Consider the following 144,179-nt stretch of genomic DNA (forward strand, 5'->3'; position numbering starts at 1 on the left):
TGTCTGTCTGCCAGTTTTTTTGTGAGTAGTAAAATTCTTTTCTGAGGAATGAGCAATCTGCACATGTATATACCATATTTATATAAACTATACAACATATTTAGAAAAAGTAAAAAACCTCGAAAAATACAGGAATTGGAAGTTTATACATGTAAGATTCATTCCAGTGTATATCTCTCCAGCTACAAATGAGGGCTTGACCTATGTGTCTATGCAAGTTTTGAAAATTAACTAATTATTTTGAAAATCTTCTATAGAATGCAGAGGTCTGGAGAGAAGGAGTGTTAGCACACACAGAGTTTCTTAGGGAACAGAAGAAGAACATTTGTAAACAAGGAATGTGTAACTTCTGAGTTACATTTGAATAAAATAGTCACTTAAATAGTTGCTGTTCTACTTTGCTTTCCTGTAAATAAATTGTTAAAAAACCCAACCTATTTTTTCCTCAGTTTACACTGTTACAAATAAATAACAGAGAGCTCAAAGACTCTAAACAACTCCCCAGCATTAAACTCTGCAAACTCTCCAGGTTAAGTCTTGCAGACATATCTTGGATCTCCTTTGCAACAGTGGAACTCAGTAAATGCCTTTCCAGGAGCTTTTGCACAAGGCTGCACACTAATGCCAGCAGACAAGACATCTGGCAAACAATCATTCAGGGCTGTGGGCACGTTTCTCACACAGCTGCCACCAAAATCCTGGACTGCAGCTTCCAGGTGGAGAAGCATGGGTATGGTGAGGCCAACTTGACTTACTTTGAACTCAACTCATAGTAGAAGGTTTGACCCCAAACTAAAAGGCTTGCATCTACCTAAAGTTATAGTGTAAAAACTGAAAGCATCAGTACTGTTCCTTTACTGGAGGTCCAGAGTCTGGTTTTTTATCATTAAAGAAATCACACCATTTTTCTGTGTATCAGTGGCAGCAAGAGCTTTGCCCACAAAAGATTTCCAAGACTATGGGTAACCTGTAAAGAAAGCCTGCCTCTTCAACAGCCAGTGTCCTGGGCTTAGATTTTCTCTTCAGTATTTGTAAACTGACAATTATTTGCTTAAACAGAATAAAAATCAGTGACAAAATGAAAAATAAATACTTCCATTTCAAACCTAATATATCCTCAAAACTTTACACTGAAATGATCAAAATAATGGATGTTCTCTTCCTAGAATGAAGGTGAAAAATGTGAAACAGTAAATATTTTCCCATTCAGTAAATTACAAGAAAAGGTCTCTTCCTTCTACACTTGAAGCAGAATCACTTCAATATCTTCCCTGGATTGTGTTGTGTTAGAGGGAAGTCTTGCCAGGACTCTGAGAGAGAGCACCACTAACTTTCCTCCACGTTTATAGCCCGTGAGCATCATTTCCCTTTAGGCAATATCAAATATCTGAATCATTCCTGCATAATGGTTGCATCCAGTCTGAATTCTTTTTATTTACAAAAGGATTTGCAGTCTTGTGAGGTAGATTAAGTACCAGTCTGTCACACTGAAAACAGAGATAATACATTTTGAGTTTGTAAGAGTAAAGAAAAAAGCTGTAAAATACAAACACTCTAAATAAATTTCCTTTACTTCAGCACTCTGAACATGAGGAGAATATTTCCACAGCCAAATGGGGTCCTATAGAGACCTATAGGACCATTTCTTCTGTTAATTAAAGGAGGTGCTTCTACTCAGAAAATGCAAAAATAATCTGCATTTGGATTGTTATTTTCTGGGGGGAAAATAGTGCCCCTTGCAGACAGACACAGAGGAAGATATGTTAAACTGAAAATGTAGTGAACACACAACCTCTAAGTGCCAGTCAACACAAATTATCCAGTGATTATCCAGTACACAGACCTTATGGTCAGAAGCAGGTTTTTTATTTGAAGAGAAAATAGTGAACAGACCCCTTAAAAGTTATTGTGTAGTCCTGCTTCCTTATCTGCTGCTAAAGACAAGTCCCACAGGAGTTTCTCTGCCATTACTTTAATTTACTGGAGGTTCTTCTTTCTCTGTAAAATCAACCTGCATTGAGATCCAACAGGTGAAAGCCACTTCTTGTGTGTCTGTGCCTGGGGTTTCCTTGGTGAGCAACAGGAGATGGGGTCAAGGAAGGAGCTTTCCAGGCACTGAGAGCAACTGGAACTTCACAGCTCTGGGGTTCTGTCTATGAGAGCTCCAGACAGACCTCACTTCAACAGGACAATATGGGACATTTCTCTTTGGGGGGAGTGGATCCAGTGTGTAAGGTTTGGAAAGGGAAGAATGTAAATTTAAGAAAAAAAAAAAGTTGCAGTTGACTGAAATGTTCAGCATTTCACTCTTCATTTTCTCTTGGTTGAATTCAGCCTCTTTTTAAATACTTGGTATGAGGATTTGCAGGAGAAATGGATGAAAGTTCCATCACTGCACTAGTACAGTCCTTGTTGCAATTTTTTGTTCCAGTGTCCAGAAGTCAAGAAAGGACCAACACCATCTATTGTGGCAATCAGTTTTTCACAGTTTGTTTCTCAGATTCTTGTGTGGTGCAGAGAACTGCTGTTCCATGTTGCATCCCCTGTGCTGGGTTGGTAAACCTAAATTTTTAGTGCTACAAGGTCATTTCTGCAAGTGAAGCTTTTTCTTTCTTTTGAGAAATTATCTACAAGGGACTAAAACAAGTAACTGGGAGGTAAAAATCTGAGCAGAACTTGTGTATTTTTTTGTGTATTAATCCTTTGCATGGTTAACAATACCAAATCATTCTTATTCTGTGTAAATTATGAGTTAAATCCTATTTACTAAAGGAATTTATGTACAGAGGAAATATTCAAATGCAGGAGTATATTCAAATACAGAGTACATAAACCATACAAAATGCTTTAATCTTTACATTGTCTGTAGTAAAATTTACATCAAAATGTCAACAAATATCTAATACTTTTGAATTGTTTAAAGGTCTCCAGAAGTTTAAAGTAATAATTAAATTCATTTTTACTTCCCTAGAAACGTGTCACCTAATATTCTCTAGCTAAGTACATTTCCAAATCTCAACCTGTCATACTAATAAGCCTATATATTTTTTATCTTTTCATCATCTCATTTTTTTATTTGCATTTTTTCCTTTTATTTATTCTCCTTTTTTTTTCTCTTTGCTTTGTTTTCTCATTTCTCTTTTCTTTCTCCTTCTTTTCTCCTCTTTCTTATTTTCCTTATTTTCCCTAACGTCCTTTTTTTTCATGCTATTTTTCTGTCTTATTTTCTCTTTTTCTTTTTTCCCCCTCTTTTCTCTCTTTCCTCATCTCTTTTCTTTCTTCTCTATTTTTCACCTTTTTTTTGGGGGGGGGGGGGGGAGGTGGGGGCTGTTTGGTAGGGGTTGGTTTTTTGTTTTTGTTTGGGGTTTTTTGTGATTTCTTCGTTGTTGTTGTTGTTGTTTGGGCTGGGTTTCTTTGATTTTCTGGGTTTTTTCCCTTTTCTACCCCTCCGGGTGACTGTCCCATGGGACCGTGCTGCCGCCCGGAGGCTGCCCGGGCTCCTCCGGGCTCCGCTGCAGCCGGCGCGTTCTGCTCCGGCGGCCGGACAGCCTCCGGCTCCTCGGCAAACCTCCTGGGGGTGTGTATCAACAGCAGGGAGAGAGAACTACCGAGAACTACCGAGAGCTACTGCGCTACCCAGGGCTGCGTATAAATATGGCTAAAAGTGACTTTAGGGAAGTAGCTGTTAGTGCCTGCGCTGGGCACGCATGAGTAAATGTGTATTTAATTGCACTAACATGACTGCCACACGCTGAGAAATACAGTGGAAATGACTCCATGCTAGCAGTGACTGTTTCAAATCAATCAGGAAACTAAGTGCCCAGATGAAATAACTCTATACTCTTTCATAACAATTTGATATCATTTATCTTACCACCAAAACAGTGTATTAGGTTTAGGAATTCTTTTTCATTCACTTTCAATAGCGATTTAAGTATATTTCTAGATTACAGATATACACATATGTATTGGGTAAGTAAGTCACCTACAATTGGAGTCATTGGAGCTCAATACGAATTGTTTGAATAGTTTTCTCTAAGAATGCCTCTGTAGAAAATGCTAGTATTACAGTTGCCCTTGCAGTCACTGATAATGTATTTGATGCTATTTGTGGGAAAATTTAAACATAAATAAAATATTTTATCCAAAGCTAATTAGAAAGGGGAGGGGGGGCAATTGGTTTGGTTGTTTGTTTTTGAGGTTTATTTTCCCCTAGAGAAACTACCCAGTCCTGGCCAATTCAGGTAACCTTTTCCATAAATATCTACTTCTATAGGCAGACACAAGAAATTATAACAAGTGGTCTGGAAATTAAACATACTCACATTTGTTAGACTGTGAGCCTGGATTCTTTCCATTGCTTTTCCTTGGTCTATCAATAATTTGTCCTATGGCTTTGAGAATTTTGAGAATTGAGAAAAATTGAGAATCACAAGGCCTAGCTGTGCCTTGTGATCCTTAGATTAATATCAACTAAATAATTATCATGAATTATTAATCTATGTGGGACCGGAAAGGAATTCTGAAGCATAATGGCCTTTCCCTCCAGCCAAAATGCCTAATGGCATCTCTTCTGCTGGATAATGCAGTAACATCTGCTGAGGCTTTCTAGTAACATCTTCCTTCTGACAGTGGTGAGTGATGTTACAGGATGAAGCAGTTAACAAGTGCAACCTTCACACCAACCACCTCAGTACCACCACAACACACACCATTTTATAGCTCCTAATGACAATAGTGATAGATTACCTGTTCCCATGAAAAGCCAGCCCAGATATGACTGAGGGAAGAGATTATCTTTAGTTCTGATTAGCAGTATGTTTCATCTTAAAACACTCAGATATCCATAGTGCCAGGTAGACACTTGGCTCCTTCACAGAATGCTGAGGCCATCTGATGGTGTCCAGTATGGCAGAAAATGGGGAAAACTGCTTAAAGTTTCTAAGTGCTGGCATGCACTGCTGAAGGGTCCCAAGCACCCAAGGGAAGCCAGGACACAAGATTTGCCTCTGCCCATAGCCCTGCCTTCCTGCATCCTTCCCAAAAGTTGGACAGATCCCAGCAGGTTGGCTTACTTGACAGGCACCTTTCCTGGATGAGGAAGAGGCAACTTCTTGATGTTTGGATATCCAAAGCCCATAGCATTTGTATGGCTATACCTATATCAAAATGTAAATAGGAAGATTTCAAGGAATACTCCATTTTCTTTGAAACAATTTCCAAGTTTTTTTAGCTCCTAATAGGCAGTCTTTTTTTCTTTTGTAGTGCTGGTATGTATTCTGAGACTACTTTCTTCACTAAGCTATCCTATTCACAAGAGGTAGGAGCTCTCTTTTCAATTTGTGAGAGCATTGTACCACTGGCCATAACTAAAGGAGCCAGGACTATCATTCTTAATAAACCTTATACTTGAATATTATCACTTTGCTTTATTTTCTGTCTATACACTATGGATGTCAGCAGCCTCTTCCCATGTTCTGCACTTCAAAAATGTTGAATACATTTTAAATATAAGCCTAGCCTGGATTTTCAGGGCTGTGTGCAACTACAGAAAGTTTCAAGGAGCTCTAGGAGATGGAAATACACCAAAGAACTAACTAGCCCCATAAGGCTCAGGCTGACAAATGCACAAACAAACTTCACAGCAGCTGCTAGTCTGTGCTTCCAGGCTTGAGCTTTCTACCTACTTTCAGTACACAGTTTCTCTTGGTGACTCATTTTATTGCACAAACTTCCAAAGGCTTTCTGCTACAACCACCCTTTCTTTTCTTACACACCATGGTGTAAGGATTCTCTTTAAACTTAGATCATTTTAATCAAAGGGATGCTCTACGGGTTCTGGCCCTTTGATCTTACAGGAAATAAAGATTTTTCTCTTCTGCCAGCGCTATGAGGAAGCCTTGCAGATTACAAAGGAAGATGTTTTCCTCAAGGAAGCCCAAGCTACTATACAGTCAAGAAACCCACCAAAGAAGGAGACTCTAATATTAGCTCAAAGCCAGACCTAGTGGCTCGCCTTCCATGGTACTTCTATAAACCCCTTACAGCTTCATGGAAGGTCCCTTATAGGACCAAAAAGAGAGTATTCCTGGTGTTCAAAACTTCAAGTGCTACTTCAAATCTGGAAACAGCTTTAATCTTCCCAATAAGGATCAGATGGAGGTTCCTCCAGGCTGATAGAGGTAGGAGCTCCTGGGTGGGATGCCCTGCTTCTGCTGGCTGGGCAAAGCTTGTTCCCATGGAGAAGTGCTACCACTGCTCACTTAGTCTCTCCTAGCTCCATGTGGAAGCAGGAAGGAGAGGTGGAGCCATTTTAGTTGAGGTATGAAACAAGCACAGGCCATAATGATATTTATCTGTTGCTCTTGGTACTTTTATTCCTGGCATAATACATTGAATTTTACAGGAAATTATGACAAGATTCTGGGGAGAGATGCTTTTCTTTTTGAATGTGAACTGCTATTCAGTGTTCAGAGTCTTAACGGAAGTTTCCTTCAGAAAGAGAAAAACAATGTTAAAGTTAGATACTTGTCTGACTTTTATCCCTTTAATGTACAAAGACTAAAACTAAAGTTATCAAAAAAGGACCGTATTCTCTAATTTTAAAATCCTTGCAATGGAATTGTTTTAGAAAGATATTTCTGGCTATTGACTTTTTTGAGGCTACGTGCCTAAAACTTGCTGTAGCTATTTCCTTGTTTTTCTGATGTTTTTGTGTCAGCCTGTGATGGTTTTGCAGTCTCTTTTCACATTTATCTCCATCAAACAGTGTCTGCACCTCTGCCTTTTTATGCAGCCCAAAAACCCCACTTTTTATCTGGGACCTTTACAGTGGTATATATTGCTATGATCTTGGCAATGGCTCTTTTTTTCAACTGTCTAATTCCACGAAGAAGCTTTACTGTTTCCTATATTTTATTATGAATTAAATGCAGCTGTTACAAGCAACACCTGCAAGGAGACTTTGTCCAAGCCTTAGCATAATGCACCCTCACCCTCACTGAAACCATCATTCAGAATGAAATTCTGACTTTGAGATTTAATGTTTACAAGGTTTTGAGGAGCTCAGAAAAGATCTTATTGCATTAGTTTGGTATATCAAAGGTGAAAGATCAGACTATAGTCAGAAATGTTGTTCTTCTATGAAAAGAACTATAAAACCAGGTCAAAACACTGTATCATGTGACTGCAAAGCAAGCATTGCAGCTGGTCTGTGAATTGCAGACATAGAGCTGGGTTCAGCACCTTGGTTTGTTTCCCTCATGACCATGGAGAATTTTGTCTATAACTGGGCTTCTTCCTTCATGAACCAACCCATCAGCACATCAGTCTCAGCTCACAGCCAGGTGTGACTGCCTGTAATTTTAAACAGCAGTGCTCTGATGTCCTTTGCATCTCATCTGCCTGCATGGATGTCTCTCACATGTCACAGAGCATCACCGCAACTTATCCTGGAAGGCCACACCAGGAGGAATGTCCCCAGAAATATCTAGGGAAAAGTATGTTTAGGACTGTCTGTGAGACCTGGAGAGTTGTTTCTCTAAGGGCAGAAGCATCAGGAACGTGTGAAGGATGACATCTCAAGTCCTACATAAAGACTCACGCACGTAAGGGATGAAAAGGGGCCAGATTTCCCTCCCAACAACAAGATAGTCCTTGGTGACCTCCACCAAGGACTATCCCCCTCCTCTGCCCCTGCTAACAGAGAGATGGATGGATATACACAGTCCTGAGGAATGGAACGGGAAGGTTTAAAATTCCCATCTCCATCCTGAAATATTGGAGCTCTCTTCACAGCCCTCCGGACTGGAATAATGGGGTCTTTTCTTTATGACTTGTACAACCTCCTATGTCGTAAATCAAGCCCAAAAGGTGAGATGGACTGGAGATTGAAGGGCAGGGGCAGGTAGTGATGTCAGCAGGAGCTCCTTGCTGCAAATGCAAAGGTTTGGTCAGTGCCAAGGCAGGGCACTGCTGGTCCATGTGCTGAGATAAAATGCCATGTTCTCCTTGTCCTCCTCCTCTCAGGTATGACCTTGTCTTCCGAAGGTCTTGCCAACAATCAAAACATAACATTGGAAAACCTGAGAGAAGTTAACAGCGCTGCATTCTTGGGTAGCTGCAGCATGTGTGTGCTGCTCTTAAGAGCTGCCAGTCACATGTGAAAGGAGAAAAATCACTCTGCAGAGCAACTAAATCCAGCATGGAGCAAGACATTTATATTCAGAGTCTGAGAGTCAAACCAGATACAAAATATTCAGTGGCAGAGATGCACCACTGACAGAAATGATCAGAGAAATTATTTTATTGAAGTTTCATTCTCTATTGTAAATAATGTAAATACTGCAAATAAGTATAGATTTGTTTGTATTACACATGCACAAAGGCTGCTATTGAAAAAACTTCTACATTATGACACTAACTGCAATTACATTAAAAAGTGTTATTTTCACCATAGGACCCTTGCTTGGAATCTGTTCAGAGTCAAAACTGTTCAGTGATTTGCTTTAGCCACACTGAAGTGAATCTGAAGTGAATCTGTCACAAGCACAAATTCTTAAGGCTTCCCAATGCAGGGCTCTAATATTATTTTATTTTTAGCTACCTAAAGCTCTATTCCTGAGACTACTAGATGTTATTTAGACCTTTTTGTCCACATAATAATTATGTGTAATTATGTTATTGTTGTTGCTGCTGTTGTTGCTATTTTTCCATAAGACTGGTGGGAAAAAAGGAACATGATGCTGTTTTATGCAGTGTAAACTAAAGTACATACACTGTGTAAACCCATTAAGAAAGTTCAGAGAGCCAACATTTGTCATTTCCTAAAATTTTCTCAATTAAAAACACAGCCATTTCATGTTGTTTAATTATTTTTATTGTCATTTTAGAAAGAGTGACAAATAGAGTAGTTTGACATGCCACATTCCTATGGACAAGCCAAGTTGCCTCTGCTTAAATATCTGCAGCAGAAAATAATGGATTATTGAAAATTGAAAACAATTTTAACAGAATGAACATAATTAATTAAGTCATATCCAGCTAAGGGAGGGAGTTTAAGAGAAACTGATGTTTGCAGTTTAGACATGCATAATTTAGAAGGAAAGCAATCTCCTAACAAAAAGTAAATAAAGGTTAGTGAGCCAGGCCTAATATTAGACTTTGCTTAAATAGTTCATGTACAGGGCAATTGGAGTGTATGGCCAACAGCTGAAAACACTTAAGTGAACACAGCCTCTCTGGGGGTCCTGAGGTGTAGTGAAGGCTCCAATTCACATTGCACCCTCCCCATAAAAAGAGGAAATCTGTGCTGCAGTATTTACTCTATCTGTTTAGAAACTGATCATAACTGATGGAATACAAAAACAAAGTGGTGAAATTGCAAATAAATAGATATTGAAGGTGCAGATACATGTTTCTGAAGTGAACTTTCAAATTAATTTAAGCAGAGGTTATTTCCTTCTCACCTGTTAGCAGTTAAAGGCTGTAACTTTATCCATGGCTCTGCAGGGAACCCACAAAATGGATCAATTTGTGAGGGGTGAACTCTTCACTTGAGCTGTGGTTACTGAAAACCATCAGCTGCTTTCAGGGGAATCAAAGTTCCTGATGGCAATACAAACACAGTAAAAGCATCCTGGGTGTTCTGAGGTGATATCATGTAGCAGGAACCAAGTCATCATTGAACAGTAGCTCCCACAAATGTATTTCTGTGAGTTAATGTGATTAAATAAGTTAGCCAGTGTGCCCCCAGACAGCCTGAATTTACTGAACTTACTCACTTTAAATTAATTTTGAAAGGGCCACAGCAGTAATATAATTTATTTTCTACATAGTTCAGTATCATGTGGAAAATAACACGGCCATTTTGGGTTGCAAGGGCATGTTGGTTTAGAGAGAGAACTAATCAGGAATGCTACCATTTTGTGTAGTTCCTGGACTGGCTGGTTGGTCAGCTCATATCTTCAGCAAAATAAGATCAAAGCTATTCACACCCTTCTGTGCATTGGCAGTGATCTGTCACATCCCTATGCTGAAACATCAGATATAATATAAAATGTTCCTATGGTATTTGACTTTGGATTCTCCTAATTTCCTGTTTATCTAATAATTTTCCTTCAGAATGGAAGGTTAGAAAAATAATAATCAAGAAACTGGAGCTGTCTTGGATACAAGTTTGAGAATGGTCACATCTGTAAATGGGAAGGAAGATTTCTTGCTTTGAAGCTTTAATTTCCAACAGCAATAAGCTGTTGCTCTTCACAAAGCAATCACCATGTCTTCAAACTGCAGATCTGGAAAACTGTTGCAAAATGTTAAGCAGATTTTCTGGTACTTTGCAGGATCACAGTATGGATTTGGTTACTTCATGATAACCATCATTCTGGATCCTATGGTTAGGCATGTTGTTTCTCTAAGGAACTTGATGGGTACAGCACCTTTCAGAAGGAAACTAACTTTTAGATGGTAGGGGAATTGTGACAATCTTCACCTGGAAAAGTTTAAGCCACAGATGAGCATTAAAATTTGCTGTGTTTCCTCTGACCCGAATACAATTCCTTATGTGAAGACGCTCTCTGCTGCAGCCTATGGCGGTCAAAACAGAGAGAAGTCTTAACACAGCAGCCTGAAGAACATTTCTGCCTTTCTTTAGAGGAAGTCAACAAGTTCATCCTCTTCATTTTTAGCCTTTGATCCTACAGCACTTGAATCCAACTAGCATGGGGAGTCAGGAAAAATCTTCATGTTATTTCTTATTTTTTTTTCCACAGCCAGCCATGGGCCCTTTCTGAGTATGGGATAGTGGCACAATCACACCTTTAGATTGACCAGCTCCTGTTAGTTTTCACTTTAACCATCAGGTGAATGCTTTTAAAGACTTTGTTTTCTTGTTCATGTAATTTCATGTGCCCACATTTGAAAGAGAGCAAGGCTCTGTTTTATTCCTCTTTATCTTACTCTTGATTTTCTCTGGATAAGTCAGAGGCAAGTTGTTTGTAAGAGATCATTTCACATCTCAGTTGTGAGGACATTCATGAAAAGCCACATTTTGCGCTTGTTTGTCCTCTGCAGTTCTGGTGGTTTCACCGGAGATTTGATGGAGGAAATAAGGTCAGGATGCAGCTCTTAGAGTGCAATCCCGCAGAATTTATTCTGGCAAAAAACTGTGGGCTTCCTCCTCCTAATACCCCATGCAATGGAAGGAAACATACGCTCTTCCAAGTGACCATGGAAACTGGTGCCTTGGTTTCCAAGGTGATTTTCTGGCAAGTGGCCGAAGGAGGAAGCATTAACAAAACAGGATCCTGGGCAGCAGAAAGCATCCACATTCCTGGCGATGCAGCAGCCTGCACTGAGGAGGACAAAGCCACAGAGACAAACAGAAAGCTCCTCATTTTAAAATCACCAAAGGTGTCAAACACCTGGCAAAGGATGGGTAACTTGGTCTGTGGTCCCAGCTTCCTCACACATCTATCTATTTCCTTTTCTGCTTCTACCTGGTGAATGAGATCAGTCTTACCCAACTAACATCTTAAGGCTCATATAATCTCACTTTCAATAGAAAACAAGAAAAGCAAAATATCACAAGGAGATAAAAAAGAAGCTGCTTAAAATTTACTCATATCTTGAGGTAAGGAAATTCTCACTCAGTGTATATCTCTATCTATATATATGTATGTATGTATATACATGTGTGTATATGTATATGTATATGTATATATAGATACATATTTAATGCTTCAGAGTAAATAAGAGTAGTTTTCTTTCTTGGCATTTGCAAGACATGGAAGACATGTGAAGAAATATCCATTTCTCCTTAAAGTGCAATAAAGATTCTTTGCAGAGTATGTGGGTAATCCTCCTGGGGCCCCAAAGCAACATAAGCAAAACCCCTTCTTCACATTCTTCAGGAGGAGCAAAACTCTCCTTGTTTGCCTGTCAGTGTAATTCCTTCTTGGAGTAATTTTGAAGTACAGTGATGTGCAACATGACATAACAGAGCGGAGAAGGAGGAAGGACTTGTGACAAGATCATTTCCTTTTGCAACATAGGGAAAGAGGAGTTGACACAGGACGTATATGTGCTCCTCCAACTTCAGTGCAAGCATTAAAGCCTGCCACAGAATGCTCTCACATCATCTGTTGTGGACTCTACTCATTTATACCACTTACATGACCACAAGCCTGTACAATCATAGCATTTAACAGTGGAACAACCCAGAAACAGCAATGCTACTGAAGATTAGATGAAAATTAAGACCATACCTAGCAGAAGAGCAACTCATCCTGATAGAAGAAGTCTGATTGGAAAATAAAGGAAAGCCATTTAAGTGTTAAGTGTAAAATTATACTCATTCTTCAGCTATAAGTAAAGCCATATGAAGTTTGATTGTCAGGTTTTCATTAATGTCAGAAGGTCCTGTTCTATCCCTGCAGGATACAGCTATTGACAAGTTATTTTTAAAATGTTTCATGGCCACAGGATATAATCAAATTATCTTTAAAAGTGCTGGGAAGTATATTTTGACGTTAAGTCACTTAACTAATAGTGGGATTTATTTCAGAATTCCTCTTTCTTTCTCTCTCTCTCTTCAACTTTTAATGGAAAATCTGTGCTTGCAAGTGGTGGGGGAGATGTACAGCAGCAGTCACTGAAAGCACTTTGCTTACCACAAATAGAGAGCTTTACTGAAAGCATGCAGAAGAAGCACTTGCTTCTCCCACTGGAATTGCAGTTAAAATGAACATCGGCTAAGTGCTGGATGCATCAGCCACCACAGTAAGGGGAGGTGATGACAATGAGGGCAGAAGGTGTAACCTGCACAAGTAACTGCCAAGACAAGCTCTTCTGACTTTATCATTGATAAACTCCCATATGCATATTTTTTCCCCAGATAAATTCAGAAAAAATATCTATTCTACTGATAATGGAACAGTAAGTTTATGACACACATTGCTAAGTGGGTTCTGCAGAGTGGAGCTTTCTTAGTTGCTCCACTCTGGGAAGATTATCTGAGTAAGCCCACATGGAAAGAGAAAAGTTAAAAAAGTATTTTATTAAAAAAATATGGTTTATATGAGCAAATTTCTGGAAACATTCTCATTTTTTAATGTGTATTTTTGTGGCAGCTGCAGAGAAAACTATAGTATTATCACAATATTATGGTCACTCTTCAATTCTTCCAGTAAGTTTTATCTCCTTATGTTCAAAAATCCACAAATTTTATCTTTCCAGGACATACAGCTCTTATTTCAAATTAGAAAAACTGTTAAAAACTTCATTGTATACTTCTGGTAGTCAGAACATTCAGCTATGGTTGTGTCATTTCTATGTTGGATTAGATCAAACATATTTCCCAAGTAACTGAGAAAGGGACACTGTAAAAATCACTTAGCAACAAGTGTAGCAAATTATTTATCCTTTCCCAACCAGGGTGTACCTGCACTTGGACACAGCAAAGATGCACAGCATTATTCAAATTAGTTTCACCATTTCAATGGGGTTCAGGTCAGGGCTAAATGCAACTCTCTGCATTTTTTCGGAGCATTAAGACAAAAGCTGTTGTTTGCCCTACAGGTGTGGGCCATAACTTCCCCAGCAGTCAGAGGTGATACCCAGGTAGCACAGCTGGTTCAGAGCAGCTCAGTGTATCCCCAGAACACGCAGAGATCCTAGCCCTGGCTTTGAAAGGCTTGGCCACGTTGGTCATGTAGCCCACCTGGACTAACCAACACAGGTGGGTGACTTTGCCTCCCCCATCACCTACCTATGGCAATGCTGTAGTGTGTGTGCCATTGCAGGGTAAGGCAGGGTGATTGAGATTATACTCTCTCTTGAAGAATTAAAATATCATAAAACTAGGACAGCATACTGCCAAGAAAATGACTGAATGTTATTGTTCATAATTCACCTTTTGAAATAACCTCATTATCTCCCTGAAGTTTAAACATTCTGAACTGAGTTCAGATATTTGTGTTAGAAAAATAACAGTACTTGAACTCTGAGTCTACTATTCTAAGATACACAGTGGCCATGTACATACCTTTCCTAAGAATTAAAAGCTTGGTATTAGGTTAGAAATATCAGACAAAATGTTTGCCAGATGATTACCACATCTACTTACCATACTAAGGACAGCTAGAGAAAGAAGTCAAAAGGAACTCATAGGTAGGAGTCAGCAGAAGACTTGGCAGCCCTTATGAGACTTCTGCATTAAGTAATTACATGCACCACTAGTCTGAGATCCATCATTTATATCCCCTTTTATGCATTGTAGTTCACATTTCCTTGGTGATTGTTATTACCAATTCACTTCAATAGAGGGCAAAAGAGACTAAAGTTGTCATCTCAGACTAGAGGCTGCATGCAAGAGTGAGAATTAAGAAATCTGTGAGGATTACATACAATTGGAAACATAACTGAGGTAAAAGAAAAATACTAGAGTTGTACAGAATTTGGGTAATTTAATTTCCCTTAATGCTTCACTGCTCTCCCTATCTGTGAATCAGACTGAAATAAACACAAGAGCTTGATGAAACAAAATTATCTCAAAACTCTTCACAGTCATTTCTCCCTAGGCTTAAAGAGATTGCAAGCACCAACTTTACAACACAGGAAAAATATATGGTGCGGTGAACTGGAAGAACTGTCTTCTACATTTTCTTTTACTGACTGTTAATGCAGCAAATTTGTGAATAATTTGGTACACATAAGGGAATTTCTTGTAGGGAAATACCATTTTGTTAAGTACATATAATATTTATATATGTATTCTTTATTATTTATTTATTTAGTTTTTATCTTCTCTCTGATTTTGTTCTTCCATTATAGCAGGGGCTTTGCATTTCAAATGATCTCTCTTCTGTTACTGAGTTTCAAAGTTTCAGTAATGGTGTTAAAGTCCCCTGCTTTCAGACACAAAGGCACAATATCCCAGCAGTTATTAAAAAGTCTAATGTTTTATGAAATGTGAAATAATAGACTTTGTTTGGTCCCTGAGATAATTATTTCTTTCATTCCAACTGAGAATGCAGAATAGAAAGACAGCTGCTCTGCAATGAATCCCACAGTGATGAACCACTCCAACTCCTGTATCCTTAAAGAAATCCTCACATAGTGATATTTGTCTCCTGCTGTTTTTCCCAAATTTCATGTGCACTGATACAATTTTCCATAGTGGCCTTAATATATTTCAGTAATTGATAGCTTTCCCACAAAACTCCCTCCAAAGTTTTTGGGTTTTTTTGGAGCACACCTGACCTACCAGTCCTCAGAATCTTCTGTTTGCCTTCTACATGCTCACGGACTTCATTCTTCTAGGCCTATGGTTTAGGCCATATGAATTTTGTCCCCCAGCAGTTTGCTGACACCAAGAAAAACACTTGCATTCAAAATTATCTTGAAGAATGAGGAAGAACTGATCAAATGAGGAAATATTATAAAACCAAAGGTAAAAATGTCCACTTAGGAACAGAAAATCAACTACAGAAATACAAAATGGGAAACTGCCTAACAAAGAGCTTAGCTGCAGAAATTGATCTAAGACTTATTGCAGAGTGCAATAGAAATATGAGTTGACAACTGTGGAAAGACAAAAATTAAAATTGTTGCTGTGGACATGTTAGAAGGAAAATTATGTCCAAAATGGTACAGCAATAGTATCCACTGTGGGTGAGTTCTCACTTAAAATACAGTATTTGTTGTAGAGCATGGTACATTAAAATAAAGGGTGAGGCAATGAAACAAAGTGTACAGAAGTATTGACAGGTATTAGAAATATTAGGAGGGCAGAAATGAAAGATGAGTAGATATAACTGCATAAGCATGACAACAATGGACTATATACAATTAAAAAATGAACAAATTAACCATATTCATATTAAAGGAAGGGCATAGTCCCCAACAGAAAGATCTAGGACTGTTTCCTGCATTTACCATTCCAGTCAAATCAGACCACAGAGTGCTTGCCAGCAGAAGACTCTACCTCTAACAAAAGAAAGTAGTATCACATCACATCACATACACCATTCCTTTTATTTCTATCCCATCTATAACACAGACTATGACCTTAAGGAACAGACCAGCCTTGCCTAAAATTTATGGAGGTGGAAATAAGCAGAAGTCCAATGCAAAAGAATCATTCATAGTGATTTTTGGTTCTTGGGTACAAAACATCTGTCCAAAGATTAGTTTGTCATTGCTCAAGGGAGATGATGAGGACCTGATATCTGGCATCCCTTCACAGAATCACAGAATTACAGAATAGCTGAGGTTGGAAGTGTCCTCTGCAGATCATCTTGTCCATACCCCTGGCTAAAAGAAGACCACCTGTACTGTGTTCAGGTGCCTTTTGAGTATCTCCAAGGATGGCACTCCATGGCCCCCTGGTCCTCTGTGTTGTACACAAGTGACCCTGCCCAGAACACCTGAACACTTGCTTGTTGGTTCTTGTAATTGTGTGGATGTGAGGGTGTAAAGGAATGTAATCATTGAGAAAAGGACTGTGAGTGGGTAAAGCCAATGTACTTAAGAGTTTTTGTGAAACTATATCACCTTCTCCTACCATAGACTCTCACACTGCGTTTTTTACACTAACTTACAATAGAGAGAAAAGCACAGATAGTGATACGTGCTGGAAGGATGCAAGACCTGGTTTTGTCTAATCTGGATGAGAAAAGCTTCAGAGGCATTAAGTATGACAAATAATTTGCCATCATGTGCCTCACATTTTGAACATGTGCTGTTACCTGTTTGAACACCAGGATATGCTCAAACCCACCTTACTGCTGGGGGCTGGACCAGACCGGTGGCTGACAGCAAGTTTTTGATGCTTAGTGCCAGATTCTTTGTCAAAGGCCCTGTGACTCAGAGCTCCTGGTGCCAGCCCAGATCCACGCCAGTTAAAGACTTGGTGCCTGTGCCAAAATTTTGTCACTACTGGGCTAAACAATCCCTTTTATTCTCTTCCTGACCTATATTGTTACAGTTGCTATGAAACCCTTACCCATGGAAGCAATTTTTCCACTGGCTCCATGGACTGTCTCTGTTTCTCACTACTGGGAAGTTTTATTTCTTCAATAAAATTGAATACAGTCCTGCTTGAGCTGGGGTGGAGATTAGTTAGTCTAACTCTTTCATTTCAGACAACTTTTGATAAACTTAGCTAGAGTTAACCCAACTGCAATTCATTGAGTGGATCTTTTGCTGTTATCCATCTGACAAAGAGATGGCAGCAGGGTGGTGCTGTTGCATTTTTGTCTTAATTTACTTTTTTTAAAATCTGTTTTTCAGGAGTAACAAACCTGAGCTTCTGAGGCTTAGGTGTTTTACCAAAATTACACATAGAAATATCTGCATCAGGTACAAAGTCAAAAAACAAATAGCTATGCATTTTCCAACATACATGCTTTTCATGTGAATTTTACACACAATATTCCCCTTGGTTTTTGAGGTATCTGCACAACTCATCTCTGTAATCTATGAAATTGAACATTCAGGTATTGAAGGCTGAATGAAGCCTACAAAATCTTTATGTTCTGTAAGTACTGAGAGAAATCTTTATGCTGGGAGCAGGAGGTGGATCCTAAATACTGAGAGAAATCTTTATGCTGGGAGCAGGAGGTGGATCCTCTACCTGTATTTTTAGTAGAATCAAGTTAAATAAAACCCCACATTTTGTTAAGGCCTGGTTTTGAAGTGCTCTTTTTTTTTTTTTTTTGGTTTTTTTTTTTTTTTTTTTTTTTGTTGAACTTTGCTATTATTGGATTATATTTTCATTCATCAAAGGTGAAAATGGGAAGTATGTAACCAAGGTAACAATGATGTCCCTGGAGAGTATCCAAGTGCACAAATCTCACATCATCATCCTAAACCAAGCTGTATCTTGACTGTAACCTGCACTCTTCCCATCATTTATGAAACAAGATCTCACCAGCCAGGACCACATTTTGGGGAGGACCTACAAGAAAAGGGGGCAGCTGAATATTACACAATACAGGTGCATAAAAATGTTACTGCAACTGTGTGCCAGGCACATCAAAACCGTGATGTGTCTGCAAATGAGTCATCTTGGAGTGAACACTCCTGGCTGGGAGCGACGTAACTCACTCTCTCCCCATAATCTCACAGAGCATGAAACTTGACAAGCAAGTGAGTAAGGCATGTTCTTCAGTGGTCAGAGGCAGATTGGATGTGTCGCAGGGCAGCACATTAGGTTTTTAACTTGGGACACAAAAGAACAAATCTTGCTATGCATCATTATCCCCCCACCATATTGCCCTCCTTCTCTGGTTCAGTTCTGTGAGTCTTTCCTAATCTGAGTGAGAAAAATGCGCAGTGTCAGATGGTGCAGATAACGATAATACCAGCGAGGCATTATCAACAGGGCAAAAGCAGTAGCTTCTGCTCTGATGCATTTGCAGACCACTTCTGTCTTTAAGGAGACTATGAGAGATCTTTGCCAAGCAGAGCTGATTCAAAACTCTGCAATTAATTTTCTGAACTATTTTTTTTGCTGAAAGTGCTTGCATTTAGACTTGCTGTAATGCCAAGCCCTGCTGTGACTCTAACCACAACAGACTGACAGCAGATAACTATATTAACAAGCAATGAGCTTATCTGACAAGAGGCTTTTCATCCAGTTTCTTGTGTGTACACTTTAAACATCCTGAGTCCTGTGAGTCATTTTGGTATCAACAATAGACTGGAGAGTGAAAATAGATTGCTTACAGGGTTTTTACTGCTTTCTGTAGGAAAAAAGCATCAAATGGTATCTTGTACTTCTTATCTTCTCCTTTCCCCAAATATTGCTCCTCCATTTCTTCAATCCATTTTCACAGTCTTATTTCCATTTCTTCCCACAATACCACCTCAGTCCAGTTCCTGTCTAGGCATTCCTCCAGATGTCTTGCACTTTTAGGAACTCTTTACTTGCTCCTGGAACCAACACATGTGAGTAGATGAGTATATTGATGAGTACTTAAATCCCTTGTTAAATCCCTGCGGTATTCCTGCATAGCGACAATTCTGCATTCTCTGGGTTGCAAAATTATCCTAGATTGTGTCTGGAGGCTAAGATGGAGATGAGGACAACCTCTTCCCTCTGATATAGTCATCAGCGAGTTGAATACATTACTAGAGCTCTAGAGGTTGGCTTTTTATTCAGTACTTGAGCATTCCCCCTTCAATTTCCATTACCTTTTCCAAACAGCTCTACTTGTTGCTGCATCTGTAGGCTCCACATTTTCAGCAGTATTTTCCAGTGGCGAGCCCTTCAATGCTTGGGTGCGTATTTTGGCACATTTTTGAAAGACCCAGGGCTTCCGAGGGAGCCGGCGGCCCCGCTGGCCGCGGCGCGGGCCGTGCCCGGCGGGGCGGGGCCCCTCCTGCCGGGAAGGTGCGGGTGGCCGCCCGCCCCCGCCGCCGCTCCGCCCCGGGGCTGGCGGGGCGCGGGGCGGGCTCGCTCCCCGGCGGCAGGGGAGCGGGCGCGGGGCACCGCAACTTCGCCGGGATGAACGTGGAGAACCAGGATGTGCTGCTGGATCTGGAGGGGGAGGAGGAGGAGGAAGATGATGATAATGATGATGGGGAGATCGGTGAGTAGGAGGCTGGCGCGGGGAGGGTCCCCCCTGGACAGCGGGCTCATCCCCGGGCGGCTGTGGCTCGGCGAGGGCTACAGCCCTGGGAAGCCCCGGCGGGGCCGGTGCCGGTGCCGCGGCGGGGAGAGCACCTGGCGGCGCCGCGCCCGGGCTGTGCCGGCCGGGGCCGGGAGCCGCTGGCAGGCAGGGAGCCCGCACCGCTGCGCGCTTCCTTCCGCCAAAACTACGGAGGATTTCTCCGCGTGAAATACGGGATGTCTTTGTCCCTGCTGGCGAGTGTGCCGGGAGTGGTTGCCTTAGGGAGCGCCGTGGCGATGCTGTTTCCGTAGCATCGGCACTGCTTGGTGGGCGAGAAGAACGGAAAACTTTGCCCGTTCCTTTCCCTCTGACCTGGGAGAAACGCGTGAGAGGGGGCAGAAACAGCGCTTTGCAGGGAGGGCGATGCCGGAGAGCTTTGGTGTGGCAGTGATCTCCCAGCACAGGCACAACCCGCCGGTGCCTTGGTCCTTGGGAAAATACAAACGCGATCGCCTCCGCACGCCCCGGAGCTCGCAGCATCCCTTTTCTCCCCGCGCTGCCTGTCTGGCGTGCCTTGGCTTGACACCGCGCTAAAGAGAAGGGTGATCACAGAACGGCTTGGGATGGAGAGACCTTGAAGATTATCCAGTTCCAGCACACCTGCCATAGGCAGGGACACCTTCCAGCAGACCAGGTTGCTCATTGCTCCATCCTAGCTGGCCTTAAACACAATCGGGGAAGAGGCATCCAGAACTTCTCTGGGCAGTCTCTTCCAGTGCTTCACCATCCTCACAGTAAAGAGGTTTTTTCTAATATTTAATCTAAACCTTCCCTCCTTCAGTGACACGACTCACTCCCTCCAGAACAAACTAACAAAACAGAGTAAAATGTAAGAGGAAATTGGAAAAAGAAAGATAGTGATTTTGCTGGAGGGAAAAAGAAGGCATATTGTGTCTGCCAGAAAAGCAGACATTAAAATGGACAGAGAGTTTTAAATTCAAAGTGTATGTTAGTCTTGTTCCAATGCCAGTAGCCCAGGACAATGACATTGTATTTACTGTGGGAATGAATTCTATTAAAGTATTTCCAGAAAACAGCCCAAAAGGGGTTGTTTCTCAGCTGGTTCAGACTGAAGGGGCCTGTTTATTTCACTGAAGAGATACAGATTTACTTCAGTTCAGAAGCTGTTTTTCAGCTGCAGTAGCCAAGATAGTCTAAAGCCTTTTATTTCTAGTGAACACTTAAAATAAATCTAACAAATGAGGAATGCAGTCAAAAGTCACTTAGAAACAAGCAGAACCTGGATCTGTATATATAAATTTTAACAAATAAAAAGGGTTTCTGCTCATTATTGTTCAAAAGGCTGTGAATGTTTTCACTGAAAAGCACGTATTTTTGATGATTTTTTAATATTTGGTCTGAATTTCTGCATTTGTAAAAAAATTTAGTGTCATAAACTCTCTCTGATACTCTCATTGACTCCAAATACTAATCCTTAATAATGGTAAATACAACTTGCCATATTTATTCAGTTAGCTCACTCCAGAAGTGTATAAAGTTTGAGCCTCACCCAATGTCTGTGGAAATCAGGGAATGTCTTTCCTCCAACATTATTAGCCTTTGTTTCAGATGGGAGTACCCATTGGCTTACAGTAATAGTCCAAAGACAAATCCATTTTTCCATATGAAGTGAGGCAAAGGTATTGTTTGACTCCACTCCCTGCATTTAAAGGGTGGATCAGCACTGCAGTGTGTTAATCAACATCTGTCTTTTCCATTCTTCACCCCAGAGAACAACTGAATTTTTCCTACTCATAACTCTTTATCCAACTTGGGGATAGTTCAGCTCTCAGAGCCAGCGAATCATGACTTTCATATACTGTATACAACAGTTTGGAACAACTCATGCTATGTGGCAAAATTGCCTAAAAATTGTGCAGTGATGATTTAATGAGTTGTTACACAGCACCTGGCTTTGTCACTTTTGCTACTCTGCCTCGCAAAATGAATGTGTAACTGTCTTAAGGTTTTTATGCTAGCTATAATGACAGGAGAACTATTTTGTTAGTCTGACAAATATGTTAATCACCTCCAGTTTTATTTTGCCACTTGCATCCGCATTTTTCCCAAGGACACCATCCCTGGTTCAGGAAGTAAGCAGGATTTCTGAGTTCTTTCCAGTTATATTCAAGGTTAATCCAAAGTGTTTATAGCTCTTCAGAAAAGCATTATTATGGAATATTGAAGTTTGTAGTCATGGCACATAAAGGGAGCGATCTGTCTCATTTTGGCATACAGTTATTTTGGTTATCCATGCTGGTGACTAGCAAACCACTCTTGTCAGAAGCAGTCTTAGGCAGGCATCCAGAGAAAGAGCTGTACTCAAGTCCCAGTCCACAGGGAGGTACCAGAGCTGCTCTGCCTGTTGTACAGAGCTTGAAACTAATTGCTTGGATCAGAGCTGTGCTTAGGGAAGAAAGACTTGTCCTAAGGTTAGACTTTTTGGCAAGTTGAAACTTATTCTTTCCAATGCTTAAGCAAGATGGGCAACTTTTTGATTTGGACTCAGGATGTTTTCAAGAGGATTTTTGCATCAGTGGCATAATTTTTTTTCCATAATTTATTCTTTCCCTGGTGCAAATTTCACACCATATCCAAATTTGTTTGTTTGTGTTTGAGGATTTACAGAATATTTGAGCATGGTTTCCAGAAAAATTAACTTGTGCAGACAATAGCCAGAGGCATCCATCCTGACTACTTATCTGACAAGAAATGCTTTTGTCCTCATAGGGATGTGTTAGCAACTTGCTTATGCTTTGTGGTCTTGGTTTTACTCAAATATATTTGCTTTTTGAGCCTTCAGTCTACATCTTGTCATCTTTTGATATTGCTGCAATAATGACCATTCCATGCTTTATAGATGGCCAAGAAAAGGATGTTCATGTATCAGCCTTTTTCTTCTCACACAGTGTGCTAATGAGGATTCAGGGAGAATTCCAGCTCTTCTTTCTAAAAAGGCTTTCATGTTGTTGTTCAGGACACATTTTTAGCAACTACAATAAAAATGTACAGAAGTACTAGTTTCTTCAAGAAACATAAATTGTGGAGTCGCAGTCTAAGATAACCAGTTTTGTTCAGCTCACTGTACAACTGGAACCCTGCCCTGAGGAGTGATGTTGTAATCCAAATGGCATAGAGTAGGCATTTTCACTTCCTTACTTTGCTCACTGTTACGTCCTCTGCTTGTTTCCTCATGGCATATACTTCATTTAGTCATGCTGCCTGGCCAGAGCTTTTATTTTTTCCTTTTCAATAGTTCAAATAACATGATGTTTCTAGTGTGATTCTACAAATATTATTGATATCATATACTGTACTCCAATATGATCATGTACCATACCCACAGTATCCTCTAAGTTACTCAATTTTTCCTTCATGATTCTATGAAGTTGGCAATTCTCTACAGAAGTCTTCTAAAGGCAATGGAAAGCCTAAATATTTAAATTCTTTTTCTCAGTAGTATGGCTTTGTCCTGCAATTTATTAGCATAATCCCTACCTTTGGAAAATTTCAAAGGGGCCAGATCTAATAATTTTTTAGCATGCAAGAGTTTATAAGCAGATTTTTTAAAAAAGTGATTCTGTTTCTGAATGGACACTTTCTTCCTTTTCAGTCTACCTACAGTAGTAGTGAGTAAAACTGCCCCAGTGGAGTCATTTTACACCTGGTTTTCTTCTCTTTTGCTTCTCATACTTGCAATCAACTTAAAAATGATTGAGGCATATTGCAGCTCTCTATTCTCCTGAAGATGGCAATACACTGTCTGATGAGCTGAGAATCAAGAATTTCTGCTCCCTGCATTCTGTCACCCTGTTCTCGTGCACGTACATCTCTGCGTGCTGTGTGTACATTCCTGTAGAAACAAGCAGGAATGTAGACACATGGTGTCAGTTATTCTAAATTATTGTTGGGGCAGTGAGAGACTCTTCCTGGTGAGCTGGGACTTGTACAGGTTCGGGAAGCACTGGCCTGTTACACTGGTCAACACCTAAACTACTTTTCATGCCTTCATGTCCTTTCTCTTATATCTGTTAAACTGATGATTTACCTACATTTCTTTGTCTCTTCATACTTCGGTATTTTTCTCTCCTGAAATTCTGCTACTTCACCTTTGCAGAATCTAGGCCACAGGTGAGTATACAATACAAGCCACACAATGATATCAACCTTGTCACCAAGTGTGGTTCCATTTACACTTTTACATTTCTGGTACCACTCAGTTTTTAATGCTGATTAAATTATTTTTTCTGAAAAACTCCTAAAAACCAAATGGTAAGAATATAAATATTTAATTGCAATATAATTACCAGTTTGCAACGATTTATAATTCATAAATTCTAGAGGAGATCAGAGAATCAGGCGGGAATTTAGGAAAATTATGCAAACTTTCATACATATATCCAATTTTAATCTATTTTAAAAGAGTTTTTACCATACCTGAATTCACAGTTATCCATGAAAAATTTCCCGTATTGTGAAAGTATTCTTTGTTCTTGTGTTTTGAATTTAGCTGTACTGAGCAGATGAGTGCATTTTACAGGTAAGTGTACAAACTGTAGGAGGACTTATCTGCCAGTGTATTAGCTTGTGCAAATTGCACAACTTTAATAGTAATAGTTTTGTTTCTTTTCCTAGTTATTAAGTAATAAATTTTATGGTGGATATTTATCACAAGTCATTCCCTGAAATTGTTCCTCTATTTACACAAGCCACAAATTCCTTTAAGAGGAAAAGTACACTGTTATGCTCAACAACTTAAGATTTTTTTAAATTACTTTTCAAGCATTGCCATTTGTAAAAAAGAAAACTCATTAAATTCAATATGTAGGAAAAAGCCAGAGTTTTGTTACATGGTCCAGAGCTCCAGCAGTTCTATAATGTTACAGTTACTAAAAGTAATGCAACCAAAAGCTCACAAGAAACTCCCCTAATATCAGTTGATTTGAGCTTTATGCAGAATATGAAAATGCAGCTAGAGAACCTAAATTTGAAGAGACTGGAGACTTGGAAGGGAAGATGTACACATGCCGTAACAGATGTTGTGTTTCCACAAAAAAGGACCTTACAAGAGTAATTAGAGAAGAATTACTAATAAGATCTGTTACTATATGCCTGGGAAATTCTTAGAATCAAAGAAAGGATAAAATTGGAAGGCACCATGGTGAGTCATTAATCCAACCTCCCTGCTCAAGCAGGGTCATCCTAGAACACATTGCAGAGGGTTGTGTTCAGATGGTTCTTGAATATCTCCAGTGAGGGAGACTCCACAACCTCTCTGAACAAGCTGTTCAAGAGAATGGTCACTAGCACAGTAAAGTTCTTCCTCCTATTCCTGTGCATCTCTTTCTGCCCATTGCCTCTTGTCCTATTGCTTGGCACCACCAAGAAGAGCCTGGAAGCATCCTTTTGACACCATCCCTTCAGATCCTGATAGACATTGACACAGTCCCCTCTCAGTCACTTCTCTAGACTGAACAGGCACAGCTCCCTCAGCCTTTCCTCATAGGAGAGATGTTCCATTCCCCTGATCCTCTCTCTCACCCCCTGTGGGACCCACTCCAGGAGCTCCACGTCTCTCTTGCACTGAGGAGCCCAGAACTGGACACAGCACTCCAGATGTGCCTCAGCAGGGCTGAGTGGAGGGGCGGGATCACCTCCCTGGAGCTGCTGGCAGTGCTCTTCCCAATGCAGCCCAGGAGTCCATTGGCCTTCCTGGCCACAAGGGCACTGCTGGCTCATGGACAGCTTGTTGTCCACCAGGATCCCCAGGTCCTTCTCCACAGATCTGCTTCCCAGCAGACAGGCCCTGAGGCTGTGCTGGTGCAGTGGGTTGTTTTTCCCCAGGTGCAGGATCCTGCATTTGCCTTTGCTGAATTTCAGACAGTTCCTCTCTGCCCATCTCTCCAATCTATTGAGATCCTTCTGCAGGGCTGCACAGACCTCTGGGGTGTCAGCCACTCCTCACAGCTTTCTGTTGTCCATAAAGTTGTTATAATTTATGCCATTCAATAAAGTTATAATTAAAATCACCTCATCATACTATTTCCTCATACCGGCCAATTCCTTGGAAATGATAGGTGGCATGCTGTGCACTGAAGGTCTAGTTTGCCACTAGAAAAACCCCAAGGGAGTCTGATACTAAAATGGGTGTTTTCTGCTGTGATTTAAAAAAATAGAACCAAACAGAAGGGTGCATTTTTTTTTACATGGCATAAATTAAATAGTCTTGTACCCCTTAAAAAGGTCAAATAAAGTAGCATTAGCCTAAGTTTGGGATTAACTGGTATAGTCAGGAAAAGGGGTTACTAATTGCTGTGCTTTTTACATAATGCACAAATAATACAACTAAATATTGTGTGCTTGACATGAGAAAACCTTTAGAAAAGGTGCTTCAGGCCTTAAGCATATGGAACTGCTGCAGTTGCATGTTTAACAAGATAAATTATTTAACAGAGAGTGAATGTCAAGGAGGACAGCTCTGAAGAAGATGCAATGGGTTGGTTTGTGTGCTGTTCTTACATTGAGAAAACAAAGGTTAGGGGAGAAGTATTATGCAAGTTCTGGGCTCTGTATCTTGATTAATAGAAAAAATCAGATTATTTTTAGTGGACTGTCACTAGTGCTACAGTGCATGTCTTTGGCATGGTCCTTTCTAATAATGTATATTGCTGTACAAAATATACATTATTAAACTGATATTTTATATATATTTGTTAATATAAATTTTTTTTTAAATATTCACTAGAGGCCAAATATTCCATGGGCCTAATATCACTTGCAGTTTTTAGGGTTTTCTGCTTCAAACTTAGTCTTAGTATGAATGCAGGTGGAACAGTCTTACCTCTGAAGAGAGTGAGCTCATCTGATGCATTGGCTGCAAGGGGAGACTGCTCAGACTTTGCTACTGTCTGGTGTTCTGGTTCCAGTCTGATGGATCTGGAAGTTGAATTGAAAACTGGAGGCTGCAATGTCACAAACATCTGAAGCAGCACAAACTGGTTTGGCTACAAAAAGAAGTATACCCACCCACAGACACCCCACAGCAGCAGCCCAAGTCTCCTTGGCATTCTGGCCTTATCTTTCACTGGGGAGGCTTGATGCCAGTGTGGTAGGAATGCAAAGCTGCAGAGAAGGACACTGCACACTTTATCTTCTTATTGCTGCTGTCTGTGGTAAATTAAAATTGGCAGTCATGCACACTGCCACCAAACAATAGATTGTTTTTGGTAGTCTAAGAATGCAAGTATCTAAGCATAGATCTATTGTCTTTTCCACCCGTCACAATTTACTCAGGCATCCCACATCTCTCTGAAGGCTTTGTGACAGAAGAAGTGTCTTGATTGTATCCCAAGGGAATATACAGACATCTGAAATATGTTTTTGCTTAATTCAATGGAATGACTTTTTTCTTACCCACCCCATTCTCAAGTATTTGATAACAGCAGTACACATATAGGCATGGTTCCCAATGGGCCTTGAGAAGTGAGCTCCTGAGGCATCCTTAATGAGTGCCAGATTCAAATTGGAAAATTAATAAAATATATTAAACTGTAAACTGAACTTTAAGAAGTGTAGTTACAAGCCTGCTGGACCATAAACATTCATTTAATTGTTTTCGTGACTCACATAGTAGAAACAATAGCTTAGTTTCAGAATGTTGTGTAAAGGCCCTTCAATTTAGTTTTTACATTAAATACAATTAAAATAATTTCCAACTAAACCACTATTCATCAACATTATTTAGACACAAGTGAAAATTAAAGTTTTGTAAGAACTGCCACCAACAGCAGATTTAGCTTTGCTTTTACTGTTTCCCTTCCTTTCATTTTTTATAGATGGAATTCATCTGGCCCCATTAATCTGGTTAGTCAGGTTCTCCAGCATTTTTTAGATATGATTTATTATGGGACATTAAATATTTGCATAGGAGACTGCTTACATTACAGTTATCAGAATGAGCTGAGCAGCAGTGTTCTGCTGTAGGAAACAGCTACTACCTCTTTTGTGTTTGGTGCTGTTTGTGACCAGCTGGTGCAGCAGGCTAAATGCCTGGAAAACTTGAGTTCCCATAGTTTGTGTCTGTCCTGCAGGCTTCCAGCATGGTGGACATAGATCATAGAATCACAGAATAGTTTGTGTTGGAAGGTTCTTTAAAGCTCATCTAGTCCAGCCCTGCTGCCAAGAGCCCCATCTTCAACTATCAGGTTGCTCAGGGCCCCATCTAGTCTGGCTTTTAATGCTTCCAGGGATGGGGCATCGGCTACCTATGGGCAACCTGTTCCAGTGTGTCACCAACCTCATTGTTAAAAACTTGTTCCTTATAAGTAGACTGAGTCTACCCTCTTCTAGCCTAAAACCATTAACCCTTGTCCTGTCTCTAAAGGCCCTACTAAAAAAACTGTCCCCACCTTGCTTATAGGCCTCCAGTTAGTCCTAAAATGACACAATAAGGTTTCTGCAGACCCTTCTCTTCAGACTGAAAGCTCTTGGTTCTTTTTCCACAGCTGCAGCAAAGACCTGTGACCTATCCCTCAACCATTACTATTTTGGGAAATTACAGTCAGATAAGGAATCTTCACTGTCTAGGAAGAGTGGGAGCAAGAAGTGCTTGTGTTGAGATACCCTGCACCTGTGTGCAGGTGTGATGATACTAATGGACTTGTGTCACGAGAAGGGGATAAGATTAGTGACTTTTCAGTGGGTGAAATATTGTGGATTCTTTCCGTCCTTTGTGAGAGGAATAGTAACTAAAAAATGTCGTCTGGGTTGCAGATCAGGTTGGAAAGTATGAGAAGTGATTTTATAACAGTGGTGTAGCAACCCTACTAAAGATGTTGGGAATTGATATTAGTAATCCAAGGGTGTGCTAACACAGTGGAGGAGTTAAGAGTCATGAGCAAACAGCCTGTGGAGAAGCTGTGGTCTGTTACTGGTCATTCAAGAAAGCCTGAGATAAACATCAGACTTGACTTTAAATCAGTGGAGAGACTCATGTAACACAAACCAAGGTCTTCCCTGAAGGTTCTCATAAAATAAGAAGTGTTGAAGTAAGTAAAGAGTAAGGAAATGGAAGTGAAGGCAAAACATGTTGAGTTCTGAGTATGGACTGAGAAAGAAAGCAATTAAAAGTGAAAGAGGAAGATCTATTGACAGTATTCACAAGGGGAGGGCTGGCCAGAGTAGCTATTAAGAAGCAGTTGTTTACTGTGGGTGGTGAGGCACTGGAACAAATTCCCCAAAGGAGTTGGAATGCCATATACCTGGGAGTATACAGGACCAGGCTGGATGGAACTTTGAGCAACCTGTCTAGTGGAATGTGTCCCTGTCCATGGCAGGAGGGTTGGGAAATTGTATTTAAGGTTCCTGCCAACCCAAGCCATTCTGTGATTCTATGATTCTGTAGTTATATTCACCTATTTATCTGGTCAGGAACTCATTAAGCAGTGGCATAAAGATTCTTCCAGTTGAGTTCATCAGGAAAATAAACTACAGAAGGGACTAAGGTAATATAGCTATGGTTGCAGTGAATTGAAATAATTCATCTGTGGCATTTTCATGTATATTTTTAATATATAGTAAAAATTTAAATGTGTTCATTGGTAATTTATCTAGCAGGAAAAAAAATTGCTATCTTTATAGTATTATTTATTTGCAAAAAAAATTCCACTGCTGTAGGTTTGGCACTGCAGTTAGAGATAATAAGAAGGCTGAGATGATAATCCAGAGGGCCCTAGCAGTGCCAGAGAGTTTTATTAGTTTGTGTGCAATATTAGTAAGGTTATTGGTGTTCTTTTTCTGTGGGTTTTTTTCTGTAAGTAGTCTAATGGAGTTTTTATAGTCACTAATGAATAAGGATGAGGTCAAGCAAGGCACACTTTACCCTTGTAAGCAGTCCCTTTGACTAGAGTGGGAATAGCATCATTTTTGTAAACCATGTTGGAAAAGCAGAATTAGTCCCTAATGGAGGGAATATCTCTATTAAATATTTCATCATCTCCATATATGCTGATTTATTCTAGGAAAAATAATTAAATTAATTTAATCATTCTGCTGTCTATAAAATACAAGAAGGAATTTCACACTAAAGCACAATTTAATCTAGAAAGTGATGGTAGTACTTAAGACACAACCCAGCAATAGCTTCTACAATATTTGGTAAGACTTAAACAGGTAATATTTTTTTAAAAAAAATTACTTGAAGAATAGAAGAGTAAATGCTGGAATATACTTTTTAACTTGCTCCTTGCTGATAACCAAGTGAGGAGAGAGAAAGCTTAAAGGGCAATGCAGTCCAGCTAAGGAGAGCTCCAGATGTTTTTGTATGTTTATTGGAGTTTACAAGAAAAGCAAAGTTTGTCTATCACAGAATCACAGAATAAGCTGATTTGGAAGGGATCCACAAGGATTATTGAGTCCAGCTCTTAGCCCCATGCAGGACAGTCCCAAGAATCACACCATGTGCCTGAGAGCATGGTTGAAATGGACTCTGCCAGCCTTGGTGCTTGACCACTTCCCTGCAGAGACTTTTCCAGTGCCCATCCACCCGCTGGGTGAAGAACCTTTGTCTAATATCCAACCTAAACATCCCTTGGCACAACTTCAGGCCATTAGCTTGGGTCCTGTCACTGGTCACCACAGTGAAATCTGAGGAGTCCCTTAATTGCTAAAAGTATAAAGTATTTCCTGATTAGGAAACAAAAGTACAGTTTGTTTCTAAACTCTGGGTCCAACACCAAGAATGCTTACAGGCGGAGTCTTTGTGCCTACACACAAGTTAATATCTCTAAGTTTTTCAATGTTTTTAAAGTAATTAAAAGTATCTTTTGGGACTCTCCTGTAAACCCACTGTCTAACATCTGAGTGTGGGAAATACTTAAAGCAAACATGATGAGAATCTTGTTACAGAAATTCAAATATACCTCCTTTGAGACATGTAAATTTAATAGCAGTGGGTATAATTTTGTAAATCTATCTCAAGATTTCTAATTAGATAGCTCATTGATCCATAGGCATTGAAGGCTGACCAAACAGCCATCTACAATTGCAATTAGGTTAATCGTGTCAGCTCCCAATGAAAAGGCTCCATAGCTGCTGCCTGGAGGTTTGGCATTGGTGAGGAACACCAAGGGATCAGCTTGGCTGCTAAAAAACCTGTGTTTGGAGCTTGGGGTAACTGCTGTGTGAGCGCTGCCCTCCTGTAAAACACACGGAAGGCAGGGTATGCTAGCTCCCTCTGTAAAGGGGTAGTAATTTTGACAGTATGGTTGAGATTGATCTTGGCAGATTTGTCTCATGACAAAAGCAGAAGTAGCTTGTCTTCTTTATATTTCCTGCTTCAGGACAGTTGTTTTCTTTTAGTTGATCTGGGATAAAAAACAAACAAATAAAAATAAATCACATTATTTTAAGCAATGAAGAAAACACCTTTGGATTCAGGAAGGCCCTCTGGGACCTTCAACAATGGAGGAGGTACAAAAGCAGCTTATCAGACTTTTGACCAGAGGCTAAACTCCACAGTCCCCTCCAAAGTGTTCTGTCACAGTCCTACAGCGAGTCAGCCTTAGAATATATGCATGTTTATCAGGCCAGGCTCTGGGCATGCATGAGACCTAGGCAGGGGAGGGAGAGTGTTCACACAGAAATAGTAAACAGCTTGTGCTGATTCTTGGTTTCATCCTTTCTGCTTCTTAAAATATCAGCAATACTGTGTTTTAGCAGCTGATTTAGAGAAGATCTCACTAACTCCTCTGAAATTACTCAGGGAAAGAAACCATAAAACCAATGTTTTTTTTATGGAGTTTGGGCTCAAGTTTCAACTCAACCTTTTGATAGCTGTTACAATGCTATCATTTCATGTACTTATCCAGGTTGTGATAGGAATACTGATTTTTACAGGATTACCTGCAGCATGCATCCTATAGTTCTCACACAACAGTCTAAATTTCTGAGGTAGCAGGCTGTTGCTCCTTTCTATGTTCCAATCCATGTAGGAAAGGATTACAAGCCAAACATGAGAACACAAACATGAGAATGATCCTTTTGAGATAAGTGGATCCAGCAGGGTCCATGAAGTTATCTAAGTGTGCAAACGTTGCAATCTTAGTCCCCAGAGCCTGGGGGTAGCTGTTCAGTAGGTGTTTGTCAGTGTGTTGTTTATTTGCCAACATTTTTCATGATAAAAGCATAAATAGTAAGACCCTATTTATCATTTGTGGTTTGGTGTATCCTTGCTTTATTTTAATTTGTTTCTTCAGAATGGAGGAGAGTTTAATTAAATGCATTGGGGATAGATGTTTATCCTGTGCTTTAAGATCAAATGTGTCCATCAGAAGAGCTTCTGCACCTGTCACTGTATATACTTCACTGACCAAACCCATTAACTATTTGTCTCATCAGAATGTTCCTTAGGAGCACCTTGCATGCAAAAATAAACATTAGAGAAATCCTGTTTGCTTTCATGATGAGTCTTTCTTTTCTTTTCCATATCCATCACTATCTCCTTTACCATTTTCTTGTGTCACCTTTAGGGCTAGTCATTCTCTTGGCATTCAGAAGGCCAGGTTTGAGTCCGTATGAACAGATCTGGCTCGTGCAGAAGAGAAATGTCACAAGTGGCATAGGATCCTCTTCAGGTCCAAACTGCCCAGCTGAAGTGACAGCCTGGAGCAAGCAAGGGATAGAGGAATCATTCCATGATTTCATGTTTCTGTATTCCTCCAGTTTGCAGATACTAAACTAAATTAAAATCTGGAGGTAAAATCCTCTGGTTTGTGTTCAGGGATCAGACTGGATGATCTTGCAGGGATCACTGGATGACTAATACCTTCTAGTTTTACCTTTCAAAATGTGTGAATCCAGCTCCTAGACAGGAGTATTCACACATTTTAAAAGGTAATTTTTCTTACCTTGGACACAAAAAATGGAATCTGCAGTAAAGCCACTCTGGTCTTTTCAAAAATAGAACAAATCTCAGCATACTGATATCAAGGGATAATGACTAACCTCCTAACAGGTCATCACACTTGCATTTTCCCTACTGTTGTAACAAGATGCATAAGCTTTCTAATCTCAGTTTAAATGAAAAACAGCTCTCTAGAAGCTGCTGGTTGGGTTTTGGTTTTATTTCATTGGAAAACTGATTTTTTACATTTTCTCCCTTCCACAGTTATGAAGAAATGGATTAGAATCTCAGTGGAAATGAGTTTGTGAAGAGGGCTATCACTGGGTCTCTCAGCACTGGTTGTAGTCTCATGGAGATCTGTAATGTTGTACAAAATGAGCAAACCCTGTTGTTGTTCCTGTATTACTGCATCTGGTATGTTCATAACATCATAAAACAGTTTAGCAGGATTTTTTACAGACACTAAAGTAAAATGTCTTTCCCTGCTTTCCAAAACAAAGCATGCATTTCCTCTTCTGTGGGCTTTTTTAAAGATTTAATGGAATTACACTGTGGTGTAGGTGAGATAGGAGAAAAGGAAGGGTTTGGCTTTTTGACTTTTTCCTCATTATTCTTGCTGCTTGGTTTTTTTGGGGGGTTGTTTGTTTGTTTGTTTTGTGTTTTTTGTTTGTTTGTTTTTTGTTTGTTTGTTTGTTTTTTGTTTTGTTTTGTTTTTTTGTTGTTTTTTAATAGCTAAACTACCGTTCAGCTTAATCTTAATTCTAAGATTCAATGCTAGACATTTTTCATCAGGATCATTACAGTATAGTCCTGATCTCTGTTAGCTCCCTCTTGAGATACACTATCAAAATACACATACTTTTATTCTCTGTGCCAAGCAAAAGGAGACTTGTATTTTACATTTACAATTATTCTTTACTGATAAGTTCTTAGAGAGAATTTACTCAGTCTGGGATGGCTAATCTTCTATGAAGAGGCAGCAATTGCTACAGAAATCTAGAAATGGCACTTTATGCCAGACTATCATGTGCTTACTCTGCTGCCTCTAAAGCTATCCTGCTGTTCCCACTCTGAAAGTCTTGTTCACAATGATGGTGGGTGACCATACTGAAATCTGAAGGATGACTCTACCCAGGGAATAATCCTTCTATATCAGTTGCTTGTGAGCACAGATCTTAAGCTAGATACCTGATACTTCATTAACACTGTTGCACGTCAAGCAATCAAAAAGCTTTTGCTGTCCCATGGTCAGCACTGTTCATACATTTTCTCAGGTATCTTTGGCTTCTCTCTCAGAGTTTGTAGTACTGTGTAATATATCTGAGAATATTTCCAGAATATTTCACCTTGTGGATAGGTGATTAAAAACCTGCTGCTCCTCACTCACCCCAGAGCCAAGACATACAAGAAGCAGCTGCAGGCTCAAAAGCATTTAAGTTGATCTAAAAATATGTACTACTTCTGATTCTGTACAGTGGGAGCTTCCCTGCCTCTGTGGCCTCTCATTACACTTTGGAGCACTGAATGGTGGTTTTGACCCAAAGCACCATTGGATTCTCTTGGGGCCAAGAGGCTGGGCTGGGTTGTTTACACTGATGTTGTGTAAAACTAGTGAACAGCCTGAGTGTTCACTCGCTGGTGAAAAGGCACAGCAAGAACTGCACAGAAGGCAAGATGTAGGCCAGTGACTGCTGTGACGTAAAGCTGGGGTCTGGGAGCAGCATTCTGCCAAGGACAAAGGCCAGGAACAAGTGCTGAGCCCTGCAGCTGGATGACCACAAGGCAGTAGTGTGTTCCACTCCTCATCCGACAGAAAGGACAAGCCACCAGCTGGGCTTACAAACCAGATGACAGACCAGCCATCCCAACAAGGGCTGATTGCAGCCAAAGGCATGGCTTGATGGTGACATTACCTTAGAAAGCTAATTGTCAACCCTCCCTAAGCTCAATGCTTGGTCTGGTAAATGTGCAGTGGCTGATCTGTCTATTCAGTCACCTGAACCTGGGGGCTGTTAACCAGTAACTGAAATGACCAGGACCTTCAGCATGCCATTCTCTCTCCAGAGGAATCTACTTCATTTTTTCCATCCTTGTCTTGTTAGAGGACTGTAATGGCTGTTGGGATCTTACATCCTTCTACTTCTGTGTTTTCAAAGTCCAGGGAAAAAATTTTGTGTTCTCTCTGGAGCTTGCTTTTATTGCCTTCATGTTTTCCAAATGTATTTGTGTATAAATTTGTTGAGTTGGTATTTTCATATGCTTTTTTAAAATTAGTTTTAGTTGAAGAGTAGACTTTTCAATGCTAGGCAGAGGGAGCACATTCTTATTTTCCATCAGGCTGCCCACATTACTCTTATTAGAAAACTGTGTGCACACATGCATCCTTCTTGTTAATGCCTCTTTTCTGAGAAAGGAACTTAGAAACCTCTGTATCTTCAAAGCCAGAGAATCTGTGGTATGTGGTCTTCTATCTGGCACAAAGCTGTCAGACCTTACCCAGCTGAAGCTGCTGGGCATCATGAGTTGAATTTTCAGCAGAAACCAGAAATTTTATTCATAGTGATTGTAATAAGATAGAACAACCATAAAGGTTGGTTGTGGTTTTTTTCCATCATGGTACAGTATTTACACTAATTACATTATTCTGAACTGACTTTTGAAACTTAATAAATTTGATCCATGAGAAAAAGTGTCTATAGTTACTATGATTACTTTTCTTGCAGTGCATTTTGAGATTACTCTGCAGCAGCACAGAGTGCTGCTGCATATGGACCACTAATCAAATTGCCTGATTAGGTGAAATTCTAGACTTTCAGCAAAGATTCCTCATGCCAATTGCAGTAATAATTATTACATCATTTCTGCTCAAGGGAATCACTCAAATGCTTCAGATATAATTTCATTTTTAAACTGACTGTATAATTAAATAATACAGTATAGCCAGCAGTAATCTTCCTCCGTATTTAAATGCAAATTTTACCAGTTAACAGCAGGAGCCATAGCATCTCTAATTGGTTGCAGCTAATAATATATTATGACTAAAAAAATGTTAGCATTAAAGTTATGAAGTCAAGCACTTAGAAGTTAGGCAGTATCAGCATTAGCATTGCCCAGACAACTTCCATTTCCCTGCCATTTGTTTAAATGCAAGTTACAGTGTTTGTGTACACAATCATTGTTCTTTTTCTCCTCTTAAGTCCACTGCCTCATTTAGTAAACTGGTAGTAATTGCAGCTTTCTTTTTATCTTCCTCGTAAACAGCATGGCTCCAGGTCTTGCTTAACTCAAATTATCCAAGCATTGCACAGAACACTTTCATTCCTTTCATCCTCTGTTTCTATTGTGCTTTTGCCACACCTGAACACTATATCCAACAGGGGTGTCAGGTTGCCTAACTCCTGTTTTTAGGGAGACAGGGAGTTTTAGGAACCCAGGCCCTTTTCATAGGAATGTAGGCTGTTGAAGTGATTAGTAAGATGTGGGGAAGGTAAAACTCATCTGAATGGATTGTGCAAACACAAGATGCTGAACAGGGAGATCCAGATTTAACTGGCAGGAATCCAGTGCAATTGCAATGGCAGGAATGTGTCTTCTGCAGGGCCACAAGAAAATAATTCATTTTCAACCACTTTTGTACAGTCAGATCTTAATCCCATTCTGTGTAAATAGTTGATAAACTCCCTTCTTTTCTTACAAAGTTGTCTAAAAATGCTCACCAAAAGCTTTGGAACATGTTTTTAACCAATTTTGCTATTACAAGTACCATACCACACATCATCATAGAATCATCATAGAACAGTTTGAGTTGGAAGGAACCTTAAATATCATCTTGTTCCAAATCCTCTGCCATGAGCAGGGACACTTTCCACTGGACCAGGTTGCTCAGTGCTCCATCCATCTTGGTCTCAGACACAACCATGGGTGGGACATCCACAGCTTCTATGGGGAACCTGTTCCAGTGCCTCACCACCTACACAGTAGAGGATTTTTTCTAGAATGTGATCTAAACATACTCTCTTTCAGTTGGAAGCCATTCCCCCTTGTCTTGTCACTACATGCTGCTGTAAATGCTCTCTCTTAGTGACGAATGCCCAGCTGTGCTGTAGAAGTGCTGAGCTCCTTGCATAGCACCCTGGATAGTTGGCTTGAAAACTCTGCTGAGAAAAGCTGGGCCAAACCTTGTTCAAGCAGCTTGCCCAACACCACATGTATTAATTACATCCTGAAGCAGTGACACAGGCCCCTTCTCTGAGGCTATATGCAAATTCTTTGACAAAGAGATAATCTTTCTTCCTTTCAACCTTCTGACAGCCCTATATACTGTCTTTTGCAAAAATTAGTTAAAGTTGCAAAAATTAGTTAAAGCTCTAGACAGATGAATTTTACTTAGCCAAACCTGAAATCATTGTCATTGAAGCCCCATCTTGTATACAAAAGAATGTAGGGTCCTGAAGTTTGGGGTTTACACTGAAAAATTATTTCTTTTGCCTTAAAATCTGCTAACATCTCCTGTGTTAAATCAAGGGGTATTACTCTGTATCTTTTACCTTTTTTGTAGTGACAAAAAGTTGTGAAACAGAAAAATCAGGATCCGGTCCTTTCCTTTGTGTCTTTAAAATGAGGATTTGCAATGACAAACAGTCTTGAAACAGAACTATTTCAGTGTTCATGACTTCAAATTTGAAGTCTTATTGATCTGCTTGTTTGCCACATCTCTTTATAAATTTATTTTTCAGAAGAACCCTGAAAGCCAGTTTCTACCATTAGAGCCATATTAACCAAAGAGGAATGATTGCAGTTACTGATTTAATTCATGGGTTGTAATATGTGGCAACCTGAATTTTTATTTTAAAGGCTCTCTGAGAGAAAGAGTTGTTTCTTGTTGATTGGTAAAGTAGCTAAGGCAGTAAAACCCTCTGTTCTACTGCATAATGATATTTCTGAGGGCATCACAGGGGCTATACCCTGTCTGGACCCTAGCAACCCCCAGGGAATTACCCACAGTGCCTGACAGCGAGACAGGAAATTCCTGTTAGCCAGCAGTTGCAAAGTCATTATTTCAGTTTGCACTTCTGAATGTTTTGGCTATTCCCAAATCCTGTTTTAGAGGCCTACATCTCTTCTTTAATTCCATAGACACACATTAATATCAGCAAGTATATAGCTCAATACACACTTGGACTTTCCATTTGATGTTGAATAATATCTTTTTAATCTACTAGATAATTTTTATTTTCTCTGAAATTGTATATGATGCATCTTGTTAGTAAGTAGAGTTAATATACCATAGGGAAAAACATGTTTATTAGTTGACTTAAAGATGCTGTATACTTTTTTAAAAGTGCATTTATGAAAAATTTGCATTTAAAATGATTTATTAAGGAAGAGGAACATTAACTATAGTAATGAAATTGATGTATCAATTAATTAATTGATTCATTCTGGTCACTAAAGGCCATATGCTATGGTTGATATAATTTGGCATAAAAATCCTCAATCTGCTTGGACATTTTTTAATACATCGGCAAGAATTTATCTGTAACTTTAAATACCTACTATGTTTTGCAAATCTGTAATAATGCCCTTTGGGTTCTTAAAATTAGTCTATCTCACCCTTTGCAACCTGGATTTTATTTACTGCAACAGGAAAAAAATGCAGCCCATTCTTCTTGATCTCTTTTTCAGACTAAAACAGATTATTCCAAGTAAGGAAATTTTTCTCTCAGAACTTTCTAACAGAGCTAAAAGTCAAAGTTGTCTGTAAGCTGGTGCTGAATTCAGTGATGCAGCTGATCCCTTATGTCTTATGTTCTTTATGTGGCTGAGGTCATTCTTTTTCTCAACTCTAGAAACTATGAACTTACATTTTTGACAGCCAGGAATTATAATGTTTTCAATATTGTTAAAAATGCAAGAAATGAAATACATATGCATGTATGTATGCCTCAGTTTGTAGGAGTGTGACAGAATCAATCATGAAGCAGGCTCATTTGGCAGTCAACATTACAGTAGTTTTCTAACTGATTCCATATATAATTAAGCCAAAGCAGCCCTTAATTGAAAAATATAAGGAGGCTTGTTTGTTGCATCATTTTAATATATTTAAATTACTTACTAGATTATAAAAAGATATATGTGAAGAAGACAAAATTATTCAAGCCCATATTCCAACTTGAGATTAGTGCCTGAAAAGTACATCAGTCTGATGCCTACTGACTTAATAATTTTATTCCATTACTTTATACTTTGACAAAGCGAGCCATGTGTTTACCATGCATACAATCAGTTTACAACCGAAAAGCATACAAAATATTTTTTTTAAATTATAGCAGGTAGGTGTGTTAATACATTCTAAAACCAAAGATTGTTTATCTTTAAATTGCCTGCTGAGAGATGAGAGCCAAAATAATTCTTTCTGACAGCCATTTCAGCTGAACATCGGTAAACTGTTTAGCTTGAGAAAAAATATTTGGAATATTCTAATTAGCATCTGAATTTCTGCAGTGATTTACAGTCAGCTGGAGTCGGACGTGGATACTGGATGAAGCCAGGTTGGTTCTGGCATGCACTGCAGCAGTGAGAAACAGGAGCCAAGACTGGCTTTTCAACAGATTACTCTGAAATCACAGAATTATAACTAAAACATCATTAGCCCAGTGATTTGTTTTGAAGCTGAGGCTGTGGCTGGTCCAGGTCTCACTGAAATGTTTTAGGATTTTTGCCACAGGTTTTGGGCAATTGGCTCTGTTTAAGTTCTGAACACATGAGAACTCTTTTACAATTACTGAGGCCCCTAAACATTTCAATTCAGTGTCTCTTAAATATTTAGGTACTGCTATCAGCAGAATAATTTTCAAGTCAAATTTCTTGATTTTATAACTGCCTGCTATTTACTTTATTATTTTTGGTGAACTACAATGACTCAGACTTGCGATGCCCTCTATTATGCAGACAACTGAATGCTCTCCTGCTTAGGGTTAGCCATGAAAGGACATTTATTTTTTAAAGTCATTCCACATGTTCCCATCCTTTGTTTGCACAGCTGTAAAAAAAGATAACTTAATGGAAATAATAGACTTTCAAACAAGACAGAATCATCTTCCAAGACAGCCATTTCACTTCCTTTGTGCTCCAGCAGCATCTATAGCTTTGTTATTGGCTTTCCTTGGGCTTCTGAAATGAAAATCAATATTTTCTTTATTATGTGGCATAGATTAGGTTTTGGGGTTGATGATACCTGCAGATCTGCACTATGTGAGTGCACTAAGTATATAATTTATTGACAGCTGGAAAGCCATTTTGGCATTACTACATTTTAACATTACTAATTGTCACCATGTTTCTCATGTGCTGTAAGACTGCAGGTGACCCTAAGGGAACAGGACTTTCACATGGAAGACAGCTGTGTAGATTTCTTATTAACTGTAAATGACAAGTTGTAAAGCATAGCTTGATAGAAAAATAATTCAATTTCTCTTCAAATACATAACTTTTCTGGAAGCAAAGAATGTGGGGTTTAGTAGCATGATTTTTAATTCATTGTTGAATAATTTCTTTCTAAGAAATCATCAAATCATTCTTCAATGTGGTCTACAGGTATGAAATAAAACAAGTTTAAATACACTCTAATCAAAGAGTTTAGCAGAATGAATGCTACTAAATGCAAGCAAATAGTATTTGGTGGAATGGGGTGAAACCATTGATAATTTTATAATATCTGCTCTCAAATGTGCATGGAGAAAATATCATAGCCCAAAGAACCAGTAGTCAGGAAAAATCAGTATCTGTAAAAAGACCACAGTCTTTGGATCTTCTTGTTATCCCAAACGATGGGAACAGTCTGACTCCATCCAGTTCTTTGAGCCTCACTGTGGCAAACATGATATGATCTTTTCATTTGATTTTCGTTAGACACATAGACTTTACTAATCACCTTTTTTTTTTCTTTTCTAATGTGGTGACAGTGATAGCAAACCTATCAGGAAATGTGTCAATTCAGATAAAAATTGCACGTAAATATTTCCTGATAATTTCCAGTCAGTGATGTATTGTGTTCTTATACTAATTTTATTTGCAATCTATTTGAGGCCTAAACAACCTGAGCACGTCTAATTGTGTACATAATATTCACACATTTCTATGTGCAGTGAATGTTGTTGTCTCAGGCACAGCTGTGTGAGGACAGGGCTGTGTGGAAGCTTGAATGGGGGTTTGAAATGTCATCTACTCCCTTCTCCTTCAGCAAATGCCTGCTGCCCATTCCTGCCCTGCTTCCACCTGCTGCTCTGTGCGTGCAGCCAGGTACTGCAGAGCGGCTGCTGTGCCCCAGCACTGCGGTCTGGCTCGGCAGCACCTCATGTGCTGTAACCATACTGTAATCTGCCCTCTTTGGGGAACAGGAATGGTGCTGCATGCCCCCACTGGGTAATAATTAGCATTGGCTCCATGATTCTCAGAAGGCTGATCAGTCAGCCAATTTATTATATTATACTTATTAAGAAACCCATCACCCTCACGGGCAGCCACTATACAGGTGGACCCAATTGGTCCTTGAATCCAAACACCATCACCAGTGGCCAATTAAGAAATCATCCTTTGGTAAACAAATCTCCATAACAGATTCCACATGTGCACAACAACAGGTGAAGCAAGTGAAGATAAGAATTGTTTCTCATTCTTTGATCTTTTCACAGCCTTCCCCAGGACAATGCCTGGGAAAGCTGTGTGTTGCTCTCTGTGGCCGGAGAGCTGCTGCCACACAGGAACTCCATGCTGCAGGCAAGCCCCACTGAGGGGCTGAGCAGATGTCCTTGAGCACAGTGTTCTATTAACTTATTTTTCCCCACGTAAGAAGAGGATTTGGGACTTAGACTGCTTAAAAATTCTGTGAGAGACTGTCAGCGCTCTCACAAAATTTTGTGGGAAGTGAGAGGTGATGTGATCTCCATAGCAAAGCCTGGGGATTCCAGATGTCATTTCCTGGCTTTGCATTCTTGGTTGCTCATGAGGTACCATGTTCAGTGCCAGGGCTGAGATCTTGTCCTTAACAATGTCTTCACAGGCCTGTTAGATACCAGGTACTATGAGTTCAGTGTTGCAAAATCTTCTTGACTTCTCAGAATAATTTGGTGCCTACTAATTTGGGTTAATGCAGGTTATTTACAAGCCAAAAGAGTGCTGCACCTCTTTTTCACCTCTGACTATTTTCATTGGAGTGGAAATCAATGATAGCAAATGCATAGAATTTTTTTGTCACAAAAAGATTGGCATCTTCAGGCATGTGTGACAATGTCCTTGTTATAAAGCCAAGCCCAGTTGTCTTTTCAAACATCAGCTTATCCAACATTTTTATGGTTTTTTTGTCATTAAATTTTTTTGGACAACATCTTTTTTCACTTGTGGATACTGCTTTTTTTTGTTGTTGTTCTCTTTAATTTACAGATGCAAAAATCCTTTTCATGCCTACTGCATATGTTTTGGACAGCTTCCATTATTTCACTCTTCAGACCCCAAGGAAAAGTTTAATTCTTTATATTTAATTCTTCTTTATATTTCTTACAAAGGAAGAACAGCTACTATGTCTATCAGTAGGCCATTGCCTCTCACCCATAGCAATAGGTAGAGATTGCTAGTAGCAATGTTCATTAAAGCATTTAAATTTGAATTATGTGATGAGAAATCACTGAACTTACAAAACCATCCACTGCCAATATCAATTAACTAATGAAAAGAACAGAAACTTTGCGTTGGCTATCAAGGAATTTTTTTTGGTCTTTTTTCAATCCAATCAGAAATTCTGGCTCATCTGTGTAAAAGCAAAGTTATAGAGAAAATTCTCTAAAAAAATTGGTAGAATAAACAGCAGGACTCATCTCCCATGGCCTGGCCAAAAGAATGGAATGCACATAGGTTATAAAGAAGTAGTGTGGGATTAACATGGATTACTTTGTTCTTCTGCATAGGCATGTTTGAGGGAAGGTGTGAGGTGTGGACAGCTCAGTTCTGTGTCCTGCATTGAAGAACACTCTCCAGGCAGATGGAAATACCACTGACATACTGGCAGCTCAAATAGCACCAAGATGATCTTGTAAAGTAGTTTGCTCATTTTCAGTACTTTAAATTTTTACAACAGCATTTTTTGAGAGGACTAGATCAAAGACCAACTGGTATCACTGAGCAGACACTCAGAACTATGACTACAATAGAAAGAAATTAGGTTAAGTGTTCTGACAAAAGCATATGTTGTTGGATTGCTTGAAGACAGAATTTGATATATCTGTCAATTAAAATCAGAGTATGCTGGCATAAAACCAGAAGATTTCTTTGTTCTCTTGCACCTCCTTTGATTGGCTGGGTGATAGAACACAAAGATCTAGCCTTGATGTACTGTAACTCAAATATTAACAGAAGTGATAACATTTCTGAAGAAGATATGAGTAAGAAGAACTATTATTTTAATATAAAATCTCAGCACAGTGGCCTTTAAACATAACTATGAGAACACTAGGACCAGACTTACATTTAGAGGAAGCTGGGTCTGGGGAAGGACTTCAAAAGCTCCTCTAGGCCAACCTCATAAAGGTGATGCCAGATTCAATATGGCCTAAATTGTTCTAGGATATTTAATTAATCTGTACTAAATAACCTCTGATGTTAAAGATCTCATATGACCTCACCTGACTTCCCAGGCACTCTCTTCTACTCTTCCTGCTGTTAGGAAGTTTTTCTTACTGTCTAGCACCAATCTTTTATGTATAAAATTTGCTTTTATGTAAACTTTTTTTCCTCCATACTTAAAACTGACTTTACCACAATGCTGGTGGGGAGGTAGGAGAAATAAATTAAGTGATTTTTGGGGTATAAAAAGCACTTTGTGTGGGTGCACCTTTTTCTGGCAAAGCTGAGTTTTGCACTACTGTTTTTGTATTTCTCAGAGACTAGAATGGTCTCTTCCAGATAAAAAATTGGCACAAATTGGCACAGCTGCACTTGCAAACCATTGTCAAAACAAATCTTATCTAAGTAGCCATTCAAGCAGTGTCAAGGCTTTGTAGTTTTGGATTCACATGAACATTAAGATGTAATTAACTTGAGAGAAGTTCTTGTCTATTGTCTCATGAGAGTTGAGAGTGGCCAGCCCCTTTTACATAAGTTCTTCCATAGGGACAATGACCCAGGGACTTTCTTGAGCATTATTTCAAGTACAAATGTGTTAAGATGTTAAATATATACCCAATTCTAAAGTTTCCACGACATTCAGCGTATCAGGAGGAAGGTACTCTGGACAGAGACCCTGATGCAGAGGCAAATTGTAGTCACAAATTTCACAAAGATATTTCTGACCAGCCCCAGATCCATCAGGATTTGGGAAAATTGGAATTCTTCCTGTGAATGCCATGTTTCCAGCTTCAGTTCTGTCTGAAGGGTTTTCTAGACAAGACTGATGATGGGGGTGTGGTTACTTAGCAGAAAGGCAATTTTAACTCCTGATTCTGCTGTTCAGTGGCTGAGAGTCTTCACGTCTGTGTCCATACCTGCATGTTTTGTGTAATGACACGCAGAGTTTCAGAGCAGCTGTTTGTATTTCAAAACAAGATGTTTATATTTCTACTTCACTCTGCCCATTACATGTGGGGCAGATACATTCCTTCTTCTGTGGGTTTTCAGAAGTACTTTGTATCTGGATATCTTTGTGTCCACACAGAGAATAAAGAATGAAGGAAATGCAGGGAGATGTCCATTACACTGACATTGAGAGTATATATTTCCCTTCTCACCCTAGTCTAAGCTGAATCCATTAAATCATAATGATGCACATGTTCAGCAATTTTTCAGTAGCTGCTGAGAGATGCTTGTGTTTTCTGAGACTGAATGTTATTGTCTCACCATGTGACATTTGAACGCTGCACTAGTCCACATTTTCCATCTCTTTTTTTCAAATTCTGGGAATGTTTCTGAAGGTCTTAATGTTGTGAGAGCTCACAGACCTTGATTATTCAACTCAGGAGACCTTTGGGTTATGGCTCTAATATTTCAGAAAATATTCATTGGTTTGCTTTTGTCTTCTCCCTGGAGCATTTACTATCACCAGAGCAGAGATCTGGAAACTGACAACACCACCTGGAACTAAGACCCTACCAAACTCTATGAAAGAGTATTTAAACACTTTTTAAGGGTTTAAAATTAAGAATTTTCTGCTTGGAGGCCATGAGAGAGTTCTGTTGATTTGTAATCTAGTTGTGCTCTTTTTTTAAAGTGTTTTGACATATCTTCAGCTAGTATAAATGAGCATCATCAGTGAAAAAGAAGAGATTCTTAAAATGTCTTGAAAATTTGGCCATTTAGCAATGAAGGTTTTAAGCCAAAAAAAAAAAAAAAACCAAAACCAAATAACAAAAAAGCTAAACTAAACCAAAACATAACCAGCTGTGTTCCTCCTGGCTTTGTATCTAGTGGGTGTTGAGCTATTCTAAAAGTACTATAGGCTAATTATTTTAGAGTTTGGAGATCTTCTTACAGTATTATACTATTTTTGGTAGGTTGAGGCTATCCGTTTCAGACAGCACTGGCATTTAGGTACCTGTGTTATCCATGACCCTTCCTCAGCGCAGGACAGACTTAAGTAAGATATGTCTCAGCTTTAAGGATCTAAAAATAACAGATGGGATCCATCTGCCTGCCGTGCATAGGCAGGAAGCAGCCTGCTCCCTTCAGCTACTTGATGTTATCTTCACCCTCAGGATGTTATCTGACTTTTCCTTAAGAAACAAAAATAGTTTTGGAGAAACAAGACCTTGAAAATACCTTGCAGTATTTGTAGAGCTTCTGTAACTTACTTCCAGTGACTTTATTAGGATGAATTTTGTGTGTTATCCGGTGCTTGATTTGGTAGCCAGTATTCCCTGTGTGCTTGATAATGGCTTCATGCAGTAGCATATCTGAAAAAGTAATTTTTACTTTATGTTGTAATTTCAGGAAACCAATTCAGTTTCCAAGTTGTTCTTTTTTGACAGGTATTGATGGAATGGGTGAGGAGCAGCTGAGGCGTCAATGGCATCAATACCCACCGAAGTTGTAGGTGTGTTTTTAGGTTATCTGTTACTGAGTGAATGTTACAGTATCGCAGCCTGTATAACACTATTCCAAGCCTTGTAGAAGAACTCTTTGCTACTGTTACTTGTTCTTGACTGACAAGTACAGCCAGCATGAGCTAGGGTTATTTGTGCAGCTGGAGCCAGTCCAGGTACCCTTACTCATTGAAAAACAAACTTCTACAGTGTCCATGGAGTTTCTGAAACACTAAATAACTAGTAAAATACTAGTAGAGGGTTGCTGTTTGCATCATTCTAGTGATGCATCACTGTCAAAATGTTCTCCTAGCATTACCTTGCCATCCTGGTGTTTCACTCTCTTGCCACCTCCTGATTGTAACTGAAGTGTGGCACACTATTGTTCTATTTCTGAAACACTAAAAAAGTGCAATAAACTGGTTTCTCCACAAAGCATTAATAAAAATTTAAAACTATAAACATGTAAAAAAACCCACAAAAAAATGCTAACATATTTTCATTTTTTATGTTTCATTTTAGTCTTGGAACTGAACCAGGTGGTTATTCCCACTTACGGAACTGTGCCAGACCAACAAAACCTTCATACTCCTGAATGGGTGGGTACCTGTTACTTTAACTGTGAATACCTGTAAAATTTCCTCTTGTAGGTATGCAACAGTCCAGTAGCTGTTCCAGGAGACTAGCATACCTTTGCATTTGCATCACATGCAGTTCATTTTTGTGATGAAATCTGAGTTGCTGTTATCCCCATTTCCCTAAAGGTACCTGAAGTAATTGACTCGGATCTGAAAGTACAGGTTGTCACAGGCACTGGACTCAATTATAAGTGACCCATATAGACTCACTATAAGCTGATATATACCCATACACCTCCTCTCCCTATGTAATTTTGTTTCACAAATGTATAGGATTTCTTTGTGTGTATAAAGAATAAATAGTTCTGAACACACCCTACATATAAACACACATACCCAAGAAAGCTCTAAGAAGGCTTGGAGACACCAAGAAATTCCTTACTCCAGAGACTGAACTGACAAGAAAAAGAAAGACCTGGAGTTGTCCATTCCCTTTGTCCAAAGTGCAAGGTTCCCAGCTCACCTAAGATTTTCTGCAGCTAGCAGGCTTCTGGCTCTAGCTCAAGAACTCCTGACTCAGATCTCAGAGGAAAACCAATATCCAAAGTAACTGGAAATAAGTTGCCTTCTGGGAGGTGGACAGCCTCTACTCCCCTGACCCTGTGTGTCACAGCAAGGTGTTCACTGAAGCTGTTTAAACATTCTTGAAGCATGAGGAGCAACCAAGAGCTTCTATTTCCCAAGTGAATGCCTAGACTTGGATGCTATAAAAATTCTTCTTAGGGTTTCCTTGTGGTTCATTGCTTTTTTTAACATATTTTTATGAAGTGAAATAGCATCAAAACAGCTAGAATGTAGTATACCTTGTGGTTAGAACAGTCTCCTCTGAACAGTCTTGGTAGAATTTATTTTTTTTTCTACTGAAAATTGGTGGTCAAAATCGATTTTTATTTTTGGTTACTCATGTTTACCAGAACTTGTAGTTTCTTCTCAGTTTTAGAAGTATCTCTGCACTGCTCCTTCTGTGTCAAGTCCTCCTTGTTGATTTAGATAGTTTCATTGGGTTGGAGGAAACAGCAAGATAAAATTGACATCTGCTGAACCTCTACTAAATGCATTAGGGCTAATTGTAGCTAGAAACAGAAATTGAAGAGGAAGCCTGACTTGAAACAGTTGAATAGAAGGGAAGTACTGTGCCTTTTGTCTAAACTTAGATCATGCGTTGCAGCCAGAAGTATTCTGGAAATTTTATTTAATTCTGCAAGTTCTTCTGAGGAGCCAAAACTAAGTAAATTATTGGCTAATAGAAACAGTCCTGTTCTTCTTATGGTGCTTTCTCTAATTACAGGATCATATGCTAAGTTTGCCACAAAATCCCTGCCTCATTTGGCACACGAATAGGACAATTATCTCCAAAACTCCAAAAATCTGTGAGGATATTGTTTGTGGTACTTCATAAAACTTTAAATGTGGCAGGAAATTGCAGCAAAAGAATGAAAGGCTCTTACCACTAGAAAAACTGAGTTTGGTCCTAGATAATTGGACAACCCCTTCTAAAGGATTTTTGTGCAAGACTTGTAAAGTTGCAGCCAGATTTTCTTTTTCCCGAGTGCCAAAGAAGAAGATCCATGGCCCTGTTTTCATTTGCAAGAGAGTGACATGTGGACCTGGAACTGAGTGTATTGCTCTTTGAAGACAGAGAATTGCTGAGCTCTCTGGAAAGATGTCACTGTCCTGCTGTAACTCCAAATTTAGGAGACAGTGAACAGGTTTTGGCATAGATGTTTAGATGCCTTATGACCATTAAAATGAGAGTTATACTGTTGCTTTCTCTCCTGGGGGATCTTTTAAAATTAAGTTTCACAACATTTGTGAAACACTGAGATTCTGTGAAGAGAATATCAAAGGCATAGTCAAAAAGAAATCCCTATTTTAAGCATTTGAGCTATTTAGATGAGATGTAACAAAACAAAAACAAAACCAACAAAACACCCAATGAATAAACAACCAAAAACAAAAAAAAACCCTCATCAGACATTACATGAAGATAATAATAAGGAGTATTCCATAGCTACTACAAGGAGCATAGAAATATGGCATGTGATGTGATGGTACAATTTAATAATGTTTCATAAACAATGTGTGAAAGACAAAACTGCACAGACAGCATTAATTCAAGGTTTTTCCAGCTCATGTTTCATTTTGCAGCTTATCTGCTTTATAGGTAGGTAATTTGAATTGGCACGTAACAATAAGATTTTTTTTTTAAAGTGAGTATCTGCAGAGAGAAGTTTAACTTCTTCAAACTTTCTATTACTGCTGCCCCTCACATACAATTTCTTCTGCAAAAAGGCTTCTGGGAAGTTCAAAAGAGGGAATTTCCCAGCTCTTGCATCCAACAAAGATGGGAGTTGCTGAAAAGCATGTTTTCAGTGAGCATTTTCTTCCTTTTCTTTAAACGTAAGGCCATTTGGTCTCTCTCTAATCAGGAGTGACTGGAATTCCTCCTGCAGCCAGCAGCAGCCTGACGCTCAGACAGGAAGTCAAGTGGGTGTCTGCTCCAAACTTAGCTCAGGGGACAAAGCATCCCAATGCCTGGCCAGTTACCAGCTGCTTTTGCTGACAGAAATGCATGACTGTAGTGACACCCCATATTTTTTTCTACTTCTCTTTAGTCTCAGTTTATTTCAGTTTGTTACATAGCTGAAATTCCTTTGCATGTTGAGGAAATGAAAAAAAAAATTCTTCTGATTAAGTGCTTGCTAATATTCACATTATTGCTAAAAAGAGAATGAAAACAGTCCTCTGTTGTTATTAAAATATATGAATAATAAAGGAAAATGTTAAAGGCTCAGCAGTTTTATGACCCCCTGGAGACAGACCAGCATTATTTTGCAATATGCAAATAAACTTATATCTTCCAGTACGATCTTATATATTATATATGTATCAATATAATCCAGAAATAAATGCTTGTGTTGGTCTTAATGTCAGCAAGTTGTCTCTACTGGTTGCTCAGAATCTAAAGCTATAAAAAATCTTTTTATGTGGCTGTGATAGTAACAAGAACTTAGTATTTCTGTAATATTTTCTTCAGATGATCTCAAAGTCCTTTATAAATAATTATGTTTCCTGTGTAGTTTGTTTTCTTTTTATTTACTTGTTTTAAAGTTTCCTGAGCAGACAGAGAGAAATAACTGTGTTCCTAATTAGGCACTCTGAAATTTTCCCCTTCATAAAACCCACAACTGAAGTGCAACATGTGCCTGTCTCTGTGCCTCAGTGGGAGGATTTTTTGCAGGTGCCTATCAGCAGAGGCAATGTTACATAGGCTCTGCTCTGCTCTCTTCTTTCCCAGTATGATTTATTCACTGGCATGCTGCAGGATGCTATTTTGAAGCATATCTGAAAATTATGTGAGGTTGCAGACAAGTAGTTTATCCCTCCAGTAATGATTGCATTTGGCACTATTTCCAGTCACACCAAAGGCTCTTGCAGGCAAAATAAAGCACTTCTTTCATCTTTCCAGATAGATAAATCATTCCTGCGGAATCTCTTGTTATTTAAAAAATCCAGCTTACAATACTGTGCTTGTTCAGGGTATAGCAAACAATAAATAGCTGCAATTCCTGTGCACATATTTTCTTCATGCTTGTCTCTGTGCTGCCCATCCCACCATTATTCCCACTGAATATTCAACTATATTATGCCTAGAGAAGCCTGAAAAAGTGAGGCAGGTTTCTTGCAAGTGCAACCATTTTTTCTCCCTGGAACACGGCTGCTGCGGAAAGGAGCTTTCCACCTGCATGCTCTCCTTGAATACTGCAGGCATCGCGTGTAGCCATGGCTACAGGAGCAGCTCTCAGAGAGGCACGGCAGCTCCCCTCGGGTGCCAGCGAGCCTGGTTGCACTTGTGGAGGGCACACAGAATTCTCCCTCCTGATGAACTCTGGGTCAAGGGGCTGAGGAGACTTTCCATGGTGTGGGCATTTGAAGCCAAAACAGTTCCCTCAGCCTTCTGTGCCGGGGCAAGCTTGTCTTCCTCTCCCACTTGCCCCTTTTCCAAGTGCTGCTGTGTCCGGGGTCTGGGGGAGCCGGTGCTGCTGGCTGGTGATGGTGTGTGCTGGATTACCAGAGGGCAGTAAGCTCCTCATGCCTCTGCCACAGGGGTGGCCACAGGGGAACACGCTCAGGGAGTAGGGAGATAAGGTGTGTAAGGGAAGGGGGTGCATGGCAGAGGGCTGCTTATGACCAGCGCCTTCAGTTGAGTGCACCAGTGCAGCGGGATCCCAACCCACAGCCTGGCTGTGCATCTGCTGGCAGCGAGGGCCCGAGGGGGGCTGTGGAAAAGGCATTTGGTGCTGAGGAAGTGGTGTCTGCATTACACGCATTTCTGGGCTTTTCCTTGCCACAGGCTCCTCCCTGGAGTGAAGAGCCTGTGATGCTCACAGGACCTGTTCCGAACTGAGACACAGAGGTACAGCCACACCGCTGCCTCTGGGCTAACCCATAGAAGTGTAACCTCCGTGTTACATAAACTTTATTTGTGGCCAGGTCTTTCTTGCCTTCAGATTCCTTCTATTAAAAAAGCAACTGATAGTGCCCTGGTAGGCAAGCAGTTGGTTTTACAGCACTTGGGCAGTTATTAAAGGCTGCAGATTTTGTGCTAAGTATAATTACTATTTCACAGCTAAATAGATATATATTTTTTTTTATTACTGGTGTTAATCAGTATTAACCTGCTGTCCATTAGAGTATTATTAAAACATTAGAGTGCACAACTGATTGCCTCCGTCAGTACTTAAAAACATGTTTATGCCAAAGCTAAAAAATTAAATAGTGCAGTAAATAGTCCTGTGTTTTAGAAGAGGTGCCAATGGGCCTGTTCATTATAATTTGCTACTGATACTAAAAAAAACTATGTATTGAAATTTCAGCCCCATTAATTTGTCTATGCATGCAAGCTTGTGTGCATTGCTATGATAGCAACATTTGTAAAACCTGTCAAATAATATTACATATTAAAAAAAGTCCCAAAACAAACATTGTCTCAAAGGAATGCTAACTTCAAAGTACACTACATCTTTTTGGTTTCCAGTCCTGTTTATCCCTGGGTACTTATGTTGAATAATATATGATTTTTCATTACCAGCTATCCAGTAGGGATTACAAAATACACCACACATGTAAGTTAATGTGGCTGTTTGGAAACTTGGCTATTACCTTCTCTTTTACATTTTAATTCTTAATTTTGATTGAGCAATACTTAATTTATTATGAGCTACATAACTATCCATTTGTGTGGGTCTAAATCTTGATCTATTAAGTAATCAGGCTTCATGAGCCAATTTTTTATTATTTAATTGATGTATAAAGTGTCTATGGAAAGGTCAACTGAACATTGCCCTTGTAATTAAATCAATGGAGATTACATATAAAAAGTTAGCTCCATAAGTATAAATTTCTGTGTATCTGGATTCATGCAGTCCAATATTTACTAATCTTTCAGCTATATTCAATTTATATGCACACAGTGTGTGAAAGAGAGAGATGAAGGTGTATGTATACAATAACAGTTATACACACATGTGACTGACAACACTTATGTAAGTAAATTTATCAGAATGCTGGTTTAACAGGCAGATTTTATTATAAAAATTTTTTTATAACTATTGTATATATAGTTTTTAATATAATAAATTATTTTTGATAATCCACTATTATTGATAATTGCTTGTTTGTTTTTTAAGCTTAAAAAAGACTACATTTAAAGGAAAACTACTTAGTGAAATCATGCAAACACAAATTACCATCAAATCTTCTATCAAAACTTGATTTGATGTTTGCTCTTTTCCATATCTTTCTTCTCTGTCCTGAGGACAGGTCATATCAGAAAATGTGCTAAAAGCTGTAGTGAAAAAACAGTAAAAGCTATTAGTACTTTTATGCTTTCAAGTGCTTGACTTTCAGAACTAAAGTGCATGTCTTATTATAATGATGTTTCTAAGATTCCAAAGAGGAAAAAGCCCAGATACAAGATCTTGTGCTTTATGCAGTGGCAACCCTTCCCCTGTTATATATTACCACAGGATCTGGGCCCTGTGTTTCCACACTGCAGCACAGACACTCTAGCCCATGATGTGATGTGACCCAGCCTGCTGGGGTCCCAGGGCAGAGCAGCAGCTCCTGGGCTGGGCTCTGTGCCTGCTACTCAGGCACCTCCCAGGCTGTGTCCCACAGGGGCTGTTGGCTCTTGTTGGTGCTTTCCTCCCAACAGCAAGTCTTGTCAACATGAAATCATCATGGTTATGTTTTAAATGAGATTGGAAATTACAGCAGCAAGGCTGTGTTTTACACCTGCGACTGGTCCTCAGCAGGAGGAAAGCTTGTCACAGCCAATTCTGATTTCTTGATAGGACAATGCCAACTTCATCTCTCAAGAATTTAGAAATTTACACCTGTGACTTGCTTTGGCTGATAGAGATACTCGGTGTCATTGTGGTCTGGTGGCATCATCTGGAAATTTAATGCCTTTTTTTTCCTAAAACTTTATTCACAATATGCAATTGTATGTTGATTTGGTGACTGCCTAGGTAGTCTCTAAATCCCGTCCCAGGCTGTGAAACTAACATGCAGAATGTGTGTATACTGGCCATATGTGTATGTGTGTCAGCAGCTGCTTGCTGTCAGATTTGTCACAAATCCCAACACACAGGTGGCATTCAAAGAAAACTGTTCTATTCAAGAATCTGCTCAGACTTTTGAAGCAACTAAGTCAACAGGACCTCTTTGCATCAGGTCCTAGCCTTTGCACATGCAACATAAAAAAATTGAGTTTAAACTCCCCTGAGTTTATTTAAAATATGAAATTTTGTCATAATTACAGGGAGATATATCTTGATCACCTGTTTTGTCTCAGCCAATAAACAGTTACAAAATAATCTACAGGGAGAGGTTTTGCAAAAACAAAAAAAAACAAAAACAAAACAAAACAAACAAAAAAAAATAAAAAAAAATAAAAGAAAAATTTGTTTTGGAAAAACTGGCACGTGGCTCCTAAAACACTATACACTCCCTGGAACTTGGGTGTTCCTGACTGCAGACTGACATTCTTCTCGGTTCTTCACAGTTGAAGAACAACCATTTCAGGCTGCATTGCTGGGGTTTCTCACACCATAACCACATTTCCATGGCCTTTCTGTGGACCAGACATCCTAGAGCTCCAAAACCTGACCTGGCATGTCTCACAACATTTGGTCTGAACTGACAGGGAAATTCCAGGCATGGAACATCTGGAAATCATTGACACATCCACAGCAAATGCAAGAGATTATTCTGTGTCATTTTTCCTGACCTGATCCTAGCTTGGCCTACCCTCCATTCCCATGCAGCTGGAGGCCAAGGCTCCTCTGTAGTTCTGTGTGGGAGCCTTGCCAGCTTTGGAGATGTTCCTGTCTCTAATGCCATGCTGAGTCCCACTTCAGGCTTTCAGCATCTGTCAACTTCAGTGGCACCGCCTCCATTAACAGCATGGACGGGTTTGGCCAAGTACCTGAAAAGTTGGTGCACATTGCATAGCATGATTCAGATAACATTACAGCTGTATATTACCTGAAAGGAGGGGGTTGGTAATGTGTGATATTGCCCCCAGAGTACTCAAAGAAACTACAAAATCATTATTCAAGCATTCAGGTTTCCCTGTCACCAAAGTATCTGTATCATTTCGCACATGAAATAACACATTAAGATGTTATTAGTGGATATGACAATCTATCCTACTTTCCTCTAGGGACTAGATAATGGCTTATGGATATATTAAAACTTTTGATTTTGACGTCTGTTATAACATGATAGATGTGTGGCACACAACAATGTGGTTTTGCTTGCTGAGTTGTTGCAGATAAAACGAGAAATAAATCCACATAATATGTGTCTGTTTGGAGATCTCATCTCTGCTCTGACCATGTTCTTTGTTCTCTTGGCAGCAGTGGGTTTAAGTATAAGCACGCACAAAGCTACTGCTACTGCTTTTATTTGTTGGTTTTTTTTGTTGTTTTTTTTTTTAGTAATTGCAGAGATGCTTACATTTGTTCAGGTAAGAGAACAGATGGGAATGCACTAATTCTGAGACTCCCATCAGGCAACAACAATCTTGTAGACAAACTATCTAATGATATGTCCATGATGGTGTACAAATTACTAGACAGATGTGTTATTTGGTACTGATGCTGCATCCCAGAGCTTCTCTCATTATGGAAAGCTAATGTACCATTTTTAAAGAAGAACGTTTGATCAAGGTTCTGTTGATTTGATGTCATGCAGAGACCTGACAAATTCCTCTGGATAATTTCTTTCTCTTCATTTTACTCTGTGCACCTTTGTCATTTTGGGCTTTCTGTTACACAAGGCTGATAATATTGGATTTCTATTTTTCCTGAAATACTGTGTAAAGGGAAGCAAGTAAGTAACTAGCAAGTAAAGATCTTCATATTAACCTATGCCATTTGCCTTTCAGGTGGATTTTGATGATAAGCCTGACTCCTTGTTCTTCAAAGATGGGCGGCGAAGAATTGACTTTGTTTTGGTGTATGAAGATGAAAGTAAAAAAATTGCTCATAAGAGGAGTGATCGTAAAAAGCAAAAGGTAAGTTATTTTTCATATATTGGGTGTTAGAGCTGTGGGCAGAAAGGACAGTGCCCTCACCCAGAATAGCAATTGCTTTGTCTTATCCTCAGAGTACTCTTGGGAGCTGGGTGACTGAAGCCCATCAAACTGAGCAGAGAACAGGGCTTGAGCTGCAAGATTGCTGTGTAGATGGGCAGAGCACTGCACATTGCCTCTGTCAGTGTATGCTTGGTGACCTCAGAGCATCCTCCTGGGAGGCCACCTTTCAGAAGGTGTGAGCAGGAAAATGCCAGTGTCAGGTCAGACACCAAGATCTTCACAAGATCTCTCTGTACCTACAGTGATACAATTAGGCCCCTAATGGACTTTGGTAATAAAATCAGTGTATTCATAGGAACCCCTGTACAATTCTTTCCCTTGGCACTTCAGCAGCTTTACCCTTGCTAGAGACCTTGCAAAGTTTCTGACTCAAGCCAGTGATTTCTTGATGCTCCTTAGCATCCATAGCTCCATAGCTCGTTAGTAATAAAGCACAATAATAGATTAACTATTATTCTTTAATAATTTCAACTATTATTCTTTGTTCGGTTCCATCAGAAGACTACATTCATTATGGCATCTAGGGTCACAAAAACAAATTCAGCCATGCCACTGAACTGTCTGAGAAATAAGCATGCCTGAGATTGTTCCCTTGGCATCTGCTCCCACCCACATCCCCACTCCCCCACCTGCCCACATCCTCCTCTGATTTAGTAATAATCCATGTTCCAATAGCGGCCTCTTGTAGAGACAGGCATGGACAAAGATATCACTTAAAGCAGCTCATATACAAATAATAATTTGCAGTTAGGAAATAGAAGAGTAGGAGTAAAAAGGCCTGTAGCTAAGTTGGTTGATACTCATTACACAGTGTTGTTGTTGGCATTAACAGGACAGCCATAAGGAATGTCGTTAGTAGGGTTTGAGGGAGTCCTGCTGTGGGTGGATGTTGTATTACACATGATCAGAGGATCAGCAATATTAATTAATTGAAAGAGGTAATTAGAAAAAAAAGCTGCCCCTTTGGAAAGAATTGTTTTTATCAATTAGCATTTTACATTTATGTTTGTAATACTTGGCCATTGCCCAAATGTATTAAAAATATAATGAGCATCTTTTCTAAGCAGTGATGGAAATGAAATGTGAGCAGTGGAGTAGTATTTTCAGTGCAGCATTAATGTTAAGACATTAGCCAGAATGAAACCATTAATAATTAGACCAGGAGATTGTAAGTAGGTACTTGCATAAAAACATTAGTTTCCAAGGTCTTAGTTCCACAAAGATCTGCAGTCACATTGACTCTGTGGTGTGCTGAGGAAGAGGAAGCAATCTACCTACATGCAACACATATGAGAACAAGACCGTATCAGACAAGTGACCAGATAAGGGGAAGACTGAGCAGCTGGGGAGCAGTTCTGTGGAGGATGCCCTGGTAGTTTTTGTGAAGAGCAAGCTGAAGAAGAGCCAGCTGTGCAGCCTGACAGCAAAGTGGCCAACAAAACTTGTGTGGACAGTACAGCCAGGAGAGTGACACACGAGCCTAGCGTGACTGGGATGTGTCAGAATGAAGCCAAAACCAGTATTTCCATGCATAAGTAGAAGCTGAAGCAACAGGGGGACTGTACACTTATACCTCATATCTGAGATTGAAATTAAGATGCCCAAAATACACTCATATTTCATCAATGTTGGCATAAAACCTACTTGATAGCTTGTCTTTACTGACATTGCTGTTTATTTGGTTGTAGTTTTTTCTGAGACAAATGACTTCCACCCTTGTGATGAAATGCAACCAAAATAAGAAGCATTGCCATGTACAATCAGTTTTAAATACTGCATACATCACTGTCTAATCAATGATGAACTGAAAATGCCAAATTTTATCAGCAGTATCTTGTGTCATTCAGGGTGCTTTAAGCATGGAGTTCCTTGCTCATGCTACTCTTCCTTTGACTTCCCTGACAGTTTTATAGAGCTATTATCCAGAGCTCTATTGTGCTCAGAATTTGGAAACTCCAGTTTACTGAAGTATAGAAGATTCAGTGAAGTCTGTTCTCATAGGGTGACATCCTCAAGTCACTGGAGTCAGGAGCAAGTTTTCTACTGGTTATGTGCAGTGTCTGTGAAATCTAGAGATTTGTCACTGGGAAAAAATCTGTCTGACACACACAGCTCCCCACCTAATTGCATGATATGGAAGTCACTTCGGAATCCAAATTGTTAGTGGACATGTAGATTTCCAAAGTGAAATGTTTTGTGTGCTGCAGTGTGTGGGTTTTTAATGATACATTATAAATGTGGAGGAGTCCCCAAATTCTTACTGAGTTTAGACAGAAGGATTTGAAAATCAGACCACAACCTAGGTATCCAATTTACTGGATTCAGAGAAACAGGGCATAGATCCACGTGTTCTTCTGCAGCAAGAGAAGACTCAGATCCTGGGAGTATCATTGTATTGGATTTGAATGGCTTTCTCCTCTTTTTCTGAATAATTGGATAAATGTAATGGAATGGTCCAGCATTGGTTTATAGTAGTAAGCAATATTCCTGGGAAAATAGCTCAGAGGACAGCAGGAAATAAAACATGGGTGTGATTTGATAGAAGGAAAAAAAAAATGGGACTCTGAATATGGCCTGGGGCCCGGAGTCCGTTGACCCTGGCTGCCGTAGGTGTCCTGGATAGTGCTGGGCTGATAAGCACAACCTGTCCAGGTCCCTCAGACAGGCTCCCAGCCACGGGCAATCTTACAAAGCAGCTCAGCACTTAAGAAAGAACAGCTCTTTGGTGAATTCAGCTCTTCAGTGATTTCAGCTCTTTGCTTGCTAAGCGCCCTGGACAGATGCAGGGAGAGAGGAGAAGGCTGTGTGCAGTTCCACAGAGGTGCCTTTGCTGGCAGCTCCTGCGAAGAGTCTCAGTGCCAAACTGGGCAGAAATGGGGGTTTATATAGGATACCAAGGTGCTGGAAATTGTCCAATACCCAGGGTCAAGGCGAATATGGCCTATGGTCTTACAGAGAGATAACAAGGGTCTGAATGCAGAAGAGGGGCTACTTGGGTCCAGTCATCATGAGTGGGCATTTCTTATCTTAGGCAAGTGACCGCCAGGGAGGCCTTGCAGGGCCCCTGGCTGCTACACTGAAGCTCTTGGAGATCCACAGGACTTCTCTTATTTTCATCTGTTTCTGAAATCTGGTTTAGGGTAGGCAAAGTCAAACTAATGAAATGACAACCTCAGGGAAGTTTCTAACATAATTTATAGATCCAAAAGCTAGTAGGTAAGTTTCAAATATGCAGCTCAATTCAAGCTCCAAACTTTTTAAAGTTGGTATACAATTAATTTTGCAAGCACTAGCAAAAATGAGACTGCCAGGAGAAGATTCCAGAAAATGTACCTTGCAAGCAATTGAAATTCTTGCTCAAAGCATGTATTTTAAATCTACAATTTATGTACCCTATTTGTCAGGACAGCTTACCATCAGAATAGAATTTAAATATTGCCAGCCTCTTGAGGAATGCTCCCAAATACTAGTTTCATCTGTTGAGGTCCTCAAGGAGCTCACTGTTGAAAGTCAAAGGATCAGGGCCAGAAAGGTAGATTCCAGATAAATCAACGCAGAATGTCATTTTAGTCCATCTATTTCTCCCCAACAGAAATAAGCAGAAAGACTGCCAGTAATTTAAATTGGAATGTGGGAAGAACCTTCATTTCCAGCCATGAAGGAATTTGTGCTTCTTAGAAATAGATGGTTTTTGTTTTTGTTTTTTTTTAATTGAATGAAACTATCACTCATGGAGAATATTACACACATCTTGTTGGGGTTTTTTAAGTAGTGTTACTGAGAACTTCAACAGAGCTGGAGAACTTTGTTTTCATAAGCAAATCATGAACAGTTCCTGCCTCTATACTTGTCTAGTTCAGATAACTAACAACAATAAAACCACAAAAAGAAAAACCATGACCAAAAATAAGCTTGGGTAACTTTTCAAACAAGAATTATACTTATCCCACTGCTTAGCATGTGTCATACCTGCAGTGAGAGAATGGCACTGGGTTTACAGGTAAAAGGGTATCTCTGTGCCATTTGATGCAGTGATTTGAGGCAGTAGAGAATGACAGGCTCTTCATGCCTGTGGTGCCTACTCAGGAAGTCAGGAAGCATGCCTGCTCAGGAAGTTTGATAATTATGGCAGGGACCTTCGGCACTGGGAGGAGGGTGGCCACACCTGCCTTCATTTCAGCTGAATGGTTTGGTTTTGAAGCAGAAAGTCACTGAAATAAAACCTCTGTTCCTGAGGCAACAACAAACCCAAATTTTACTGTTTTAGAAGGAAGGATGACAGAAGAATATGAAAACAGATAGAAGGAGGGAGTTACTCTGCAGTTACTACATACATTTTTAAGACAGAAATGGGTCTTTCCAAACAGGGTGGCTGGAAGCTGTTGTTGAGGGCAGGGCTAAACTGCAGTATTACCAGTAATGTGTGGTCATGGATCAGGTTGCAAAAAACTATGAAGCTGGCTTAAAATCAAAGGGTATATCAGAAAATATGTTTTTGGAGTTCTTTTGGTTTGCATTTTTGGGGGCTTATTCTCTGTAGCATGTCCTGTTTCACATTTTTATGATTGTCTTCAAACAAAAGGGAAAGAAGCTTACCAAGCAAAGCTTCTCAATCAATAAGTTTTCTGATGCTGAGAGGTGGGACTTTGAGGAAAGCTTCCAAACACCATCAAAGAAACTGTGAGGCAGCTAATATTGATACAATGATCCTCTTCACTTCCTTCAGCTGTTTTCCATAGGGGAGGCTTTGGGTCCCATCTACTTTCTCTTATTGACTGTGATTTATCTGCCTGTCAGGAAAGGCACAGGAGGCTATTCAAGCTCTCTTTTTTGTTAGGATTTTCCCCCTGAACCCACATTGATATTGTGGTACAGAACTTTTCTCTTTGCACAAAAGAAACTTAGCAAAGATATGAGTTGGTGTTCTTCTGTCACTGTAATCAAAACAAGTCATCCCTACAATTTACAACGCACAGGGGGAAAAGTGCTACTCGTCTGCTACCAATCTCCAGACCCACAATCTTGTTAATCTCCTCAACCTTGCAAGATAATCACCAGAAATTGAAAGGACTGTGGTGCAAAAAGCAGCTCACAAGAGCTGATCCTTCCACATGTCTGTAATACTTGACATTTACTTACATTCTGCTTTCATTTTCTTAAGACTCTGTGTGATTATGCATCCTAGATGTCTTAGTCTATTGACTAGCCATTCAGTCATCAAAACCTATGTCAGATTTAGATCAGCAGTATCACCATGATTACTTTATTATTGCACCTTAGCCTTGCAGGTAACTGAGCAAAATGCCAGCTACTAAAATAAAACTTTGTCTGGTCTCCTCCTTCCAGCCTAATAAACTGTTATATCTATATACTGTACTCCCCAGTCAATGCAAAACCACTGTAGACTCCTCTGGGTAAAAGTCTAGCTCCTTCATAGATCATTATACACATAATTCAATCATTTATGTAAAATAGCCAAGCCCCTAATTAACAAAGCCTCCCAGAGGCTTTGTTTCTCATGATTTGAATTTATGCATTATTAGAAACCTTAATATTGTCAACATTCATCTAAGATTTTGAGAGCAAAATTAATTTTGGGAACTCCTTGCCATAATGAATTATTAAAGGAATCTGATTAAAAGTTTTTGAAAAATACTATTAGATTTCTACAAATGAGAATTGTTCTGCATCTGTTTTTATGCTATTTAGAAAGAAAATGAAACAGACATTTAGGCCCCTGCCTGGTTTCTTTGATGGAACAAAGCAGAACTTGGGTTGAAATACTTTAATGACTGAGTAGTATTCACTTGAGAAACAGCCACATGAATATGGAAGAAGCAAAGAGGTGGGATGAAATGGCAGAAGTGTTACTACTAGAGTGACAAACTCCTGTGTGTTGTGTATTACATATATTAATGAACTGGTAAGAAGGTTGAGTTTTGATAAAACAAAAATTGGAAAACATTATATAGCTTACTTAGAAGCCAAGGTGGCTGAAAAGCTTTAACTTTAAGGAGACTGGAGAACACTGTTATCTATGAAATAGTGAATATCTTGAAAATGAAAGAGAATATATTACTGCAAGAAAAACACTCATTCACATTTGTGATTTTAAGTTAGAACTGTCAGTACAAAGATAATTAGACATACACATCATAAATGTCTGTATTACACACACACACACATATATACAAGAAAAAAAATATAAACAGCATTATACTGTCCCCACTAGCCAAGTGAATTACTAAGACATGGAGAGTGCTATCAAAACCTGGGTTTGTGGTTTTTTTCCTGAAAAAAGCAAGGAATAAGGACAAAAGTGGTAAGTATTGATGAGAGAGGGGGGGAAAAAAGCCAGATTTAAATATTTGGCTCTTCTTGTGCCTAGCTTGAGTAGAAGGTGATATTCACTGAAAAAAAAAAAGACAGAAGCCCCAAAACAGATAAGAAAAATACTTTTTCACAAAATATGAAATTAGTCAATTGAGATCATTTCCACATGCAGCTGCTACAGCTGACAACTAACAAACTATAAATGGGGTAGGATGTTCATACTGTTATTCAGTTCTATAATTATTAATTTCAAGACTTGCTAGAGTTTTGGAAAAATAGCATTTTCTTGTTTGGGAACTTATAACCATCTTAAAATATTCAAGAACTGGATGAAACTTATTTGGGTATAAAACTGACCTGCTCTTGTGGAACTTCTGAAGATTTTTACCCATTTGCTGAAGCATCTTTTTGCCCCTAGAGTGGGTGAGCCTCGAGTCTAGCCCCAAGGACCACTTTCTATGAACCTATCAAAGTTCCCAAGACTTTTATCTAGACAGTCATTCATTGACTTTGTTTGTTCACAGTAGCAACAGGTCTGGATCCTGTGCACAGGTCTTGCTATAGAGATCCACATGACAAAAAGCACTGGGTCCTTCTTCTTTAGGTTCCTGTAGTGGGAGATGCCAATTCATTTAAGCACATATTAATCAACAAAGAAATTGGCCAGTGGCATGAAAGGAATCTGGGAGGAAGAAAATAGTACCCCCAGGTTACCCTGAGAACCTCCCTGCAGCCCTAGCCGAACCTGGTACAGGAATAAAGCTCTCAGTCCCCAGTGCATTAAATTCATCTTCTTCCAGCAAACTGCTCACTTAAGAGCCCAGCCCCAGCTGCCTACAGGTGCCCCGCGTTACCCAGGCTGGTATTTCAACACGCAGTCTGTAGTTCAGGGAGAGCTGGCTACCCTTGACTCACATAAACAAACAAATCATTGAGAAACTACCCAGTTGGTGCAGATAGCTTTTAAATTTGATTGCTTCACATGAAGTTTCAAAATTTCTTGTAAATCCCCTATGGAGTTGTACGTTTTGTATTTGAGGGAAAAGGGGATGTTTCTGTGTTTCTTGGGAGGAGATCATTTGTATGGAGAAGCAGATTCAAGATTAAAAAGGCATTTCAGTTTTTTTGTAACTCACTATCTGCCAAGTGCTGGTAACTATGAAATGAAATTAAAATGACCCAGTAAAAATTTCATTTTTACTGAGAAAAACTTGTTGTGTCCTTCTGGGGACATTAAATTCTCCTGGAATAGCACCACTGACTCTACAAGTGCTACAGCTCTCAGCTTCTTCCTTTGGGGATGTAGTCCATGGACTAAAATATATTGGTATACTAGTTTGAATCACTGTGTGAACTTGTATGATTACTGTGAAAGCATGAAGTTACAGGTTTCTGGAAGGAAAATGGGGTGGGCAGCATTTGAGATGAAGACTTTTTAAAGAAAGATTAATGTAGATTAAGATTCACTTAGATTCACTCAACGTGAAAGAGATCAAAATTTCAAGAGTAGATTTATAGATTTTCAAAATGTGAGTCACACTTACACCTCTGTAATGTACCAGAAACTGAGAGGATAAGTTCTCCACGATAACATTTGAAGGCAATATTGCATATCAGACAGAAAAACTGATTCAGATTAATTAGTAGGTAGGACTGTACATATCACCACAGTAGCTATCAAGTGGGGTATAGAGATAACATAATGATGGTTTGGGGAGGCAATTCCGTTTTTCTATGCATACATATTTGTGAAATTTGGAACAGATGTTTTACGTTCAATGTCTTTTAACAGAGGAAGAGGCAAGTATATGAATCAAACCTGATAAACAATGGCTTGCAACTAGAAGCTACGAGGTCGGTGAGTGTTGTTCTCTGTGTGAATGTCTGTTTTGAGAGCAGAGCTGCCCCTGTGGGATTAAGGAAACTGGAGATATAAATTCACTGTAAGATTTCTCTCCCCTCAAGAAAAAAAGGCCCACCTTTCTTCTGTTAGCAGCATCTTTGTGATCTGATGCAAAATTTTTTATATTGTGTCTGCTCCTTTATATGCCTTCATCTGCCTGAGTGTTTCCTCATGTCAGCACTTTTACGGAAGCCAATGATATATTTGCTGGGATGGACAATGAATGCAACTTTGACTAGATCACCTATGAGTTGTAAAGAGAAAGAAAATTCTACATAGTTCAAGAATTGTTAAGATGAGAAGTTGCTTGCTTTCATACTTCTTTTCAATATTCTTTCATCTCAGGTTTTGGATGAGAAACTTATTTTTGTGAAAGTGCATGCACCTTGGGAAGTGCTGTGCACATACGCCGAGGTTATGCACATCAAAATGCCCCTGCAACACAATGACCTGAAAACCCAAGCCTCAGCTTTCAGCTGGTTCAGTAGACTCTTCAGGGTGGACGAAAATATCATCAAACCTGAGCAAGAGTTTTTCACTGCCCCTTTTCAAAAGGAACATTTGTCCAACTTCTATATCCAAGACAAAGACACATTTTTCAATCCTGCAACTAGAAGCCGAATTGTAAGTCCATGGAGTATTTCTAGCATTTACCCATAAAAAGAAGATATTCTTTGTGTCAAATCAGTGTAATTACCTTCATTAAAACATCCTAAAAAATTAAAAATGTTTGAGATGCAGTAGTCCTATGTGATTTATGAAATAGTCTGGGCAATCCAGAAGGAAAACTTTACTTAAGTTTATCCTATTTCTCTTCCACTTGAATTTAAAGGAGGGATTTTAATGGCTTGTACAACCTGTGCAATTAATTTTATCTACACTGCTTACTCTTTCTTAACTTGATTGCATGTTGAGACACATATAGCTGTATATGATTTCGTTCAGGTTGCAAGGACGCAAAAATATTTTTTTAAATTTCAGGTTCATTTTATCCTGTCCCGTGTGGAGTATGCAACAAAAAATAATGTGAAAAAGTTTGGCATTAACAAATTACTGGACACTGGGATCTACAAAGCAGCATTTCCTCTTCATGATGTAAGTCCAGTGCTTGTAACTAAAATGTACTTTGAAATAGAGATCTGAACTGTATCTAGATATATATATCCTCTAGGTATGTCAAAGGATAGAAGAACTATCTTTGCCTTTTTCCTGGACTGATATTATATCTACATAGAAGAATGTGGTTGTGCTAAAGAGATTTTCTTCTAAGGCTCTGTTGTTAAAAATGTATTTCTATAGATGAAAAACAATATATTTCACTTGAGAGTTCTTAAACTTGTATTTTCTGGGAGAGGTATTTCAATGAAGTACCTGGACTGAGAGATAGTTCCTATGAGACACTGCATGATCAGTCCTAAATCAATGTTTCCTTAGTATGCAATTTTCCAATACTAAAATTCCTATCAACATTGTTGATAAAGATGTAGACTACAAAGCTCATTTTAGGATGTGTGAAAGTCTCGCACAGTGAGAAACAGTCCCTTGGTTCCCCAACACTGCAGCATTCATGCATGAGACTCAGATTTCTACAGGAAGACTCTGCCCAGCCAGTCCAATGCCTCACAGGTGTCGTCAGAATCTTGTGGAAAAAAAGCTTCACTGGTTTCAGTTTCACCTCGCAATAATAACAACTCCAGCTTTTGCAGCTACCCTTCTGAAGCTTTTTAAATTATATTATTTGAAAGTTAGACTGAAATTTTTTTGTATACCAAGGCTAGCAATAGCACAAAAAATCAGATTACATAATATTTGACAAAGGACAAAGCTCCATGTGAGGCTGTGAATGCAAAGTGAGCAAAGACTGAGGGCTGATTTTCTGTATTCTATCTATTGCATAACCACAACATCCGAACTTGTCCCCATCAGAGCCACCATTTGTGTGTCCAAGGTGTGTTCTGTCGAGGAGACATTGAGATCATGGGAGGTCAGGAATGATAACTACTTCAGCTGCATGGACTTGGCTTAAAATATTTAGGAGGCCTCCAAAGTTTTCAAAGAAACTTTTAAGGCAGAATCAAGACAAACCATGTTTCTTGTAAGTAATCAAAGCTTTACAGAATAGAATTAATATAATTTGTGACTAGCCATTTTTAAGGTTTCCTTTTAAAGATTTAAAACCTGCCTTGCAGGCTATTTCTATCATGGCATGGGGAATTTGGACTTGGTTTGACTAGTAATTAATGACTGTCTTCTTATACAGTTGAAATTATACATAACAGCTATACTGAAAATTAAAAGTAGCCAATAGATTTCTACAAACATTACTCATGCTGTTGCATTACAGATATAGAATGGGAAATGTCTCAAAAAAAACAGGTTTTATTGAAATAGCTTTTTTTATAGCCTACTAAGAAATACAAAGATTATCTCCATGTGAACTCACTTTTAAATTTAAAACAGAGACTAGAGGCCCTAGATTTTTTCCCCCAGTCTTTCCTGCCTGTATTCTTGTACAGTATTATTTTGAAGCAAAGCATCTGTAGCATGTTAAAGCTACTTAAAATTCATTTTAGTTCAGTCCTGTTTTCTAATTAGAATGGATCCTTTTTTTTTTTCTATTCCTAAGTGCCAAGATGCTGACATGTGCTTAGATTAAGTTCAATGATGAGTCCTTGCTATTTTCAGCTCACATATGTATAGCATTTACTTTAGCATTCAGAGACTTTCTGACAATCTTCTATCCTGAATCCTGGTGTGCTCTCAGAGCTGCTGCTCCTTTTCTTAGCTTGCAGTAAGACTATCTAAAAGCTCCTCCAGACTCTAGTTTGTGGCATAGAGATTGTCTGTAGAGATGAGAGATGAGCTGCACTGCTTAGATTTTAGTGCTATCTTCTCATGCTTGTTCTGTTCTGCAGTCAAGTTTTAGGCACCTGTCGACTGATCCCAACTGCCCAAGTGAACGATATCTCCTCTACAGAGAATGGGCTCATCCTAAAAACATTTTCAAACAGCAACCCCTGGATTTCATCAGGTTGGTGTAACTGGCATTGGACTAATTCAGGGAGAATGTGAAATCTACATAATAGGTCTGGTTTTGGGGAAGTCAAAGAGGCACAGGTCAGTTCTGAGGGAAGATACATACACCCAGATCAGCTCATGCACAGGAGCATAATTTGAGATTGGTTTCATGATGAGCTGATTTATGAAAAGGCAACCACTTAAATTTTTTCTTTTGCGAGGCATGATCTTTTTTTCCTTTTTTTCTATTCTATCCTTTTATAAAAGCATGCAATACTACTGCAATCCCAAAGCTGAAACAAGAGGACTATTACAATATGGGTTGGCATAAAATGTGTGAAATTTGAAGAGCCATTTGAAACAGAAATGCAAATTTACTTGTGTTTCAGAAAAAAAAAAACACATACACACACCTTTCTCCTCCACAGGAAATACTATGGAGAGAAAATTGGCATCTACTTTGCTTGGCTGGGATTTTACACAAATATGTTGACTGTGGCTGCGGTTGTAGGAGTTGGCTGTTTTCTATATGGATGCCTGAAAAAGGACAACTGCACATGGAGGTATCTGATCAGGCCTGGTTTAATATCACGTACAATTTTGATCAGTCCTGTACACAGGGGGACAGTACTGGGTTTGGAAGACACTGCTTAATGAAGGAGGCAAAATTAAAGGGCCCAAGAACAACTGCCATGGTGTATTTAAAGGCAAAGGCATAAAATATTAGATAAATAATGGATATCCATGAACCATTACAGTGATAGATGTCCGGGAGTTTGCTATTTCATAATTTTATTTATATTTTGCATGAGGTTCGCCATGCCTAGTGTAGAAACACAAAGAAAACAGTGTCAATCAGAAGTCAATACAAATTGCCATAATACATCATTTTCACTGTGGTAATCCTTACCCAAAGACTTTATAAATTTCTTTCCTCTAATTTGTGAAAACATAAGAAGAGCAACAGCACAGGGGTCTTCAGCTGCTCAGGATACCTTGGAAGGCAATGCATAGCCGTGGCACAGATTCTCTCATCAGAACACAACAAAATTCAGTTATGGCCAAATGACCCAGGGGAAAAAAGATAATGTCATTGTGTCAAAGGACCATCCAGTTGTATAACCCCTCCTGGAAGGGTGTTCACGTTCCATGCTGAAGGGCTGTTCCACAGCTCCACTCCTGTGCACAGTTTATACCCATTACTTTTTTGCCAGAATTATAGTTCAGTTAAACAGCTCACCTCCCTCCCTGGTGTTCACCCCCCTGATGTACAGGTAAGAAGTAATTGCGTTACCTTCCAGCCTCCACCATGCTGGGTTAGTTTGTGTGAGATGGAGGCTCCTTTGCCATCTCTTAGGATTCAGATCTGCAAACCTGTGAGCCCTTGCAGCAGCTCCCCTCTGCACAATTTCCAGTCTGTTCCTGTTTAGAAGACCACAGGGACTAGGAAGCCCTTTGGGCTCTGCAGCTATTCCTTGTTGTGCTAGGTCATGCTGGTCTTCCTTCTCCCTTCAGACTTGCTACAATAGCATGTGTGAGCATGCAGCTGTGGGTTTCCTACTGAAGACTTTTTAAGAGCTGTTTTATTTTTAGTGTGGGCAGTTTTGAGAATTACCACTATGCACAAGGGATGGAAATTTATTTTCTTCATGTGTCATCCATTTTTGAGATGAGGACTATGAATGGAAATGGAGATATTTTGCCAGAGCAGGGGTGGGGGTGGAATTCTTGAGTGCAGATCACTGGTAAATTATTCCTTAATTCCCTGAGATTATTGCACTGTGTTTGTGTGTGAAAAAGGACTAAAGAATTAAGTGCTGGTGAGCAACTGACTAGTTTTGTTTTTAGCCAAGAAGTATGTGACCCCAACATAGGAGGCAATATCATAATGTGCCCTCAGTGTGATGAAGTATGTACCTACTGGAACCTCACCATCACTTGTGAATCATCCAAGGTAACTACATTTACAGCTTTTAAACACCCTTTTGAATTTTAGCTGCACTTTCTCTAGTACTACATATAAAACAATGTTCATCCTCTGTTAGCATTCTGCAGAACTGCTAAAGATGTGCAAATAGTTACTCCTTTTGATACAGCAACTCAACTTCAAAAAGTAAAACCAACAACATTAATTGCTCCAATTTGATCTAAGATGAAAAATTTAGTCTTTTTTGTTTCACATTACTGCCAATATTTGCTAGGAGAATAAAATGTTATTTCAATTGAAGTTTGGTTTCATTTGGGGGTACGTCTTTTTGAGGGAAGGAAAGATTCAGTTAAAGCCTTGATTCAGTAACTCTGAATCATTTTTTCTAAGGAACCATTTAAAGCCTGCTTTGACATTTCTAATTTTTGCCTCCTCCCTGCATGAAGAAGTTATCTGGATCTATGCCTTGAATTTGATCCTTGTTGCCAAGGAGAAGATGGGTACAAGGAGGGGCTGGTGGCTATGACAGAAACTGTCACACAGCCATGTCCTCTTGTCTGCTTTTTTATTCCTGTCAAAAGGAACTTCACTTTCTTTCCCCATTACCTTGTCTCACTAAGCTAATGTTAGCCTTTCATCATTCCTCTCCATAGATTCAGTCCCAAAACTGCAATTTTTCAGCTATTAATCAGAAATATTTTTCCGGACATTAATGTGTTGCAACAGCACGCTTACATGCTAAAAGAAATAAGATTTCAGGGAAAAGGCTATAATGGGAAAAAAAAAAAAAAAAAAAAAAAAAAAAGGGAGATAGTGACCACAGAGGTATTTCATCAGAGTGTGGTTTTACTAACTAACTTATTTCTTATCCTGCTTATGAGAACCAGGTGTGCCCATGGCCTTAGTGGCTGTACTAAAAATCCATAATTCTGTCCTGAGTTCCCAGACCAGAAGTACTGTTCTTCCTCTTAGTAAGCAACAGATGGAAGGAAGTTTGATAGCACACCATTTTACTATCCCTCATAATGCATATATGGCTTTTATTTTTAATTCTGAACTTTGCATTTCATTTCCTTGATTTACTGGAGAGTGGTGTGCATGGACAGAAATTGAGGAAGCACTATCCACAGGGGTTATTTATGACACAAAAATTGAAAATCAACATTTTCAGTAAGCAGCTTCTGAGTTCTGTTCTGGGTTGGTGTAGAAGAATAAAAATGGTCGGTTATATTTTAAGACTTTTTTTCTTTTCCACTTTTCCAGAAACTCTGTATATTTGATAGCTATGGAACACTGGTGTTTGCAGTATTTATGGGAATATGGGGTAAGTCAATTTCAACAACTGTGGTTTCTTATCTAATTTTGGCCAAACCTCCAGCATCAGCCAAGAAAACATGGATAAATTTGCACTGACTTAATCTGCTAGGATTTAGGAATTCACTGGAAAGTAGTTCAACAGAAAACAAGCACATTCACAGGAACTCACCATAAGCAAACAAAAAATTGTAGTCTTAAAAATTAGTCTTCAGTATCTGTTCTGTTTTGGTGACTTGAAGAAAAGTCTGAGGGAGGTGGTTAAGATTGCCACATGTTCATCCAGCAGGAGTCAGCCACATGCTTAAGTATATCTGTCAGAGGAGCTGGGTTTTTTCCTCAAAGATTTGTGGATATGCTTATGCTATTAACAGCTATGTAACTGCACAATGCAATTTAAAAATAATAATTTGTTATATTTCCCAGGAATTTTTTCCTTCTGTCTTTATTTAAGAAGCAGATTGTAAAAAGCATAGTAGGTTACAAGCACTTGGTTTATCTTTTAGCAGAGAAAATGTATATGAAGCTAGGATGTTTCCCACACGGGAAAACACTTGGTGCTATATTCAAGGGATTAGGCAAGGTTTATTTTTCTAGAAACCATTTACTTTATTCATATTAGCAGCTTTGTTAATTGGCTTTTATTGCAGTGTCTCATCCAGTAATTATGGAAGTTCCATGTTAGGTCTGCATACCTATATGAGAATGCTATAGGGAATGTCTCATGTAATATTTTGAATTTATATATAGGCTGACAAGAATGCAAAATTTGCTTTCTTTGTAAAACATACTGTATTTTTATTTCCTTATGATGATCTAAAGTGCTTCAAAATAACTCTTGCTTGTAAAGAAATGTAAGATGAAATGTATAACTTCAAAAAGAAGTTATTTTTCCAAAACATATGCTGAAATACCAGCAGGGAATTCACTAAATTAAAAGTTATTAGAAGTTTGATACTATTGTAATCTTCTCCCATCATGTCAAGAGTTAATTAATTGGCAATTTGGTTTTTAATTAAGATTGTGCTTCCTGTTTTGAAGAATGGTTCCAGGAGCAATAATTACAAAGTTAAGCTTCATGGTTATAGAAATGGCTGTAAGGTCTATTAGTATTCTTATTGTAAGTCCACTATATAAAGAGGTGAATTATATTACAGAAATTCAACCAAAATTGTACTGAGTCCAAATGACCCCGATCCTGTTGTAATTCCAGCTGTAATTTTCATCTTGTTCTATTATTTTTTTAGGACCCCCCCCTTGTCCAAAACAATTAAAATTAATACTAGACTCTTAGACATATTATTGCATCATTATCATCAATACACTTCAAATAAGTGCATATTTTCTTGTGTGTATTCCTTAAAAAATCTTAAAGCACCATGAAACACCATGGGAATTTGGCCTCAGGAGTTAGCCCTTTTTATACATTAATTCTCCCTTTGCTGGTAAGACTAGATTGGCAAAGGTCAGGAACAAGAGGCAGCTTCCACTTCACTTGCTCCCATTCCTGGATCCCCTCCCTGAGCAAGGTCAGTAAAACCAAGATATGTTCTCTAATGGAGGCACTTCTCAGATCTTGGTGACACAGCTTCAGAGGCAGAATTCCTGGGCCAGCCTGAAGGGCAGTGTTGAGGGACACACAAAAGGGGACACCATTCAATATGGCATGAAATGACTTATTTGATCTCCTGATTCTGAAATGTCATTTGTTTCCACTGTTGAAACAATCTTGCTTCAAAATAAAAGGAAAATGTTAAATCTAGGAGGAGCTCCTTTCCTGCTCTGAAAGACACAGCACAGCTAATAGGGGGCTGGGAAAGTTGTCCCTGTGCTATGTGCCCTTCTGTCGCAGCTAGCACGTGAGGCTTTCATCACAGGAGTCCCTGAACTTCTGGGCTCTCCAGCAGCAGCTGAATTTGCAGCTGGAACAAATCAGTCTAGCCTGTAGATTCCTGTGATTTGGGCTGGGCAGCAATTAAAGGTTTATGGAAGACTAATCTTGCTCTGCAGGAGAAAGCAGATGAGAGCCTCTGGTCCCCTGCTTGCAATGTTCTTGCTGCTTTTAAGTGTGAAGGAGTGGAGAAATCCTTGTGAAAGCAGCCCCCAAGTAATCAGGGGAGCAAGGTTTTCTGGAGTTTTGCATTTGCAGATGCCAAGGTCATCTCATAGCTCAACCCATGGAGTTTCCTGGCTTTTAAATGTCTCAGTTTGGGACTTTTCAACCACACCTGATTTTAGGCATAACCTTCAATGTTTGGACTTGTAACTGCATGCCACTGAGGTTTCATCATCCAGAATGAGGGGCCAAACTAGGGAAAAAAACCCCAGTTGTAGGGTTAATTACTCCCAGACAATGAGAGCAATGAGAGTGCAGTGATTGGATACTACTCCTCCTGGAAATAGCGCTGCAGAGCCACACCACTCATTTAATCTCAGACTGCACCCTCTTCAAGAATGAAGCATCCAGGTGTGTGCCAGGGAGCAAGATACTAACACCCAGCATCCTGAGCTCCTCCCAGCCTTCCCATCTGGGTTTGTCATTGCCTCTGATGCCAGATCTGCCTGCATAATGTTTTGGGACCAGGTAATGAGTTTGTCTGGATTCATGTTTAATCATTACCTCTTAGGCATCTGTGTACCTGATCCCTCAGCATTTCAGGCTGCAGGAGCACTGTCCAGGGAAATGGCTGGCCCAGCCAGCACATACTGTACAAAAGAGCTGCAGTCGCTTCAGGTTTGTGCTAGCAGAGGAGAAAAGACAGCTGTTTTTAAGCAGATTGAAAAAACACTGTGTTTGTAGTCTGCAAATTGATAACTTGTCAACACAAAAATTGCAGTGTGAATGAGCATTAGCTCTTTCCTCTGACTTTTTTTAGCATACTGAGTTTAATTTTCTAGAAGTCTGCACTTTCTAGCATTTTGTCTTCACCTATTCAATTTAGTTTCTTAAGTATCCCATGTTAAACTTTTTCAAAGCAGTCTGTATATAAAATCCAAAATGCTCATATTTTGGCCTTAGGCAGAAAGAAAATATATAGATAAAGTATATACATTCTTTAGCATGTGGTTGCACTACCATTTACCTTAGGTTTCTCATATTAAAGTACATATTCATCCAAAATCATAATTGCATAATGGAGTAGATCCAGTTGTTTTTGCCATTGCATTAGCTAATAAAGGTTTTATTCCATGTCTGTGAAAAGCTTTATGGAATACTGAGCCATGTGTTATACCCCAGAGGGGGCAAGCAGTATCCAGTACTCATGTGGTATTACTAATTTTGTCTATCATTTGGATAGTTACTTTTTTTTTGGAGTTTTGGAAGCGACGGCAGGCTGAACTGGAGTATGAATGGGACACGGTTGAGTACTTGGAGCAAGAAGAGCAAGTTCGCCCAGAATACGAAGCTCGCTGCACTCATGTAGTGATGAATGAAATCACACAGGTAAGGAATATTTTGACAACTGGTGATGGTTACTGCTGTAGGCAGACACATGTATGCCTACTGCTGTAGGCAGACACTGCTCACATGCTGTGAGCAGATACTATGAAAATGGTGAATCAGGACTGGAGCTTTATAAATCAGCAGTGCCTCAAATTGATAAGCTGGCCTGAAAGCATTGACTTGATAAAGTACAGATGCAGGGAGAGGGAATTGATATCTAACTGAAAGCACTTTAAAGTAGTTGCATGTTTGAGGACATTGTGCTGCTGAGGTTCCTCTGTTTTAAATAAAAAGAAGTAGGCATCATCCCCAGCTTAGAAGACTAAGTCTACTTTATTAAATCCCCCAAGAAATTATTGTTTCTGCCAGAGGCCAAGATCACAGATCTTGGTGATGCTATCTTTACCTAGGAAAAAAAGGTGAATAGAGGGAAACAATGCATTATTATATGAGATGCCAGGAATGTTTTTTAACCAAAGATGTTTCCGATTGAAACACCTGTAAATAGCTATTGTTGCTAAGTGCATATGGATGAAATTATGATTGATAACAACAAACTTGCAGAGACAAGGATAACTTAATTTCAATGACAGAGGATTCATATTTATGAGTATCTTAGCCTATATTTCTATTTATTATACATTTGAGTAGCTTTCGCTTCAGTGGCTTGCTTACTCAAGTTCAGTTTCACTTTTTTTTATTCTCTGTCAGTAGATTACTCTGTCTTTTGTCTAATCATTTGCACTGCTTTCACATTCCATCCACATTATACTAATGTTTATTAGAGGGCACTTGACAAGTTTCTAAATGAACTGTCATAGTTGAAACTATCCTATATAGATCTTCTTTTTAATATCTTGTACTATCAAAATACTCATACTGTTTAAAAGCTTATAAACCTATGCCACCTTGAATATGTAAAGTCATAGCTAGAAAGTTCCTTTCAGACAGTTCAAAGAGTGAAGAATATGCTAAAGTATTTTATTTTGATCCTTAGAGATTCTTTAAAGACTCAGTGAATTTTCACAATACCACATTGTAAAAGTCATTTTCCTTGGGGAAGCCATCCCATTGTTCATATGGAATACATTGAGAAATACAGAGATCAAGGACCAAAATTTTAGTGCCTGCTAAATTTAGCCATTGAAGTTTGAAAGATAATGACCTTGGATGCCATGATCAGCCAAGAAGGATGGGTCCATTCAAAAGGACTATGCACCCTGCAGTGGCTGAAGTCAATAAGAGCTGAGGACCCTCTACTTCTATGGAAGTCATTTTTATCTTAGAAGGGACAGCAAAAAAGATACCTGTAATCAGGCAAGACTTCTGAAGTCATGAATAAATGTTGAGTTTCTAGGAAAAAAAACAAGGTACTTTTTTCCTTTTTTTCTGCCCTCAGTATAAGTGTTTAATTAGAGCATACGAAAAAAATATGAAAGAAGATTTTGTGCTTTCTTGATCTGTTTTACAGCAAGAAGAATATGTGCCATACACTGCATGTGGGAAGTGTGTACGGATGACTTTCTGTACAAGTGCCATCTTCTTTTGGGTAAAGTTCTTCTCTTTCTTTCCCCTCATAAATTCACTTTTCAAGTAGCTGTCTAAAAAATTGTCCTCCTGAACTGAACAAAAAATGAGAATGGAACAGGTTCAGTTGGATTTCCATCTCATGCATAAATCAAGCCCATAAGATATGGACCCACTTGGAGAAGGTAGCTGTGGTCACCCAGTAGTCATTAGCATCAAAATATCCTGCAGCTGTAGCTTGTGAGTTATGCTTGTGAAGGTAGTCCATTGGTTTTTCCCTCATTATTTTAAGACAAATGCCTTTGCTTTTAGAGGGGCAGTAAGGGGAAGACTTCGGTTTATATGCTCTCCTCCCTTCTAGTTTCTGTCTGATTTGTTCCAGCTGTGCTCCTCCATATTGTGTCTCACAGTCCATGACCTCTTTCAGGTTTTGTGTTTCACTTAACAGAGCAAGGCTAGGTGCTCTTTAATCTTCCAGTGCTGCTACTTTAATTAAAACTAAGCCTTGAAAGCAGTCCAGTCAGCCATGACACAATATATAACACAATGAGCCGGCCCAAAGAGATTTCCTTGAAAAGCTCTGTGTTTTAGCATGCTGCAAGTCCTCATCTGTAGCACAAATAGCAGCTGGAAAAGACCTCATTCTCAATGATAGGATGCAGATAGGAGATAGAGTGGTGTCTGGCAGCTCAGGAAAGCCTCAGCATTGATACATTTGAAATACAAAGGAAAGAATACCGATTTGCAGTTGGATTTAAATAGGCCAGACTTCATGTTGGAGAAAAGAGATTTGTTCTGAGTTTGTCACTTGTGTTACTGTGTGTGGGGCCAGGGAAGGTAGTTCATGGCAATTTGCTCAGATAGTGAAAAAAATATACATACCCTGTGGACCGTAAACTGAATAGTAGTTAGAGAACTAGCAAAAAAAAAAAAGCAGGAAGAGAAGCAAAAAGAGCAGTTGGCAAGCAAGATGGGGTATCTGGATCATTATTGCAACTCCTGCAGACTATAGGACTTGGCTTAATTTTTATCTATTCCTTCGAGGGGTCTGTAGTCTGTAATAGTATCATGTGGAAGAGAAGGTGCAGCCCCCTCCAAAATCAATATAGACGTGCTTGTACATTTGCCATACTGCCAGTTGTCCAATACAAAGAGTCTTCTCCCATCACATGCCTCGAGGTGCAAGATTTGATTACACTTCTTGTTATATTGGCTTACATCAGTAAAAACCCTTGTTATTAGTCATTAAACAGACCATCTCTTTTCTCTGCTGCAGATTTACTATGCTACATGAAAAAAAATGCTTCTTTTATGGATTCTCTATATATTGCTTTGTATCTTATTTGATCATCCTCTTGAAATAGAATGACAAGCACAAAATTGCTTTCCTTTTGCCTATCATAAAAAGTGTTTTGAACTCACTTTTCCTAACACCAGTGGTTGAACATGAACATCTTTCTTGCATTCCCTTTGGCAGATCCTTTTGATTATTGCTTCAGTTGTTGGAATCATTGTCTACAGGCTCTCAGTTTTCCTGGTGTTCTCTGCAAAGTTGTCACAGCACATCAGTGGAACAGAGGCAATCCGCAAGTATCTGACTCCGCAGATGGCCACGTCAGTAACAGCTTCCCTCATCAGCTTTGTTGTCATTATGATTCTCAACATCGTCTATGAAAAAGTGGCAATCCTGATCACTGACTTTGGTATGCTGCTGCTGTACCTCAGATGGAAACGTGGGGTAAAATAGATAGAAATATTAGCATTTATATGTATAGTAGGTATTACAGTAAATGAACACCTGAACCAAATCTTTCAGAATTTTCCCACAAAAATCACACAATACCACCTAGAAATTTCCCAATATAGATTTTCTCAATATCAAAGAAATATGATATTTAGCTCTTTGTAAGCCTGAAAAGACCTTACATAGCCAGCATGAAAGATCAATTGTTTACAGTTTTGTGCTTGTGAAATATGCAAAGCAAAAAAATTATTACAACAACCAAGCTTTATGAAAACAGATCAGTAAGGCATAACACATTCAATTATATTAGCTTTTGTTTGTGGGGAAAACAGCTATTTTCTCATAAATAAGTGAACTAAGATCACCATTCCAAAGCTACATACCACTCTGATGTTGTTAAACAGATAAACAGTCACAAATAATATTATTCTCTATATCCAGGCCATCAACATTAAAGTAGCTATTTTACTTTAGATGCATGAAGTAGCGTGGTGTTTTCACTTAGTACTGTTTCATCAGTTCAGAGTGTTACATTTGTATCTTTGTCGAGTCTGCTGCCTTTGGATGCTTTTTCTTCCCCTGAGTTATTAGAATTTCTGCTCCTTCTCTTTCTTTATTGTCAGGGAACAAGTTCTTTTCTTTTAACAACCCATACAGTTTTAGAATTATATAATTGTTACAGTATACATGGGGATTAGGTACAATCTAAATGATAATGCTCTCAGTCATATAAGGGAATATGAGGCATACAAATACTTTACAGCTGAGGCTCTAGAACAGCTTGTAGGTTACTTGCAGGTTGGGTTGGGGTTTTTTTCATTTATTTACTTTTCTTTCATTGCAGAACTTCCAAGGACACAGACGGATTATGAAAACAGTCTGACCACAAAGATGTTCTTGTTCCAGTTTGTCAACTACTATTCTTCATGTTTCTACATAGCCTTCTTTAAGGGTAAATTTGTAGGTCACCCTGGAAGTCCAGTTTATTGGCTAGGAAAATATCGCAATGAAGAGGTAAGAATGTAGAATGTATAATTAGTCTGGGTATTGTGCTGCAGTTAGGAGTGTCTAAAATAAAACATAATTGTACATATTTAACATGAGGGTTTAAAAGTTATTGCCTCTCAAGGTAATTACCTCCTTACTAGGTACTGCCTAGTAAGTACCAGGCATAAAAGAGCATGGCACAAGACCAATTTGTCTTAGAAATGTATTACACATATCCAGTAAAGTGTATTTTACCATGGTCCTACAATCTGTGACTGGGCACATAGAAAGGAGAGCATATCAGTAGAAGCATTCCTATTTGATAGCACAGAGCTGCATGACTTCACCTGGTATTTCACTCTTTCACTGGTATTCTGCCAACCCACCTTATGTGGCCTGGATTTGGCTTTTGCATACCTTACTGGAAGGGTTTGCCTGGGCAGTCTTCTTCAATTGCTTCAGTAATGTTGTTATAATAAACCAGGCATGCATGATTTTAAATGCTTCATTCGTGCCTGAAAAGTTACCAACTTCAAAATAATTTTCCTGTCTCTCCCAATATTCAGTGTGATCCAGGTGGATGTCTCCTCGAGCTCACAACCCAGCTTGCCATCATAGTGGGAGGAAAAGCTATCTGGAACAACATTCAAGAAGTGCTTCTTCCGTAAGTTCAAACCATTAAGTAATTTTCTCTTTCATTGCTGAAAAATACTGTTTTGCTTGATGTCTTCAGGCATTTGGTCACTCAGTTTGGTAAGTGCATATTGTATTCTGAAAGAATAAGACTTGTCCTCAGAGTCTTTTTTGGTCTGGTAGTCTGGGCTCCTGTCTCTGTTGTTTTAACTGATTTTAATTCTAATCAGAAATTCTTCCTTCCTTTGCAAGTCAAACTCGATGTGTTTCAGGTTGAATATTCAAAACTGAGGGGTAGTAGAAGCTATGACAATATTAAACTTAAGACTTGCTTCATATTGATTGGAATGCTTTGTTGTTATACATTGGGGTTTTAAAAGTCATGTATAAATTACTATTTTAACTAATTTAGTAGATATAAATTACTATTATTCTGGTATATTGCCCTTTTACACTCTTATTTATAGCTTGTAAAAACCTACTTTAAGGTTAAGGCAACAAAAGTTGCATTTAAACCTACAGCAGAAATGTAACATCAGAGATGCCATATTTTTTTTGCATTTACTGGACTTTTTAGGTTTCTTTATCAACATTAGTGTTCTTTTTCTCCCTGTCTGATAGTTTGGTCAAGAATCTAATTGGAAGATATTCTGCAGCTGCTAGATCAGAAAAGGTTGTTCCACGTTGGGAACATGATTACCAACTTCAACCCATTGGAAAACTTGGACTATTTTATGAGTATCTTGAAATGGGTAAGGAACAGTTTCATCTGGATTCACTACCTCTGCTGGATACAAACATGCTCTAAAGAAAATCTTCACACAAGCAATGCTTAATATGGTGGACAGAGGTGACATCAATGTTTTCTGAGACAAGTTTTGATTGAGCCATTACAGATGGTTTTACAAGCTTTTATTAAGCAGCTAAGGCTTAATCCATTTTATAACTAGGAAGCAGCATGTGATTGTACAAGGAGGAGTACTTCTGCTTCCTCGCCTAATCCTGTGAGAGATGCATTCGGAAGGCAGACCCCTGTCATGTTCTGGTGCTGCATAGCAGAGCCCTGAGTCAACTGCTCTGCTGGAGGTCTGCAGTCACCAGGACTCATTGCTGGTAACTTGGGAGCTGGCAGGCCATGGCTGGTTTGCTGCCACCATCCATTCTGTGACAACATTGCCAGTGTGCTTAAGGCAGTACCCAGACACCAGTAAGATGATTATTGGTCTAGGCCTTCCAGTTCAGTATGGAGACAGATAGCCATGAGATTACCAGGTCTTCATGAAAAAGATGTCAGAAAGAAATTCCTATTTGAATACCCAGAAGAGTTCCTCATGCTGTGTTGTGATTTGTAATATTTTCCTGTCCCCTTCACCTAGAAGGTTTTTCCATACTGTTGTGCTACTATTTTCTCATCCAAAAGATTTGCTGGGAACCCAGCTACTCTTTCTTGTTTCTCCCACCTGAAGTATATAAACTGTAGATGCTTACAGTTGCTTATCTCCAGTAAATGAAAGCCTCAGCAATGCATGTAACCTCTCCCTTTCATAGTTATACAGTTTGGCTTTGTGACCCTGTTTGTGGCATCGTTCCCCCTGGCTCCTCTCCTGGCTCTGATTAACAACATGTTGGAAATCCGGCTGGATGCGTGGAAGCTGACAACCCAGTTCAGGCGCTTGGTTCCGCAGAAGGCACAAGACATTGGCGCCTGGCAGCCCATCCTGCAGGGCATCGCCATTCTGGCCGTGGTCACCAATGTAGGTACAGTGCCAACAGCTGCAAAAGATAAAATGCCTTCTCTGCAGGTGCTACATCCAAATGTGGGAATGCTGTGTGTGGCAATTCAACTGAAATGATCCTTAAGGCATATCTTCTTAAAACAAAAGCTTTTTTCTTGTGTACTTAAAAATAACATATGTGCTCAAAATTGCAGATCAGAATGAATTTTCTGAGAATTTGGACACTAATCTGTTCTTCAGTTGTACTTAATTTTTTTAACTACGCAACAAAGAAACTGAATTTTAAGAGAGTTTCTTGAAAATATTTAAGAAAAAAAATTCTTATTAATATATTTCTAACAATGAAATTCAGACCTTTAATGTTTTTTTGTATCAATTCACTAATATTTTATTTGTAGACTGCATTGTGGGAAGAAAAATAAGCTATTGTTATTTATCAATGTGGATTATTTGATTGCTTATTCTTAAACAGGAACTAGTATGTATTAACTTACAGAAAATTCTTGCTGCTGGCCTTTTTTAAAGGAACAATGACCACTGGTTTCTTCTACAGGCACAATGACACCTCAGACTATCCTTGGGGGATGGGCTTTCTCAACAAGGTTGCTGTTTTTTTCTCTTTTCAGGGAGATCCAAATGTTATGTTATTGGATAGCTGTACTTCCTAGTCAATCCAACTGGACCTTGTAATACCAATATGAAACTAGATGTTGAACATGTATCTTAAAATTACTTTAAAATATTGTACCTTATCACAGGGCAGAGTGATAAGGTACAGTACAGTGGCTTTGGTGACCTCACGTTGACTCGGCCATGTGTAGGCTTCTGTCAGGAATGTGTTCATGCCCTGCTTTGTGCAGATGATGTCAGTGTGCAAACAGGGCATCAGCCACTCACCTCCGTGGGGCTGTTGGCGTGTGAGGGGCTCAGCTCCAGAGACTGTCACGTTCAAACAGCCCCACTGCACGTGTTGTGAGGACCTCAAAAAGATTGGTATTTATTGCTAATGAAGTGTGGGCCATAAAGCCATGTGCTTGAGCAAATGCTAGAAGCTGTTTTCCTCCTTTAAGTGTGTTTCTTTTCTCGTTTGACATCCAGGAACTGATCCAAGTCATCAGTCTTTCCTTTACCAGCCCTGCATTGATTTTACCTTAGTATACAGAAAGTGTTTCCTCTCTTCTTCATGACTTGTTACAGCTGATTGTACTTGGGTCCCCTTCGTGCATCTTCTCCTTCATGCATGTTACCTTTGTAGCAGCTGCTAGGAAACATGCTTTGCAAGCAACTTTTGCACAAAGCTACCAGTTTTAAGAGTTGCCGTGAGGCACTGGATTTGCTATTGCATCTGTTGTTGATTTGAAGACTGATTTTAATTAGTTATGGTATAAGTGGAAAACTGTGTGCAGTAAGGCTTGGGAAGCAAAGAATGTGCTGTTTGTTTGTAGTTCTCCAGTGCAATACCCTGAAATGCAGCCCATAATTCAAGAGGAAAAAAGTTTTTCCTTTGAGAGGATGCCGTAGGATTAGTTCTCGTATTTCTGTCCTTGAAGCTCTCCGGAGCACATCTGGAGATCATTCTGAGAGAGGGAGGAGAGTGAGATCAGGCTCAGATTTAGGATGATGAGAGACCAGGGGCCTTGCAAAAAAGATTCAGTAAGATCAAGTATTAAGCTCTGTAAATGTCATATTCCAGCATCTTTCTGATACAAAGAAGCAGCATCAAACTAATTTGGTCCAAAGGGAGAAGGAATTTTTTTTGCCTTATTGTTAAGTTGATATTAACTAATTTATGGTCTGACTAGATGAGCTAATGAACAGAAAGAAAGTTTATTTAACAAAAATTTTATATGCTTGTAATTCAGACTACAAATACTCTAATTGTACTCTACTTTTAGCTCTACTTCAGAGTTAAAAACAGAGTAATTTAGCTGTGAGGTCGTCTCCCTGCCAGCTGCAAGACACAGGCATGCATACTTCTTGTCGTCAAAAACGCCTACTCAGCATGTAAATATAAACAACACGTAATTTTCACTTCATTTCACACTGGTATGTAATGCTTAAAAACAGTTTTTAAAAGTGCATGCCAACTACATTTGATTTAAGCCAAAGTGCAGTACAAGAAAAACACCTTATTCTTGAAAATTTTCAATGAGTTTTAGACCTAGGATGCCATCCTTTTATGTCTCATCAGCCAAACTTTCTCTCAGATGAACTCACTTGTAACAATATTCTGGAGAACTAAAAACTTGGACCACAGTCTCAGAGGGATTGTTTCTGCAACTTTTATCTTAACTACAGTTTAGTTTCTCAGGTGCTTCAAAGTAAGCCAACTCAAAAGGTAAGACACTAGGATATCATTCATCATTTGGCAGTGGTGCTACTTGAGGTAGGGCGAGTCCTGCCCCCTTTTCAACTCCCTGCTCTTTCCCCTTGCTGTCTTTCCCCCTTGGTCCTGTCTCTTGCATTGTGCTGGCACCAGCACTGTATAACAGATGATGAATCAGATCAGGGAAAGGACCCAGTGGTAATTCCCAGTCAGATCAACATTTTCCATTGGATGGAGCCAGGACTGCCCAAGCCAGTGCACACAGAGCACAAGTCAACTGCTAGAGCAGATGCAGGAGTTTGTTTTAGCTAGTACTGCCACCAAAGCATTGTTCAAGGAACTGTAGAAGAGCTATCCACATTTTTTTTTCACCTTTTCTCCTCTCTGTTGTTCCTTTTTTCTGCAACTGTTACAAATACCTCCTCAGGCTGGGGCTGTCTGACTGGAAATGCTGCACAAAAATGGAACATTTTTGTCCCATGTCATCAAAATAAGGAAATACAGACCTCATGAATTACAGACCGGCATGATGGGGAATAAAAAACAGATATTAACCAGTTTTTGTGCTCCTCTTTGTTACCCATTATTGCTTGACTTTGCCCCTAACTCTGTCCTATGATTTTCCTGTAGTTTTTTTCTGCTTCTTTTATACATCTGTGCTTAAACCTCCTTCCCCCTGATCTCATCAGATCCCTACTTCACACCTTTCTCTTCCATGTCTCTGCCCTGGTTCTTTCCATCCATGTTGTCAAGTGAGTATTTTTATCCTGGTATGGGATAAAACACTTCTGTCCTGGAGTGCAGCTGGTCATTCCTTCCCAGGTGCTGGGCACCAGAGACGCCTGTTGTCATGAGATGGCTGGGCAGCCTCTTGCTAAATACTCAGCTGTAGATCTTGCCAGTGGAAAGTCTTCCTCACAGGGAAACCTTTTGAACTTGCAGTAGCAGGGGAGGAAATTGGATTAAACATAGTTAATCTCTCCTCCAGAGTAGGATGTTTTGGGAAGTTCATGAGTTTAGAAAAAACTTCCCACAACAAACCCACAGATCATATTTCCTACCCAGTTTGTGACTAGCAGACTGAGTAGGACAGGGACTCTCTTGGGAGCAAGATAAAAACAAATGGTCACGTCATGTAAAACAGCACTATGCAGCTGCTACTAAAAAAAATTATCTTGGCATCAAGAGCATTTTCCACATGTACTACACTATAGTAAGAGGCAAAAAGTACCAAGATGAATTTGGGCTGGCTGGCACCTCTGAAAGGGTGGGATGTTTCTAGGATCAAAGATAGATCAGTTATATATCTAATTTATTTAATTCCTTTACTCAGACATCAGAGGACCTGCTGACATTTAATTTTCTATTACTGAAGAACTCTCCTGTTGTTTCCATTAGTTTCACCAGGGAGAATTTTTTCAAGCATCTCATAAGTACTCATAAGAAGCACATTTGCTGTTCTCCTCTGCATGCACATGAAAAAAGTGTTTTATAGTATAACTGTTTGAAGGCATCTAGCAGAGCTAGCATAATTTAGAAATTGTACAGAGTGCACATGCCAGAAAGGGATTGTTTTGTGCCCATGAGAGACTACATGCTCATTTACAGAATGAACAACCACAGACGGGAAAAGAACATCTTTTCTATTTTTAGCTCATATGCTAACTTTTGAGATGATAAGTATATGACAAAGGGATGCATATTAAAGCTTATTTCTTTAATGCTGTTCTGCTTTTTTGTCTTCTCTTTCTGAAATGCAGGCTTTGATCATTGCTTTTACATCTGACATGATTCCTCGTCTGGTTTATTACTGGTCCTTTTCGGTCCCTCCTTACGGGAGTCACAGCACTTACACTATGGAGGGGTATATAAACAGCACACTTTCTGTCTTCAATATATCTGACTTCAAGAATGCAAGCAAGCCTTTTTCCCCTTGGTTCAGGAACCAAACAACATGCAGGCAAGTGTCAAATAAGTATTTGTCATTTTTCATTTAGAAAAACAATTGTTTTTATATCTAAGCTATCTATTTCAGTTAACAGTATCCCTTACGAAAAACATAGGAAAACCCAGCTTATTTTGAATGGCAGAATGGAGTGGAATATTCACCCATAAGTTTGTGCTACTCAGAAAATTTTTATTTTAATTTGGCTTTCTCCCAGCTGATAGTTTTCAAAATAAATCCCCTTAAAATTTTTATCAGTACTTCTTAATAAAATGGTAAAAATATGATATTTCAGCCAAATATGGCTTACCTTGCAGATAGGATTTTACCTATCACAGTAGTTCCTGGACACACTAAGCAGGGCCATGTCGTGCTCCATCCTCTGGCCACAGTGCTGTACTGCAGAGATGCCAGAGACCAGCTCCTGACTTTCCTACTTTGCTTTCAGATACCGGGATCTCCGCTACCCTCCTGGTCACCAGCACCAATATGAGCACAACATTTACTACTGGCATGTCATTGCAGCCAAGTTGGCTTTCATCATTGTCATGGAGGTCGGTGTATGGGGGTTTGAGCATTGCTTATTTAGTCTCTTCCCTCCCTGTGGAAAATCCTTCAGAGTCATTCAGTCCAGGCACAGCTATCAGAACTGGTGATGTGTCCTAGCATGAGCAAGAACTTGGGAGATATAGCATCATTGGAAAAATAATTCCCTGAAATCATGGCATCAGCTGAGGATTGCCCCACATATCTGCAGCTTCTTTTCTGAAGAACTGTAGAATAATTTTAGTAGCAGAAGCAGAATACGTATGCTTAGGGGAATTTTGCACACAGCATTCCTGAATGCATATGCATGATACCTGTTTGTAATACATGTACATAATACAGGTACAATACATGGCAGAGTGAAGTGTACAAACACAGTCCCTGTAAGAAGTGAGTTTCTAGATGATAATCAAAAAGCAATTGCTCCTTCCTCTGCAGCTACAGCCTGGGCTTACAAAAGACAGGAATCAGTCCAAGATGAAGAGAGACAAATATTGGGTATTATGTAATTATAAAATGTGTTTAGGTCCTGATCTAGGGACTACTGAAGTAATCAGAAACTGCTTAGAGCAGATTTCCTATATCAGAAAAAAGTAATTGTCCCAGACTCATTTGAACAAACCTAAAAAATCTTATAGGAAATTGTAACTAGTGTTTCCATGCAGGAGGGAAGCACTGGGTACCAGGGTTTCCCCAAAGCAGACAGAGAAGTCCTTGCTCAAATCAGGATTGGAAATTCAGAAATTCTTGTTTATCAGATAATTATTCTATCTTATTAGTCACATCTTTTTAAAATCTTTTTCTACAGTGTTACATACTGGCACTGAATCAGCTCAGAATCTTAAGACAAAAGGTGACATTTCATTTATAATGGTAATAATGTTCTGTTCAGTCTGACTGACATTTTTTCATTTTCACCTTTCCCAGCATGTCATATACTTTGTGAAGTTTATTATTTCATATGTAATTCCTGATGTATCACAGAAGACCAAGAGCAAGGTCAAACGAGAGAAGTACCTCACACAGAAACTATTACACGAGAATGATCTCAAAGGTGTGAAAAAAAACATGGACAAAATCATCAAAGGAGCAGACAGCACTTTCCAACCTAAAGATGAATAAGTACTTTGTAATGTGGAATAACAATACTTGGACAACTAATACCTGCCCAGATATTACCAATAGCTATCAAGCATTCTGGATTTACTAAACGTTTCTTGCAACTTTTACATGCTCATTTATCTGTTTCCCTTGGACAAATGCAACCACTGCAACACAGATAAGAGTTATCTTTTTTTTAAACAGCTTTTTAGGACATATTAAAAAAAAAAAGGCAAAAATTATTTATCCTCTTAAGAGTTGCAGATTAATTCCCAAACACCTAGGCTGCTTTCTACTTTTTTTAGGCATCAGCTATTAGATAACTAGTCCGACTTGAATAAACCTCAAGAACTGGAATGATTTGCTGTAACAATATCATCACATCCAATGTAAGAGTTTTGATTGCTTGCTAATGCAGACCTCAGCCATAAAACAAAGAGGAAAAGCCAAAACATGAAGGAAAAAGAAAGAAAATACAACTCAAAGTCCCACTGTTAAGCCATTGGAATTTACATACTAAGCATGATTGTTTGCTACTCTGAATTAGCTATGCATACTGAGACTTAAATAGATAACAAGATATTTCAATTAATCATGGACTTGGATCACAAGAAGCAACAGGACTGTAAGCTCATCCTGTTCATCAATCTCTGTGTAAACAGGAGAATTGCCTTTGAAATCAATGCATACAAACTGACCTTACAGCATGCCAAGTGAGTAGAAAACTCAGGTATTATATCTTTCCCCAGTCAATGTACTTTCATTAGTTTACTTGCCCATTCTGAGCTAAATGCTCATAGCCTTGAAGGTCTCCTACTTGTAAAAGCAATAGGTGTTAAAAGTCTTTTCACATACTAAATCAATATTTGTGGAGGGCTGTCTTTTGCATTTCTCTCACACCAGAACATGCTCTTCCCTGAGGATTTCACATAGGACGAATGTGCAGCTGAACATTTTGATAAAACTTTACGTGATAAAGTGAATTCTGACAAGACTCTGAATCTATTGGAATTGGAGATTGGAATAAACCATTTAATAGGCCTTAACCATGCTGTGAAGCTTTGAATAATATGGAAGATGTCAGAGGTGTGGAGGCATGTGCTACAGCTATCAGTCATCTTCAAATCAGGCTGCCAATCTGCTCACTTATTTTGGCTCCAGCTTCTAACTGGGAATTAGAGAATTACATATTAGGCATGTATGTGGAGGACTATTTTGTGCCTGAAGCAGTGATACTGCAGATTAATAACTTGCTTTTTCTTTTAACAGTTTTAATGAACAAATTTATATAAATCATGAAAACCAAAACCTTTTTAAAAAAGAAAAGTATGCCTGTACTCCATAAACCAGCTGATTACTTTATGTTTGTAATTTTGTAATCTTCTTAAATGCAATAGATACGCAGAATTTTTAGGCAGATTATTCATATAGTTTTTTAAGTATGAAGTCAATTTACAGAAATTAAATAGCATTTGGAAGATGCATTTTATCCAGTCAATAATCAGAAGGGATTAAACCTATGAATTTAGCAGCAAAATCCCCGAATACTGAGTGCTGTGTAACTCAAGCCTGTCTTTTGAAGCAAGCCCTACAGAATCATAAGAACATTCAGACTGGAAAAGACCTTTAAGATTATCAAGTCTAACCATTAAACTGACACTGCCAAGTCCACAACTAAACCAAGTCCCTGAGTGCCACATCCACATGTCTTTTAAATACCACTCTCTGAGCTGGCCTTCCAGCCATTTTTTTTATCTAGTGAGCAGTAGGTCTGCCCAAGCTGTGAGCAGATCAGCACCCATCCAGTCCCAGGGACTTGTGTCTAAGTGGTGTAGCAGGTCACTGACCATTTCCCCTTGCATTATGAGGGCTGCATTCTGCTCTCTACCCCTGTCTCCCACCTCAGGGGGCTGGGGTCTCAGAGAACAACTGGTCTTAGTACTAAAGACTGAGGCAAAGAAGGCATTGCTTACCTCAGCCTTTTCCTCCTTCTTGTGTGTTTTCCAGCACATCCAATAAAGGATGGAGAGTCTCTTTAGCCCTTCTTTTGTTGCTAATATGATTATAGAAACATTGTCTTTTGCAGCAGTAGCCAGATTAAGTTGTAGTTGGGCTTTGGCCCTTCTAATTTTCTCCCTGCAAAACCTCATAGCATTAGTCTTCCTGAGTTGTCTGCCCCTTCTTTCAAAGGTCATCAGCTCTCCTTTTTTACATGAGTTCCCATCAAAGGTCATTGTTCAGCCAGGCTGGTCTTCTCTTCTTTTGAATATTTCTAGGGATGGAGACTCCACAACCTCTCAGGGCCACCTGTGCCACTGCTCAGTCATTCCAACAGTGAAAAAGTGTTTCAGTTTCTGCCCACTGCCTCTGGTCCTGTCACTGCATAATATACCAAACTTTCAGTTAAAGCGAAGTTTTGCCCAAAAAACTGCTTCAAGGAACAATTTTAGTGAAGTACTTAGGATTTCCCTGTGGAAAATGAGTTGGGTTAGAAAGGACAGTCAGCTCCTTTAATACTTGGAGCTTTTGATTTTAGCTTTCAGCTGGACCTTTCTCATTTGCAGTTGTGTTCAGATGAGAGATACCACTTTTATTCCCTCATCAGTGATCACAGCACCAGTGTGCCTTAAATACCCTTCCAGATGTGGTGTTAAAGAGCTGGGGCAGGTAAGGAGTCATCCTGTGATACAGGGGGGAAATGCTGCACAAAATGGACCATTTCAGGTAATTATTTCATCTTAAGAAAGCTCTTCAAAGTTAAAGAGACTAGGAAAGAAACTAATCGGCATTCGGTGAGCAGTGGCAGAGCTTAAGACTGATTTTCAGAAGTGCCTAGACTTACTCTCTATTTGATATCAGGGGATACTCCAAGTTGTTTCTTCCTACATCAGTTGGCATCGTTTCCTAAAGGGGGAGTTAGCCCTCAGTCTCATAAAGAGTTTATATTCCTGCCTTTAAAATAACAATTTAAAAACCTGCTACATCAGCAAAGCCTATGTGCCTATGGCTTGGGCTCCTCCCACAATAAAATCCTAATTAGCCCTGAGTGTGTTTCCATGTAACCTTTTTTATTCAGATGACAAATGTGCTTTTGAAACCAGTCTTCCACTTGTCTCCATTTTCTGGGAGACATCACAGTTAGTCTGGGCACACATGGACTGAGTTCCTTTTGGTTCAAACTGACCCAGAAGGCAGCTTTTAGATGTGCACTTAATGGTTGCTGACAGGCCCTTAGTCTGCTGAAACCAGAGCTGGGCTGAAGAGAGCGGTGAGCTCTGCATGGGCATCATCTAGCCAACATTAACTTTTTGCTCTAGTGATTTGCTTCTGAAATGCCATACTCCTTGCTAATGTAGCTGTAACATTTCATTTCAGAGGACATTACATCAGGAATTCAGTTCAGTTTGCCATGTGCTCAGTGTTATTCACAGCAGAGTTCTGAATCAGAGAAAGAAGAGGGAAACCAACACAGTGCCTAATAATTGCATTCTACTATTTTCATTTAAGCTGTGCAGTTTCTGAAGCCTCTACCTCCAGCTGCTGAAATGTTCTCTGCTTGCATGCCAGAAGGTCTGCAGAGGCATGAGAACAAAATGCTGGGGTCCAGCTGCCAACATATGAGTATTTGTAATTTTTTTTTAGGCTCTGTCACTTTAATTAAAGATCTGCTTGAAGGAAAAAATCAGCATTTGTTTTAACTCTGAATCCATTTTACCTTTTTTCTACACTTGATTTGTAGACCTTCTCCTACTTTGTACAGATCTAGTTAAGTCAGGGTGAATTTGGACCATTTAATTGCCTTAACAAGCACCATAAATTACAGACTGTCACCACTGTTTTAGACTCTGTGTATGTCAATAAAATTCAGAATGTAAGAGTGTATTTTTTTATTTTTTCTAAGAATGTTTGCAATTAGTTTCTGAATATTAAGATTTCTTTTTATTTATTGTCATCAAATAAAGTCTATTTTAAAATATCAATACATCTGATGTTGATTAGTGGTGTTTGTTTTTCCTTGAATGATACTGCTGCTGCAAAATGCTACACTTAAATTATTACAGTGTCATCCCTGTCGAATTTCCATATTCATCCTCTTTTCCAATCTTATTCCATTAAACTGGTACTAGTGCTGAAGTTTATCCTCTGTGTTTTTCTGCATCCCCTAAATGGAAGTAAGTCATTCCTTTCAACACCACATTGATGATAAGGACCACTATGTTCTCACACAAATAAACAGTTTAGGTCTTTATAACCTTTCACTCCTGTCATGATAAACCCTGTGTTATGTTTCAGAGTAATAATTTATTTCTTCATCCGGATCTAGTCTGGGATGCTCCCACCTCCAGGCAGTCCACTCTGTCTCTCTCTCCCTGCCATCCAGCCATCAGTTCTCTTCTTCTCTGGGTCTTGCTCTCTGCTTATGGGAAATCCTTTCCTAAGACTTAGAGAACAGAAAGATTAGAGGGTAATTTTAAATAGAAGTCTTCTTTGCACTGTGATGTGTATTTCACATAGAGATTCTCAGGATCTGCTTCCAGCAGCTTTATGACAGTGGTAGAAGCAGAAGTACTATCACTTCCCACCTGTTTTCTGCTGACTAAGGTTATGTGTCTCACCAATGCCAGTATCCACATTGCCCTGTCACTCTTGCTTCAATTTGGCTTTGTCAGAGCAAGAACAGCAGAAACTTTAGAAGAAAACATAATAAGGATTATTATCCTACAAGCAGAAAGATATAGTATCATCATAGCCCAAATCTATATGAGGATTGTGCAGTTTTGAATTGACTAATACATTTTAAATTGTTCAAACAACAGGCTTGATATATACTTATATACTTATATATATACTTAATATACAAATATAGCATTTTATTTCTGGTAATGCTAGAATGTAATTCTTTCTGTCACAGAACAGATGAAGTGCACTGATTTTGGATAGTCAGTATATAGCAGATGAAAGTACACTGTGTTCTACCCCACACGGAACACCCAACCCTGTTATTGTTCTCTGCCTGCACATCACCAGAAATGTCAGCAAAGGTATGAGCAATTCACACCAAGTCTAGATTTTTCTCTGGTATGCCTACCTGTCATTTCCAGTCTGTTACATAAGGTTGCTTTTCCAATACAGGGGAGCAAGTGATGGTGGCTGCAAGCTTCATTTCTATTTGCATTTTTGTGGACCTCAAGCATGGATCAGTAGCAGGTATGCAAAACACTGAAAAGATGTGGATGTAGTTAGTAATAAATAACCTCAACACAGGCTGAGCAAAACAGCAATATTTTCCTCATAAGAAAAGAATGTGTTTTAATAGCCTAATAATAGTAAAAAAATATATTTTTAGGAAAGTTGAAGAAAGTGAGTTTTATTTACAAGCTGGAAGTTCCTCGAAATAAGAGTATTTTAAAATTGCTTTCTATTATTTATGCTGCATTCTCTGATACATCCTGTAAAAATAATGCTAATTGCTGAGATTAACTTATAGTTAACCAGTCAGAAATTGTATCAATTGTATCAAATACACTCTTCCCTAAAAATGTGTAGGCTATGGTAAAATCCTAAATGCTGAAAAGTAAGAAAGGGAAGAAAAAGTACGCAACACTGACCAAGGAGAAAATCCCACTGCATGCCACAGTGCAGCATGCAGAGGCCAGGACACCAAAAAGCCACCTCTAGCATATGAAGAGAGAGCTGGGAGGAGGACAAAGTGGGGGAAGAAAATCATATCTTAAATTGTACAACTCGAGAAATTACAACCAACTCTGATAGCATTAACATAATATCAGGGCGGGGTATGTTAGGCATTTGTATAGTATTCATGTAAATCTCTCACATAATTTCTCAGCATTTTGAGAAATTATGATGCCCACAAGTGCCTAAATAAGCTGTGCTGGGAGCCACAGCCACCAGCAGCTATCGCGTTACCTCCCATTCTCTGGGATCCCACTTGGATCCTGTTACAGCCATGCTGTGCTCATTCAAGCAGTCACGTTCTAAACCGGTCTGGCTGCTCAGCTCAGAGTGAGCAGTAACTCGTGAGCCTCTCTGGATGGGCACTGCAGGATCTTCCCTTGCTGGAGCCAGGCAAGCCAAAGGCAACTGTGACTGACAGCCCCAGCCTGGCATTCAGCCCTCAATATCCTCCACTGAGGATTGAGGGTGCTTGGGGTTTGTCGTGTTCTTGGGCTTTATAGAGCTCAGAGTACCCAGGCTGCCAAGGGTTAAGATTACTTGTCCTGTGAAAATATTTTGGCAGCCTTTAAGAATCCCCTGCACAGCTGCAAACAAGCAGGTCTGGTCTTGGCACCTGCTCTGTGTCCTCTGAATATCCCTATTCAGGTGTCACTATTGTGCTTTGAGCTCAGGCTTCAGCCAAAGACAAATGAATTTTCCAAGTTCAGACATGCTGTCTGTGTGCTCATATCTTTAACTATATAGAAGATTATACAGATCGCTAAAAACTCACAGGAACGGGGCCTTATCATTGTCCTAAATGTGGTTTTGCAAAAAATATGTCATTGTTCTATCAGAGACTGACAGAATGTCACCTGGACTCTGAAAGCCCCAGGACAATGAGGGAGTTTCATGGCAGCAACCTGCAGGAGCCGGCCGTGCAGCCTGGGACAGAGGTGACACCAGACAAGGGCAGGAGGTTTCGGCCAGAGGCAGAGGTTCCAGGGCGAGGGCAGCAGCAGCCCCATGCACAGCCACGCAGCCCCCGGGTTACAGCAATGACAGCTATACCAAGGCAAGGACTGAAAACTTCTTGCCATATCTGCTGTTAATTAATAACTACTTACTTGGACCTGGAAAAGGCAAAAACTGATCTGCCTCTCCTGGAATACTGTACCTCCAGATTAATGATAGGTTATAGACTTGTTACTGCTCACAACAGCTTTCTTTTTAAAATATGCTCAAGTATTTATTTTTACCTCTTAAAAAGGTATATGCACATGAACATTTAATATATCACTGATTTTGCACATGACAACAAATAAAAGAAAAAGGCTGAATTTGTGCTTTTCATAACTTGCAGCTTTTACTGAGAAGCATAGATTTTTTTTTTTTTAATGGGGGGGAAAAAAAAAGTGCCAAACTGATTTTCTTTCCTTGTCAGCCTGCTCTGTATTTTTTCCCTAGTGATCCATAAGGAGGAAAAAATGTCACCATCCCCCAAGAGGAGCCATTAACAAATCCTTTCTTATCTTGCTGTTAAAGTAATGACATCTTATTGACAGTGCAGCAGAACAAACAATGTCTCATTGAAAGCTCCAGTACTGGAGGATTTGGCTATATTCAGTACCTGAGACCTAGTAATGAAAACAGGTTTTACTGCTAAATCAGAGACAATGTCTGCTCTAGTTCTCCAATGGCCTTAAGTAGTCCCAGGCACACAGAAAGTGTGCATAGTTCACCAAGGTATCACCCACACCAGAAACAGTCACGTACAGAGGCCTAACTACAAGAAGTATGCCCAAAGTAGTGAAAGTATGATCTATGGTACATATGGGAACAGTGCTGGAATTTTTCCATAACACTGTACTTGACACATGGATCAGCCTGGAAATACAGGTCCATTCATTTCTTAGAATCTGATTTAGTCTTGTCAGAGACTATGACAAATTATTTGCTTATTTCTGTACCTTTAGACCAGCTGCAGATATTTTTGATGAGTGAACATGAGATGGCAATTTGGGTTTTGGTCATCATGTCTGTGTATGATCTTATTAAAATTATTCATGTACCTTTGTTCTTTAGATAGATTCACCTTCTTGTAGCCTGCTCTCAGTATCTTGTGATACTGATACAAAGAGACTTTTGCAACCCAGGTATTAGAGTTAGGTCATTGTATACATATGGCTTTGTACAGATGAAAAATCAGTCCGTTACAGAAAATGTAACTGTGCCTCTCAAATGCACCCAAGCAAAGGGGAAACAAAAGTGCAGAAAACTAGTTGTAGCACTGAAGCCTACAGCTTAAAGTAACCCAAACCACCCCTGTCAGAGCTCAGTCACATCCTCTGTCCCCAAGCTTTCCTGCACATTTTTCAACTATCACTTGTGTTTACTTGATGTCCTGAAGAATCAGGTCAAGATGCAAAACTGGGAGACACCTAACTAAAATCATACAAATACCAAATATTCTTCTACCAGCTTATCACAGGGCCAGTGGACACAACTGCTGGTGCACAGAAAAAGCAGGACACCATGTCATGGCACAGCAGGGTTTGACAGAAAGACCCACTTGGAGTGTTCCAAAGTCTTGTAGACCCATGTCCTGGTGTCCTGGCTGGGGAGGTGGAAGAGGCAGCTGTTTGTGTTAGAGCAGGAGAAAGCAATGTGTGATGTCTTAACTTGTGAATATGCATCTTCAAAATGCGTCAGCGAGGCCAGAAGGAAAGTGGAAGGGGACCAAATTCAAGACACCTGAGGAAGATGGCTTGGCCGGAAGAATGCTGAAGGACTTGTGACAGACCAAGCCTTGTTCTCATAATTTGCCTCTCAAAAAGCCACTAATAATGCTGGCAAACATCTGGCTCAGGAATGCCACTTCATTTTTCAGATATCCTTCTTCAATTAAAGCTGATTACTCAGGAAAACAAAAACTTACAAAATATTGAAATAGATATTTTAATAGAGAAATAAATTCTTAGAATAATGAGTCAGGACATTCCCAGTGGTTCTTCTCTCATATTTGCTGCTATAGGTCCTACATGGGAGCCAGCAGCTTTGTGCAACACCTTCTGAGATTATTCCTGACTAAATGTGCAAGAGATGGTCTGTGGGTTCAGACAGCCAAGGCCATGTATATTCAGCATGGTGGCCAAGAGAGTCTCTGAATTCCCTCTTCTTTACCGAGGAATAAGATATAAGCATGCCCAAACCTCAGTTCTGAACTAGAAAAGTTCAGAAATTCCTGTTTGTACATATGACCTAATAAACATCCTCATATTTGTCTGAATTTTGCAAAACTTAGAAACACCCAATTCACCTACTTAGATATTCCATAATGAGTCACATTTGTGCAAAAATTCCCAAACTTTTGCTTTCTCTTGTTGCTTCTGTTTTAAACTTGGTCTTCAAAAGAAGAAGGAGTGACTATACTTGTACTTTGCAGCTTATGGTCACAATAGCATGAGGGCAGTTGTTCTATGCCCCACTCTGGTGCACTCTCAGCAGCAGAAAGCTCATAAGAATCCAGCAATCACCACATCTAAATCCAGCATCTGGCTCCAGTCAGCCTCAGACATAAGCCTAAACACCACTCTATTTTATCATCCTTTTTTTTGCTTTATCTTTCTAGTGTGATGGGAGTTTCATCTCTTTAAATATACACACTCCCTGTCTTTAAATACCAACAGTCTCATCTGGCCTACCTAATTAAACCATTATTAGAGTAACTTAATTTTATTTCACAAATAGCTTATGGAGTACAAAAAATACCACAAAATAATGTATGGCTCTTTACATTGATTTCATTTATTCCTGTTATCTGGGCCTTAAATAGGATTGTGACTTCAAAAGTCAGGGTATACTGTAGATAAAATTTTTTATTGCCCAGCACTGGAAGGGCTGGAAAAATGTAAGCACATAGTCTGAAAAAGATATTTACTACTTTACTTCAAGAATCTCTATTATTCAGTTCATAGGCTCCTTAAGTCTATGTTAATCTAATGAATTAGCCTCAATCATACTGGCAATATATTACTGGAAATGTTACATTTAGTCAAAATTTGTAAAATTCTTACAGATAAGTCTAGCCTGATCTTTTTAACTATTTTCATTGCAGGAACATATGCTGTAGCACAGCTATTCTTGATGCAGATAGTTTTCCAAAGAAGACATTCCATGCTTGGCATAGCCAAGTATGATGAATCCCTCCTGCTCCTTTTCCTCCAACAAAACCACTGGAGGAGTTGTGTACACACTATATTTTCAAAGTATCTTCTCAGTCAATTGCATTTCAATGAAGGAAGAGTTTCTCCAAAAGCCTCTGGAAATGTGCTTTGCAGAAGGCTCATAAGAGCTGCCTTTTTCCTCTTTTAATTTGACTGACACAAAAGAACCTGGGCTCTATTTCCTTCCAGGTCGAGAAAGTGCATCTCTATTCAGTTGTAGTGAAACAGGACATTGGGGAGGATTTTTATTCTCAAAAAAAAAAAAAAAAAAAACAAAAACAAAAAACTGCAGAGAGGATAATCCCAAATATTTACAAGCTTCAGATATACTAAAGAAACAAATTCAATATCACAAACAGATTTCTAAATCATAAGTAAAGAAATACCAGATAGGACACCAGTAATCTGGTGAACAGTCCCTTCTCTAGAAGATCTCACCTCTAAAATTACACACAAATTCATAGTCCAAGATTTTTTTTTTCTTTTTATTGCAAAGCTTCTATAATTAAATGTCTTAAAGTAATGGCTGAAAAGACAAATTTAACTTGTAGGTCGGTACTGATCTCCCAAAAAAGCAAGGGGTAGGGCTGAGGTCAGGGCATTCCTCCAGCTTGGCTGATAGCACCACCACTTAAGACCACAAGGAAAATGGGCAGGGAGAACAGAGGGAGAGGCAAGCTAGAGGGCCAAGTTTCACCTAAATCAGCATGATAATCACATTTCTTCACAAACATTGTCCTTAAGAGAGGTTGTTCTGAGCCTGGTCCTTAATAAAGGGGATAATAGCTCATGAGAACAACAGTCACAGGAGTGATTTTTCTAGTCAGCTTTTGTTCTTGTACTTGGCCAGTTTATGTGCAGCCTAAGGGTATAAATAGAGAGACTATAGAGGGGATTAACAGGCTTCCTTTTTAGCAGGGTCCATGTGCCAAAGTGATGACTCTATTAGCATTGTTTCCCCTCAAAGGTTTGCTTCACTCAGAAACCAGCACAAAGGCACCAAACTCCTTCTGGGGCCCCATTTTTTCCTCTGAACAGGAGGGAAGCCTCACTTGTGTATCTAAATACTTTGGTGTTTTTCCTTCTATCTGGGATAACCCAAACAGGTTTTCCACCTCCCTTTGCAGGCCATAGTCAGAGACAAGGTTTCTGTGGGGATTTTACACCCCTACAAGCTCCACATCAGCAGTCACTTCTCCACTACAGCATTTTAACACATTTACTTGAACAACAGGTTGTTAGGTGTGCTGTGGTCGTTCACTCTTCTATGTACTGGCAGCCTGACAGAATGCTACAGAGAACAAGGAATACAGGGATTTAAAAGGTAAGCCTCACCTCTCCAGGTTTTAGGGCTCTGGAGGATAAACATCTATACTTGAGCAAGCCACTTCAAGATCCCTTTGTAATTAACAGAGAAAGAACGGCACTTCTCAGGTGTCATCTTCCTGATCCATTTTGACTGACATTGGGATGTGGTGAATCACCTGGAAGTGAGCAAGAAGTGGCTGAGTTGTCTGCAGGTGACTAGACAGGGTTGTATTTCTGCTCCTCTTCTCTATCTCCCACGGACAACTTCTTTTATTCAGCTCCCAGATACTCAGTTAATGCTCAGCTTCTCACTTAGGTTTTTTTTTCGTTTTTTTTGTTTGTTTGTTTTTTGGTTTTTTTTTTTGTTACTTTTAAATACAATCTCATTTTTGCAAAGCTTTTTAAAAATTAATATTCCCTTTTTAGGGATAGATCTCACACAAACATAATAATCATGGAGAGCTCGGAGGGGCACAGCAGATAATGCAATGACGTCCCATGGAGTGAACAGCTGGTGAATGATAACATGAACATATACACCACCAGAGGAGCAACAGGACTTTGCTCTGTGCTAGGCACTCCATGGGATTCACCAGACTATCTGCACATGTGATTAAATTAAATATGATCAAGTTTAAATACTTCTTTGGACCAGCTCTATGTTCCGGCATGTCAAAGGATGAAGCCCTTACAGTCTGTGGGCTGACACCATTCCCATAAATGCATCTTTGAGCAACTTAAAAAGTGAATCATTCTGATTATGACCATCCTTGTGGTGGGCCACAATAATCAGCTGCATGATGCTGTCCAATATGTGCAGTGCTCAATTTAAGCAACTGGTAACAACAGCCTGCATGACAAGACAATTATTCATCCCGGGTGCCTCATGCCCCACCAAGATGAAGGCTGGGAGCCATCTAAAGAACTAAGTGTGAATTACTACACCATCATTCAAAGTCACTGCTAGCTTTTATTAATCATTTATAGAGCTGTGTATTATTAATATATGAAGAAGCAGCTGTCTCTCTCTCTCTCTTGTGGAATTTGGTTGTGTGAGTGATTTGGGGGAGACCAAGGAGATGAAGAACCAGAAGCCCAGCAGAGCTTTCCCAGAAGAGCAGGAGAGCTGCAGAAGTAGGTCACAAAACCTCTCAGTAGGTAGACAGGTCCTTCCCTCATTAGATTATTTTTAAGCACACAGGACCAGCTCCTTAGCTAGTATAAAGGAGTTTGGTACCATTGATTTCATTTCAGCCAGATATATTGACATTATCTGAAAATTAGGCCCATGATTATTTAAATATAAAGCAGTGGCCTGCAACATTCCACAATTGCAAGCCCAAAAGATACACTGAGTGTGCAGTAACACTAAGCAGGACAGCCAATGTATACTGCAGTAACAGTAACATTTTCATGTTCCTCAAGAAATGGGGCCAAAGTGCTTTAATGCTTCATGATGAATACGTTATAGAGGTGAAACTGTCTATATGTATTTCAGATACTGCCTTCTTATTCACTGATCCATGTTTTTTGCTTACCAACACATTAGAGCTGCCCTCTAGGACTTCTTCACTCAAGGACTGAATCTCTGAACCACTATGAAAGATTAAAAGGCACTCTTGGTTTTACAGAAATCATCCTGCTTTTACGGAAATCAGCTCCTTCTATTTAAATATCTAATTAATTTCATAGCAAGCATTTCCCACCATCTTTTCTTTTCAATCTATTTATTGGCCTGTTCTCTACAGCACCTTACAATACAGCAAGACCAGCTTGCTTTGTCTGCTAACATTTGTACTGTTCCATGAAAAAGCAATTTTAAGGAATGAAGTATCTATCTCTTAGCAACCTTTATAATTAACTAAAAAAGAAAAAATTCTTTTTTCTTTTTTGTTTTGTTTTGTTACAAGAGCTGAATAGGAAATATTTTCCTTCCCCAGATAGTTTCTAAGAGCCCAAACTTACATATTTTGCAACCAAAGGAAAACCCAAGGCCTTGGGAAGCTTTCCACAAACATATTTTAAAGCCTGGAAAGAGCTTGAGTAAAGCTTTTCCACCAGGGGTTTGGGGAAAGCAGACTGAGGTTCTATGCCAATGTCTAATTATCTAAAATTACGGTGCAAAATTATTTCATTAGTATTAACTCAGTGAATCCTTCCCAGTTAATTCTTATCCCAGCTACCATCCAGTATCTGGGCACACTCCTGCCAAGTTTGAAACCAGGGAAGCTTGACTTCAGAATCCCAGGGAGGGGCCTGGGAGACACCCCCACAGTGAATGAAAGAGCAGAAATGTTCCCCCCTGCTCTCCTCTTTCCCCTCTTCCTCCTCCCTCTTCCTCCTAGCTTGGACCAGAAACACCTCACTTTAGTCAGGAGCCTTTCTGTAACAATTTGCGTGTGTTCAAAGGAAAAATAATTTTTTTTCTTAACAGCTTCAATTTAGAATAATAGGTGTAAGAGACAAAAAAAAAAATGTTAAAGTGATTAACTCCTTAGAAAGTGTGTCAATGCAAAAAAAACCAGCCATATAATCTATAGATGTCACAGTGTGAAAATCAACATAATTCTATAAAGACTGAAATATTGCTGCTAAGACACATTTAAGTCCATAACATAGAGCAGATAACAGCTGAGACCTAACTTTTCCTAGTTTTATCATGCAATTTGATGGAAATTTTAAAAAATCTAATTTTCATGTGACCCTGTTCACTTAGTGATATTGACAAATATTTTGAGACCATTTGCAATCCAAGAGCTGATCCTGGTTAGAACTAAAAATTTTAGTTGTCAAAAAGGTAGATTTTATTATTGTTTCCATTTCACTTTTAGGCTGATTTTCAGTGGTCTGTATCTGTGAAGAAGTGTGCTTTATTTATCCTTGCTAGGAGGTTGGATGAAAACCTGAGCAGTGCTGTAAAAAAAGCTACATAGATGCTATCTGGATTTTAAGATTCATCATTGTCAACTTAAGTGTTAGAGAAATTTTCAGTTAAGACATCTGAGTGGTTTTGGATCTGGATCTTAGGAATGTACCAAATTTAGCGGAACAAATTTCCAGGATTTTAAATCAGGAAAAAGGACAATTTACAAAGAATCTTCAATTTGAAAAAAAAACCAAATTACTTTTTTATTCATAAAATTTACAAATGTATACAATATTTTCTCATCTTTAGCTTGTACTTGTGAATGATAATTTGGCTTACAAATCAAAGGAGATATACAGATACTGCATGAAATGAAATACTGGTTTGCATTGCTTTGAAAAGGCTGGATGTATATTAAAATCCATTTTCTTCATTTTAAAGCCAGTCCCCAAACCAGAATCCAAATTATGGTTTTGGTTTTTTTTTTTTTCCTACAGATAGAAAAGAAGGCACTGGAACTTCTTTATTCATCTTCTGCTAGGATAATGAGCTCAGGGATCTCTGAAGGGACCCAGGTGAGGTTGAGCAGGTCTGAGGTGAGGGTGATGCCAGGATCAAAACTCTGTGGCGGGAAGGCAGCCCCGCGCTGCCAGCCTGGCCCTGCTCCGCCAGCCTGGCCCTGCTCTGCCAACCTGGCCCTGCTCTTCCTCCCTGGCCCTGCTCTGCCAGCCTGGCCCTGCTCTTCCTCCCTGGCCCTGCTCTGCCAGCCTGGCTCCTGCTTTGCTTCCCCCAGCCCCACCGAGCCCTGCAGCACCCCCTGCCTCAGCCAGCCCGCGGGGGCATTGGAAACACCACAAAACCACAAACAGGAGTGGAAAGTGGCCAAACCACTTTACTTCCAGGTCTGGGGAGGGGATGGCTGAGGGGAGATGCACTCGCTGCAGGCGGTTTCAGGGCAGAGGCCGCCTCTCCACTGCCCTTGGGTCTGACCCTGCCTATCAGGAGGCATTTTGGGGGTTCAGTTGTGAAAAAGTCCTCTACAGCATCTGATTTACAGCTTGCACGTAACACGGCAGGTGTAGCACACGTGTCTCTCTCTAATGCATAAGAAGATTTTAAAAGTCCTTGCTCTAAGCTGCGTGACTCACCCAGAGACAGGCACCGCTGCTGTCTGTTTTCCAAACCCAAAAAACTAGGAGCTGAGGAGACACTTGGTTGCTTTTTAACACCTTTGTGATCTGTTTTTCAGGAATATCTTGACAGGACTAGGTAATGGTAATTTAATGGGCTATTTCCTCCAATATCCACCTTTTACTGTCTAAATGCAATGCAGTTCACCTGTCTGATGGATTAGGAGAGCAATCCCTCCTTGTGTAAAGAAAAGCCTGTAAGTCACAGACTGCTCTGCTCTTCACCTGAAAGTGCAGTGTAGAGTTTCACTACAATTTCAAAAGACAGGGTGAACAGAGCAAGGCAGCAACTGAATTATTTTTTTCTGTACTCATTTATCTATGGCACTTCTGATTTTAGGTCCTTCCTTTTTAGTGAATTTAGTTCTTCCTCAGCTGAAGCAAAAGGCAACTTTAGTAAGGTTCAGAAATGTTTCTAGATCAGAGGAAAACATGCTGTCACCCATCAATGAGTTCCCAAGTGATGCAGAGCTAAGGACAGCAGGGCAGCTGATGCCGGTGGCTGCGGGGGTGTGTGAGAAAACCTTCCCCCACTAGAGTCTCCGTGGTGGCTGCTCAGAGAGAACAGACACAACCACCTGCCCACCACACCATCCACACCCATCAGCTGACCAGTCTCAGAGTGGCCTGTACAAGCATTCACAGAGGCAAAAAAGTTATTTAAGCATCTTATTTTTGCCCTCTGGAATAGAGACCTATATGATGTGATCTAATAAAGGGTCTATCTCTAAAATGCATCCTAGTTTGAAAATGGGCTGCAAAATAATGCTGTCAGTGAAGGTTTTAAAGATAGACAGTCACTAACAACAGTCTTCAGCTGAGTACTAAGCTGTATATGGAATGGAATAAAGATGAAGGCACTTCACAACTGAGGCAACACAAATTACAACAAAAATTTTAATATGCTCCCATGCTGCATGAGTTATATTTTATTATTTTTCCTATGTTTGAACTTAACAGCTGTTTCCTCTTTCATTTAACAGGACATTGTCCCATGCAAAATCATTAAAAACCTATTACCATGAAAACCCAACCACCTTTGAATGCTAATGAAATACACATTGTTACACTTGTGTTCCTTCTTCTATCAGAATAAGGAAGACAAAATGGCCAGACCGATTTCTAAAGATTGGCTGTTAAGGCAGAAATGGTAAATACCTATTCCTCTTCACTTGCAGCAATGCAGGACAGTTTTCTAAATTCATTAAAATTTACCAGATACCTTTATAACTTAACCTTTGCATCCATATTCTGAAGAATAGCTTAGGAACCACTCATATTAGGAAAATGTCACAAAAAACAAAGATGATTATGCCATATTTCCTACCATTTTCCTGCATAATGTCCTTGAGAAATCTTGGCTCAGTCTAAAAGCAAGCAACTTTTATCCTAGAAAAGAGCAAATATACAAGACACCAGCTCAACAGATGTGAGATAGAGTCTGGGATGGAAGAACTTACATGTTTTTAACTATATACACAAATACTACATTTCAAAGCTCACCTGAAAAAATACTGTAGTTGTTGCACAACACTATTATTTTTAGAGATGACTTCGCAAATTATTTTCATATGCATTAAAATAAAAAAAAAAAAAAAAAAGAAAAAGCAAAAGGCATGTGGGACATAAGCAAGCATTCCTACACCTAGTCATCAGAAAGCTCATCCTATGTGCTTTAGGATACACAAACCTGTTATTTTTGCCTGGGCATCTGAAAGGCTATTACTTTACATATTCTTTTATTCTACTATTATTTTTACCCACATATATTTACTCAATTTCACATAAGCATCCCAAATCCACCCAACCATCCCCACAAACTAAGATCTGTATGACAATGTCAACTCCTTAGATAAACTCCCCAAATTAAGGTTACCATGTACAAAGGCCTCTGAGACACAAAGAGGGCTACAGGATAAAATCTCCCAACTTTTATGGCATTATGCTGCTATCTTTCCTCAAATCCTAACACCTGTACAAACCATTTCAAGTGAAAAGACATTAATTAGGTCAGAAAAAATGAGAAGTAAAAGAGAAACATAATAATATAATAGAGCAAAGGGAAATTAAGAAAAAATTGGGAAGTGTCTGTGGAATGCATCCCATCCAGCTCCAGCTGCTTCACTTTGAACTTGGGGTTGCCCCAGTTTTTGCAGGGAGCTCACCTGCAGCCTCAGCCATCTCTGGAGTCAGGCTGAAGCAGCTGGGGGACTTGCAGCAGCCAAGCTTTTTGATATCAAAAGTGAAGACTCTCAGCAGGAGGATAAAAGGGAGTCCCTTACACACCTACAATCTGTTCCTTTTGGAAGGAGGTTGTTGATAGTGTATTTGAAGTGATAAGCACAATCAAGCTTTGTGACTGGGGCACTATGCTGCATATTTAGGCTAAAAATAGTTTTTAAAAGCTAATCAGAGAAGGCTGCATAACAGCAGCTAGGAAGTGCAGAGGGTGGTCTGATAACTTTTTCTTCCCATGAACACTTACAAATTTAAATTTGTTCTAAAAACAAAATTATACTTCCAAACACAGGAGATTCAAGAATAAAATTCCCATTAACATCTATTAACAAGAGTGATCAGTGTAAATCCCTTCATATTAAGTGAATAATAAACTGAAATTTAAAGGCTCTCTAAGGAAGAAAGAGAAGTTAGAAAGAAAAGCCTCAGAGACTCAGATCTCTCAGCAGGCTTGGGAGCAGGGATCCACTGTCATCTCTGGGGCTTGGCCCCTACAATGTCCCAGGAACTGCCTTAATCCTTCCCATTTCCCAAGTGACAGCCAAGTCTGTAGGTGTTTGCTGGGGAGTAAGGAATATGCCAGAGTACCCAGCCCAGGCACAAAAGATGCATTTACACCATTTCTGGGGCTTACTGGGTTACAAACCCAGGTGTGCTGTGAGTGAACCACATGGTAAGAAGTGAGGGCATGGCAGTCTCCATCCACACTGCTGCTGAAGCCCTGCAGCAAAAAAAGAAATACTCGTCAAATAAAGTACACTGACATGAAATTGAATTTACTGAGAAAGTACAGCACTATTATCAGCTGCTTAGGAAACTTGTTTGGTGAGTCCTGAGAGACAGTTACGATGGTTGCTGCCTGTGAAATACAGAGGCACAAGGTGGCATGCTTTTAGGACTTGGTCTTGTGATCTTTCACCATCACCCCTGAGTTACTAAACACCTACTGAACCATGGTAACTTATTGCTTGTTTCTGCTGCCTGCCTACTGCAAATGCATGAGAATGTGTTCTCTCTGACCCAGTTTCATCCCTCTGTGGATACTGCTATCCACACTGACCACAGGCTACATTCACAAGCTGGGCTGAGTCTCATGGCTCAGATGATGCAGGATAATGACTGGACTCAGGTAGATGATTCCCCAGAGTGGCTGAAGCCTCCGACACTTCAGCCTTGCCTTTTCCAAGGAAGCACACTCACTGCCAGTCTTTGTGTATCCCCTTTCCCACACATGGAGCATCCAGCATGCCCTAGGCTGCACAGCTGCACCCAGCTTTACCAGCACTTCTCATAACCCAAAAAAGTCTTGCTACAAACCATAATATGTTCAAACACTATTGATGGCCTAGTTCCATGGGAGTTTGTGCATTATGTGGAAAGATATCTCCCTTTCCTTTGACTTGGAATATTCTCAGATTTTCTGTCACTTCCCCTATTTTCTGTTGTGTGGGAAACAGGGACAACAGCTTCTCTTCTCCTGTATGGATGATTTTTAGCCTTTATACCCCAAAAGACACAAGGCAGAGAGCACAACTTCACATCCACCTGGCAGGGAGCAGCAGGTAGCAGCAGTTCAGTTAAATTCCATGGTTGTAGACTTCTAAAGGCACTTTAGTGGGTCACAAGGGACACATGGATGAGTCCTTCTAGATTTCTTTATTTTTGCCTCCTTTTGATTTGTCTCATTTCTAAGAAAACAACTCCAACATTATTAATCTCCCTTCATATGAGAGTTTTCCTGTACTCCAATTATGTTTGTCACCATTCCCTGAACCTTTTAACTTCTTTTGTTATTGAACAAAGATGGATAGAACAGCAGAAGTAGAAGCAGTTCCAACTTGTGAACTACAGAAAAACACGTCAAGACTAAACTAAAGTTTGGATCAGCTCTAGCAAGGTCAATGGAGTTATCTTAGGGATGAGTATGCTCCTCCTTCATGTTCCTTAATATCGCTTAGGCTGTGAAAAACAACTGTGGCTGACACCAAGCTGTCCACAGCACATGCAATTGGTAACATAATGGTAAATGTATTTTAGCTGGAAATGCAGATACACAAAAGCCTTTCTGAGCATTTTAGCAAAGTCATGCCTAAGCTTGTCTGTACAGCATTACATGACCAGAGAAATGATCTGGCCATCTGAAACTCCTGTTCAGATTGCTGCCAAAATGAAAGGACAAGAAATCTACTGCCAATTAATTAAGGCCCTATATTTTGTTCCCATGGCTTGTGTCATCCAGTGCTGTCTAACAGGTTTTAGATCTTCTCATTATACATACAGAGATTTCTCCTTGCTTTTATTTTTACTAAATCCTTATTTTGATGTGCCAATCAATACCATAAATTAATAATATACCATTCAGGGTATGCTACTTTTTACTTCCATTTCAAATTGCCTTGTTTTGGCATTATGCTCAAGAATAAATAGGAGACCTTGATTTTCTATAACATTTATTATTTTGTGCATCTTCCATCTATATTCACTCTATTCATACATTTACTTTTTTAATTCAATCTCTGAATCAAGCAGCTGTGGTCCCTCCATCTCTATATACAGAAATATTTCCTGGCTTTGAGATTATGCCTGTTGGTATGGCAAGACTCTGCTTTGTCCAATTACTCTGTAACTCATAAAGGAAACCTGATGCAATACAACCAACTGTCCATTAAGTCCAATAATGAGTTATCTTTGTGTATGTTCTTAGGCTTTAATGACTTTCAATCAGGCAAAAAAATTTAGACCGGTATCTTGATTGGTGCTATCTTTCCTACCACCCTATAGCCCTTGGAGCACTTTATCTAATCTGTGGCAGCTGACAGTAGTTCTTCCAGACCTTTTCAGATCCTAAAGCCTTTTCATCCAACAGTAAGATGGAAAAGAGTAAGATGAAAGCACAAGCAGAAGAAGTGAAGTGAGCCACATAACAGAACAGTGCTGGAATAACCATAAATGGTTATTGCTGGAATAACCTCACAGCAACAGCTTCATGGCCTGGACCAGCAAGATCTTCCCTCCGGCAGATGTTTTTGACTTGGCAGTGACTAAAATTGCTTTCTGTATTAAGGATGCACAGCACAATATGGTAATTTCTATTCTGTAGAGTCAGTGTTCAAAGAGAAGAAACCAGCAAATGCCAAAACAGATTTCTAGTGATGTGTATGTTAGTACTGATCTCAGGAAGGTTTTCCCAAGCCACAGTTTCTTCATCAAGAACCAAATAAAATGCTGACAGTAGCCCAGTGATCCAGGTTTCATGATCCCCTGCAGAGAGCCTACTCTCCAGCTATAACTGCAGCCCCTCCTCAAAATGCACCAGAGCTCCCACGGCCTCCCCCTCCCCAGGGCTCAAAACTGACCTCCTTCTCTACAGATGCAGAGAGCAAAGGGCTACACAGACACAACATGCCAGTTCCCAGCTGGACTCTGCTGAATGAGAGTGTCACAGATCTCTCTAAGAATTGCAGTCATAGCCAGCCAAAGGCATATTCATGAATTCTCACTTTGAATCCCATTCCATTTAAAAAATGCTGTCCCCTTGAGGGTTTTTTTTCAGTACTTGCAAACCTGCCAGCTTTTTTAACATATAAATAGGAACATTTAGTAGGAAAACAGGGACATGATTCTAACTCTATCAAAATACATCTAATAGAAAGAGCTTTCAGGAGGGAAAGAATTGAAATGATTCACTGCTTTTAAAGAATGGTTAAAACCCCATCTTTCATTACAGCAAGACCTAGGAGGAATGGCTTTGATCCCTCAATATTATTGGACCAAAGGCAGTTAATACCTACTTCTAGAGTAGTGGCATTAGCTATTTTACAGAATTCTTTAAATTACTTCCAGGGCTATTAAAGTCAATAGTAAAATACCACTGCATTTACCTAACCAAAAGCTTCCCCACCAGATCATTCCATAAAAGCCTTTCGAAGCTGCAGTATCAAGTGTCGCAATTCTGAACTTCTGACACTTTCAGCCGGCTTCATCCCACTAACTTTGGGAGCCTTAGCCAGAAACAAAGACCTTACAGAGCTCCTCTGAAGTTAATGGAGAATTCTGAGCAATAATCAGGCTGACTCTTATATGGGATGAATCCAATATCTTGTCCCACAGAGAAATATCCTATACTGAATTATACACCTAAGCTCCCTGTTGTATATGTGGGGACATCCACGTCTCTGAACAGGATCTGGGGAAGCTACCAGAAGGCATAGAGAACTCTCTCATCTAGCTGGCACTAAGCTGAGAGGGAAAACCTTTTCTCCCTTAGCCCCAGGAAGCTGCTGATGCAACCTTCTTGGTTTCCTTGCTTTCTAGGAGCAATGAGGACAACCATCCAGGTCTGTGGGAGCCTTGCCCATTCACCTCTGCCAAGGCAGTTTTAACCTAAATCTTGTTGTGGCTAACAACATATATCTGTATGTAATTCTCCAGTTTCTTCACATTAATTTTCTAGTTTTAATTAAATGATTGTATGTCTGTTGAGCCAGCAAGCCAGAAAATGACTCTCTAATCTAGTCACTTGGAGGAAGCATGGAAGACAATGTCATTACAGTTTCTGTTCTCAAGGTTGTTCAGTTATTTGATAAAAACATTGATTGGAGTAGAAAGCAAAACATTGATCTAACAGAAGAAATTATCATATTTAGTGGATATATGAGAACACCTAGTTACTCTCAGCAATGAAATGATGTTGGTCTTGTTCCCAACATATCATTCAAAAAACTAAGGATTTTTCTGGCAGAGCTGTAAATGCCTACAGACTTATGATTCTGCCACGGTCAGCTAGCAACAGAAACAAGATTTTAAGTATTTAATTATGGTTTCACATCCCTATAAGTATGTAGGATGTGCTTGGAAATCCTACTTGCTTCTACATTCTTCTGGATTTCTCTAAAATGTGAATCTTAAGGGAAAGTCCAGTGCCTGTAAGCGGGCATGACATACTCAGTCTCATTCTCTTTCCCACATATAGATGGAGGCATACATGTAGCACACACTGATAATTCAAAATTATATAAATTATATAAATAAGTATGTCATTTTTGAACAACAGAGTTGGCCTGCTATCTACATGCCACTCCTCATGGCATATTGGCATAGCATGTTTGCCAAATAAGATAAATAAATAGGGATCTGCCTATTAGTCTGAGAAATAAAGCTTGCAAAGTTTAGATCTCTTTCAAAAATGTGAACATACTTGGAGACAACATTGTGACACCTATAAGGTTTCTAGGGCTATGTGCAAGACTGGGGAAAGGCTAGACAAAATAATATGGAGATCACCACTGAATGGAATGGAAAGTCATGTATTTAAGCAAGTAAGCAGCCCAACAAAAATGAAACCTCATCATAAAACAATGAAAAATATATTGGCAGAATGAAAACAAAAGACTATATAGGAACAAAGAAATAGAAAAAAAATAAAAGAAGAGCTATCAAGGTCATTTTTATGCACTTGTACACTGGAAAAGAACAGTCCTCTATTCATGTATGTGTACTGTGGGTTTTTTCTGATTGAATAGCACTACAAAACACTTTTGCACAATATATTCTCATTCTATAAACTCTCATATAAAATGCACACAGGCCTAATATATAGACATATTTTATAATATAATAACTCATTCCTTAACCTCACTGTGAAAATGTAAATTGTCTTTCAATAATAAAGAAGAGAATCAGATTCAGGTTAATGAGAAGATTTGTCTGATTAACCTTCTCCACAGTCAATGACTTGTAATGGTCCATCAGTCATCCATGCCTAAGTAGGGTTTCCAAAAGAATTAGAGCCATGACCAAAAATGTATTTATAGAAAAAATCACTGGCCACTAAATAAAATCCAGAGCCCTGTGTTAATCAATTAACTTCAGGAAAGCATATATAGAGCATTCTAAAGATGCACTCTTCATGACAGTCTTTCTGTAATTATACACCCAGGTGAGAATTGGACCATATGAAGAAAAAGGGTTACAAACAATAAAAAATACACAGAGATTTCCACTTGTTAATAAAAACAAGCCTGCTGAAAGATAATAGTCCTTAGCAATTGGAAAACTACATTCCTGTATGTAAAACTGGTTTTAATCCAGTTAGCAGCAGTGAGGAGCTAGTTTCATCTTGTGCTCTGATGGAAAGAAGTTTGGAGTTTGAAAAATGAAAATGAGGAAGTAAGAGATTTCATTCCCTCTGTTAATGCTGTGGTTACTTTGCCCCCATAAAGCTGTGTGGAAAACTCCTGCCTTTTCAGGATCTGTCAAAGAGATAAATACAGATGTATTTTTTCTGAAGATGCCAAGTAAATATATGAAATGCCATTAACTCTTCTTTAAAACTGAAAACAGAACAAAACCCACAGTGTGCAGGTAGAACCAAGTCTTGTTATTTCAGGTATTCACAGGAGTCATTTTAAGAAAAGACTAGTTGAAACACTTCACTGCCATGTTTGAGGCTCTAAATCAGGCAGTAGTTTCCAGAGATTAAAAACTGTTTCCTTTGTGTGTGTCACTACATAATATGCCCTTGAAACATAAGAAATTGATCACTGTGCAAGAAATAGTAACAGACTCATCCTAGTAGATGTCTGCTAAACTACAGCGATTCTTCTGTTCCCGTGGTTATCAGCAGAACAAAAACAATAACTCATTGACGGTAATTTACTGGATACTTCTTGATTCTTCTCTTTACAAACTGTCACAAATTAAAGTTCAAACTTTCAAATATGGCTGTTATTTAAAATTAGTTTTTATTTCTACAAAATGTCCCAGAGATCAGAGTATTCATTAAGATAAAGGAATTGAGAGTACGGACTGCATTAGTAGGCCATACTAACGGCCTTGTTTCAGGCTTCAGTCAGGCTCATATCTGCAAATGTACGTGACAGGGCAAATTGAAAGCACTGAATATTACAAATTAATATTTGACATAAAATCAACTTTTGAAATTAAGAATATAAACTGTGCCTTTTCTTCTTGCTCGTGATGCAAAGTTGCAAAAAAATTAAGTGCTTAGAAAACCAAATCGTAGTATGTGCTGACTTTCATGTGCCAGATATTCAGACCCAAGAGGTTTCTTTTTCTTGTTAAATTCTGTCTTCTTCACAAGCCTAGCCAAAGGACAGAACTAACCTACCAGCTGTATGGAGGAAAGCATCTGGCCAGCGACTTGATTCTTGTTCTTCAGCACCACTGTCTTAATTATATTTTGCTAATTATGTTATTGACCTTCCCCTGAGAAATCTCCTCTCTTGTGAAAACAGTATTAACTCAATTAATTTTAAAATGGAGGGTGTTTCTTCTCTTTTTAATGAAGATGAGAGCATTCTAAAAATTCCTTGAAAAGGAAGGGTACCAAAGCACAAACACCTCTGCTGCCCATCTTGGGCCATCCCAGACTAATGGAAATTACTCTCTTTCTTGTTACCAAAACTACCAACTGTGAACAGAAATAGGCAAACTACCTTCACCATAATAATCATGTGCCTAATATAGTCATAGCTTCACTTAATCTAATCCACTATGATCAGAATACTGTTGTTTTTTTTTTTACAAAGCAGAACAAAAAATATTTTATTGATATTAACAACATCAAAGACAGGTTTCCAGGAAGTAGGCGCAGATTGTGTTCTGATAAGCAAAGGGTAAGATCATAAGGAGTCACGTCTGAAAAATGTTTTGAAGACAATTTGCTAAAAGAACCAAAAGATGTAATGAAATCTTTCTCAAACTTGCTGTGTGCAACCAGGGAATCAATAGGGCCAATGGAAGTTCCAGAAAGAGGAAAGCTGGTTGGGCTCGGTGACCACAAAGGGCTGGCCACTCAAGGACATTCTACTGCATGGGCTTTCCTAATGACAACAAACAGGACCAGCTCAAATGTAGTAGGGGACTATTTCGGACTGAACAATAAAATAGGTAGTAATGAATCAGCCAAACCCTAAGGTATTTCCCCAGAGTTGTAAAAGTACTGCTTAAACTGCTCAACCCTCCCCTTAAAAGGTAGAGGTGAACTAAGTTTTGGAAAAGAAAATTAGAAAAATTCCAAACACCTTGTAACTCATGTGTAATGCTGACGTAGGAACACCAACATAAGAAACTAATAATAAAGCCTAGAACTTCTGTAGGGAGAAAATATTACAGCATAAATCCACTGAGCTCCTTGGCAATAGTCAGTGAGAGCCAGATTATGGTGATGCTGGTAATGAAGCATGATTGTGTTTCCAAAGCAGTTTTGAGAACATCCTTCCCAAAAGATTGTTAAATAAATAAAGCTCTCACAGAAAAAAAGAAAGGGTAGGAACAAATTGTCATAGGGGTTTTCTTGGTTTCTTTAAAGGGAGATTTCCAGGGCAGTCCTACCAGAATCTGTGGATTTGTGTGCCTGTTCCATTCACACAAAAATCATCTGAGAAAAGTGAATAGCAGCATGGCAGCATTTGTAGATGATACAGAATAGTTTGGGGCAATATAAGCAAAAGCTGTCTGCAATGGGAAAGAGACAGCTCACAACAGGTGGGATTTATTTTACCTAACCACAGTATAGCTCTAGAGAAACAAAGAACCACCTGAGGTTCATTTTGTACTCAGTGGAGAGATCTCTGGTCTGTTTGGGGTATATACATTAGACTTGGAGGAATCATGGCCCTGGAGATGCCTCTTTCCCTCTACTGCATATAATGGGATCACATGGTGCCTGGCTCAGATGATGGGTTTTTTTACATTTAGTCTGATGAACAGGCTCTGGATATGCAGGCTGTAAAATAACAGACAAAAATTCAATATCAATAAATGTAAAATAATGAATTGAAGGCAAACTATTTAAACTAGGTACATATAAATGGATGGATTTTAAATTGGGTATTACCATACAGAAGAGGGAACTAGGAGTCACTGCCGGTAGGTCTGTGGGAAGCACTCGGTACACTGATAACAGCGGTCAGAAAGACACACTGTTTTGACAGATGTCATATCTGGGGATACCAAGTGCTTCGTAACATAAGTATAATGTAGGACAGGTCAGAAGGGAGCTTTATTATCATTAACACAGGGAACAAACACTTGGACAGCACTGGTCTCTCTGCTCCCCTGTGCTCTGCCAAATGATTGCAGAGAGCCAGCCTATAGTCTGTGTCAATACGTAAGGAATAAAAGTCAAACCAGAAATTATGGTGTTGTGTAGATGATGTGAAATTACCCTTACTGGTGACAGTTCAGGTCCAGCTATTTAAAAAATCATCATAGAAATGGTACAGGTGTAGGAGAAACACAGTGGGGATGGTCCAGAAATGGGAAGATCTTCCAAATGGGGAAATATTAAACCAGCAGAACACGCTATGTGCAAAAAGACTTTGAAGGGGAATGAAATGAGGAGTGGTGTGGAGAAGTTGCTGGTTATTTATTCTTGCAATTCTATCAATGTCAGAACTGGCTTGTCATCACAGCATGTGGACAAAAGCATCATGTGGTAGTGAAAGGCACGAAACACTAACACAATGCAGCCAGATCCCAGGAGCAGGGTATGGGTGGGCACATCATAAGGAAGGGGTTCCACAGCAACCTTTAGGGGAAACTAGAGTTTGAGAGAACAAACAGAAAGCTAAAAGGAGCTAAAACCATACAACATGCAACTGGAGAGGCAGGGGATAGCTGGGAAGGCCATGCTCAGTGAAGGATTCAAACCGAGAGCTGAGATATATGTGGATGTTGGAGAATCCCTGTAAGTAATGGAAGATAAGTCAAATAAACATAGTTTCTTAACCCTCTAACAGCATGGTGTCAAAGTAGAAAGAGAGCATTCTTACTGGACTGTTGAGTGTGAATCCCAGGGAAGCATGTTCCCTTGTTGAGGTTAAGCATCCAGAGTTAGCTTTGGCAAAAGGACAGGAAGGCCAGGGCATTGCTTAAGGGGCAAGGCTTAAAAGGGTCCTAATAATTCACTGTGAAAATGAAAACTGTGACAAAGGGTAGAAAACACTGAAAGACTTGTAGATGTAACAGACTGATCAGAACTGTGAACTTTCCATAGCAGATGACCTCAAAAAAACCCTGCAGAACCAAATTATGTTTGATATATAGCGTATGTGATATAAATATATATTTGTATATAAATATAGAATGTTTTAACAGTCTGAATATAGACATTTGGGAAAATGTCTAAGCTGTTGATTGAAGATTGGTTCTTCAGAACTGCCAGAAACTAAAAATCTAACAACATGCAACAAAAATTTGTGAATTAGCAGTTTCCATGTTGGAGACTTTCCAAAAACAGTAAGACTATAAAAAATGTCAGAAGAAGAATTAAAAAGAAGCAGAAATCTTCTTTCATGTACTTCAGAATGGGTATACAACAGTTCCTTGTAGGAAAGAAAGATTGCAGTACTTCCAGATACTGCAATCACTTAGAAGAAACGCATCAGATTATATTCTGTCTTGCTTGAAAAAAAGTAATAGAGCCAACTAAATATTCAACAGTCCTGTATTCATGTGGGCTTAAACACAATGTTTCAACTACAATCTTTGCAGATTGGAGAAATGCAGAGGTAATCCTTGCTGGAAAGAGGCACAAGCTCAGTTCTCTTTATGGACCCTCTATTACTTGCTCCCAGAGCAGGAGAGAGAGCAGAAGCCAGGCAGGGGCAGGGGGACAGGGGAAGAGGGACTGTGGCAGTGGCATAGCAATGTCAGTGGCACTGGCTGTGGGGACTCTGCTTCCTCAGTTCCCACCATGCCACAGGGGACACTGAAACCACCATGGAGACAGGAATTTGCCCAGGTCCTCCATGGGGATGTAGAGCAGGGGGTTTTTTTGCCTTTTTTTTTTTTTTTTTTTTCTTGTTGAGAAACTCATGTTGGATGATGCAAACCTTTGTGGTTAACAGCTTATTTCATAAAATATTGATTTCTTCTTTTTTTTTCTCATACTTTAGGAAATAGGATCTTCAAGCACTTTGATTAAGTACTTTCCTCAAACTCTTTTCAAGGTCTAACAAAGTCTAAATCCTAAACTGACTGTTTCCTCTTAAATTATATCCACATTTTCTACAACTCCTCTAAAAATAAAGTATGCCCACCAAGAGCACTGATGAAGGAGAACACCTAAACTTTTCTGATTTATCCAGCAGTACAGGTCCATCTACAGCTACACATGAAAAATGGTGTAAGTGTAGTTTTGAGAGGAAAATACCTTCACTGATAAACAGAAGTGTGCATAAATAAAATCTGTCATAGTTACTTGCTAAATAAAACTAATCAAAGTGGAAAATAAACGTTATGTATATCTCAGACAAAAAAATTTAGCATATGTAATTTACATTGTATAAAGCAAGTGCAATTAGACAGTACACAAAAGAAATATGTACATTATTTATTTCTATTTAATGAATTATAACCCTAGTATTAGCAATGAAGATGTATATGAACTAAGGTTTATAAATTTATCTCTTAACATTTTTTGAAAAGAGAAACCATCAATAATTTTTAATCATAAATGAAAATAAGATAACCTGTAGAGTTATGAGATGGGATTTAGCTGAATTTAATGTGACGTACCAAAACACACAATGGAATACAGACGTCTATAGAGAACATTCTTCAAAATACCCATGGTATTCCTATTAGTATTCATCATAATATAGCTAAATAGAACCACTTTAAAGAGTAACAGTACATAGGAATTGTAATTCCAAACTGATACATGTTGAAACAAAGTATAATAATCTGACCCGCTGCCTACACAAAGCATGTTTTAAATATTTGTCTGTTTCTTTCACTCATAAGTTTGTAATTTTATGGGTCACGTGAAAATTTATTTTAAATCAAATTCTACTTTTTTCTTTTTCCCCTGTATGAATTCTGTGGAATTAATATGGATTTTTTTTTTCTTGAAACTTGTGGAACTTTTCTGTACTATGTTAATTCTTTCTACTGAGTATCAAAGAGACTTAATATATACTGAAAGCTTTTCTGAACCAGGTTTTTAAGTTTGCCCAGTGAAAACCATTTGTCTGCATAAGAGTTTTAAACAGCTTCAAAATTTCTATCACTCAAGTAGGAATAAATGTTTTCTTGGTTAATAGAGCTTGTTGATATTTGGCCATCTTTAAACTTAGTTTCAATTTGAGATAAACATGTTCACTGCACATAACTGAAATAATTTTTAAATATGGTCTACACATGCATTCTGACTTAAATTGGCTGAGGAGATAGTCAGAAATATTGCCCAGAGCACTCACAGAAACGTTACACAGATTGCCTGTCTGCATACTTTCAGCATAGTCTGTAAGGGATTGGCTGGAGTAAGCCATAGGTAAATGCTCTTATCTTCTGTATGTTATCTGTGCTGGCAAAAAAAAAAATGTGTTATGGCCTTCTCTTCTTAACTTTACACAATTAAAGCTTGCAGCCATTAGAAGAGAATGGCTGCATTCTCTGGATAAAAAAAGAAGAAAAGCTCTAGCACACAATGGTATTAAAAAAAAAACAAATGCAATGTACTAAATGGCTGAATCAAAGAAAAATAAAAGATCTTTAAAGTATTGACACTACTGCCAAAGAAAATGCACATCAACTCTGTTAAGTACCTTCAGCTTGCTCCTTTTACTGTGATGGGAAAACAGGAAAGTATGAATTTTCTAGATCCAGACACTATCTGTCTGGCTGGCTTGTCACAGCAATGGACCTGCCAGAAAACAAAAGGCTTTATTTGTGGAAGAGAAGACATAGATGTTGGAGTGCTGATATAGAATCATAGAATCTTGGAATGGTTTGAGTTGGAAGGGACCTCAATGTTGGAAGGGACCTCTTGTTCAAACTTCACTGCTATGGGCACGAGCACTTCCTAAAAGACCAGATTGCTCAAAGCTCTATCCAACATGTCCTTGCACACTTCTAAAGATGGGGCATCCACAGCTTCTCTGAGCAACCTGTTCCAGTGTCTCACCACCCTCACAGTAAAGATTTTCTTCCTAACATCTCATCTAAACCTAATGTCTTTCTATTTTCCCTTGTCTGTCACTACAGTTCCTGATGAAGTGCTCCTCTCCATCTTCCCTGCAGGCTCCCTTCACATACTGGGATGTTGCTATGAGGTCTCTGCACAACCTTCTCTTCTCCAGGCTGAACACCCCAACTTTACTCCACTAAACTACATAATAAGAAAAGGTTAAAGAGTGTATGACTTCTGAAACAGAAAATTCAGAGGCTTTATCTGAGGAAGTTCCCCATTGGTTCTGTCCATCCACAAACTACAAACATGAGTCTTGAAGGCCCACACTTCTGCTCAAACTCAAACCTGAGAAATAAGTTAGATAGACATAAAATACAATAAACTTGAGGAAAATGCTCTAGGTTTTCCAAAGCCTAGACTAAAACCAAATGTCATCCAGAACAGAATCAGTAGCTTTGCCTTGTTATTCTTTCTTTTTTTATACTTGATCACCATTATTGGTCACTATAAGGGGAAAAAAATACATTGTCCTTTCCCAGCTCTATTTAGAATAATGTCTCTAGTTGGTGGAGTTTGTGTTTACCAGAGACAGGATGAGACACAGGGAAAAGAGTTTTCTTTGTAGGGACAAGATGTGTAACTGAACGACTAGAAAAGTTACTCCCAAGTTCTCCCCACAGAATTAAAATTATTGGTGGACCTTACTTCCTAATAAAAGGATAAAATGCACCTTTGCAGAAAAACAATGGAAAGGAGGTTCTCTGTACGTGATGGATACAAAAGCCTCATAGAGAAATGCACGGAGTTGGGGTACAGTCAGTCCAGGACATGCTGCTACACCTCAGTGTACTGAAATTCTTCCTTCACACCAAGAAATAATTTTCCAGCACTGATTTATATCACTATTGATCCTAAGGTCACTAAAACCAAAATACTGACTGCACCAAGGATAATATTTTAAGACTGTTTTGTGCTCTGCAGGAGCACTGATGCAGAGGAAGAGTTGCACGTGGTCCTGACATGGCAAAAGTGCTGCACCCAGCCCCAAGCAAAGGCAAAGGTGGAGATTGAAAAGTATGATTCCAGTTGCTGAGGGAACGAGGCAGCCAGGTGCTGGTCTGGCAGGATGCCCACAGCCCAGAGGGCAGATGCCAGCAGGCACTGTGTGTAGGCACTCACACCGCAACATCCTTGTCCTGCCTCTCCCTTCCAATCTCCAAGTCCTCCTCCAAAGCCTCCCACCTGAATTCCTGAGTGGCAGTGATGGCCTCTACAGGGCAGTCACCTTGACATGGGATGTGGGGAGCCTTCTGAATACAAAAACTTGAAAGACCTTGGTGAAGGCCCTTCCTGACATGTTTCACTCCCATTTCCAAATACAGCACAGAGTACAGTCTTTCCTGTCTTTCCAGCTGATGAAATATAGCTGTTGTAAAATGCTAGCTAACCACATTTAGTAAATGGAGATAATCAAATAAAAATGAATCTATACTTACTAAAGAAAAACATTTTCCAAAACACAGACTTTGGCTAGAGGCTTAAGAGTCTGCTTTGGTTTAAGAGTCTGCCAGGAGATCTGTGGACTGTTTTGTAAACAGTTTTCAAACTGGTGTTTGTGGGAGAGACATGTGGGAAGGGGATAAGAGACAGATGGACATATGAAATGTATCCCAAAGGAAGTTCATCAGGAAAGAAAATACTCAAGAGAAGCTTTGATGGGATCTAAGACAATAGCACACCATGGAAAGAAGGTGAACAGGGAATTGTTCATTTCCCATTGTTTCCTGGTACACAAGAGCTAGGGGACAGCCTCAACTGTATGTTTAAGTCAAATACAAGGAAGCATTTTTCCAAGATAACAGAATTAAATGATGTAATTTATTGCTACCAAAGTTATAATGAGCTATAAAGGAATCTAGTGAGTTTGTAAACAATGGAATTACCAGGACTGTTTAGCAGAGTGGTTTAGGAGCAATTGAGAGCCCCACCAGTCCAAACTCAATGAGTGCTGAAGATGAGATGGTGTCCTGGGGTACCAGATGGTGTTCCACATAAGAGAGCCCTTCATTTACATTCTTTCTAATACCCAAACCCTAGGCATCCTACACTTATCCCTATTAGATTTAGCATTATGCAGCAGAGTCATAATCTGACCTAATCTGTCCTTCCAGAAGGACAGATTCCAGAAGACAATTCATAGATCTTTCAGGGTTCTTTCTGATTCTTTCCGACCTAGCTGAAAATCTGTAAGCTGAAAAGCTGTACACCAGAGCTTAAAATGGTCCATTCTTCTATTTTATTCCCTCTACTTCCTTCCTTTGACATAAAGTGTTTCGTTCATCTTCAAAAGGGCACAAAAACCTACCCAGGGAACTGCAGACTGCTCAGTTTACTGTTGTTTCCTCAGGAAGTCATTCAGTGAGTCCTCTTGGAGTGCACTTCTGGCACATGAAGGAGAAGGTGACTGGGAACTCTCCTGGGCTGCATTAGTCAGTAGTTTGAGGGAAGGGATTTTCTAGATACTGAACAGAGAAGAACCATGGGCAAACTGGACTGAGTTCAGCAAAGGCCCCTAGGCTGGGTGGGGACTGGTCTATTTTCCCTTTGAGTACAGAGTGAAGGAACCAGCTTGGTCAGCCTGAAAGAGACAAAGCTATGGGAGGACGCAGGAGCAGCCCCCAGCACCTCTGTGGGGGGTTCTTAGCAAGAAGAGAAATCTGGGTTCATCATAGTGGTACATGGCAGGAGAACAAGAGACAAGCGGCATAATTTGAAATAAGAGACATTCAGGTTAATTGAAAGGGAACACATTTTCCCCACCACAAGGTGGAAGAAGCTGCCTAGGGAGGCTGTACAGTCTCCATCTCTGGAGGTCTTCAGGACCCAAATGGGTATATCCTTGAGCAACCTGGTCTGGACTCAGAGGTGACTCTACTTTGAGCAGGAGGCTGGCCTAGTGACCTTCTGAGATTCTTTTCACCCTGAATTATGCTATGAGCCTATGACACTATGAAAGTAGTGACAATACTGCCTCTCACTCAGTTCTATAGATATAATTAATTTTTTCTATCCTGGTAATTCTAGATTAATTGCTTTAGTTTTTCAAAGAAATGCACTTGATGCTTACAGTCCTAACTTTTGTGCTATTAAACTTGATGTCCTGCTATGTAGCACTACCAGTATTGAGTTTAATTGCTACTTTCAGTTAAAGCAGTGTTTCTTGCTACTGGAGTCTCCTGCTAAGGCAGAGATGCTGTTCTCTGCTCTGGTGAGAAAAAGCAGAGATCCAGTAATTCAGGTTGATGGACCAGCGCTGAGGGACGCTGTGGCACCATGAAACTTTGGCTTCTCGGTCACCCCAAACACCCCTGCTGTGGGGGAGACAGAACAACACATATTCTGGCACAAAGACCCTCTCCAGGAAGCTTCTGGGGAGAGCAGTAGTTCTTCCTAGTATAAAAAGGGGGTGCTGACTTTTAAGCTGTGGTGGGGGATCTGAGGTCTGTGCAAGGGAAGGATGCATCTCCAGATATCACCTGCCCCTGCTCAGGCTGGAGAGCTACCTACCATCTTAGAATGGTAAACCTCACCCTGGAAAAAAACAAGCTTCCTGCTTCAACTTTCCTACACAAGCATTTTTAGAATAGGGAAACAAGTAAGCCTTAGGTTATTCACAGGCTAGGAATAAATCACTTCAGTCATTTTGCTCAGGCAATTTTATATTTTTGAATTATATGGAAATGAGAGCAATTAGCTTTTAGACTGTTGTTCCTTTCACATATTTTACCCACCCATTTCCCATTCTTCTTTATAGGGCAGCTAATACTAGACTTTTTGTTCAGATGGCTTTTAAGAACTAGAATGCACAGAATACAAAATTGTACTTTCTTTTCCCATTTTTCCTACTCCTCAGAAGATTGCCCAGAAAACATTTCATACCATACTTGTTTTGCTTCTTTCCTTTCATGCTTTTATGGTTGTATGCATTGAATTATCTTCTATAAAACATATCATTATACAGCAAAAAAATAGTGGACTGTTACATCACAGATGCAGACCAATGGGATTGTCTTTTGCATTCTTGAGATTTGTGACTAGAGACATTTTCAAAGTTTTCCTGTTGCACCCAGCAACCTGTTAAAGGCTGACAACAGATACATTCAAGTTTCTATCTTCTTGCCTACAAAATGAGCTGAAAAAAATCCACAAATTTTCTGGTAATTTAGTTCACCAAAACCTAATGTTTAATATTTAAAAGATATAACATTTTAATTGTGTTTTTGGATTTTTTTTTTTAATGTAATGGTTTTGGACCTTGTAGCAAAAAAAGAGAAAAACCCCAAAAAGCACAAAAAGCAGACGTGCTTTCTCTCTGTGGACACCCTGAGCTGGGACTGCAGGGTGGCACCACACAGTGCCCAACTGACTGGCAGTGTGCTGGCCCAGGCTCAGCGCTAGCAGGAAAGGCAGCCTGCAGCTTCAAGATTATCGGAATTTGTGGTATTGATGATTCTGAGATTGTAGAAAGTCTCTGTCTTTCTGCCCTGTTGCCAAAGAAGAAGCCATAATTCGTCTGTGCTGTTTTCAAGGTTGTTTATTCTTGCTTATCTCTAACATGTTCTGCTGCCCCGCTGCAGGTCTGTCCTGCAGGGCAGCGTGTGGGGCTCTGCCCTCAGTGGGATGTCACAAACATTAAATACCAGAAACTACGTGTGCTATATTTACAATAATGTGCCAATATCTGTCACCTATGTTGAACAGTGTGTCCCCAGCCCAAACCAATAGAAAAATGACAACACTACAGTGAAACATGGAGGGCATGAAGAAGAAGAAAAAGAACAAGACACACCAAATTTCCTCCATCTTGTCCCCTTTGGACCCCTAATCTAGAAACCTAAAATTTTACTTTTGCACCTGTGCCACACTTAATTATTACTCATATCAAATACTCAGAGCTTGTAATTCATCCTGTAAGTTTGAAAACTCTTTTCCATGGACAGAGATCCCAGACAGTGTCTCTGGGGGCTCTATCCAGGGGGTTCCTGACCCCCTGCCAGGGTCCCAGACCTTCCAGGGCAGCCAGAGGGAAGCTCTGGATTCCCACACCAGATCATGAGGAGTAATTCTGCTCAGCCACCCTTTGCACTTACCTCTTGTCAGAAACCTTAAGAAAAAAAATATCTTTAAAGTGAAGGATTGTGGGAAAATCATTAATAAATGTCATGTCAAAAAAAAATACATTTAACCACAAACTTTGGCTGCATGGGCTTTCTTCTTCATCCCCCTCCTCCAGGAGGAGCATAGGAAAGAAAAATGGTTGCAATATGTTCTAATAAATTAATGTGTTGAAATTAAAAGAATGGAATTTGGAACAGAATGTGGAATTTGATACCGTTGTCTTGGAATCCATGAAGTTTTGTACGTAAGGAAAAGCTACTTCATATTTTCCATAGTAAATCTGAATTTATTTAGACTAGCACGTAAAGACTGTTTCAACTATGTTCAGTTAGAAATGCCTATAATTTTAGAAGACAGGGACTGAGAATAATTATTAGTATTTATATTTTAGAGTGTCTTATTCACACTGAACACATTCCTGTGCAGAGCCTGCACAAAGCTTGTGAGGCAATTGTGGACATCTGAACAGCTTTACGACACAAGACTCAGGCTTGGAAGAGGATTGTTTTGCAAATATGAATTTAGCTGTTGTGTTCCCTTCATTTTTTCCCTACCTGTCCCCCGAGGACTTGTGTTACATTCAAATGGTGTTTTCCAGTGTATTTGCCTGTTGGCATTCCTTGTCAGATGATTAATCACAACTTATTGTACTATGCCTACTGCATCTTGTGGGATTCTCAAGTTGTCTCTCCTGCAAGAACTAGGAAAAATCCATCCACGTTGCTTACTTCTTATGGAGAAGCCTACAAAAATATATCATAATTTGTGCTGGAAAGCACAGTGTAATTTTAATGAAGTTCTTTGGCTTGGACTTTGCAATAACAGCAGGAGAAAGTAACTTTTGTTCCACTGAAGCCATTAAGCATTATTAGTAGCAGCAAGTTTTTGGGAAATCTTGAGGCACAACGTAGATCCTTTGTGTACTAACAAGTAAAGACCAGAGCTATTATTTGGGCTCTATGAGATTTCTGCATGCATAAAGCTAATTATTTTTATATTTTCTCCTTTGTTTTTTATGCAACGGAATGAGGCTATGGTATTCGGTAGCAGTGAAATTATATTTGTTATTTAATAGATCTCAGAATCACTTAGCTTTTTTAAAATGATAGAGGTTTATTGACAGCTCATTTTGTGGCCTTGGTAATAAAGCATCTGTAGTCTCTCATTTCGAACAATTTTTCATAGTAAAATGAAAACAGCTTTAGATGTGGTTTAGATATCAGCCAAGATGTACCCTAGGGGTGCAATTATCACTTATGATATTAAAGCAAAAAGAGGAGGTACTGAGATGAACAAGTATTCTAGAAAATGCATTGTCCTAAGTTTACTTTTATTTTTTTCAACAAACACTCACAAAACAATGAGACATGAAGAAAAAAAGTGAAGTATTTTTTGGCACAGGTTTCATCCTTTAACTTTTGGAGTCACAACTATGGATGCAAGATACCTCAGACAAAAGGGATTTAAAATTATTGATGATTCAAGATATCTATCTGTAACAAATAATTTCCAATAAAACCAGATTGCACAGAGCTGAATGGCAATCATTACTGTGAGCCTCTTGCACCTACTGTTGTATCCCTCCATGAGCTCCAGGTACTTGAAGCATTCAATCTACATGGCACTGATTAAACCATCAGAGTCAAAAATAAATAGCAGACAAGATAATGGAGGAAAACCAGCTGAAGCATTAGTGCTTGCAGACAGCACCTTTGTACATCAGAGACCATTTCTGATCACTGTACTTCCATAGCTTCTTCATTTAACTCATTCTGTAAGTTATTACACAGTCCCTTGCTGAGAAGGACCCAGGACATGAAGGAGCCTTGCAACTTCTGTTTGTTGTCTTCTCCAATGTATCCCTACTGCCATGAATCACAAGACTCTCCATCAACTTTACACTTGTAGGAAAAGATTTAGGAAAGACAAAGACTCCAAATAAGTCAATGCAAGCTACAAATAACTTCATTAGAATCAATGTGTTCAGCCAGGGCAGTGCAGACAAGGCACAGCCAAAAGGTCTCTAAACAGCAACTGTCTCAGTACTGCCTTGCATGGTGAATCACAGACTTACAGATTTTAGACTGGGCACAGATTTTAAACTGACAAAATGCTGATAAGTTAATGGATACCCCTTTTCCTTGGTACTTTCCCACATGAAGAGCTGCAGTAAAAGTTCAGGAGGGATGAGTGATTGTACACTGTTCTTTTGTAAAAATAATACAGGATATGGCATGCTTTATGTAGGTAAGTGCACTGGGACCTTATTTTGGGTCTACTCTGCTCCCCACAGCTTGGAAGTGCCATGAAAGTACAGAAAACATATACAGAGAAAACATCATTAAAAGGTATCTAGTGACTTAGGTTAGACAGACAAAACTCAGTTTCTACAGTCTGCCAAAGAGAACACTCAGGGAATACAAATACCTTCAAAGGAAGAGGATTATTTGCATTACCAGAATATGATAAAACAAAGAACAGGGGCTTCAACTAGAGAACACAAAGTGCAGTGGAGTAATTAAGTACTGAATGAAGCATGGTGCCAGTGAAGAAGGGGCCAAGAGGGAGGAACAAGGTCAGAAGAGAAGACTGAAAGTGACAGAGGAGGAGAGGATTACAGGCATAATTAATTAATTCAGTGTTCAGGAAACTGGGAGATTAGGAGTAGGGAAAAGCTATATCCTTCCTCTCTCCACAAAGCTCTATGGCTTTGCTGCACATTGGCCATCAAGGCAAGACATTCTTGTTTTCAATGGTTTTCATCATTTTTTTCATCTTGTCCGTGCATGTACCACTTGTCTGGGGACAGCCCACCTACCAAAGCAGGGCTGTCACGAGCCTGCACTCTACAGCTTTCATCAAGTTTGTACCTCACCTACTCAACTGCCCCAAGGCTGGAGAAAGTTCTTGGCCTGACCTGGTTGTCCCAGAGATCAGGTTTTGCTATACTCCTCTCTGCCATCACTTACAACATATTTTCCAGGGAAGTGCAATCGAGCTTCTTCCTTTAACTTTCCAATCCTTTATGAGAGTAAAGGTTTTTTAATTAAAATATACTACATTAATAGCATATTAGCATATTCTTAGCTAACATTTTAATATCTTACAACATTTTAAGATTCATGTGATTTCTTTCCCCTTTATGGAGAACTCCAAATATGCAAAAATGAATCTCCATTTTAAAGGAAGAAGGAAGCAGGTTTTGAAACAAGTAATAAAGACAGAAAAGCCATTGCTTTTGAAAGACAAAGAAGAATGTCTAAAACATTGACAATACAGGGTCAGAAATAGTTATATGCCTGCAATGGCCACATATCCTTTTCTTGATTGAAGCAATGGCAAAGGTGAAGATGAGTTCATTATAAAATAATCTTCCAAATAAAAAATTGATAATGCTTATTGGAAAAGCACTGTGGTCAAACAACAAAATGTCTTTGAAATATCAGAACAGGGGTTCACACAAGAGAATATATCTTCAGATACATATTAAAATGGCTTTTTTGTTTAGGTTTTTCAGTTAAGCCATTGGTTCCAAGGCAGACATAAGTTTAAAGTATTGCCATGAAGTAAAATATGCACTTGTGCTTTGGCTAAATAAAGAAAATTTCAGAAGATGGCAAATTATCATAGTCAAGAACTATTTCTGGAAAAGCACTGCCTGATTAGTCCATATTTTAATAAAGTAAACAGAGGACAACCAATTCCATAAATAATATTGGGGTTTATGTGAATAAAAATTAGCAGGATGCAATCTTTACAGACTCAGTTGTTTTCAGATTAATTGGAATACATAATGAAAGTAATTACACTCTGATATTTTGGTGCATGTCTCAGTGTACATTGGAAGGAGTCCAGTAAGTTGTCTGCCTATATCTGATTTATAGAATAATGATTTATCATTTTAAATAGCTCCTTATGAGCAATAAGCATAGAGTGCTTGTATAAATAGTAAATGTCTCTTGATTTTTAACTTTCTGTGCCCCGAAAAACATGTCACTAGGAATAAAATATCAAAAATAATCCTGAGTGCTTTACTAAAAAGACAGTCTCTTTTGAAGCTAAAAAGTGAAAATTGGCTTGTTATTCAACAGGCCTGTGTATACTGCAGACCACCCAGGCCCTTCCCCATGACAGCCTGTCCCCCCTGTGCCCAGGGGGATGCAGATGGCAATGTCCTGGCTGGCTGGCTGCACAGCTGGGCTCCAACCCTGCTTGGGCAGCATTCTACAGCAGCTCTAACTATGGGCACCATCAGAGCAGACCACAAAGTTTAATTTTCATTGGCTGGCATAATAATTTTCAATTTTTGTTATAGTTATGTTGAACTTAGTATTTTTAACCTGTTCACATTTTTTTGATCTGTCCCATGTACATTTATTTAGATAATTAGTTGTACATATATATATGTGTATATATATATATATATATATGTGTGTGTGTCAGGTAATAGCGGTGGACACACTTCCTGGTGATTATTTTTCTTAAGATTTTTATAAGCAGTATTCAGATGAAAGATGGAACTAAAATTTTAAGAATACATGAAAAGAGAGTGTTAAAATCACTTCTATGGGTAAAATAAATGACCCGTTATTGCTATTTCATAAAAATGAAGCTTATAGACTATGTTTTGTGTTTAAAATTACATTATTATACAAAATAAATATTAATTGCAGTTAGTGAAATAACATATTGCTTTTGGTCATCATGGGCCTCACTTCTAAAGGTATTTCCTGCCTAATAAAGTAGTTCATTACCTTGTGGGATTTCAGAATTACTGCAGTAGGCCAGCTGTTTTTTCCCCATCAAAATCAGTGCCATTAGGATGCTGAGGCACTTCTGAAAAGCAGTCATACATGCAAGAATATTGTCACAAAAATGTCTATATATTCTTTAATTTTCAGATTGAAGTGATGGGGTATTTGTCCATTTGGGAGTTTGTTTGTAAACTGCAAGACAGAAACTCCTTTTTCTGCCTTTTAAACTCAGTCTATCAGCTTTAGCTGAAATAACACAGATGAAGAAAATATTGTGTTTGCAACTCACAACTAAAAATTCCACTGGAAGTAATTCAGGAAAGCTTCAACCAATGCAGCAGAAACTGAAAAAGCTCCAAAGTTTAAAAAAACCAACAAACCACAGTACACCAAACAAACCCTCTTTTCTGAAAGACTTGTACAATGTGAAGATTTATTAGGCCAAATGCACTTTTGAACTCATTAACATCTGAGAATAGTAAGAGCAAAATTAGACCGTAGAATAGTCTGTCATTGCCATGAATATAAATAGTATTTTAAAAGAAAAGTGTACTTATTTTAAACTGAGACCTTTTAGTTTAAAGAACAAAGGATGGCCTTTTTTAGGTTGCTAAGCGTGAACATAAACTCTTATGTTTATGGGTTGTACCTCTAGACTACAAATATTTTAATCATATGTGATAATATCTACAAATCTAAATGTACCCTGTCCCATGCTGTCTGAGGAGATGACATTGTGCAGTTTTAGGTACATGTATAGTGACAATAGCACTAGTCCAGGAGCAGCAGCAATTATTATCTTAAGCAACATGGGACGTCTTGTATTCAGATACACAAGCATTTATATAATGTGCTGGGGCTGAGTGTAAGTGATAATAAACTAATGTGGACTCATTATGATGACTCAGAGAAACAATATTACATTATAAATTCCAAGTAATATGTTTCTGTTCAGAGCGGATGTGGTCTTGCTAAGAAAAATAGTACCTTTAAAAGTTGTTCCTTGGACTAAAAAATCTGCTTGAATTCTTGAAGATAACGATTACTGAAATACCATGCAAAGACCTCTAAAAGACTTAAAACTGAAGAAGAAAAGGGGAAATCAAAGCACTTTTTTATATACAAGTGACTTTCTTGGTTTTCTATTACAAAAACCTTGTTACAATCAAAGTTTGGGGCTACTGTTTGGAATGGGAAATATGGACAATCCAAGTGTGTAATAACACAAGTACAGTTTGGAACAGGTCAGACAGGAGCTTTATTAACTGTGATCACAGTGAGATGTGGACAGTATCACCTTCACTGTTCCCCTATGCTCTGCTAAGTGATTGTAGCCTGCAATCATTCTAATATAGGCTGTGTCAGGGAATTAAAAAAATAATAATAAGAAAAGAGGTGAGAAGAAAGGTTACTGTGGTGTTAACAAATTCAGGTATCCATCTCCAACAGAGACAGACTTCTTCAGTAGCTTGCTATCTGCCATAGCTCCAAGAAGGACTCACACAGCAAATAAGGTAAGAATGTGGAGTCTTTACTATTAGGTGTACCCTGTACTGCCTTCAATTAGCAGTGGGGGGAGGAAGCAAGCAGACTGCAAGCTCCTAGTTAAAAGGACTGTTCTTTTACTTAGGATGAACTTCTTAGACAGAACTTTCAAATATCAATACTCTGAAATATCAGTAATTTTACCACTACACGGATAAAACATGACTCAGGATGTTCAATCTTATTGTAATGTCCAATCAATTCTGCATTATCAATCACAAAACATCTGGCTTTTCTATTGTCCCCTGACACCTGCAGTTGGGGGATGACTGTGCTCATAGTGAAAATCTGTTTTCTGTAATGTGCTTACAGAATTCACAAGAAGTTCACTGACTCATGTCTTGCAAGTGTAAGGAAAAACACTTCCTTCCTGATGCTCTTCCTCACTCCCTCCCAAACACCAAATATTCTTATAAATACTTCAATACATAATAATGTCTTCCATGCTGTACTTCCCAGCTTTTATGGACCAGTTGTAACTGGAATGTGACTGTGAAATAAACAGGTACAAAATGACTGACAATTCCCAGAGATGGAAAATATAAGCCCATTTTAACTCCATGCTGTTAAAATAAAATAGGTCCTGCATGGATTCTACAAAGCATTGCCTTTACCTGAAGCTAAAGAAACACTTCAAAGGCAAGGCCCTTTGGTTTTCTTTTTAAGCCCAGACTACCAGAAAGATAACCTTATTTTTAAAAAGTAATGACATTGTTGCACTTGGTATTTCTATGAGAAAAAAAAAAAAAAAAAAAAAAAAAAAGAAATTTGTATCACAATCACACATACTCCTTTGTTTACACTCTTTATAACTTATTTACCCTGACAAGTACACACTGTTTTTTTTTATTTTTGGTAGGACTCATGTTAACATAAATCTGCATCTTTCTCACATTAAATTCATATGACTAAAATCAAACCAAACCAAAATTGTAAACACACTGATTCTACAGCTGGAAGTTATTAGCTATGCAAATAACAGATAACATTATTACTACTCATTCCAGAAAGATTAATAAACCAAAAAAATTCATTACAGGTATTGTGTATCTTACACATACAAATAATTTCTGCTTCTTAATTTGTCCTCAAATACTTCCATAAATGCTTTTAGCAGTGGGGTCTTCTTACGAATACTATATACTAGAGCTACTCAACCCCTCTACTCCCATGATGCAAGTAAAAAAATTAAAACTTCCAGGTTCCTTTCTTACCAGGGACTGTAACTCTGGCAAGAATTAGGGAGGGAGGTGATTTGCAGCTCACAATTCAGAAGCAATTGCAGACTGAATGCTGAAGGCTCTTTGTAGCTGATGCTGCCAAACTCTTCCCATTAGAAACCCGTCATTTCAGTCATTAAGAACTCTTCCAGAATTTAACTGTTGGGGCTGAAATGTTCCATGTCTGATTTCCAAAAAAAGTGTTAGCATCATTTGTCCAGTTGTTTTCAATAATAAAATCAGCAGAAAATATATTATTTGCCAATCATGCTATTTACCAGTGATTACTTCAACAGTTTTGTAAATAATTTCTGGCAGTATGATGTCTTGAGGCAAGGAAGTGAAATTTGGCATTGAATAATCTTTGTGTGATGGGTAAGTCTTTTGTTGTGCATCTATGTGTATGGATGAGAATAATGTGCAAATATAGCCAAGTTATAAATAAATGAGAAAATATCTGATTGCATATGCTTAGCAGCAGTTGATAAATAGCATTTCCAAGGATTCTGTCCATGCTAAGCCTATTTTCTTTCTGACCCAAGATAAAGGAGGCTAAGCCTAGACTGTTTCTACAAACTGCCTTTCCCAGCTGTGCTGTGCCAGAAGACAGACACCAAACTAAGGTGCATGTTACACAAGGCAGTTGCATCAATGGGATCATTCCCTGGGGTTGGTAAGGGAAGGCATGGGTCTCCTTTCTAGACCTCATAGCTAGCTAATCTCACAAAGCCATTCCTCAAAGCATCCTTCCTCAGCTCCTTAGATGTACATCAGCTTGAGCAGAAGACTGTGGTGGTCTTGCAGAAGTGTCGGGTTCTCACACCCACACCTGACATTGGGGAGGGCTGTACTGTGAACTAATAAAGTCTGAAGAGTAGTTGTCTATTGTTTGCTTACTCAGTGTCCAAAATTTGTAGTTAAAGTTATTATTCATATTTGTCTGCTTCAGTTTATTATCTGAAAGATGGGACTAATAATCGCTGCTTCATTGCAGCAAACAAGTATGACAAGAAGTTCACTACTGCTTGTGAAACAGCTGAGTACACTAATGATGAACATGAAAGAAATGGTCATAAGGAAACAAATAGTTCTGCATTACATCAGTCTTGCACAATGCAAATGAAGCAGCATTGGATGCTCCTTGAAGACAAGGGTAAAATCAAATACTAAGTTCATTAATGGACCATCTATATGAAACATGCTTCCATGCTAGGTGTCTGATTTGAAAGAGTTCCAGTAGAAGAAGTTCATTGACAAGAACAAAAAAAAGTGTGTGTTCTTTTAATTAGACTGATCACAGTGCATAAATCCAAAGGAAGCTAGTTAAAATTGCACAGATTACTGCCAGAAAGAAACAGAATTTTGTTTTACTGCTTGATTTTCTAAACTTCGTGTCCTTTAAACATTTTTTAAAATACATAATGTTAACACATGCAAATAACAAAATGCAGAATGGATACAGTGAATATTATAATCTTATATTTTGAAGTGCTGATATGCTTCCCTAGGAACACCATTTAGACAGATGATTTTATAATACGTAAACATACTACATGCAAAATCAAGATCTGATTTAGTACCTAACAATATATTCCTGAAACCTAAAACAAGAACAAGATCAACTTCAAAATTCTTGCAGAATCAGAGCTTTAATGTAAAGAACTGCAAACAAAATTTGGTATGACAGTAGCAACATGTTTTTCATTTTTCCTGATATCTTTCTGGAGTTGATGTGATTTAGTACTGAAATGACAAACAGTAAAAATCTGTCTTTGATGTAATTTCACAAAGCTGTCCTCTTAAACAGCAGGTTTTCCATGAACACAAGGTGACAGCTGATAAAAAAAGGTCAAGCTAAACTTAAGAATTTGGTGAAGATTCTCTTACCTGGTAAATAAGAGGTCCTAGGCTCCACGCTGGAGGTCACCCATACAATTTAATATTTCCAGTATCCCTCAGCACTACTTCCACCAGACATGGCCTCCACTTCTGTCCCAGAAGACTGGCCACCCTTGTACAGCTTCCCTGTACCATGCCATGGGACTTGGGAAGCCAAGGTTCACCTTCACAGCAAGACAACAGCATCACTTCAGACAGCAGATGTGATCTGGGGTCATGGGAGTGCCACTGGGCAGCTGGAAGAGATGTAGAGCCAAGTGTAGGGTGGGCATGGACAGCCTATGCCCAGTGGTCAAAAGGTCAAACATCTTCTGTGGTCTCACTTTGTTTAGCAGTGCAGGGGACCCTGTGCCATCTGAGGGACCAGACCACTAATAGGGGCTACTGGCTTCCTAGCTCCTTTCCTCCAGTTCATGCCTCTCACCAGGCAGGCTGGCATCCTTGGAGCTCTCATTCCTCAGCTCAAACCATCAGTAGATGATTATGGATACAAGCCTCAAAGGTTTTCATCCTTCTTACCATCACAGCCTTGAACAAAATGGAGGTTTCTGGCAGCTTCCTCTCTGTCCTGTCTCCTTTTTAATCAAGAATTATTTGTAATAATTCCCAGGCACTCATCACCCATGTGTGCCTACCCTTGCAGGGCCTGAACTTGAAACAGGGATTTGGAGCCCACGCTTAATAAATTCATCCAGTGATTTACAATAAGATTTCAAACACTCCTGCTATAATTCTTTGAAAAATTTCCTTACCATATATTAGCATAAAATTATAAATATGTTCTGTGAGATGCAAACAATATGTGCTGCACTGTGCTTGGGACAGTGACTTATGCATGTCACTGCCCTTCTACCATATGCGTATTAAGCTGCATGTGCAAGATAACCTGGTTATCTCAAAAGCTGTGACATAGCTGGACTTTCCAGTGAAGTCAAGTGGCATTTATAACCATGAGTAAAATTAAACTACCAAATATTTCTGCCTTCAATATGGCAAATAAGTACTAATCATTCCCTAACATTCTGTCATCACTTAGATTTTTTTCCTGAGTATCTGGAGAACTTCTTGAATATTGTATTCTCTAGCATGATTGATTTTAATGCATCAGTCATCTATTTCTCCTCTTCCAAATTACACTTGCTGAAAAAACAGAAACATGTTGAGCGAGGAAAAAATCTATGTACTCAAAAAGAAAAGGACTCTCAGTTTTGAAGATGCAATGAATTCCTGTTTTTATTCTACTAATAAAATAAAGTATTTCTGATTATTCTCAGGTTAAACATATGCAATGAGTTTCGTGTGGGACAGCTATATTTATTAAGTATAGTAGGTCACTAAGTATATGATATTACTTCATTGCCTGAGGTCTCAGGAATGTGGAATCACCCCTGATTACTCTTAGCTTAGTCCTGTGAGGTACTAAACAACTTTGAATTTAATTTCAGTAGTAGGCAAAAGTGTTTCGCCTTTCTTAGGAATAAGCACATGAAAGATAGTTCTCTAAATTAGCTGAAAAAGAGTTTCATGCAAAATTTTACATTTGTTTTTAATAAGAAAAATTAATTCCAACAGAATAGGATGACTATACCAAGAGAACATTTGATCCACCAGTTTCAGAATTTCCTTCAGTTTCTGAGCAATCTTGTATACAAATACAGACTGACTTCTTGTATTTATGCTGTCCAATTTTATATCAGAAGTTTTTGTTCCAAGTGCTCACAAAGGCACTATAAAATGTTTTATTCCAAGTATAATATCTACAAATAACTAGCATAACTTTGTTATATAAAAAATTGTTGACATTTTCATCAATGAAACAAAGATAATTGCCATTCATAACCTGCAAGTAATCTACTAAATGAGATCTGTTAGCATGAAGTTCTCAGAACATGAGTAATCATGAAGAAAAATCTGTTATATCACACAATATTGCAAAGGCATTACTGTTTTCTCCTTTTTTTCCCCCTACATTTTAACTTCTTTCTGGCTGAAAAGTGTTTAAAACTCTTTTAAAAGTTTGAAAAGTGTGAAAACTCTTTTAAGAGTTTGCTCACATTCTTGGTCAGTGGGAGTTACCTGAACTTCAGATCCTCTGTAAGTGCCCCTGCCTTCCCTGTCTGACACCAGACAAATTTTCAACAGACTTTGCTAAAATAGTGATAATCAATGTAGGCTCCCTCTCATCTTCTGGGTCTACACAGTGACCAGTGCTGGATAATCTAATCTGACTACACTTGTCAAAAGAGTTGTTGCTGTTCCTAGAAGAGAAATTTTTGCATCAACATAAGTAAGCCAAATACTTATGTTATCAAGAAATTCACCAGTTGAAGAGGTCCAGTTGAAGTGGATTTTATTAGAGCAAAAGATGACAAATGTCACAGCAGAGAGGAACGACATTTCATTTTCCCTTCCACAAATAAGTCTTCTGAAATTCTTTTAGCACTTCAATTGTTTGAAGGACATTTTTCATATGAAAACTGGGGTTTGTGCTTTGTAGATATTTTAGAGACCTAAACCTCCATAAATTTTAGTATTTTGAGCAGTCAGCATTTCAATAATCATGTTATAAGACTCTAGGCCTATAGTATAGGTCTTACAGGTATAAGTACAACATCTTCATTCTGTGTCACAACTAAACTAATTTTGCAAACTAATTTTTATGACCTAAACTTTGTAATTCCAATGTCCCAATGTATTCCTTAAAGCTTGTTTGATGCAAACATTCAGACTACATGTTTAGTTTCTTCTATTTCTCTCTTAATACTTATCTTTAGATTCAGCCAATCAAGAGTATCTGTTCACCTAAAGAACAAAAATTATGAGGTCACTAATGTTCTATTTGCTTGTCATTAGTTGTTGTTATTTCAACTCAGCAGAGCTGTTGAACATGAAAGGATAAACTAAATGCCAAGTCTGACTTGCACAAAGTAGACACGGTGTCTGTTTTACTGCCCTGCTAGTTCACACAAGGTGAAGAATATAAGCTATCTGTGGCAGGGTGGGAGGAAGAGGATTAGTCCTGCAGCACCCATTCATACACTCAGCAGATCTACCATCTGCCGTGAATAAAAGGTGGGATGAGCTGCAGCATTTCACAAGCACAGTAGGAAAAACTGCATTGTAATCTGATCACTGTAATCACTGCAATTGCCCAGCTCCGTAGCAGCACCAGGGAAGTGGTCACTAAGTTCCTCTAGCTGTTGAAGAGCACAGTGTACTCACAAACAGGAGGGAAGGACAGAACAGGTTGTGCCTTGCCTCCTGCTTCAGGTTGTACCTGCCTGACACTGCTACCAGGAACGGGTGGCTAGGAGACCAAGTGTTTCCTATCACAAGGCGTGCAGCTCCCACGGACACAGGCTGCTCTGCCTCGGTAGCCACGACATGAATAACAATGAGTTGGTTATGAATCTAGAGGTAATTGCCAACACTCAGCTGCCATCCCCTGAATTTCTGTTACAATATAATGTAACCCTTTACAGTGACATCGTGGTTCAGATAATTTCAGAAGCATTTTGTTTGCTGGAATATTTACATGTAGTATCCATCTTTACACAATCATAAGACAGCTAATTTCTTTGCTGTGCTAATTATGTCAGAGCAAAACACAACGTGTTTATGCTTGTTCTTGTCAGCCAGTTTGAGAAAGTGATTCCCTTTGAGTGACTCTATCACCTAGTTTCTGATGTTTTGTTTGTGGACTACCTAATGATCTGTTCCTAAATTTCTCTGGAGTTGTGCATGCAGTGACATGCAGACAGCACAAGTATAGTCCACAGAGGGCTGAGTATTGTTCACAGCAGCCTGCACATACCCAAACTGCAGAGTAAGCTATAATAGTATCAGTGCCTGGTATCTATTCATACTCCACATGCCTGTGGTTACATGTGTCAACTTGCAGCCTGAGTCACATAATGATGGGTTACATCTGACATACACTATCATGTAAGCATGGAACAACAGGATTGGAAAGTATATATAAATATATATACAGCAACACACCCAAATTGGTTTTATGTAAGCAATTATGACATAGCTGCTCACCATAGGTGAGGAGTGGGCTTCTCACCCCAGAAGGTCCTCTGAGTTGTATAACATTAAAACTGAAAATGAAGCTGTCTTTGGAACAATGGAATTCCTTCTACAATTTGAGTACTGAATTCAAAATTTGGGTCAGCAATCAGAACAGACATATAAAAACCATAAATTACAGAAGTCCTGAGTAAATATATGAATCTTTATTAGCATTAAGACAGTCTGACCACATTTCTCCCAGTTCTTACTTTTGGTCTTGCTTTGGCATTCTCTCATATTTTTATCACTTAACAGGATAGGAATAATAGGAGGGGAGAAATACAATCCCATTGCTACCTACAGAGCTGAATATTCTGTCTCAGAAACGAAGTTTCCTGAGCTAGCCAAGAAACTGATAGTGGGTTTGTCAACCCCACAAGCCGTGGTGAACAGAGGCGCTCTGGCTGGGTCCTGTGCTGCTCAGCAGAAGACTTCTACTATGAAAACCACATCTGCGCATCAGAAGGGGGAACCTGGACGTGTCTGCAAGGGCAGCAACAACTTCAGAGAGCAAAGAAGAGATGCAGCACTCTCTGCCCTGCACACGTCTGGTAGGGGTGGGAGGGGGTTTGGGTTTGTTTTTTATGAGAGAGGTGAAGGTAGGAAGATCAGATAGGAAGGAAAAAAGGATAACTCAGGAATTTCAAGAGTTAAACTGTCCTTAAAACTAGTTCTCCCACAGAGATGAAAGGAGCAGCTTCACGTGGCCTCAGCAGTGCAGCTGCACAGTCAGGTTTCCCTCCACCAGGGATTTTATAATTTACAGCTTTTCAGGCTCGGTGCAACTTTAAATGAATGTAAGTAGTATCTACATGATGTCTTCTGCGGTGGTGTGTCTTTAATTTGATATTTGTTCAATATCTGTTCCCCCCCCCATCCCTAATCTCCTCCTCCCCCCAGTTGTCAGTATTCCCTAGCTCTTCCCTAATCCCCTCATCTCCAAATCGTCAATCCTCCTTTACCCTGCCCCTTTCCCTGGAATCTTCCCTGTCATTCCTCCTAGCCCCCTCCTCTGCTTCCAGAGCATTCCCTGTCTGTTTAGTGAGACTCGAAACCCTATTGATTACTTTGTGTTATTCCACTTCCCTGCTTCCCCTGATAGGTTTGTGATGTGTTAATTCTGCCCTAAACTCCTCCCCTGCTATCCCTCATTGGTTGCTGTTCCTATACCCCTCCTCCTGAAATCTTGTATAAAACATCTGCCCCCGCTCCCGGAGAGTCTTGGGGTTCACTGAATGAAACTATCCTGTTCATCTCCCAAGTCCCGTGTCACCTCTGTCTGTCCCCACACCACCGTCTGGGACAGCAGAGCTTGGCAGGGGGAGCGGCCGCCCGTTCTCTTCCCTCTCGCCTGGCACGCTTCCGCTCGGGTATCGCGGCGAGGGGAGCGCATGCCGCGCTACAACAGTCTACAACTCTATTTCTTCCACAAGACACAGCTCTACTAGATATTCTGCTTCTACCCAAATTTTTTCTCAAACATTTTGTATGCAGGAACCGCAGGGACCAAAGAGTAACGTGGAGAGAAACTGCCAGAAGTGCACAAGATTTAAAGCACTCAAAGACTTTCTTAAATCAGCAGCCAAATGTGAGGGGATACAGCTGCTGTCCTGAAGATGCAGGGCTCTGTCTCTGTATTTCGTAGGCTTTAAAACCAGGATCCTATGCCAGCAACTAACCTGACCTATTGGTTAATAGACCCTGTAACCAAGGTATCACAGTCCTATCTGGGGGAAACAAAACAAAATAAAAAAATGTACCAGTAAAAGTGATTAAAATGTGTACGTTTACAAACAGGTTTTATTATATTATCAACATGCAGCCACTTTTTATGCTGTCTGCTGACAGCATTTAATGCATTTTTCCTCCTGTGCTTATTTTTAGTTGCCATAGGAACTTTCTTATTTCCTGTCAGCTGATGTCCTTATTTAGTACTATTAATTGTATAAAAGGGTGTTGATTCTGGTACTCCAGATGCTGAAAAAAACCCCACACTTTACAAAGACAAAACACACATTTCAGTTTACTCAGACCTTTATTTACTTATTTCTATCAATATTTAATTCAAAAAGCTGGGTACTGTTACAGCAGTTGTTACCACATCAGTAGAATCTGGAGTAGATCCTCTCCAGTCTTCTTGTTTGATCTAAGTTTCCCTCCCACTACCATAAATATACTTATGTGAAATAGTATCTTTTGTCTGTATAGCTTGTAGGTTCATTTTTTCTCACTTCCCACATACCTAATTATCTTTTTTTTCCAACAAAAAAATCCTCAAAACTGCTGTTAAAATGCATAGGAGTGAAAAGAAAAATTTCCAACATATGAAGAAACATAATCTGGAAAAAATATTGGGACCTGAAGGAGGGTTTTCTTTGGCAAATACCAGTTTTTCTTTTCTTACATATAATAAGATACTTTGCAAAAGATTAGTTTTCTATTAAATTTATTGTGTGGCCAGAGAGCAATAAAGAATGACTGCATTTGGTTGAGAACTACAGATTAAACTGGCACTTTCTTTATCCACATCAACTAGGACATTCCCACAGTTCTTCCCATGAACTGGTCACATATTTGGAGAAAAAAACCTGTTCAACATATATATTTACATTTGAGTTACAATTCCATTGCAAGCTTATTCTTCTCTGGAAAAACTTAGGAAAATAGCAGAAATGTACACAAAGTCTTTAAAAACATATTCATTTTTCCTGTTCACATCACTGCTCCTCGTAAGATGGAGGAAAAGAAGTAGTTTGGAATAAAGAAACTGACAAATCAGCAAGCATTTAAAACTTTGGAAAACAATTCCTGTGGTGTGACTTAAATTATGCAAACTCTGTCTAAAGTTTTATTCAAGCATCCTAAAGACAACTTGAATCTCCTCACTAACTTCAGGGGCTCCTGGATTAGTCCCATTGAATGGGTAACTGGGGTATTAATGAGCTTGCTGTGGCACTAGGAGGATAATAATTCTGCTTGGGAATGTTCCCAAAGCATATAGTGTATGCTTTTGCTGAGACAAGCACTGTCAAGTGTTTTACTTGCTATAACTCAATGGACATCTGAAGCAGAAGATTTCCATCCTCATCCTGGAAGCCTCAGCATAAAGGGTCCCAGAAGTCCTTCCCAGCCTCCTCAGCCCCACCACCAGCAAAACTGTCACCAATTGACTCTGGGACAAGTTTTCCTGCAAATAATAATGCTGATTTTATTAAGGCCTTGCTACATTAAGGAAAAACATTTACTCAACAGAAAAACCTTTTATTATTTAGCAAAAGAAGAATGTACCAAGCAGCTGTCTTTTCTTCTAAACAGGAAGAACTGAAGGTTTTAGGAATTGGAAATTTATTCTTCTAACCAGTTTTTTCTTTTAAAAATGGTTTTAAAAAGCACCTTCTTTTGTAAAAGAAAGTGTACATGTAGATCAAAGTCAGTTTTATTTATTAGTGAGAATCAGAGAAAATAATTATGTTGATTACTTCACTGTAAGACTGTTTGGGAGATTTAAAGACCTGGAATATTAATTTATATATCCACATATTGAAATTTAAAACTGACCTTGGAAAAAAATTCTTAACTAGACTTTGCCCATAATGCCTTTTCCCAAAACGAATCTCCTAGTTGAACCAGGAGTCAAATAGTTATCATTATATAAGAATGCTAAATTAAATAAGTATTAATGGTAAATAACTAAAGTTACCATTATATAATAATGATAAATTAAATAAATGGTAAATTAAACAAAATAATTTGTTGCCCCTAACAACTATCAATTTTCTATTTATTTTCATGAATAAGCTACCAGCCTGAGATATTTCAAAATATGAGAGAGTGTGGACTAATCTGTAAGGGCAGCCATGCCAAGTTAAAGACAATCCCAGTTTGTTGTTACTAATATGCAGTAGCATTTATAACATTACATTAAATTTGAAGGAAACTGCAAAGGTATCAGGCTTACTTGCAAAACCATGGCTCAAGATCTGGGAAGAAGCAGCTTAGATGGGGAAAATCCACCTGGAACTGAAGTGGATGTTGAGTTTCCTTCTCCTTTCCATAGATCCAACTGTGACAGCCAGCACAGCGAGAAGTGCTGGGAAGCTGTGAAACACAGGGGTGCCTGATCCGGGCAGTGCTCCATGGGGAAGCCGGGGTGGGCCCTGCGGGGCTGGGGGTGTGGGGCATCAGGAGGTTCCAGGGTCAGCTGAGAGAGGACTGTGACATTGAATCAGTCATGTTGGGAGTGCCCACACAAGCCACATCCCGCTGCGAAGGAAGGAAGAAAGGAAGGGAGGGAGGGAGGCAGGCAGAAAGGAAAGCAGGAAGGAAGGAAGGACAGACAAAGCCAGGTTGACTGTGTGACAACAGCAGGAGAAAGGTGAACATGAGAACAAGCCCAAAGCACCCCATGAAGTCAAAAGGCCACAAAGATGAAAACCACTTCTAGAAACAAAACTGGAGTATTGCTGTTCCTCTATGCCTCACTGCAGAGAGGACGGGAAAGGATTGTATTCTCACCACCTTGCTGTGGGGTTGGCACTGAGCATGAGAGCATGTTTTCTTTCTCCACTGAGCAAATGCTGGCCCAGCAGTGACTCTGTAAGATTTACCAAAGGATGAAGCAAGTTATGAGAACCATGCCACTAAGACTGAGACAGCAATAACATTACAGGGACATCTGAGGATGCTGTTGTACTTATCAAAGTATGAGAAGCAACATCACCCTCTCTAAGTTATACAAATGAAAGAAGGTTATTTAGTGTCCATCTGGTTCTGCTCAAGAGATAGTAAGTTATTATTCCTCAAATATCTGCTGAAAGCTTTTTGAGCTGGCCAACAATAGGATTTTTCCTAGCCTACAGATGTCACCTTCCATGTTATCTGAGATCAAAATGACGCATTCCCACTTTTTATACCTCTTTCTTTAAGACAGTGTGATTGCTTGTTTACAGAACATGGATACTAGTACAGCTCAGGGAACAAAAAATTAACATGCACAATCCAGCAGAGGGAGCACAGTAACGCAAAAAAACCTCAGCTGTACGGTGAGGAAATTTTCTATTAAAACGCACAATAAATGGCAGTCTGAGTTTACTGTTTTAGCACATGGTATGGAAAAGACAGAATTTAAATAAAAATAGAGAGATGTGAGAGAGGAATATCAAACAAATACAAGTAGTAAAATAATTTATTTACTGATATTTTCATTTGTAGTAAGGCAAATGTAACTTAACTGCTAAAAATTTGAGGCTTAAAAGAGAGATCAAGGATGATCTTGGAAAGACTAATAACATTTATTTTAAAATACTGATTTTAATTTAATAGAACAGGCTGCTTCAGCTGAAAGACTCAAGTATTGCTTTCAGTTTGATGGTGCACTTCCTCTTGTTCCTAATGAAGTCATATATCTCAGAAATAACTGATGCACCCATTCATTTGGAGTATGTGTAATTTTTAGAGTTCAAGATGACAGGAATCTTACTAGATATGTTCTGTCTTCTGTGCCTGTTACACTTTCTAGTCTAATTATGCTCAAATATTTGTGAATTAAAAGAGGAAACAAGAGCTAATACCTATTTTAATAAGAAATGATCATCAACCAGAGAAAGAAGCCATCACATTTTGATGTGCCTTACATGAACTACAGTAATTAAAGAAACAATGTAATATCTTAAAACTGTTGCCATCTTAAATGCAAACATCTCTCAGGGTGCATTTCATTAATATATTTATACCACAGAATTTTTTAATTAGTGCATCTAAATTCTAAGCTGTGCCACTGACTGTTATTTGACCTTTGGCAATTCATAGTCTTTCTAAGAGAGTTTCTGTTATCTTTGTAATGAAAATCATATTGATTTCACAGCTGGGTACAGTGTAACAGCAGCTTTGCCTGCTGGTAGAAAGTGGTTGAAATAAAAACATAATTTTAAAAGGAAAGAGAGAAGAAAGAACTGGATGTTCTGATCAGAAATGCTAACTATAGATAACTCGAGACAGAATATTTTCAGTTTAACTCTTATTTGTTTTCCAAAGAAAAAGCCAAGCATGATGAAGACTGATTAGCTATATTTCCTGTTAAGCAAACTTAACTTCTCTGCACAAACTAGTAAAAAGATTAACAACTGAAACAAAACATCAATACTGCTAAATATTGAAGATGACCCCATCCAGCAGATTTTTCATTTTGTTGTATAATGTCCTAAGGAAATTAGGTTTATGCAGGCATATTATCCATTCACTCAACTATTACCCCAATTTCCCTGGTAATTTTTCAACCTCTTGAACAATTTGAACCAAATCTAGAAACAGTGGAAGTCATAGAGATGTTAAAGACTTAAGACCACCAGATCCAACTGAGATTGTATGAAGTTTAATGGATATTTGATACATTTGCTAGTCGCACATGTCCCTGCTCACTAAAAATAACTCCAGAAGGAGACTGGAAGTAGGGCGTTGTAAGGGGTTTCTCACCTCCATTTGGTGAACTCTTGGTTCTGGCACAGGTCAGGGTTAGCTGTTGCAGTAACGAAGAGGGACATGGGCAGGACCCAGAGGTTATTCTGTACCACCTCACATGATTTCCCAGGGGAAAGGGGCCCCTTCTGGGTCGTGTGGTGTGGTGGAGGGAGTGGTTGGGTGTTGTTGGGGTTCTGCATGGTGAGCATGTTTGATATTGTTACTGCTATGGGGGTGTTTTTTTTAATTTCACGCTGTTTCCAGTAAATTGTTCTTATCTCAATCTGTGATGTTTACCTTTTCTGCTTCCAACTCTCCTCTGCATCCAGCCACAGGGGAGGGAGAGGGGAACAGAGGAATGAGTGAGCAGCACCACATGGTTTAGAGTGTTTCAGTGAGAACACTAAACCGGGAAATGCCATTCGTAGACCACAACACTAATAATGGTTTAAAGACACAGCATCTTTACACTGACAAGACAAATCGGTCCACAGAAAGCAAAGGTGTCATTTTGGGAAGAAGTCTGAAGAATTATTTCTTAAACATACTGAAACTGTTTTGCTTATATACTTCTGTATTCCACTGCTCTTCTAAAATATCTTATTTAATCAGTCCAACATAAATTCATTTATTTTTACATAATTCTATTTTAGCAATGCGTTAAGGTCACAGTAAACTTTTCTAATTATTTTAAAAACATGATGACTTCACTAAGGATATTAAAATTGTAGTTCAAACTGCCTAACTTCAAAAACGTCTCATTAAAAGTTCCTTACTGTTTCTAACCAAAGCGTTCTCATGATCCTCTATAGTCACATAAATCCAACACAATAACTTTTAGAAGGTTTTACTGTCTTTTTTCCATCTAACAAATACAAATACCTTTTGCTAGGCCAAGACAATTCCTCACTATCCCACAGTAGCCAACAAAGTGCCTAGTACAGACAGACTCCTTAAAAGCCCAGCTCATTTTCAGCTACATGGTGACCACTAGTAAAACGTGGTGTGTAGTACAAATAGGTGTGGATGGTGACCAAGCAGAAACAAGAAAAAATGAATTAACCTCAGCTACACATGGACGTACACGTACACACACACACAAACACACACACGCATCCCCAAACAAGCAGATAAGCTTATGTGCAAGAAGATACTTGATGTCAAATCAAGAAAGACAAGGATAACAGAAAGACAAGGAACTACTAGAGAGGGTCCAGCAGAGGGCTATAAAGGTGACAAGGGAAATGGAGCATTATTCAAGAGTGATACTGTCCTCTTAAGAGGATAGGCTGAGAGAGTTGGGCCTGGTTAGCTTGAAGAAGAGACAGCTGAGAGGGTATTTATTAAGGTTCATGCAAATATGCATCACCATAGAATCAGTCTGAAATATTATGTAGGGTGCCACAGTATATTAAGGCACTATTTTTAAAACATGAGTTTCTGTTACTATATAGTAAACTCTAGCTGAATCTCAGGGCTGGAAATGAGACCACATGTGTGCTGCAAAAGTCTTCCTACATAGCTACAACACTGAAGGCAAACATGTGGGGTAAGTAAATCATGAGCCCTACATTACACACCATGCTAGCACAATACTCTCCAAGAGCAGGGGGTGTGAGCTATTTATGACCAACTCATGCCACTCTGAGAGGTGCTGTCCTTCCTGCCAAGACGTACTGTCTTACTCCAACAGCGAGTACCATGCCTGCATCAGAAGCCTCTGCTTACACAACTGGTCTGGTGCCAAGGTATCTGTGGTTCTGGGGACCACAGCACCCCCACTCTGATCCTTACATCCCAGCTCTGCACTTCCCAGAATGCTTGGGCTCTGCTCTTCCCAAGGCTTTGTGTCAGCTCCATCATCAGGTATTGCAGTGGGTTCCTCCTCTACCATGCCATTAACAGTATTTTTTGTCTCACAGAAGAGCTATGACATGTCCCAGCAGCATAGAGGGATTTAATAATAAAACCAGCAAATGAGACTGCCTTTCTAAATTCTAGTGGGTATAGTAACAATCATTTAAAAATCTCTGCTACTTAGGAATGTCTGTTTAGCTGCTGTCATAAGTATTTATTCAACTTTTAAAATTTCTGATTACTTGATAGGATATACTATGGCTACTACATTCCAGAGAAACAAATATTTTTTGTAGTAAATGTTCTTACCACAAAGCTCTTGGGTACATCTTTTTTTTTTTTTACCTGAATGCAGGAATTCACACGAATCTGCTTTGTAAAAAAACGGGGAAAAAAGCAGAGCCAAAACCAAAACTGAAAAAGTACCACTCAGGAAGATACTCAGAAGAAGAGAAAGAATTTTTTACCCACAGACCACTATGGACCATTAAGGATGTGCCAAACTGATACTTATCTAGGTTAATAGTGATAATGAACCATCTGTTGCTATGAAACTGCTTAAACTCTATTCTGTCTATTGAATGTAAGGAAATGTACCTGTAAAATCACTCTGAACATGTGCCTGAGCTTCATTAGAGAATATGAATGGCCAGAATAGAAGATTTTTGCTTCTTGCAATTATCTATTTCCTTTCAAGCTTTTCAGTTTAAGAACAAATGACTGTTTGTTTATCAAACTTATTTTCATTTTATTGTGTTTTTCATATGAACACATTCTAAAGAGCTACAGCCATGGAAGATTTAGGTACATCAACAAGTTGCTGGACAGTGCAATTTTCAGTGGGCTGGGCCACTGTTTATCTTTTTTTATGGATAAAAATGAGTTTTTGCCTTGCTAACACTCAATGTTGTAGTATGTTCTACTTTGCTGTGAGTCACAGTCTGAAAAATACCAGTCTATTGGTCTTACTTTAAGCAATGGACTCCAAAAAGTAGAAGCCACACAATTTTGAGAAGGCAGAGCATCTTGCCAATACCTTCTATGGACAGAGTGGTCTGTTACTAAGGCCAGATTCCTTCCAATAACTGACCCATTTTATTTAAAGCTAACTTCAGATACCTCTACCTTATGCTGAAATCTCCAGGGCATGTATGTATGCAGGAGCATAGGTATCCAAGTTCTAGCATTTACACTCTAGTGAAGCCTCCAAAATTTTGTCTCATTTCCCCATTCACTGAGTAAGTGCCTATATCTTTACAGTATATTAATTTCTACTGTTGCATCTTGCCTAAATTCACATATTAATGGACCCAAACATAG

General features: G+C 39.1%; 1 protein-coding gene and 2 long non-coding RNA genes across 5 annotated transcripts; 1 reads left to right on the forward strand and 2 right to left on the reverse strand.

The window, feature by feature from the left end:
- Window positions 1–18,721: 18,721 nt before the first annotated feature.
- LOC110479859 (uncharacterized) lies at window positions 18,722–19,391 on the reverse strand. The gene is made up of 2 exons (XR_002467015.3): window positions 19,198–19,391; window positions 18,722–18,936 (listed from the first exon to the last, which is right to left on the reverse strand). It is a non-coding gene; the product is annotated as an uncharacterized LOC110479859 (long non-coding RNA).
- Window positions 19,392–19,442: 51 nt separating this feature from the next.
- ANO6 (anoctamin 6) lies at window positions 19,443–89,412 on the forward strand. 3 transcript variants are annotated; one of them, XM_077783485.1, is made up of 21 exons: window positions 19,517–19,595; window positions 45,591–45,655; window positions 46,167–46,243; window positions 54,738–54,866; window positions 63,073–63,138; window positions 63,529–63,807; window positions 64,165–64,278; window positions 66,099–66,214; window positions 66,630–66,764; window positions 68,050–68,155; window positions 69,392–69,452; window positions 72,742–72,887; window positions 74,359–74,436; window positions 75,892–76,117; window positions 77,003–77,172; window positions 77,712–77,809; window positions 78,400–78,530; window positions 79,327–79,532; window positions 83,601–83,800; window positions 84,234–84,339; window positions 85,259–89,412. In XM_077783485.1, the coding sequence occupies exons 2-21, from the start codon at window positions 45,628–45,630 to the stop codon at window positions 85,451–85,453; spliced, it is 2,667 nt and encodes an 888-aa protein (XP_077639611.1). In that variant the 5' UTR covers window positions 19,517–19,595; window positions 45,591–45,627; the 3' UTR covers window positions 85,454–89,412. The 3 variants fall into 3 exon arrangements, with proteins under 3 accessions (XP_021403086.2, XP_021403090.2, XP_077639611.1); XM_021547411.2 differs by lacking the exon at window positions 45,591–45,655 and having other exon boundaries at window positions 19,443–19,595; XM_021547415.2 differs by lacking the exons at window positions 45,591–45,655; window positions 74,359–74,436 and having other exon boundaries at window positions 19,443–19,595.
- A 47,150-nt stretch (window positions 89,413–136,562) lies between these two features.
- Window positions 136,563–138,537, reverse strand: LOC144246269 (uncharacterized). Its single transcript, XR_013339943.1, has 2 exons — window positions 138,505–138,537; window positions 136,563–137,733 (listed from the first exon to the last, which is right to left on the reverse strand). It is a non-coding gene; the product is annotated as an uncharacterized LOC144246269 (long non-coding RNA).
- Between the last annotated feature and the right edge of the window lie 5,642 nt (window positions 138,538–144,179).

The sequence above is a fragment of the Lonchura striata genome, chromosome 5 (genome assembly GCF_046129695.1).
Source record: "Lonchura striata isolate bLonStr1 chromosome 5, bLonStr1.mat, whole genome shotgun sequence".
Taxonomy (NCBI): Eukaryota; Metazoa; Chordata; class Aves; order Passeriformes; family Estrildidae; genus Lonchura; species Lonchura striata.

Excerpts from the sequence above, each read along its gene's own strand:
- ANO6 (XM_021547411.2), top strand. The coding sequence starts at position 19,511 with ATGAACGTGGAGAACCAGGATGTGCTGCTGGATCTGGAGGGGGAGGAG. Across the intron at positions 46,244-54,737 it reads ACCTTCATACTCCTGAATGG|GTGGATTTTGATGATAAGCC; the intron begins GTGGGTACCTGT and ends TTTGCCTTTCAG. Across the intron at positions 63,808-64,164 it reads CTGCAACTAGAAGCCGAATT|GTTCATTTTATCCTGTCCCG; the intron begins GTAAGTCCATGG and ends TTTAAATTTCAG.